Raw genomic sequence first — 144,179 nt, 5'->3', positions numbered from 1 at the left:
GTGCAGAAAATCGTTTTTTGTGCAGAAAATCGTTTTTTCCATCATAAAATCGTTTTTCATGCAGATTTTTAGATCTAAAATTGAGAAAATCAAAGAGTAATTTATTTAGATATAAAAGTTAATATAAATTGTATTAATCACGACGAATTTAAGAAAAACTAAAATCAAATATGAAAACAACGACGGAGCGACGGTTGAGTAATGGCGGAGCGACGACGACCGATGAAGGAATATCGAAGAAGAAGAGAAGAAATAAAGAAGAAGAAAAAAGAAGAAGAAAAAAAAAGGCGAAGAAAACATAGAAGAAGAGAAGAAGGAGAAGAAGAAGAAAGAGAAGAGATGAGAGAGAAAAGAGAGAGAAAAAAATAAAATAATGACAGTTTGAAAGTAAAAAAATTATGACTAGAGTAAAATAATAATAAAAGTTAGGTATAATTATAATATGTTAGAGTAAAAAAATAAAAACAATAAAAGAGTGAGGTATTTTCTTTAACTTTTCCTTACTGAGGTAGGAAATCAAATTATTTTTGAAAATGGAGTATTTATCCTAATTTACCCTTTCATATAAAGTAGGTAAAATGAATTTATCTATCCACAATTTTAACGTATTTGCAAAATATAGTACGATCTTTAATCTTGCTAGTTTGATAAATCATCCATTAAATCTTTGTAAAATATATTCATCACTCGTTTAAAGCTGACATAGCCATAGGTTGTATATATGCCACGTAAGATAAATTTTGTATATGTAGACAAACAACATTGCGCCACGTAAGGTCAAACATGTTATGGGTATATTTGATAAAGATCGAAAAGATGATAGATTAAACTAGAATAATTTAAAGATTAGGGTGTATTTGGTAAAATCATAAAAATTGTGGATAGGTAAGTTCATTTTCCCTATATAGTACTATAGATTACTTTGAACATTATATAATTTATCTAAATTTATATCTCAACAATCATGCAACATTATATAACTACTTTCTTCAAACACGATAAACTAGTAAAACGAAGACCAACATGAAATACAGGCATCATCAACTTAAAATGAAAATTTTATTAATTTTAAAGCAAAGTAGAGCATGCAGATACAAAGTTTATTCAAATAAAGAAACAGGCAAACACCATAAGTATAATAATTGAATAGATCCTCAATATTTTTATGTTAAGTAGCACACATATCCCTGCTAGTAGATATCTGAAATGGTGGCTCATCAAGAGCAAGCCATTGATTGACATCGAAGTGCTTCCTTATAGGCGCTGCTGAATTGCTAGAAGTTGTGATTTCAACGTATTTAACGTACCAGCCAGGCTTATTACCACTATTATCATGACTCAACTTTATATAACACACTGGATTGGTAAAGCATGGTCCTGTATAAGTGAACAAGTCCAATTGATCATTTTCACTGTAGTCATGGCCTCCCTCCATCACACCATATTTCTCTAGGTTTGAAATGTTTATAGCGGAATCCTCCATGTCGGAGAATTTAAGGCTTATCTTTGCGTCGGTTCCTGCATCATTTCTCGATCCGGTCTTTATAGATATTGAATAAGCACACGTCTCCTATAGAAACAATTAAAAAGTTATTAAAGAAGACTAATTAATTACAATGCAGGTTTTGAGTAGGGAGCTTACAGAAAGGACGACGCCGGATAATGAGAGGAAGAGGAGAACCGAGAGAATGTAAGAAGAAGTTGCCATTTTTCCTTTGCTTCAACAAGTTATTGACGAACTTTGTATTTGAACTTTATATTTATGGCGCCCATCATTAAGGTAAAGAAACAATGTAATGCACACAATTGTTATGCCCACAAATTAATGCACAAAAAAGCAATGCGCACGAATGTAATGAAACAAAAGAAACTGTTACTAGCATTTTGCGATTTGTGCGAATAACCGTAACAAGTGTGTGTGAATTTGCAGGCATGTCAGGAAGCGGATTTCAAATTGCGTAACTTGACTTGGTAAAGCAATTGGGTTTTGATTAACCTTATAACAAGTCTCCAAAAGATTGCTAAGAACTTGAATGAAAATATTAAATTTCAACCGTAAATGTGCTTACAGATTGAAGAAAATTGACAATACAAATGTTTGAGTGTTTTAACCTTTGGGCGTGTTTTTTTAGATGATTGATCGGGGGCTAAAATCTTCCTGCTCCTCTCTTATTTATAGTCTTTAGCGCTTCTGGAAACTATCGCTCATTTTCAACTGCACACGTTCTCACATCCTTCCCCACTTCTACAAACTGCTCCTGAACTGTCACTTTACAAAAAAGCACGTGATTTGCTGGGCTTCTAGCCAACTGAACTTCTGACAAAATATCCTTAGGTTTCTGGCCATTTAATTACGGTTTAATGGACATTCTAATTATGGGCTTATTTTTCTGAGGATGCCCTTGGGCCTTCTAAATCATATGAAGAATTACTTCTATTTTGAACTTCTTGACCAACCTCTAAAATTAACCTCTGACCAAACCTCTGGAGTCAACCTCTGGCTAATTAATCATTGTAGCTTTTTTTTAAATCTTGAGAAGAAAATGGACTTTATGGGCCTTTGGGCCTTATTTTTAATTTTAGTGTAAATAATCGCCTCTATATAATTGGCTTTAAAAAATAAAGCCATTTATATAGAGAGTTAATTATACAATACATTGTAAATTAGGAAATTATTCTCAATAATACAATCCATAGTTTCTGTTTAGAAAAATACCATTGAATCTTTTTTATTATCAATTTTATATTTTCCTTTGTCATTAATATGTTATATACAAAAACCCTAACATGTGAAACTCTTCATAACAAACAAAAGAAAACCCTAGAAAGGTAAGACTACCGCCGCCAACCTCTATGGTCTCACGCTTGCTGATGTCTTTCGTGAAGCTGCGCCGGTCGCCGGTGGATTTGAAAATGCCGCCCTTCGTGAAAAGATGGCCGCTATTTTTAGAAAATCGCCGCCTTTTTCAGAAAACTGCATCTCCTGCTTTGGACTCAAAGTCTTTTCAACAATAGATCCGGCGGCGGACGTGGAGGTCACGATGATGGAGGCCGTGGTGGCGGGTTTCTTTCCAGCGCCGCTCTTCAAAAATGGAAGTATATATATTTTGCGCGACCTTCAGAAATGGAAGTATATATGGAGGTCACGATGGTGGTGGATGAAGGTAACGGCACCACTGCACTCCTGGTGTTTGAAAAGAAATGCTTATGTGTTTTTATAATTTTTTGAGTGTTGGTTAACCAATGGTTAACTTTAGGTGAACTGTTGGTTGTTTTGTTAATGTAATGTTTTTTTCACTTATGGTTTGTGTGTTGGTAACCAATTGATAACGTTTTTAGTACACTGTTAGTAGACATTGGGTTACCTGTTGGTAAATGTGTAATAATCTTTATTTAGAATATATGGTTATAAGTTATAGTTTTTTATGTAAAAAAGTCTATTAATCTCTTTATGCTTTTTATAATTTTATTTTTAGAATACTGTTAGTGAATTGTGAGTAAACCGCTGATAAATTTATAGTTAATTAATTTTTAGTATATCGTTAATAAGTTTTTAGTAAATTAAAATTGTGCATATAAAACATAAATTATTTTCTAGTATACCGTTAGGAACATATTAGTATACCGCTGGATAACTAAAATCGTATTTCTGAGATTAAAAAAAAATATTTTTGAGAATAATAAAAATCAATTTTGCAAAAAAAAAAAATACAAATTGTATTTTTCAAAAACAATTTTTGACGTTGTATTTTTTAGAATATTTTAGCTTTCTATAGGTACTTATCTAAAGAGCTCTCTATATAGATTCTTTTAGCCAAAATTGTTTTCTTTTATTTTGTCACCATGGTTAGATCTAAAGTTTTATATTCTGAATTTAGTGAACACTTTTAGATAGTTGAATTTATTTTATTGTCATCATGGTTAGCCCTAAAATTTTATATGTTAAGAATTTATTTATTTATTCTGTTTATTCTTTTCAATTTTCTATTATTTATTTTATAAGATTAATATTTTACAATAATAAAAAATTATATTTATAATTTATTTTATAGACTAATTTTTTTTAATTTATTTTATTATCGGATTAAATTTCAATACATGTATCGCATATAAAATAAATTTAATATCTATATACATAGCAGAAAAAGAATCCAAATTTACTATGAAAAAAATAAATCCTTTGTGTGCATTACATTGATCTGAATATTCACAAATTTGCAATGAAACATTTATGTCAGAATAAAGTATCAAAATTTGCTATCTTGAAAGGTATTACTTATTACATTATTTTTTTTTCTTTTTTGTGCAATACATTAGTATGCATTGCATTTGTGTTCATTAATTTGTGGGCATTTGTAATTGTAATATATCGAAAGTAAATGTTACTATAATGATCAACAATAATTGTAGAAGTGCTTGTTTTTCCATTGCAAAGACATTTATATAGTGTTCATTGTAGGGGTAAAGAATTAAAGAGCAGGAAAAAAATATATGGACATCAAGTGTCCACATAAGCTACTTCAAGAGGACAGACTTCCCCACAATATAAATTTTTAGATTTTTAGATAGATTTTTAGATTTTTAGATAATTTCATTTAGATAATTTTTTAGATAGATTTTTAGATTTCATAACGCTGTCAAAAGGAGCGTTAAGTTACTATTCATTGTACAGTAATATTGCTTCTCTTTTATACTATGTGTGTGGATTAATTTGTGGGCATTACAAATGTGTGCATCACGTTGTTTCTTTTCGTTAATGACGGGCGCTATAAATATTGATGCTGCCTAACAAGTAATAAAGCATAGAAAAAAAAAATGGCAGCTGTTTTTTACATTCTCTCCTTTCTCCTCATCCTCTCATTGTCCGGCGTCGTTGTTTCCGTAAGTTCCCGACTCAAACCCGGCATTGTTAATGTTTTTACTAACTATTTCTTATTGTGTTTATAGGAGTCATGCGATTATTCGATATATATAAAGACCGGATCGAGAGATAATGCAGGAACGGACGCCAAGATAAGTCTTAAATTCTCAAATAGGGAGGATCTTACTATAAATATTCGAAACCTAGAGGAGTATGGTGCAATGGGGGCCGGCTATAACTATTTTGAACAAGGTCAATTGGACATATTCACTTATTCAGGACCATGCTCTGCCATTCAAGTCTGTTATATGGAGTTGAGTCATGATAATAGTGGTAATAAGCCTGGCTGGTATGTTAACTACGTTGAAATCACGTCGTCCGGCGATCCACTAGTATCATCAACGACGCACTTCGACGTCGAACAATGGCTTGCTCTTGATGAGACACCACATCAGCTATCTACTAGCAGGGATTTGTGTGCTAATACTTATGTTTATGGTGTTTAGTTCTTTCTTTATTTTAATAATCTTCGTATCTTGATGCTCTACTTTGCTTCCAATTATATGCTAGAATAAATAAGATTTTCTATTCAAGTTGATGATGCTTGGATTTCATGTATGTTTTCGTTTCACTAGTTTTGCATGTTTGAAGAAAGTAATTATTAAAGGCTAAACTCATCTAGAGGCCTTTGTATTATATCATTTTTATTCAAAAAGCCTCTATACTATTTTTTTGTTTTTCAAGTTCTTCTACTTACATAATTTTTAATTTTCATGTCTTTTTTTAGTTTTCTCCAGTCCCTGTACTTATAATTTTTTTGTTCCTCCAGTCCCTTAAAAGGATATGAAAATCAAAATTTTGCCAAGTACAAGGACCTGAAGAACAAAAAAAATAGTATAAGAGCTTTTTGAATAAAAACGATATAGTATAAAGGCTTTTAGATGGGTTTAGCCATTATTAAATAACATTGAATGATTGTTGAGATATGAATTTACATAAAATTAAATAATGTTAAAAGTAATCTATTATATATGATATACAATTTGAATAAGGAGACTTTAATAAAGAAAGAACAAAAGTAACCAAATTCGTTACTAATTGATTACTTAATTAAAGATTTTAAAGTAATATATTTAATTAATTATTAAAATTAAAATATTTCTTTAATAATTGAAGGATTAATACAATTTTAATAATTGATTACTTAATTTAAGATTATAAGTTATTTATTTAATTAATAAAAATATTAAAACATTTCTTTAATTATTGAAGGTTGAATATTAATCTGAAAATAATAAATCATTCCTATGTAAGAAATTACCTTAAGGGTCCTTACTTGACCCTCAAGCCTATTTCCTTTCCCGTAATGTGGTCTAATTAGGAATCTTATTTTCTATAGGAAGTAAGATATACCAAATTGATTTGGTTATTAAATAGGAGATCTTTTTCAATTATGACTCTACCTTGATGGACGGTTGAGATTGAGTTTTAGGGGAAACCCTAATTGGAATTTGATAGGAGTAAAATTACTCCTATATTTCGAGTCGTTTCTACGCATCTTTAATCGCTTTTATCGTATTATTCATACATTATTTAGTATTTTTATGCTTTTATGGTGTGTGTTAGTGTTTCAAGGATTATTTAGTGATTATGGAGCGTTTTGAGCAATAAAGAGTATAAATCGTGGATTAGATCGAAGTCGTGAAACTTGTAAATGAAGAAAGCACATTTGCACACAAGAAAATCTGACCCCGACGCATTCATTGACAATTTTGGAGCAGTTAAAGACTTCAAATGACTTTATGTTCTTCATAAGAAATAAAGTAGACATCCTAAACTTTCCAGCGGTTCAAGAACCGACTCATTTGGAGTTTTCTACATCGAGTTATGAAGTTTTGAAGTTAACAGTTGTGCAGCTGGAATTGGGTCTCGAACGAGAATTTAAGGTCTCGAACGAGACCTTCGAAATTTACTCACAGAGAGTTGTTTTTCAAACGAAAAAAGCATCGAAACTTCAGTTTGAGGCATGTCTCGAACGAGACATGCATTTTCTCGAACGAGACATGTAAAAAGGGCTGTATCCGAGTTGAATTTGGATATTTTTCCTACTTCGACTCCAACCGAAACTCCTATTACAAATTTGATTTGTAAAACGAATTTGAAGACTCCAGAACTACCTCCACTATATAAAGGCATTGTAATAGCATTAGTAAAAAATCAATCAATAAATTAGACATTAGATTAGAGAAGTTATAATTTAGGTTTCATTAAATAGCTTTTAGTTTAGTTTTTTCCAGCAGTTTATAAGTAGTTTATAATTAATTTCTGCAAGACGATTATTGAAGATTTCAAGCTTAATCAAGACGATTCTTTCCGAAATTGACAACTCCGGTATTTATTGTTTAATTATGCTTTCTTCTTCATCATCCTTCTTGTTTTGTTTCAGTTTTAATACGAGTAACTAAAACCCTTGTTCGAGGGTTGATATGAACTTATAAATTGGTAATTACTTGGATTGGATGGATTAGTATTAATTCGTGTCTTAATTATTAATCTTATTGCTTGGATTAAATTAGCTACTTAGTTCATGATTTTGTGTTTAATTAACTAATTGAGAGATTGTTAATTAAATAGACATAGATAATTAAGAACTTAAAGAAAAACGCCGTGAGAGCGGGTTGGAATTTAGGTAGTCATTGAGTTTGCTTCATAATTATAATTTGATTATTTAATTCAGTTTTAATATCGTGAGAGCGAGTTAATAATTGGTTAGTTAATTAGGTTGTGATTTTATTCGGATCTTTGAGGCTTTAGAGGGCGGGATTCGGTGCTTTAGAATAGCTCGATTCACGATAAAATCACTAAGAAATCCTATTCCATAATTTTACTTATTTATTTGGGATTATCAATCCTTGAGCTTTTTAATCTTATTGTTTTAAATCATATTTTATTATTTGTTTTCAGTTTATATTAGTTTAATTAAATTACAAAATCCTATTGATTTTTCTAGTTAGCCGATTAAAGAATATTTGAAATTAGTGATTAAATCCATTGTCTCTGTGGGATCGATACTTGGTCTTCCAAGTTATATTACTTGCGCGATATCGTACACTTGCGATTATTTGCCAACAGAATTTCGGTCCTCTCTTCTTCTATATATAGTGCTTTTGGACCATCACAAAATCACACCAACAAACACATAACTAAAAGATATATAGGTAAGAGGAGAGAAACCGAAACTCTTCATTATATTGTTTATTCTATTATTCCGCATTCGTAATCACTATGGAAGGAGGTATTCTTCTATCTCTCCTTTATATTAGTCTATTTGTGATTATCATGTTTGTTCAAAGATCTTAGGGTTCATGTAAATTAACTTACATGTGGTATCGGAGCATAGGTTACTGAACACATGATTGTCCATTAATTAAAATAGACTTAAATCATAATTAATTGATTAATTCTTATTAAATTATTGCTATTCTTTTCGGCGTGGCTAATGATGATCGGATTGCCTTTGTGCATATTTTTATAGTTTATTTTGTTAAATTAATTATTTTTAACAAGTACGTGAATCAATTAATATACAAATTAAAGGATTTCTTTTGTTGTGATATTATACCACTGGTTAATGTCTCTGCCAACAATTTTTTGTTTATTTGCTTATGTTTTGACGTTTTTGTTAATTGGTTCACTTGTTAGGTTTTGTTGGATTCATGTTTGAGTTAAATGGTATATATTATTAAAGAAAAATGCTAATGAATAATTAAAAACTATGTCTTATAAATTGAATGAAATTTTGTTACTGAACATAATTTTGTTTTATACCTGTATGTTTTGTATTATAATTGTTGGACTTAGTGACTTTAAATGGTACTATATACATTTGCTCATTAATTTAAAAGGATGAACATTAAATTTGTCAAATCTGTATGTTAATTTTTTTTTTATTTTGACAATAATTATGAACTTTTATTATTTAATATTCATATTTAAAAAAAAAATTAATGTATTAAACTATACTATTAAATTCAATTAAAGATTATGAATTACATAAAATATTATATTACCATTATTATGATCTATTAGTTAATATATAAATTAATTGTCCACAGATAATTAAAAATTATATTTTGATTAATAATAACGAAGTAATATATATAGCCTAAGAAAATCCACAGATTTCTTATGGATCTAATTAAAGAAAAATATATTGCTTAATTATGCATGATGAATATAATGACTTTTAATGGTATTATTTGTAGAATTTATAGTGACGTCCCACAGGAGCACTATATTTTCTTGTCATATATATTCAAATTTTATGTGTTGTTTATGTTTTAAATGCCTTAAAATTTAATGTATCTCTACAAATTGCAGCATCTTTTCCTGCGCATTTGTCATCATCTGTCTCATATGTCCCACTTCTCACGGGAATCAACTTATCAGAATGGAAAGAGAAAGTTGAATTCACCTTGGGAGTACTTGATTTGGATTTGGCTCTTCAAATTGAAGAGCCAACTCCTCTTACAGAAACAAGTAATGATGAACAAAAGACTCTCCATAAAGGTTGGGAGAAGTCTAACAGATTGAGCCTTATGTTTTTACGTATGACAATTGCTAGCAACATCAAAACTTCCCTACCTAAACCGGTAAATGCTAAGGATTATTTACAAGTAATAGAAGGTCGGTTTAAGACTGCAGACAAATCCCTTGCGGGAAAACTTATGGCAGATCTTACAACCATGAAGTTTGATGGCACACTCTCAATGCATGATCATGTCATTGAGATGACGAACCTTGCGGCAAAGCTAAAGAATTTAGGAATGATGGTGGACGATTCTTTTCTTGTTCAGTTTATCCTAAATTCTTTGCCTTCTCAGTATGGACCTTTCCAAATTCATTACAACACCATTAAGGATAAATGGACGGTGAATGAGTTGGCTAATAAATTGGTTCAAGAAGAGGGCAGGCTAAACCAACAAGGTATTAAGGTTGCACATCTTGTCCAAGGAGCTGGATCTAAAGTTGGGAATAGGCATAACTCAAGCCATAAAAGAGCACCACCCAAAATAAATGATTCTAATCAATCAAAAGAGAAGAAGGCAAAGAAAGAGGCCAGGTGCAATTTTTGCAATAAACCTGGACACTTTCAGAAAGATTGCCAAAAACGAAAGGAATGGTTCGAAAAGAAAGGTAATCCCATGGGTTTCGTAAGCTTTTTTGAATCAAACTTTTCTTATGTTACTTCTCATGCTTGGTGGATTGATTCTGGTGCTAATGTTCATGTTTCAAATTCTATACAGGGATTTCTTACGACCCAAACCATAAGCCCAAGTGAAAACTTTTTATTTATGGGAAACCGAGACAAAGCGCCAGTTGAAGCTATTGGCACTTATCGTCTTATTTTGGATAGTGGATTTCAGTTAGATTTATTTCAAACTCTTTATGTTCCATCTATTTCTCGTAATTTAGTTTCAGTAAGTAAACTTGATAGTGCTGGTTTTAAAGTTAATCATGGAGATGGTTGTTTTAATTTATTTCTAAATTCTAGCCGTATTGGTTCTGGAATTTTAATTGATGGACTTTATAGATTTAATCTTACTAGTCAAATTTCTGAAACCCATCTCACCCTGCATACTAATGGTGAAACAAAACATAAGTCGTCTAAAAACGACTCTTATTTCTTGTGGCATAAAAGGCTGGGACACATTTCCAGTGAAAGAATAAAGCAATTGGTAAAAGATGAAATTCTTCCAAGTCTTGATTTTACAAATCATAAAGCATGTGTAGATTGCATTAAAAGATGAAATTCTTCCAAGTCTTGACTTTACGAACAGCTGTTTACATTTTAAACCGGGTTCCTAGCAAAGCAGTTCCAAAGACCCCTTTTGAACTGTGGAAAGGCTGGAAACCTAGTTTAAAACATCTCCAAATTTGGGGATGCCCAGCTGAGGCTCGAATTTATAACCCACATGAAAAGAAATTGGACTTCAGAACGATCAGTGGTTACTTTATTGGTTACCCTGAGAAGTCCAAAGGATATAGGTTTTATTGTCCTAACCATAGTACAAGAATTGTTGAAACCGGAAATGCTAGATTCTATGAAAATGGCAAAATCAGTGGGAGTGATAAAGTACAAGATGTGATCATTCAGGAAATAAGGGTACCTATCCCTTTACCCTCAATTCCGAAAGGTGTTGGAAATCTCCGAGTTGTCGAACAAATTGACAATGAGGAATACCCAAACAATGATCCACAACTCCATAATGAGATTATTACCAATAATGATCATATGGCTGTAGCACCAGAGGAACCAGCATTAAGAAGATCTAATCGTGAGAGAAGATCAGCTATTTCCGATGATTATTTGCTTTACCAAGTAGAATCTGATATTGGGATTATTAAAGATCCGATTTCATACAAACAAGCCCTTAAAGATGTTAATTCTAATAAATGGATTAATGCCATGAAAGATGAATTAAAATCTATGGCTGAAAATGAAGTCTGGGACGTTGTTCAATTGCCTACAGGACATAAGCCAGTCGGGTGTAAATGGGTCTTCAAGACTAAATGCGACTGCAATGGCAATATTGAACGACATAAAGCTAGACTTGTAGCCAAAGGTTTTAATCAGAAAGAAGGCATTGATTATACTGGGACTTTTTCCCCAGTGTCCAGGAAAGACTCTCTTACAATTATCTTAGCATTAGTAGCTCATTATGATCTAGAGTTACATCAAATGGATGTAAAAACCGCCTTTCTTAATGGAGACTTGCAAGAAGAAGTCTACATGCGTCAACCTGAAGGCTTCATTATCGAAGGTCAGGAAGACATGGTCTGCAAACTTAAGAAATCAATATATGGACTGAAATAAGCTTCGAGGCAATGGTATCTAAAGTTTGACGAAACCATTACTATTTTTGGTTTTAAGGAAAACATTGTTGATCCATGTATATACCTCAAGATCAGTGGGAGTAAGTTCATATTTTTGGTACTGTATGTTGATGACATCTTATTGGCCAGTAGTGATCTTGGTCTTTTACATGAGACTAAGCGTTACTTATTTGAGAACTTTGAAATGAAAGATATGGGCGAGGCATCCTATGTGATTGGAATAGAGATATTCCGTGATAGATCACTTGGAATTTTGGGACTGTCTCAGAAAGCCTATATTGATAAAGTTCTTGAAAGATTTGGCATGATGACATGTTCTTCTAGTGTTGTTCCATTGCATAAAGGAGACAAACTTGATCTTGATCAATGTCCGCAGAATGAATTAGAACGTAAAGAAATGGAAAGTTATCCTTATGCTTCACTTGTTGGGAGTTTGATGTATGCACAAGTTTGCACGAGACCTGACATTAGCCATGCAGTTGGCATGTTAGGCAGATTTCAGAGTAACCCAGGACTCGCTCATTGGAAAGCTGCAAAGAAAGTGTTGAGATATTTAAAAGGAACAAGAAATTACATGCTCACATATAGAAAATCAACACATCTACAGATGGTTGGATTTTCTGATTCAGATTTCGGTGGATGTTAAGATTCTAGACACTGCACTCTTGGCTATGTGTACCTCTTATCTGGAGGTGCAATATCATGGAAAAGCCAGAAATTTGAGTTGCTCTATACATCTACTATGGAAGCTGAATATGTGGCATGTTTTGAGGCTGCAAATCAAGGAGCATGGTTGCAAAATTTTGTCTCTCAGTTCGGGGCTTTGAGCTTCATCTCTAAGTCTTTGACTATTTACTGTGACAATAATGCTGCAATTCAATTCTCCAAGCATGATCGGATATCTAAGGGAGCCAAACACATGGACCTTAAATATCTATCACTGAAACAAGATGTTAGAAGAGGAAAGTTTGTCATTGATCACTTAGGCACGAATGATATGGTTGCAGACATATTTACGAAAGGACTACCTCCAAAGCCTTTTCAGAAACACACTGAAAGTATGGGCCTTGAAGATAGCTCCTAGTTATTATTTTTCTGACCATTTATTATGCCTGTATTTGACATTTATTATTGAGCTCTTAATAGAATTCTACATCTTTTCCATTATGTACACATATTATTTTTTGGACTAACGATAACAGAATTCGTCTTTTTTAAGACATTATGGGACCATTATGAAAACTCCTGATAATGGCCTAATTATGATAGTTGTTAATGACGTGGTACATGGAAGGAAGCATGTTGCAAAATGATGTAACCGCCATGACTCACATTAACTACTAGATTAATCAAGGCACTTATGACAACCGACTAAAGACAGGTTTATCTTTTTATGCGCGCCTTATGATTTCTAATGAAAATATTAATGAATATTCCTAAAGACCAAGTGGGAGACTGTAAGAAAATACCTTAAGGGTCCTTACTTGACCCTCAAGCCTATTTCCTTTCCCGTAATGTGGTCTAATTAGGAATCTTATTTTCTATAGGAAGTAAGATATACCAAATTGATTTGGTTATTAAATAGGAGATCTTTTCCAATTATGACTCTACCTTGATGGACGGTTGAGATTGAGTTTTAGGGGAAACCCTAATTGGAATTTCGGTCCTCTCTTCTCCTATATATAGTGCTTTTGGACCATCACAAAATCACACCAACAAACACATAACTAAAAGATATATAGGTAAGAGGAGAGAAACCGAAACTCTTCATTATAGTGTTTATTCTATTATTCCGCATTCGTAATCGCTATGGAAGGAGGTATTCTTCTATCTCTCCTTTATATTAGTCTATTTGTGATTATCATGTTTGTTCAAAGATCTTAGGGTTCATGTAAATTAACTTACATCCTAAACTGAAACTTTCGCGATGTCTCTCCCCCAACACCACCCGAACCCTAAACTAAACACCTCAACCCACCAAACTCCGACCACCACCCAATCTCACCCCCTTGACTAGTTTGATTCTCGTCCTATACCAGTTTTCTATTTGAAAACTACACGGGAACATGGAATTACATTCATCTTCAGCAGCCGTTTCACAAGTTTGAAGTTGCGGGAAGAGTTTCTTTGGCAAGAAAATGGAATGTCAGGAATAAAACATTTATTTTATTTAGACCTAATCCGGAGGAGATTTTGATACAGTTTGTGCACATCTGAATTCTGTTTGTATCGACTACTATCGTATCAAGGCTTTTGAATCACGATACCCAACTAGGGTTTCACCTCCAACAAAACAAGTTTTGCTTTACCGTCCTATTCAAGAGCAAACACCTCTGGTCATGAAACCTTCCCCTCGTGATATGGAAAAAAATTTAATTAAATAAATAACTTATATCCTACATTGGGATAAAATTGCAAAAGGAATAAAAGATGGGGGTGCGTTTTGAGTGATTAGTCCTTATTTTAATAATCTTCGGATGTGGATGCTCTACTTTGCTTCCAATTATATGCTAGAGTAAATAACATTTTCTATGCAAGTTGATGATGCTTGTATTTCATATATGTTTTCGTTTCACTAGTCTTGCATGTTTGAAGAAAGTAATTATTAAATAATACTGAATGATTGTTGAGATATGAATTTAGATAAAATTAAATAATGTTAAAAGTAATCTATTATATATGATATATAATTTGAATAAGGAGACTTTGATAAAGACAGAACAAAATTAACCAAATTTGTTACTAATTGATTGCTTAATTAAAGATTTTAAAGTTATTAATTTAATTAATTATTAAATTAAAATATTTCTTTAATAGTTAAAATTTTAATACAATTTTAATAATTGATTACTTAATTTAAGATTGTAAGTTAATTATTTAATTAATAAAAAAATTAAAACATTTCTTTAATTATTAAAGGTTTGATGCAGTTTTAATAAAGATAATTGAATATGCATCTTATGGTGATAATTGAATAAGGAAGGTCCATTCCATACTTATGCTTACGGTGTATACTTCTTTGTTTTTTCAGTTACATGCAAGAATTATTAAAAAATTTCTTTTCAAGTTGATGATCACTACAACAAAACGTAAATATAAAGACGGTTTGTTTGTTAAGTAGGGATAGGTATAACCGCTCTTACAACTAGTAACCGTATTTTTATTCACCCCAAAACTGACGTTTATCCCGTCGCCGCTACGTTGTGGGAGCGGTTATTGCAACCGACGGAGTATGTGATTTTTTAGCGGTGAAGTTACATGGGTAGTTTACATGTATTTGAAAATATAAGGGCTGATAGAGGTGGAAATGAGTGGTTTTGGTGGGTTTAGGTGGGTTTATTTGAATTTGGTTATTTTGGTCACTATTTGTTTGGACAATTTTGGATTGGACAATTTTAGATTGGATAATTTTTGATTGGGTAGGTTCATCAAAGCCTAAAAAATTCCAAAATAAAAGGTGAGATATTTGAAATATATATCCGGGATGAGAAATTTAAAATTAAAAAAAATTAAATTGAAATATTATTTTTCAAAAAAATTAATTTTCTAAAAAAACTTGTTTAATTTTTTTTTTCAGGAAATAATATTTTTCAAAAAAAAAATATATTTCGAAAAAAATAAAATTCGAAAAAAACAATTAAAAAAATCAATTTTTTTTATTTGATACAAATTATGAATATTGTTTTTAAAATATAAAGTTTATTTGTTATTTTACACAATTTAAATACTATAAAAATTTTAAATATGTTATCTGACCAAATTTTGCCCATTGAGTCATTTTAGAAAAATTTTTTGGCCCAAAATATTTTAGGCTAAAATAGATTCGGTCAAAAATTAGAAAATTTATAAAAATATCTAAAAAACTATAACTATTTGTCAAAAATACCACAAAAACTGAAAGTTTACAAACGTACCTACAAATTTAAATATTTATTTTTTTACGCCGCAGTTTATTTTGTTTACTCTGCAGTTCAAAACAGTTGCAAACAGTTTCAAAAAACACAATTTGAAACTGTTTTACAAAACGTTTCAAATAGAGTTTCTAATAGAGTTTCAAAGACAGTTTCTAATTAGGTTTCAAACGGTTTATAACGGTTCCTTAAAAAATAAGTTGAAACTGTTTTACAAAACGTTTCAAATACAGTTTCTAATAGAGTTTCAAACGATTTTAAAAAATAAAATAAATTTTAAAACTGTTTTATAAACCGCTTTAAATATGGATTCTAATTGGTTTTCAAACAGTTTATAACAGTTTCTTAAAAATTAATTTTAAACCGTTTCAAAAAACTGTTTCAATTGCAGTTTCAAAAAGTTTCTAAAATTAACATCTTTGAAACTGTTAATAATATAGTTTCAAACAGTTTAAAAAAACGGAGTATTTTTATAAAAAAAATTCAGAGTAAAAAAAATTTCGGAGTAAAAAAATAAATTTTTGAAAAAAATTTATTCACAAAACGGAGATTTGAAAATATTTTTAAAAAATAAGTATTTTGTGCAAATTCCTCCAAAATTACTCAAATTTTTTTTTTGGACAAAAATGAGTTATTTTTCTTTGGGCGGGTTGGATGGATTAGGTTGAGCAACAATTTGCCAACTCTAGGGGCGGACAACACAGTGAAATTTCAAAGAGTGTTTATCCCACGCAACCGTTGCGCCACGTCATTTTTACAACAAGTCAATGAGGATTTGTGATAGGGAATCTTTTAATTATCACTTATTTTTTTATCATTAATTTTTTCACATGGCTAGCACATGATTGCTTTGTTGCACAAATGACATGACGCAACGGTTATACCCAATAATTATTCAATTTTAAAATATAGGTCTGTTAAATCACCCCTACAAGACATGAATTTTTAAGCAGAATAAGTTAGACGATCCCGAACCTAAACTGAAGAATCACAGATCTACTAATTGATTAATTTTGCTTCAAACAAGCTGTTTTGAATCAAAATAAAACTCATAGTAGTGACAATAGCACATAATAAGTCAATTGCGTTTGGAGACACTAAGAACATAATAAGTCAACTACTAAAATACCATCAAATTAAAGAGGGAAAAGGTGCAAAAATGACCCTAATGTATAGCCCGTGTCTCATGTTGGCACCTCATGTATTTCGGATCTCAAAAAGGACCCTAACGTCTTGAAAAAGTGTCAAAAATGACCCTTCCGTTAACATTTCCGTTTAAGGCCGTACACATTTATGTTTAACGTCGTCCATATTTTGTGTTTTTTTGATACCTTTTCGCAATGTTAGGGTCATATTTGAGATCCGAAATACATGAAGTGCCAATAAGATACATGAGGTATACATGAGGGTCATTTTTGCACCTTTTCCCAATTAAAGAAAGAAACTGCATTTTCCTCGGTTGGTCGTACATTTCATTAAGTTTTCTCTTTTGTCAAAAATTACAAAAGAGATTACTGCAGATTTAACATTTTTGACATATTCATTAGAAAAAAATATATTCTTACATAGTAAATAAAATTGTCGAGGCTTAGAAATTTTGCAAGTAGAGGGTAAAGAATAAATGCCAAACCGAGTGTAAAATTTTAAAATTTTATGCGAGGTCCTGAACTATATCAAGTGTGTGCGCGTGTGTGATATGATTGTTGAATCCTAAAAATGGATTGGATTGGATTGAATTGAAATGGTTCTGCATTTAATTTTATACATATTTACACAACTAAGGAGTAATTAAATGTAAATGTATAAGAAAAGATGTGTTTCAACTACCTGCATAGTTAATTATCAAAAAAAACTACCTGCATATTTTATCCATACTATAGAAAAATTGTACAAGTTAAAAGTATATATATGTAATCCTAATGGATACAATCAGTAAATTTAAGACCAGCTGATTATTTAAATGAAAGCAAAGTACAAATGATGGATAAAGCAAGTCTACAACATTTATTTGAAAATAAATATACATTATTAGAAAGTGTTTCTAAAAAACACTATTAGAAATTGTTTTATAAACCGTGACAAAAACAGTATCTAATGGATTACAAAAGATTTCTTTAAATATCCAATTTGAAACTGTTTTATAATTCGTTTCAAAGACAAATTTTAATAGAGTTTCAAACAGTTTCAAACGGTTATTAAGAATATTATTTGAAACAGTTTTAAAAAAACCGTTTCTAATATAGCTTCAAAAGATTTCAAATAGTTTATAAATAAGCAAAGATTATTTCACCCCCTCAACTTGACATAAAGTATCAAAAAAGTCCAATTTCGTAAAACCGGAGCACTTCAGTTTCAGCCTTCTGACAAAAAGAGAGAGTGGTATAACCTCTTTAAAAAAATTAATCTTAATTAAAATTCTAATTAATCTTAATTAATTTAAACTCTAATTAATTGAAAGTTGGGGACTTTTTTTACCTTTTTTTTCCTAATTAAGTCTAATTACTCTCACAATTAATCATAATTAAACTTAATTAAAGGCCAAATAACCAAAAAAAGTCAAAACTTTCAATTTTATCTATTTTGTCCTGAAACGCATGATTTTGTTTCAATTTTTTCCAACTAAACAATTTTTTTTATGTGGTGCTGATGTGTGGCATTGCCATATCAGCGCCACGTACACGCCACGTGAGCAAAATTATATAATTGGATAAAATTGAAAGGTTTGTACTTTTGTGAAACTTTCATGAAAGGTTTGGCCTTAATTAAACCCCTAAAATACTCAAACCCTAATAACTTTAATTACATTCTGCCGCCACCACTTCTCCTATTACCACCGCCGCCGCTTTGTTAACCACTTATCACCATCACCACCATTGTTTCAATTCACATTAATTTTTCCAAAACCAACTAAAATTCAAAAAAATTCAACAACGAAATCAAAATTCACACAAATTTAACAACAAAAAATAAAAATTCAAACAAATCCAATATATTAGGTTCGAAAAGTTAAAATTTCTTCATCTATTTTTCCCAATTACCGCTGCACATGATGTTTCCACTGCCGCCGTCTAATGTTGTCGCCACCTGCCGTTGTTGCTACATATGCCTTTATTGTCTGAAACAGGGGCTACTTCTACGACGAAGGTCGGCTGCTGCTACTACTGCGATGAAGATCAGCTGCCACTGACGAAGATCGACCGTTGCTGCTGCTACAACGAAGGTTAGCTGCTTTAATTCTGTTGTGACGAAGATCAACCGTTGCTGCTGCTACAACAAAGTTCGGCTGCTGCTGTTGTGACGAAGGTCTGATGCTTCCACGAAGGACGGCTGCTGAGACGATGTGAAGAGGAAGGAGATGGTTGTGACGACAGAGGGTTATGGTTGCCGGAGGAGGGAGGATGAAGAAGAATAAGAAAGTGGATATTAGAAAATTAGGGTTTGAACATTTAGAGAGGACGAGATAATTGAAATGCCAAAAATTTGAAATGGTCCCTTTATTTGTATTTAAAAATTAATAAAATTAATGAAGTTTTAAAATTGTAGAAATCAAGTTATATTTTAAAAATCATTAAGTCTTATTTGAGGAATGAATTAAATATTATGGATTATTTTATACTTTTTACCATTTAAAACTGGAGAGTGTGTTCACTCTCAGGGATGAGAGTCGGTGAGAGTGGGGGGAGGGAGGATTTGATACGTTTTTTCCAAATACAGGGAAAAAGTGATCCACTTGCACGAATACAGGCAAATCAATAGACATAAATTTTAAAACTTGGCAATGTCAATGACTAACTTTCATTTTTTGGCAAATTAGTACACCGACCAATCACGCAACGACACATTGCGGTATATTACAATGTCCACGTGAGTGTTTTTCGTGTTTGGTCTATTGATTTGCCAAAAGTGTAAAGTTGGTTACTAACATTGCCAAGTTTCAAAGGTTATGTTGTAATTGCAAATTTGGATAAAGTTCGTGTATGAATTTACAATTAATCCAAAAATAAATTAATTTATGAAAAAAAGAGTAAAAAATGAATTTTACAACCCGGAGTTTTTTTTAAGAAAATACTTTTTTAAGAATTTGAAATTGTGACCAAATTTCAAAAGATAACATTTTGGTTAATAAATTATTTTATTATGTTATGATATACGGAATTTTGGTCATTAAAGAAAAAAATTCGAGTTGATTTTTGATTGATTATGTGTATGCATAATATATAATTTATCATAAATAATCAACAATTAATTAGCACGTGTGATAATTTGACCAAAAATTACTTAAAAACCTTTCAGAGTTATAAATTTAAAATTTTACTAATAATTTTGTTATGTTGTGATGTTCGTCACCATTTTATAAATTCTAAAAATTATAGTGATCTGCAAAATCAATTTCCCGAATTCTCTGATTATTTGCAACAAAGTCTTTGTTTAAATTTTAACGTGTTCTAGACATTGCAAATTAACTGATTACCACATTGCAAATTAATTTGCAACAAAGTCTTTGTTTATTTTTAATTTTGTCATAGTCTTTGTGCAATTTAATTTTAATTGTCCAATTTGTAATTGTGTAAACAAAGACTTGTATAAAATAAAATTGCGCAAAGACTTCAACAAAATTAAAATTAAACAAAGACTTCATATTACAATTTTAAACAAAGACTCAAGCAAGATCTTAAATATAATATCATATGACTGTTCAGATATTAAACAATGACTAAAACAAATTTACATTAGTTATTACTTAAACAAATTATTTTAATTTAAGACTTAAACAAATTTTAGAGACTTCAGGACAAATTCAAACAAAGATTTAATTGGACTATATATAAAAGATCTCAAATAGAAAATTTGTAGTACAGTAATAATAGTCACATGCATCTTAGTAAGAGATCTTGTGTTTGAGTCTTACTCGCCCTCCTATTATCAAAAAGAAAAAACAATTTATTTGACAAGTCTCATAACAAATTTGGTATTTTAATTTGGATAATTAAATTAAAGCTTAAATGCACCAAAAATCACCAACTTTCGCGTGTTTATGATATTTAACATAATCTTTTAATTTTGGCGAAAAAGTACACGAACTTTCAAAATTTTGCAATTAAAGATACCGGCACCGTTTTGGATATAAAACGGCACCGTCTTATATTAAAACGACGTCGTTTTGGATGTGAAAAAACACTATTTTTCAAAGGAAAACACATGTGGTATTAATTGCAAAAAATTGGAAAATTCATGTTAAATATGTCAAAATTAAAAGATTATGTTAAATATCAAAAACACGCAAAAATTGGAAATTTTGGTGCATTTAAGCCTTAAATTAAATATCAAGCCAACTCCTTTCGCTCTTCTTCACTTTTTGGTTCTGTATTCAATAACATGAGTTTATAAGTGTAAAGATTCAACTACCTATTAACTAGTTCTAGTTATTAGGTCATGTGTGGTTGTCACATTCTCACCAATTTAAATCTAAACACTCTCATAAGTATGTGTGGTTGTCACATTCTCACCAATTTATAATTAATTACTCACACCAATATTTCTTATATTTTTTAATAATTGTTCGGACTTGACATTTTTTTTTATTTGGATCTCGGCTGTATTATGGATTGTATTTTGTTTTGACATTTTGTTTATCTCTTCTGATAACTGTAATCTTTAATATGCCAGTTCTTGTATATAAGTTCTTGAGTTTTGAGTTTCCACAGTTCTTGTGATATTTTTTTTATGACTTTTAATATATTTAAATTCATCAAAAACAAATTGAGATTATCCGCTCCACCAATTAATTCATTACGAAATTACCAAACTCATTAAAGAAAATATATATGATAAAAGATTAAAAAAATTCACAAAGAAAAACTGAAAGATTGATAATATTTTTTTTATATAACAATACAAACATGATATTAAATTAATAAAGAAAATGATCCACAACCGATTAAATACATTTATATTTGTTCTCCTAAGTAATGTGGAATTATTTTTACACTCCCCCTCAAGTGCAACCGGGACTGGACATCCGGTTGTCACTTGAAATTGACTCCCCCTGAAACTGAAATTTTGATTTAACAAGCAGCGGCAACACCGGACCGGGCCACTGGGAATGAACATCCAGACGAACAACCGGCAAATTAAGAATCCGAGACAGATCCATTGAAATTTTTGATTTAATACACAGCGGCAACACCGGACCGGGCCGCTGGGACTGGACATTCAGACGGACAATCGGCAAATTGAGAACCCGGACCAAACCCGCTCTGATAGCATATTAGAAATATTGGTGAAAGTAATTAATTATAAATTGGTGAGAATGTGACAACCCCATATACTTATGAGAGTGTTTAGATTCAACCATGACCTAATAACTAGAACTAGTTAATAGGTGGTTGAACCTTCACACTTATAAACTCATTTATATGTATTCTCCTAAATAATGTGAGATTATCTTTAACAAAAAAGGCTCCTATGCGAAAATGTTTTTGGAAAGTTTACGCATTTACCTCAAAAACTAAAAATAATTGGTTTTTTTTACCTCAAAATGAAAAATATTAGAAAATACTCCAAGATTTTTTCATATTTATTTTTTTACTGAAAGTATTTAAAATAATTGTAATTTTACTCCATTATCATCGAGTTAGCCTAACACTGACTTAAGTGGCAATTTATCCCCTCAACTTGTAAACAATGGATAATTGACACATAAATTAATTTTGTGGGCAAATTAGTCACGAACTTGGAAATTATGCGGAATGAACCCCATTTTGGAAAATTAGTTTACAAGTTGAGGGAATAAATTGCCAATTTATGGAACAACTAGCTTACAAGTTAAAGGGGCAAATTGCCAAAATAGGATTAATTGCCCATAATCAACAAGTTCATAACTAATTTGCCCACAAAGTTAATTTATGTATTAATTGTCTATTGTTTACAAGTTGAAGGGATAAATTGCCACTTAAGTCTCATAGCATTATCATTCTGTTATCATGAAAATCTTCTATATTTTTTTACGTACGTTATTATAACCTTATCATATTTCATAATCATATAGATATCATAACATTGTTACACTGGAGTATTATAGTAATACTAATATGATAATTAGAAACTGTTTTATCATAACATTATCATAAATATTATTATATATCATTGTCATAACAGTATCATATAGGTAACTTAAAATATTATCATTTCGGTATCATAATATTATGATCACTACTAAAATGTTTGCTTTTAGCGACGGATTTTTCGGTCGCTAAAAGCATGAAATCCGTCGGCAAAATCCTCGTTGTTGGTGAAAATACGCAAGCGTACGTATGCCAACTTGTAATACAGACTGTGAAGTCCGGATATCGTACCCACAGAGAAAGCTTCTAAAAACAACCAGTTAGGAAACTCAATTTGAATAGTCAAAAAGATATTTGAATGTTGTTATTGAACTAAATAAACTAAAATAACAATTATAGATAAAAATTAACTAAAGCTATAATGAAAATAAGATTTTAACAATGATGGGAAGAACAAGGATTATTAACTTTCATTATGTTGTTTAGTCAGATTGGAATATGGATTTGGTTGTTCTACTAAGGTTCAGGCTAATCGTAAGCACCTAAAATTCTCTCTCGAGTAATTACAGGCAAAAACAGATAACAAACTAGTAACAGGCTAATTACTCACTCTCGCACAATGATTAACCTAAATTACTAATCAATTAATGTTTATGAAGTAAACCCTAAGAACACGTACTCGCCAATTCACTCTCGCGCAATTAACTCCTACGTTCTTAATTATGTTGGTCTATTCCAGTTTTACTCTCTCGAGCTAAAACCAAAACACAAGACAATGAATAAATTGGCCAAATAAATTCAAGCTTTAAGAACAATAATTAAAACACAGTAAGAACAAAAACCCACAAATCCAATTCGCTTAAACAGACATAAATCCAATTAATAATCCCCAATGAAAGGTTAGCTACACATATTCATAGAGAATTCAACAATAATGTAATAAGAATTCATGGCTGAATAAGAAACAATAATAATTAATCTCTTAATAGTTATCGTACCTTAATCAACAATAATCCCAAAACAATGATGAAGAAAATCCAGAATACAAGCTAAAACGATGAACGGTAATCAAAAGCTAAACTAAACTAATGTCTAATGTGGCGAACTAAGCGAACTAAGCGAACCCCTTGATTTGTTGTTTAGTGCGGTATTTATACGTCTTTCAGCTCAGAGAAGGGTTTTGGCTCGTACCCATGTGTAATTCCAAAGTTGTCCTCAAGTTTAAATGAATTCTGGGTGATGTGGTAAGGTTTAGACGACGTTTTATGCCTTTTCGGTGGTGCGCGTTCGCACACTTTGACTTGTGCGTTCGCACACTTCTTGTTTCAGCTACTGGAACCCAAAAAATGCTCGCACAGGGCTCGTAAAGGGGTGTGCGTTCGCACACTATAGGTGTGCGTTCGCACACCTTGACTTGTGCGTTCGCACACCATTTTCTGCTGCACAACTGCCAACTTCAAAACTTCATAACTCGACGCACAGACCTCGGAATGAGTTGGTTCTTGATTCTACGAAAATCTTAGGATGTCTACTTTATTTCTTATGAAGAACACAAATTCATCAGAAGTCTTTAAGTATTCCAAAATATTCAATCAATGCAGCGGGGTCAAATTCACAAGCAGGAAATTGTGCTCTCGGAGTCTATTTTCATCGGATCTTCGCACAACTTTCCTCAAAGCTTCAATTATGATCCCAATGGCTTCCAAATGGATTAAATATCATGCAAAACTCCCACATTATGCCTGAAATGCTCATACACAAAAATGAGTACAAAGAAGATCAAAATCGTTGTCAAATGCACATAAATGACATATAAAACACACAGAATATAGGAGTATTTATACTCCTATCAAAATCCTCACACTTACCTTTTTCTTGTCCTCAAGCAAATAAAGAATAATGCCCAAATGCCAATCACACACCCATGTCAGAACATAAGAAATTAAAGCACCTTCTTCACCCCCATAAGTAATGAATCAATCAAATCATGCTTTAGAGAAGAACAACATAGAGAGAAAAACAACTAATAACAATGTCAAATGCTCACACATGAACCAATAACACCGAGACTACTCAAGTGTTCTCACTCCTACATAACTTATAAATCAATTCAATCTCTAGGGCAGTCTAAACAATCTCAAAACAAAGATGAAAATCATATTCTGAGCAGAAAAACAACATTTATAGCAAATAAGAAGTATATATCTCACAAGGTACCCTCGCACACACAAGTGTTTAAGGGTAATCCCTGAAACTCTCATGCCAAAACATGCAATTCTACCATAGGTTTGCCAGTAGTCCACAATTCCACTACTAATTAAATCAAATAAAAAGAATCAAAATGGACTTTTCAATGGGTTGTAATGGGGTTTGGGTTAAGGTATGATACGGGTAAGCAAATATGGGTAATATAACTTGACAAACTTAACAAATATCACAAGGAACAAACATTTAAAGTTTCAAGCTCAAACAAACTTTTAATCTCTTTTTCTTTACTTTTCATGCCTTAAGTTCACAATTGTTTTTCTTTTTCTTTTCTTTCTTTTAAGCTCGATTTTTCTACTTTTTATTCGTTTTTTTTTCTCTTCTTTTTCTTACTTTTTTTTTAAACTTCACAAGGCATACTAATCATATAGCACAAGAGATAATCGTTAAACAACACGAGCTTAGGATGTTTACCATCCTCACACTAGTTCCTTTAATACTTATTCAATTTATCAAGGCAAAGGATAGAAAGAGGTAAATGAGAATAGGTAAATATGTAAAATTAGGTGTATCAAGAATAAGGCTAAGGCTCAACTTGGGTTATCTAGGGAAAATCGGGTAGGCTATTTTAAGTGGTCTAATGAAATGGGTAATCCTAGGTGCCATTTATCATTTTCAATCTATTCAACCAATCATGCAATTTTACTACGGACACATGGCAAATTCTAGAGAATTAACGTGCATTGACTCACACCACAACAAATGAGACATAAAAATAATATGCTCGATATGGCTCAAAACCTCTCACAAATTGGGGTAATACTCTACGATTTGCTACACATCCTGTTTAAAAGCTCAGAGATTCAGTTGTTCAACAATGTTCTTGCCAAGTTCATATGCCCTAAAAAATGACTTTCAACATAAATTATACAATTGTGAAGTACAAATTTTCACCTCAGTCCTATTAGATCATGTCGGCTAAAAGACACAGTTATTTGACTGTCATTCTAAACATGTTGTTCAATCACAAAAACACAACTTAACTAACTCATTAAATAGGGGGGACATAAACACCAAAATTTCAAAATTCTGACATTGGCAAGAAATACGGCATAGGCATGATATAGAGGACAAACCAAACAAGCAAGGCATGAACATGCTAAGCAAAAGACATACAAAAACATTTATAAAGAGGTTCGCCACAAATCATCCTACATACCAAACATGAACAAAAAACAAAAACCAAAAACAAAAATTAAGCTAAAAACATAAAACATAATGTTTTCTTCACCCTCACACTAGTTCATGCATTGTCCCCAATGCAATGAAATAGAAAAAAAAATAAAGCATAACTGAAACATAAAAGTGTAAAGGGTGAAAGGAAAGATACCCTTGGGATTGCCTCCCAAGCGCGCTTTAGTTAGAGTCCAAAGCTAGACTCTTCGCGTAAGGTTGTTAATAATACAACCTAACATGAGGAAGCCGTCTTGGTAGCATCTTCTCCCTCCTTTCCTTTGTTGGCTCCTTCAAATATAGATCAGATAATACAGAGTAATCATTGTCCCTGTAATAAAGAACAGGAGGAGTGTTAAGCATATTCATATGTTTGATATTATTTCCATCATACTTGGAATCAAACCCTTCTAAGAATGGATCCTTGTAATCAAAGGTTTTGTCGATTTCCTCATAGAGTACTGTAATACCAAATTCCTCCCCACTTTTCTCATTGAAGCTCATGGAAAAAGTAAGTGGGTCAGGAACTGAAGCTTCAAGATTACTACCCTCACACTGTTCTTTCTCGCCCTCTGCAGACACCTTTATGGAATGACATTCCACTAATGCCTTGTCGCTTTCCAACTCCAACTCCATGTCCATGCATTGTTCTTTTGGAGTAGCTTCCATTGTTGTTAGTAACCCGTTTTGGTTTTCAACTTGTAAAGCACTAGAAAATTGAATACATTGTACCTCAAGATTGTGAATAGATTCGGACTGAATCTTAGACATCTTTTGGAACTCAGCATCACTCTTTTCCATCATATCAAGTAGCATATCCATCTTGCGGGAAAGTGACTCTTCTAGAGCTCTCTGGTGTTGTTCAGTCTCATATGAATACTCCAGTTCATCGCCAAAGTTGAAATTAGAGTTACATTGGTCTTGATATGTATGGAAGTTCCCCCAATTGTTGTTCCAACAAAACTTTTGATGGTTGTCCCACCCCAAATTGTACGTGTTGGAATAGGGATCATTAGCTTGACATTGACTGCCCACAAAGTTGACATCTTCATTTGAAGCTGGAAAAAGTATTGGACATTCGGCCTCAATGTGATAGAAACTCCCACAAACAATGCAATTCTGATTCCAAGCCATTACACTTCTTTAATAATAGTACACCATAGAAAAGGTACCTGAAGATAAATCAACAAATACCCACGGCGTAAAACAAGAAAATAAAAAAAACTAAATCAAGCCGAGCTATCCCAACTTAGTTGTTAAAGATACGCTTTCCCCGGCAACGGCGCCAAAAACTTGTTGGTGAAAATACGCAAGCGTACGTATGCCAACTTGTAATACAGACTGTGAAGTCCGGATATCGTACCCACAGAGAAAGCTTCTAAAAACAACCAGTTAGGAAACTCAATTTGAATAGTCAAAAAGATATTTGAATGTTGTTATTGAACTAAATAAACTAAAATAACAATTATAGATAAAAATTAACTAAAGCTGTAATGAAAATAAGATTTTAACAATGATGGGAAGAACAAGGATTATTAACTTTCATTATGTTGTTTAGTCAGATTGGAATATGGATTTGGTTGTTCTACTAAGGTTCAGGCTAATCGTAAGCACCTAAAATTCTCTCTCGAGTAATTACAGGCAAAAACAGATAACAAACTAGTAACAGGCTAATTACTCACTCTCGCACAATGATTAACCTAAATTACTAATCAATTAATGTTTATGAAGTAAACCCTAAGAACACGTACTCGCCAATTCACTCTCGCGCAATTAACTCCTACGTTCTTAATTATGTTGGTCTATTCCAGTTTTACTCTCTCGAGCTAAAACCAAAACACAAGACGATGAATAAATTGGCCAAATAAATTCAAGCTTTAAGAACAATAATTAAAACACAGTAAGAACAAAAACCCACAAATCCAATTCGCTTAAACAGACATAAATCCAATTAATAATCCCCAATGAAGGGTTAGCTACACATATTCATAGAGAATTCAACAATAATGTAATAAGAATTCATGGCTGAATAAGAAAAAATAATAATTAATCTCTTAATAGTTATCGTACCTTAATCAACAATAATCCCAAAACAATGATGAAGAAAATCCAGAATACAAGCTAAAACGATGAACGGTAATCAAAAGCTAAACTAAACTAATGTCTAATGTGGCGAACTAAGCAAACTAAGCGAACCCCTTGATTTGTTGTTTAGTGCGGTATTTATACGTCTTTCAGCTCAGAGAAGGGTTTTGGCTCGTACCCATGTGTAATTCCAAAGTTGTCCTCAAGTTTAAATGAATTCTGGGTGATGTGGTAAGGTTTAGACGACGTTTTATGCCTTTTCGGTGGTGCGCGTTCGCACACTTTGACTTGTGCGTTCGCACACTTCTTGTTTCAGCTACTGGAACCCAAAAAATGCTCGCACAGGGCTCGTAAAGGGGTGTGCGTTCGCACACTATAGGTGTGCGTTCGCACACCTTGACTTGTGCGTTCGCACACCATTTTCAGCTGCACAACTGCCAACTTCAAAACTTCATAACTCGACGCACAGACCTCGGAATGAGTTGGTTCTTGATTCTACGAAAAGCTTCGGATGTCTACTTTATTTCATATGAAGAACACAAATTCATCAGAAGTCTTTAAGTATTCCAAAATATTCAATCAATGCAGCGGGGTCAAATTCACAAGCAGGAAATTGTGCTCTCGGAGTCTATTTTCATCGGATCTTCGCACAACTTTCCTCAAAGCTTCAATTATGATCCCAATGGCTTCCAAATGGATTAAATATCATGCAAAACTCCCACATTATGCCTGAAATGCTCATACATAAAAATGAGTACAAAGAAGATCAAAATCGTTGTCAAATGCACATAAATGACATATAAAACACACAGAATATAGGAGTATTTATACTCCTATCACTCGTCGCTAAATTTTTGGCGACGGACCAAAAAATTTGGCGACGGATTTTTCAGAAATTGCCGACGGATTTTAGCGACGGATTTAAATCCGTCGCTAATTACCGACGGATTTTAGCGACGGATTTAAATCCGTCACTAATTACCAAAAAATAATAAAAAAAATAAATCGTAAAATAAATTATTATTATTTAATCGATCACACACCCGTCACACTCCGTCAACCTCCGTCCCCCGTCGCCCTCGGTTACCCATCCGTTGCCTCCATCACCCACTCGCAATTTTTACAAACTTCCCAGTAGGTCACCCATCCTTCGCACTGCTCCCACTCATTGCTCTTTAACTTTGAAGTTCTCCCGCGCGTATCTCCACCTGAACTAGCTCAGCTTCTTGTTATATATATATGTATATTTATATTTAAATGTAACTAAAAATGACAAATACTTCCTCCCACATTTTAATATAATTATTTTTTATAATTAATAGTTATTTTAAATAATTATTAATGAATAAATAAATAACAATATTTTCAATATATATATTTATGTTATATTTAAATAATATTATATATAATTAAAAAAATAATTATTATTTTTTCTTTAATAACTATTTTTCTAAATAATTTTTTGATAAAAAATTTATTTAATTTAATAATTTTTTTACGATTTTTTTATTTTTTGGTAATTAGTGACGGATTTAAATTCGTCGCTAAAATCCGTCGGTAATTAGCGACGGATTTAAATCCGTCGCTAAAAACTGATTTTGCGATGGATTTGAAATCCGTCGCTAAATACATCAACAATAATTGGCGGGAGTGTTCCCGCCAACTTTAGCGACGGATTTTCCGTCGCTAAATCCGTCGGTAAAAAAAAAATTAGCGACGGATTTTGAATCCGTCGCTAAAATCCGTCGGTAAAACACAGTTTTTTAGTAGTGGATGACGATATATGAGAATACAATGATAACAACATGATAATCAGACACTGTTTTTTTTTTGCAGAAAATTGTTTTTTTTTTTGCAGAAAATCATTTTTTTTAACTGAAAATAGTTTTTTTCTACATATTTTAAGATCTAAAACCTGGAAAAAATAAAGACCAATTTGTTTAGGTTTGTATTAAAATAAAACGTAAAAATCACAAAACCGATAAATCAAATAAGAAAAACTGAGGAACGACGGCGAGGCGACGACTGAGCAATGGCAGAGCGACAATGGAGCGATGGCGGAGTGACATAAGAGAAATAATGAAGAAAAAGAAGAAGAAAATAATAAAAATGAAGAAAAAAATAAGAATATAGACAATGGAGAAAATGAGAGAGAGAGAGAAAAAAGAATGTCAAATGTTGAAAGTGTGTTAAAAATGACAGGTGAAAGAAAAAAATATGTTTAAAATAAAAAAAAATACGAGGTAGGTATTATACTAATTAAAATATATATTAGAGTAAAATAATAATCTATCTATCTATAACTATCTTATATGTGGGAAAGAGGGGGGACAAGCAAAATTACGTTAATAGGCTTCATTAAGGGTATAATTTATAATTGAAAAGATAAAACTAATAAAAAGTTACAATTTAAATAATATAATATAATAGAAGCTAAATACAAATTAACGATACTAATGAAACTATATTTGGATTAGGATTGCTTTTTTTTTCTTTTACGTAGAAGCTAATATAAATCAGAAGTATAAGAATTTGACTTAGATAGAAGAAGTGGAGATTAGCTCAAATAGTTATACTATTCCTTTAAATATAAAGCAACAATTTTATTGTCCAGTGCATATATTTATCAATAATGCTTTAGCTGGAGTCAAAAGTTTTCTATTTTGTTTGAGAAGACAAAGTATTGATACATATAAATGCTCCCCCGAAAGCTTGCTAAGGTTAGATTGATTTATTTCAAACAAAATATATTTATATATGAATGGTTCAACTAAGGTAAAATTGCTTTTACAAGTGTCCATGGAAAATTTATGGTGAGATAAAATTTCATTATACATGATTGATAGTAATTAAAAATATGAATTTTTTTCTCGACCATAATTTTTTTTTATCTTAATTTTTCAATTTTCTTTTCAGATATTAGCATCTTTAGGTTGGTAATTATTTAATAATTTTATCTTCATATTAATAACCAAGTAATTACAATTGATCACTTTTATACTTAATTATGACATAAATCTAATCGTATCTTGAAATTTTGATTTAATTCATTAGGTAAATTTCTGAGAGATGTTCGCTAGAGATATTCTATACCATAAGTTGTTCATCATTTTTTAAATAAAATTATAATATTAATCTTGTAATTCAATTTTGATAAAACAAATTATGAATTTAGGTATAAATATAATTCTAGATTTAATAAAACAATATAATTTAAAACTATGATATGTGGGGAGAAACTTATTCAAGTAAGAAAATACAATAATAACAATAACATTAGCCTTATAATTTAAAAAAATTATGAAGTTAAGTACAACTCTAATTCTAATAATACAAATACTTAAATAAAATACACTTAAATATATAAATATAAATAATTTTATAGTTTCAGTTGAAACAAAAAAAACTTTATATAATGTATTAAAAACTAAAATATTTTATTTAATAATTTAGTTGATATGTAATCATTCATAGCAGTGTTAAAATTTGAATTTAAATAAAAAATAATTTATTATAATTTATTTAAAACTTAAGTATTATATTTAATAGTCTAATTAATATTTAATATAAACAACGGGTCATATAAATGTCGCTCACGTGCGTAGCACGTGGCGAAACGCTAGTACTATATATAAAAGTACGGATGGGGGGGGGGGGGCAGACAAATTTACCGAATAATCCTTTATAATTTATTACTAAATAAAGGTTTTATGGTCATTGAATAATTATCTATTTAATTTATTACCAAAGATAAATAATAATTAGAGTCCTAATTAGATTTAGTATAACTAGAGTCCTGATTACAATTGAATTATTGTTATAATTTATCTATTTGATATAGTATTCAATCCTATTTAGAATAGTATTCTCATGTATTTTACATATTTAATCATGTCTTAGTTTTTAGACGTGGGAATGCTATTTAAAAAATGGAATAAAAGATGCCATGCTCTAAGAATATTACTTTAATAATACTACAGATCTAATTATAATTACAGGCTTCAACATCAACCACAATTAGTGTTTTGAATTTATAATTAAAATGTATAATTATTTAATTCTTCAAATTTGTAACTTGACAATAAACAATACCAAACACAAATTAGATTAGACTTCCTTTCAAAAAAAAATTATACTTTATAATATTTAATTAATAACTAAAAACTTAATATATGAGAATGATCTGTTTAAACACAAAAAAATATTTTAAAATACTAATTAAAATAAACTACTTATAATATCATATTAAAATAATTAAATACATAGTTATTACTAATTTAATTATCTTTTCACTTAAAATTTGATATTTTTTACTTAAATTTAATTTTTAATTATAGAAATAATTATTAATAAAATAAAAATATAATTATCTTAATCCATAATAATATAATTATCATTATTTGACGAGTCACACACGCGCCACGTGTGAAACACATAAAGCGACACTAGTAATATTAAAAGAGTGAGATATTTTCTCTATTTTTTTCTTATTGACGTAGAAAATCATATTATTTTAAAAAAGACATAATTTTTTCTTATTATCTCAACATATTTAGACTAAGTATTTGATATTAGTTAATTATTCTTCCTTCGAGTAATATTATGATGACGATATATTAGAATTAAATTTTTTCTATGGCTTTTAGCTCGTGATAGGATTTCATCGAACGCTTTACTGGTGCGTCGGGGAGTTCTTGAGACTGCAAATTCGTTTTGCTCTCTTTGTTTCGAGGAGAGGAAACAAGTATTCACATCGTCCTGCACTATCGTTTTGCGTGGAACGCTTGGAACTGGTTTTTATTTTCTTGCAATATCTCCTGGACAGCACCGACTTCTATCCATCATTTTTTCGACTTATGGAGTTCTCTTTCATGTAAACGATATAGAACTCTTTGGGAAACGATCTGGTTTTTTACTATTTGGGAGCTATGGAAGGCAAGAAATTCGAGAGTTTTTCGACAAAAAATAGTGGATATTAACGGGTTGGTTTATTCTATTATCTGCAAAGCAGTCACTTACTACAAGGTTATCAACACGGGATTTGCGTATTCAGCTAACGATGTCTTTAGAAATTTATGTTTTTTCTGTAATTACTTGTAGCTTCTGACTTTTTAGTCTTTTGCCTTCCACTGTTTTGTGGATGTGATAATATAATTATCATTTATCCAAAAAAAAAAACTTTTTCAAATCTTCAAAATACCAAATCACCATAAACGCTTGTAATTATGACGTGAAGTAATCAAAACTGAGTATTGAATGTAGAAGGATTTAATATTTTTCGGCAATACCCATAACAATCCAACATTTGATAATATCAAGTTCCAAAGGTTAGTAGCAAAATAACTATCTGATATATGTGGTCTTGTGTTTTCGAGCACCACAGATTGAGCAGGAAATACCGTCAACTGATGCAATAATTTTGGCAGCCAAAAAACAACAGAGGCTAACCTGTTCATATGAAAAATCTGATTCGAGGAGGCGAGATAGAATTCCATACTAGAGTGAACATGGAGCCAATGGGAGATTGGCGGCTGTCAGGTTAACTTTGCAAAGCTCCACGTCGTGAATTGCAGTTGCCCAAAATTTCCATATTATACAGTCTTCTCTGGAATTAATAGTGTTCAGCTGATTTAAGTAACATTAAAGGTGTAGCAAGTCAACTTTCTCGTTGAGATTGACACAGCGCACTACTAGAAAACAGCAAATTGCCGACAGAAAATTCTTGATTTAGTGACGGATTTCAACCTTTTAGCGACAGAAAACTGATTTAGCGACGGATTTCAGCCTTTTAGCAATAGAAATATCTGTTGCTAAAAGACTATTTTCTAGTCGTGACGGCTCCACAATAAACTGGTGTTCTTAATCTCAGAGATAGAAGTTGAGACCTATTTTTGATTTCTTTTTAATGTTTGACTTTGATAATCATAAATAATGTACTAATCAATTTTCTAAGTATATAGGACTATTCTGAAACACATACAAGATTAAAAGCATTCCCCAGTCAAAAGTTCAAGTTTCATAATTCAAAAGAAACATGAGAAGTTCCTGAGGAGAAACTATGTGTCTCGTAGTTGCAAACATGGCAATCATCTGACTGCTATAGCCCACGCGCGAGGGCTATGCATTCTATTAAATTATTGGAATAATTCGCGTATCTAAACTTCAGTGTCACGAGAGTCAAAAGCAGGATATTAAACACTCTAGGTTACTGAACTTATCTGTTATTACAGAAATAGTACTAAATTTCATTTTGTTACAAAAAGGTCACTCAATTATACCATTATGAGTAAATTTGGTAAGACTCCATTGTGAGTAGAATCATTCAAAGTATTCACAAGAGAGCTCTAAAATGTATTTCGGTTAGTTGGCATACTCCACTTTTTGATTGGATCAAGGTAAATTTTTCGGTCTTCGACGGGAATGGCGAAGTGGGCTTTTGTTTTTCCGTTGGGCATTGAATTTGCTTTTGCAGTAGAGTTAGCAGTAGCCATTTGTGCAGTTGAAGTATCTTGGAAAAAGGGTTGGGAAAACATTTGGCTAGAGTGTGACTCTATGTATATATGTTGTTCAACTTTTCAACTTGAACTCGAAGTCAAAGCAAGTTCCTTGGAAGATGATACATAAGTGAATTAATTTCTAGAGATTCTCTCTACGCATTTCTTTTCGTGTTTCACATATTTACAGAGAAGGTAATCAGGTGGCCAATAAGCTTGTCAGGCATGGAGCTTCTGCCACTTCTTTTTCGTGGTGGGAATCAGCTTCATATTTTGGCAGTTTTTTAGTGCTTCATGATTTTAGTAGACAGGAACATTTTCGATTATGCTAATTCTTGGTTAATTCTTATACGAATACTTTTTATTTCATTTATATTTTTTGGTTATTAGAAGCGTGGTGCAAACGTTAAAAGAGTGTCAACCTAGTTGAAATGTTCGGGTGCGTTTCCTGATTTCTATATACCAACATTTTGCTTAAACTTTTTAGAGTTGGTAGTGCATATCCATTAGACGTAGTTATTTCTCGATGTGGTTTTTAATTTTTTTTTAATCGAAAATCAATTTTAATTATTCATAATTTAATATTTGTAGGCAAATCAATTTTTCCTAACAAGAATTATTAGCCGGTTGGCATATATATTCTACATTAAAATTCACTACAACAAAACAGAGTAACGGGGGCGGTTTCATAGGGGCGGTTATATGAAAAGCCCCTATGATTTATAATTTAAAAACTGGACCATTCTGTTGGGGCGGAATTCGAATTCACCGCTATTGCTGTGTTCTATAGGGGCGGGTGTATAAATCTAGGGGCGGTTTGTAAAATAAGATCTAACCCAAACGAATCAAATGTTTTCCCCCTCTTCTTCTCGTCGGCCTCTCATCCTCTCAACTCAAACACGGTAGCAATGGTGACCTAGCAGCTGATTCACTTCACTCTAATGGCGAATCTATTCACTCACTTCACTCAAATGGCGAATCTGATTCACTTCACTCCATTAGCAGCTGAATTGCTCACTTCACTTAGGTTTTAGGTTTCTGATTTGTTCACTTCACTCCATTAGCAGCTGAATCGCTCTCTCTTAGGAATCTTCGGCCTCTCATCCTCGCGAACACTAGCAGCAGCGAATCTCATATCAATGAGAGGTCTGTATTAAATTAGTGTTTTAGTGATTTGGTTTTCAACTTTGTTTGCTGTTTATTCTAACTGCCGTTAATGTTAGGGTTTTAGGTCATGATTATGACAAATTGTTTGCTGTTATTAGGGACTTAGGTTATTTTTATTGTTGTTACTAGGAATTTATGAATTTGAAAGTGTTTGTTATGTTTTAGGGATTTAGGGGTTTTGTATGCACAATTTATTTCAATCTACTCAAATGAATTTAGTGATGATTTATGTGCATCTAGGATTTGGTATGTGCTTAATTCATTTTATCATGAATTTGTTGTGGTTTTATAGATGATAGCTCCTTTTATTAATATATTGCTAGGAGCCTGAGTATTTTTAGGAATTTTTCACGTGTGTTAAGCTTAATGTTAGGAATGGAGTATAAGTTTTAAATAATAAGTCTTTTGTAGTACTATAGGAATATATTATAGAAATTATTGTTTATGAATTATTGGTTATGAAGTAGTAGTTAACAGAGATTGCTGCCAAATACTTTTTGTAAATTTATTGCTGATACTTATCCAATGCTTTTTCAATATCTTAGGTAATCTTCATGCTTACTTGAAAGATACTCTTACTTAGCTTACTGGAATTATTTACATATAAGTTTCTTATTCTTTTATGCCAATGGCAATTGTATAAAACTGATTTAAAGATCTTATCACATTTTAACCGTATTTATTCATTAATCTACTTATTACTACTGGTATATCTAGGTTTATTCTAACTGCTGTTACTTTAAGAGTAAGTAGATATATTCTTGTTGGGTGAGAAGCAAAAGCTATCCAACAAGCATACACTTCATTTCTCTGTGTATGTGTGCATCCATATTTTAATTTATTGAAAATTTGGTATATATGGTATATATTTGCATTATCTAATAAGACTTAACTTTACAGGTTTTCAAGAGTGGGCCACTGTTCATACTCTTCAACTAGCTCCTTCCGTAGGTTAAGACATCTTGCAGGGTATTGCTTCTCTGATATGTAATTATGTACTTCATGTTTGAGATAATTTTGTATGATATACGGTGTATCAATTTATTGTCTATACCAATTTTTTTTTTTTTTGTTGAATGGGAAAGTTGGATGCTTTTTGGTTCATTTTCTTTGGCTTATTATGACCAGATGTTTCTAATATTTTCTTAGAATCATTCTCACAATGATGCTCTTTGTAATATATCATAGTTACATAATTAATTTTCTATAATTTTTTGCTGCAGGACCAAATATTTTCAGACTCTCCTCTCTTTTTCTTAGTCGGTTTTCTCAACTAATTCAGAAATTAAATTTCACGGCTGCTAGTGTCACCACAATTGGATGTTCCCTTGGAGTATGTTTATTATTTTTGTTTATTTGGGTTGAATTGACTTGAGTTGGTGTTTTTTGGTTTTACCAGCTGTTTTTAATGTGTGAATTTTAGTACAGATCTGTAAATAAACTGCAAATTTTACTCTGTTTCTGTGTGAATTTAAGCATGTCTACTATTTGTAGAATTTTTTAATTGTGAGACTTTTATTGGATGGTTTTCAGGTCTATTGACTGTGCGCTAGTTGTATTTCACTGGTGTGACTTACTGCCTGTTTATTTTAGTGCAGTCCTGTGCTTTTAGTGAATTTAGAGTTGGCTTTAATTTTGTGATTTGTCCGCGTAAATTGCTTCTGTTGGCTAAGATCTGTAGTTTTCTTTTGCAGGACCAAATATTTTCAGACTCACCTCTCTTTTTCTTGGTCTATTTTGGCTCTAGCGTTTTTCTTATTTCTGTTTTGGCTCTAGCATTTTTCTAATCTTCTCCCTGCTTCTGGGTAAGTTCTCTATTCCTCATCCTTTTTATGTTAATTTTTAGCGTGTTTAATGTATCATTCTTATATATAATCTGAATCAGATTATGCTTAATTTCCAAATCTATAAAATCAGTTCATGACACCAAGAAAATTATCTGAAAACATGTCTTTTATCATGTGCCCTTTTGTAAGGCTACTCATAACCAAATTAATGACATATTTTCTTTGCCAGTAAGTATATCAAAACATGCTCACATAACTCCAAAAATTAAATGTTACTCTTAAGGATTTAGCATTTATTGTTTCCTCTTACATAGTATTAGTTAAGTTAAAAGTATTTGAAAGCAATTTAGTCCTATTGTATATTTGAATTCAGTTATGTTTGCTCACTACAACAGATGCTTCTTTTTGTTGTTAGATTTCTCATTTAGAAAAGGAAATGATAAAAATACTATATCATATATGCAAAAGCTAAATTATATTTTGACAACGATCTAATGTATTTGCGTTAACATTTGGCAATCTCATATAAATTATTAACTTCGACATTGCCATTTAGTAATTACTAGTGAACTGTTAGCATCATCTACTACTATGAGTTGTGAGCAAAATCTATGCTTTTATATTTTTATATGCTTGATCAACTTGTACAATATCGCCAGTAAGTTAAACTTTATCATGATATTGCAGCTTACTACTAGGAGTTTAGTCTTAACATTGCCAATTTTTTATTATAAATGTAGAGAGTTTATTGATATCGAGAAAAGAAAACGGCATAGACAATCTCGCCTAAATCCAAATGACTTGGAAATGTTGATGAATGAAAAGTTTCACGTTTGGTTTCAAAGCAAGGTTAGTACAATAATCTGATTGTGTTTGTAGTTTTAACATTTAGAGTTTACCCTTATTGTATTTTTATATCTTTATAGGTTATAGGTCTGGAACGTGACTCGACTATCTCTGCTGACATTGTGGCCCTAGGTAGGGGTCCTAACAAGGTAGCAAGAAGATTTTCTGGTTTCATTATCAATGGAATTAGATTTCATACCAAGACCCGTGAAGAGCAAAGATTGACCCAAAATAGCGGTGTAGTTAACAAATCTGAAGGAGGGGGTGTGGAATACTTTGGAAAACTAAGAGATATTGTTGAACTAAATTACTATGGGAGTTTCAAGGTTGTATTATTTAAATGTGATTGGATTGATGTGCACCATAGTGCTGGAATGAAAAAAGATGAATTTGGGTATACATTAGTTAACTTCTCTCGGTTAATTCATACGGGTGACAATGTAGCTGATGATCCATATATTTTCTCCTCTCAAGCTGATCAAATGTTCTATGTGGAAGATCCAAGTGATCAAAATTGGCATGTGGCTATTAAAATTAAACCTAGAGATGCATTTGATATGGGTCACACGGAAGGAGATGATGATTCTTTTACTTCCATTAGTAGGCAGATACTATGTGAACAAATGCAACCTGCTTGGGCTAGGGTTAATGTAAACAATGACGATGCTTAGCATTTTCTATGCTTTTATATTTTTATAGCTACCATTCTGTTTTTATGAGGTTAATTTGAAAATGGATGTCTGTTACTGAAAGCATTTTCTATGCTTTCATATTTTTATAGCTACTGCTGCTCTATTTTTATGAGGTTATTTTCATGAGTTGTAATCTGTTTTTATGAGGTTATTTTCATGAGTTGTAATCTGTTTTTATGAGGTTATTTTCATGAGTTGTAATCTGTTTTTTGCACATCGCAACAGGTAATTAGTCATTTTTGCACATTGTTCACTTTATTCTTAGTTAAAAGAAGCTTAATTATTTGTATGATTATAGTATTGCACTCAATTGATTGATGATCAGTATTTCTTGTAAAATGTAGGGTTACAAATGGCGTCAAAGTCTCGTAGCTTGCATAACTTAAGGATTGTAACAGATAGTTCATATTCTGAAGCCTCGATTCAACAAGTGAATAATCAAAATGGAAGCAATGCATCTTCGCAATCACAACCAGTTGAACCAGAGAGTTGTCAACCTATTGTTGATACTTGCACAGAAATGATAGGTAGTATGTAAATTCTTACGTACTTTTCAACTATATTTTATTACGTAGTACAAAGTAAGTTAATTAAATTACTTGCAGAGAATGATGGAAGGAGATTTAAAAAGAGAGGGAGAACAACAATGTCTTCAGTATGGAATATGGAAAAGGATGAAAAGATATATGTAGAAGTAGATGAATTTGGAGTTCCATGTTCGAGAGAAGGTGCAACACTTGGATCCTTCTTAGGGACTATTGCAGTGAATGGGAAATACGCACCATTAGATATGCCTAGATGGGATAGCAAAGATTACAAATCATTTCGTGACGATATTTTAACTTTGGTGCAGGTATAGAAACTTTTACATTTTTAATTTCTATAATTATTTAACTTTAAACTACGTTCTAACTGAATATTATTTGATGTGATAGGAGAAATTTTTGATTCCTCCCGAGACAAAAAGATGGGTTCTTGAATCAGTGGGTAAAAAATGGAGGGATTACAAATCTGACCTAAAATTGCAACATTTCAGTCGCAATAAACCTAAAGATCAAGTCCTAACGAATGTTCCGAAAGGAGTTGAAGCAGCTCAATGGCGTATTTTGGTGAATGGATGGTACACTGAACAAAGTCAGGTTTGTATTTAGTTTATGTGATTGTTTATTCGACATGATAAATTGTATGATTAATTTTTGTTTTGTTTTTAGAAAGTAAGCCAAATAAATACTGCCAATGCCAACAAGAAGAAAAACAAACAAACTACTGGAAGGAAAAGTTATGCGAGGCTGAGGAAAGAAATGGTAATTATGTGATTAAACTGATTTTGTTTTAATTTAAACCTCTAACAAAATTTCATATTTTTAGGAAATACAAAATGGAAAGGTTCCTGATCGACTTACATTTTACGAAAAGACTCATAAGAAGAAGGACGGCACATATGTTGATGATAATAGTAAAGAGCTAATGGTACTTTTATCTCTTCTTTTAAAATTGTAACTGTTTAACAATTAGATGTCACTCTTGTTTTATAGCTTTTCTTACAAAGAGGGCAGGCCGTGAATTAGTTAACTAAATGACCATCTTTTTGCAATTAACTTGTTAAGGTAAGCAATCAAGCTTAATTGCCGCTATTAGCTTCTAATTAATACTTTATCACCAAATAGTTGCGAATAAGTTCTGCTAGATTGTAATATCTTGTACATGTCCAATAGTGTTATTTTTCTAGTATAATTTGTTAATTGATAATACTAGCTAGTAACAGAATCACTAAATCAAACATCTAACCATGACTTGGTCAATTTTCATAATTGGATGCTTTTGCAATAGACATTTAATGAGATTTGAAAGAGAACCGGTAGAATGGTGACATTTGAATATTGTGCAGCCTGGAATATGACAGGTATGGGTAAGTATGAACGTTGTGAGAGACACATGAAGAGTAGCAGTTCAAAACCATTGACTATTAGTTGTTATTTTTGTTTCTAAGCAGCCACTGTATGAATTTGATTGAATTGATACAAATTTGGTAATGCAATGACATTGGAATGGTCCAGATAATGAGTTTGTTAATTAGCAATTCATTGTCCTATATTACATGTTTTAGTTAGATTATGAAATTCTGTTTTGAATATTTTAGGATAAAGCTAAGCAGCTGCAGGCAGAACGCAGTGAAGGTTCTAGTACGAATTTAGCTAAAGTGAATGAAGAGATCTTTCAAGAGCTAATGGGTCCAGAGCATAATGGGAGAGTACGTGGTTTGGGTTCTGGAGTCACTCCTACAAGGTATTTTGGATCGACTAGGTATGATATTGGAGGAAGATGCCATAACACTACAAATGTATGTCAGTCAGAAGAGGTTAAAGATCTTAAGGAACAACTACATAGTATGTCTAAAACCGTGGATGCTTTAAAAGCGTTTATCAACAAGCAATTTCCAAGACAATGGACATCTACAGGAGTTGATAATCATCAGGTATTTTTTATATATTAATTGATTACATGTTAATGTTTGAGAGATTTAATGGATTCTGATTAGTATATTATTTTGTTTAATATCTGTAGGATGGTCATTCTTCAAGTTAATCAGTTTGGAATTCAACTCAGTTTAGCAACATTCAGCAGGCACACCATTGTTTGCAGTGCGATTATCTAGGACAATTTTTGTTGATTATTTTAATACTTTGTTATTAGTTGTGTTATTCAGATATTGATTATAAACACTTTTATTAGAATCAATTTTGGGTCTAAATAGAAATATTTGCAAATGGTTATGATCAGTAAAGAAATTGTTTTGCTACTGCATTTTTATCAGGTTTTATTTCAATTACAATGCATTTAGTTTGTTTAGGGAAGCAAATGAGTAATCAGGTTCTTTATATATAAAAAATGTAACAGATAAGCAGATAAACTGTGGAGGCGGTTATGTAGGGGCGGTTATAACCCCCCCCCTACATAAATACATACACATATATGTAGGGGCGGTTGTAACCCCCCTTACAAAAGCACATATACATAGGGGCGGTTATAACCGCCCCTATACTTCGCCCCAAGTGTTCAACGTTACCCCGGCAGTCGTTAAAACCGGCCCTACACTGTAGTGGCGCCCGGGAAAACGGCGGTTTAAGGGCGGAATGGAAAACGCTGCTATTACCTATAGGGGCGGTTATAACCGCCCCTAGAAGAGCAAACAACTGCCCCTAAAAGTCAGACTTCTTGTAGTGATTGTTATCAGCCTTGTTTGCTATTTAACGAAATATATCGAATATGCCATTTGAATTATAGCTCATTGATAAAAAAAAAACTAAATTTAAGAAACTAAATTATTATTATTCCATATATCACTTTTTTATGATTTGTTTTATCTTGGAGATTACATGTTTAATACATGAAAAAAGAAAAAGTATATGTGACTAGTAAGGTTATTAAACTCTTTAGGTCATTGAATTTTTACTAAATTACAAAAAGAACATTCTACTTTTTTTTATCAAAGTTATTAGTATTTCGTTTCACTAGTGGTCACTTGCAGAAATATATACCAGCTTATAAATTTCGTTTTGTTTTCAAAATTAGAACTATTTTTGAACTAAAATTTATTATGTCCGCTACAGCTTTTGAAATTAAATTTATACTAGTTTACAATAATTATTATAGTAAAACTTATATTTCAATGACCTTCTGAATTTATGTCTGAAATTTAAAATTACTTTCCGGAATGTAACCTCCCGATGAAACCAAATGAAAGCTTCGGTAACCAATAAAAAGTATAACATTCATTTTGTAACTAAGAAAAAGCTGACCTACATTAATTAATAACCAAAATAATAACAATAGATATAACTAACAATTTGGTATTAATAAAAAAAAATGATTGATCAAATTATGATAATTTATTCCTCCAACCTATCTACCTGTATATAAACTAAAGGCACTGATCTGATGCAAGGAAGGAAAATTCAAGAATACAAACTAGAGTAATAGCAGAATGACTTTGTACGACGATGATGAGCAGATTGAGATTTCAGGTATATTTGATTCATTTTCATTAAACTCTCTATAAATAAATTCTTTAATATATAACTTGTTATCTTTGGTCGGATTTAGATACGTCTGCTGGGACTCAATCATCCGACAAAGGAGACGGAAAGACAAAGCTAACTATCAAAAGAAAGGATGAGGCGCCGCTGAAAGAAACCGATTTCGAAGTGTTGCTGGAGCTGACGGGCACAGCGGATTTGAAGGACAGAACGGGACTTGATCTGGTTGCTGTATTAGATATTAGCGACAGCATGAAGTTCGAAGAAGGAAAGAAACTGAAGAGAATGAAAACTGCGATGCAATTCGTGATCAAGAAACTTACGCCGAATGATCGTCTCTCAGTTGTCACATTCGCGAAAACAGCTGCAAGAAAATGCGCGTTGGAAAAGATGGATGTCGCTGCTCAAGCGAAGATCGGAGAACTAGTCGAAAATTTAACAGCAAGTGGGCTTACGAACATAGTTGATGGCCTTTTAGTAGGCAAACAAATCCTCGACGGCCGCAAATTGACTATGGGACGCGCCTCTGCCGTCTTGTTTATGTGCGATGGTGAAGACACCGTGTATAAAGAAAATGTTAGAGATGTTCTCCAGCAGCAGATTCCTGTAATCAATTTCCCTGTATACACATTCGGTTTTGGCAGAAAACAAGATGCAGTGGTAATTTTAAGAGGAAATTACGCCCCATAAGCTCTTTTTATTAATTGTTTGCGAAAGTACGCTCAACTTTTTCCTGTTGCAAAAATACATTTTTTAACTCTATTTTTTGGCAAAAATATGTCATCTAGCAATAATCTACTAATAATCTATCAAAAAAGTGTATTTTACACAAAACAGTTAGAGCGTACTTTTACAAACATATGGTTAGCTAAAGAAAATCAATATTACCCACTTAATAAGCAACTAATTTTGTATATTTGTGTTAATTCGATAGCTACTGAAAGAAATCGCAGATAAGAGCCCGGGAGGAACTTATTCGGATGTTCAAAATGAGGAAAATTTGACGAAAGCGTTTTCCCAGTGTTTGGCTGGGCTTCTTACTATCGTCGCTCCTGACTTGACGTTGACCATCACACCGGAGAAGAACTCAAAGATAATCTCAGTGACAGATGTGGGTTTTAAAAAATCCACAAACGCTGATGGCTCACTCACAATTTTCTTCGGAGATCTCTTCAGTAAAGAAATACGCAAGGTTATAGTTTCGCTTAGTCTATCCGAGATTAAACTTAGACCACGTCGAAAAACAGCCTCCTCCGACATTCTCCAAGTCAACTATACCTACACCTAGTGAGTAATTTCGAACGGTTAGTTTTTGTTTCACTTAATCATTGATGTTTTGTTATATGGTTTTATTGGATCCCTATGCAATTGTGCAGTTCTAAAGGGATCATATTTCGGGCTGATGCTCAACTCGTTAATATAACTAGATCTGCGACACCAAAAGTGACACAAGAGAACGAGGACATTTTGATTGAAAAGGATCGTCTGGCTACATTAAAGGCGATAAAAGCTGCAATAGCTGAGGCTGATCGCGATAATCTGGCAGGAGCAGTTTCCATTCTCGATGCTGCCCAGAACTCGCTTCATGATGCTGTCTATGACCGTAATGAAATGATAGAGATAATGAAATACGAGCTGAAAAAGATCTTAGCATTTATGATAACTGCTGATTCCTACAAAAAGAGAGGGCGTCCATTCGCACTTTCATGTGTGATTGCTCATGATCGCCAGCGTTATGCTACGAAAGGTGACATTGATTTGGAAATTATGCGTTTATTTGCCACGCCACGAATGAACCAAGGCCTTGTGCAAGCGACAAACTTCGACAAGGATTCCAGCATATCACCACCTACAGCGGATGAGGATACGAAGGAAGAACTTAAAAATAATCCGTATGGTCCGGTGGCTGAACGTCTTGGGAACCATAATCAGAATGCAAAGAATTCTCTATTACAGAATGATAACAAATTTGAGAATGTCGAGACACTTGAAGACATTGAAAATATAGCACGAAATGTTCGGAATGCCATCCAATCGCTAGAGAAGATGCTCGACTCTATTAAGGATCTCCTTGCAGCCTTGAAAAGCAGCCAGAAAACCTGAATACCTTTAATCACTTGGGTTTCCATGGGAAAGCCAAACCTTTCAGTTTATGAAATTGCATTATTGTAATAAAAAAATCTTTTGTTCTATTTGAGGCGAATCTATTGCATATTAAATGGCATTATTGTAATAGCATGCAATAAAAGACACCGAAATTAATGGTAATTGAAATGTCCAAAGCATATATGGTACAATTTCGTTGTAATTTCTACATAAAATGAAATTGAATTATGAGATTACGTATTTTAGTATTGAAAATTTCTAAATGGCATGATAACAAATTTAAAATACTAATCTATAAATAAATTAATTAAGTGACAAACAATGCTACTCTAATTTAGCGTGACCTAGTCAAGAAGGGGAGATCATATCTTTACTTGGAGTATTTATCTCACCCAACGGATGTGCCACGTTATTTTTACAACAAGCCAGTAATCATTTGCGATAGAAAATTTTATTATTTATTGCTTATTTTTTAAATTATTAAACATTTGCACATGGCTAACGTCTCATTGGTTTGTTATACGAATGTTGTGGCGCAACCATTGCGTTGTATAATTATTTCTTTTCTTGTTGAAATAAAAATAAAATTTAATTATATATGTTGGTGTTGAAAATAGAAACAGTCGAAACAATAGATTGCTGGAGTCTCGATCAAACCAGAGGCTCTAAAATTGCATTTAATATGCATAATTAACCACTTTGTCAGAACGTCAGATGCTAGAAGGGGAGAATCACACCATTCAATTGGAAGTCTATCAATTATACGTACTGAACTAGATTCACACAATTATAATAAAGCCAAGTGTTTGTGTTAAGGGTAATTGATCATGCGAAAATCAAAACTATTATTTTATTATATTTTATTAATTAAATTTTTTTAATGGAAACTTTACGTATTTATTTAAAGAAATTGAAAAGTTAAAAAAAATACTACACGTTTTTCCCAACTTTATGTTCTACTCTCGAAATTTAAAAATTTATGATTTTACTCTATTATCATATATCGGTAACATAAACATTATCATATCGGTATCATAATCTTTCTATAAAATTACTTTACGTAGTTTATCATATTATTATCATAACTTTATTGATAAACCAGAAAAGCGCCAGGTGGGTTATCCGAGCTATCAAGGACCTAAGAACAGAAAAACCAAAGGTCAGAAGGAACTCTAGTGAAATTCATCGGCTGTTCACTTCGAAACTCAAGTCAGTTTGGTGGGGAAAGAAAAAAGAAGAAAAGTAATTAATGGTCAAAAGAAGATCTACCTTTAGGTTATACTTAAGGTGGTTTACATAGACCCACCCGTGTAATCATTTTACATTTTCTTTCCTTAATCCCCACTTTCTGTTAGCTGAGCTAGCAAATTCTGTTGTACATAGAGCTGTGTATCAAGTGTGTTCGATACGGGAGATATTCTCGTGTGTCAGAGATTCTTCTGTGGTCCCGATGATTATAAGGCACAAGTGCTGTCTGAGACACGATGATCCGGTTTTCAGTTGGTGGAAAATCCGAGTTATCTGTTTGGTATCTCGGATAAGTTAACATGTGTATTCCGAAATACTAGATACATGCTTTATCTTGGTGAATCTATTTAGAGTTTTCCGGTTATTGTTTGGCTTAGTGGCATTACATGTCGGCGAGGTTACTTCGCCCTTATAATGTGTTATCACTAGTTCCTTCTTATATGTTAAATATTCATGTTCGAGTTGTCTGTTGTGGATAAGCTTAGATTTGTTCAAGTTCTGTACTACCATGCGACTTTGTTGTTAGTTGTCAGTTCCTCGAGTACAGTGTGTGACATTAACGAGTCACCTAACACAGTCATGTCCTTGAGTGCTATACCCGAGCTGTCATGCAGTGAAGTGTATTTTTGTTTCTAGCGGTAATTTTTCTACTCGCTTTCATTATCAATTTTGTCACGTCTCAATTTATTCCATTTATTTGGGTAACCTAGCCTTCAAAGAAAATTAATTTTGGGACCCTTTAATTTTCCCTCTCTTTACAGTTTCCTCATCTTCTTCTTCCATAATTCATTATTATTATTTTTCTTATCTTTCGAATTCACATTTTCTCTTAAATTTTCTTCGTTTCTACCAATTTCTCATTTTCTCTTGTTTTTGTGGATTTTTATTTTCTTCGTTTCTACCAATTTCTCATTTTCTCTTGTTTTTGTGGATTTTATTTTCTTCGTTTCTACCAATTTCTCATTTTCTCTTGTTTTTGAGGATCTCTGCTTCTCATTTTCCACGCTTTTCAGTTTTTTAACCAATCTTCAAACAAGCAAGTTCTTCGCCTTCTTTTACTGTTTTTAATATTTATATTTTTTATTTCTTTTCTATTTTCATTCTTTTACATATGAAATTTGTATGATTTGCTTTCCCTGATTTTTTTGGAATTTTCTTTAGAATTGTTTGTTCTTGATTTAGAACGATCGGTAGTCATGTATTGGCTGGAATTTTAGCCTATTATTACTTCCTTTCTTTTCTTGTTTAGAATTAGTTTTGTTTTTGAGCCAATGTTTCCAATTTTCTAGAAATGTATTATTCACGTTTATCGTGTTCTTCATGTTCGTTCTTGATTTTCAAACGTTTTCCTTGCTTTATTCTAGTTTTAGGATTCCCCCTAATTTTTACGTTTTGGGGGCCTTTTGATTCTAAATCTGGCCTTGTATGGGCTTTTGATTGGTATGTCGAACGAACATTCTTTAACCTAATTGGGTCTTGGGTACGAGGGTAGAATATGAGAGGGTGGTCAATTGTCTACCACCGAGATTGACAGAGATTTTAATGTTATAGCTAGGGAAACAGACGACTTTCCTAGCCTCGTGGCAGTCGACACATCCGGAAATGGGGCCGTGATGTCTAGAGTAGCCAAAAATCTGGTCGACACATAACAAATTAACTTCCAAATTAATTTTTTAACAAAAAAATTAAAACTTTTAAAAAATTTAACAAAAAAATTAAATATTTATTTTTTTTAAAATCTAAACAGACCCATCGTGGGTCTCTTCATCGTGCTCCTCGTCTAAGGAGCAAATCGCTCCTCAGGCGAGGAGCAGAGCTGCTGCTCCTATTCTGAGAAGAGGAGCAGAGCTGCTGCTCCTACTCTAAGAAGAGGAGCAGCAGCTCCCTTCTCTGAGGAGGAGGGGAACTGTAAAGTTTTTGAAAAAAAGTCTAAAAAAACTCCTAGGTTAATTAGGGTTATTAGTTAGTATTTAAGTATGATTAATTAGAGTAAATAATGATTAATTAGAAACTCACTCTTCATTTAACGTGACACGTCAGCATAAAGGTGTTTTTGTTCCTGTTTTGCCAACTTCAGGGTAAAAGTGATATGATTTTTCTATTTTAGATGTTTTTGATACTTTATGCTAAGTTGGGGGATAAATGATCCTTTGTTCATTTTTCTTTTGTTGTCTTTCTTTAAGTTTGCGGAATGAAGTCTTCGTTTATCTTCGGCGAAAGAAAAGTCTTTGTTTATCTTTGCGATGTGTTCAGGCTTTGTTTACTTTTTAATTGTCTAAACAAAGACTTTCTTTTATATATGATTGTCTAAACAAAGACTTAGATACAATTGCACAAATATTTAAACAAAAGTAAACTTAATTGAATAAAGACTTCAAATCATAATTTTAAACAAAGACTTCAACAGATTTATTTTAAATATGGCTTGATCAATTAACCACCTTCTCAACTTTTTTATATTAGTTTTTTAATATATTATAGTAATTAGTTTAAATTTATACATTATTATACACATTTTAGTCATATATTTGTAGAATGTTAATGTTGATGTTTTTTTTTTAACAAAAATGAATTTTGGATACTTAAGTTAATCTTTGTAGGTAAACTGATATACTATATATAAAAGCACGGATGGAGGGGGGGACAGACAAATTTACTAAATAATCCTTTTCAGTTTACTACTAAATAAAGGTATTATAGTCATTAACTAATTAGTTATTTAATTAATTACTATTGTAATTAAAGTTATAATTAGAATATGTAGCTAAATTATCTCCAATTTTGTTTTTAGTATTTAAAAAATAAATAAAATTGTCTCCAAATTAGTAGGAATACCTATCTTTTAGTTTGATTGAACTACAAAATTAAAATACTATATTTGGTCAATATATTATTATTTAAATTTCTATCTTATTATTTTTAAAGATATTATTAATAAAATTAAGTTAATTATTTAATTATGGTTATTATAAACCAAAAGAAGGATAAATTCAGTATGGAAAAAAATTTAATAACCAAATATATTATATTTACTTTTACAAAAATTCTTAACTAATTTAATATTAATTATAAATAAAAATTGATATAATTATAATAAATTTACTAATATGTTCATTGACGAGCCACGTGCATAGCACGTAATGCGGAACTAGTAACTATCTTATATGTGGGAAGGGGAGGGACAGGCAAAATTATGATAATAGAGTTCATTAAGAGTATAATTATTAAGATAATAGTAATTAAGTACAAAATAAATTCTAGCAAAATAAATAAATTCTAATGTTAAAAAAAATAACCATAATGATAGAGTTATATTTGGATTAGGTTTGCTCTTGTTTTTTCCCGTAGAAAAATAATAATTAAAAAATATAAAAATCTGGCTTGAATATAATAGTACCAAATATATTGAGTTTAGTTTTAATATAAACTAAATAAGAGTTTAGCTTTAACGAGAAACAATGTCTAAGCTAATTATAGTTTTAATAAAATATTATAATAATGGTGAATAGGGTACGAATCATTAACACAAAATTGTCCCTCTTAATTATTCTTAAATTACATAAACACTTGCAGCAAATAGCTTATGTGGAATTACATTTAGTTTAATTCACTAATATGGATCATAATTATAATATAGAATAATGTTCTTAGTTTTACATTAAAAAAATTATATATGTACAACGGATCATATAGTATCATTCACAAGGTACAATTAAAAACTAAAATAATATTTAATATATATTTAATATTATATTATAATATATAATCTTAATAATATATATAAACTAATTTATAATATTATTATTATGATAATTTATTGTAAACTAAATATTTTATTTAATATTTATATAATGGTTTCAACTAAAATAAAAATACTAATTTATAAAAGTTTATTAAAAACTAAAAGGCTAAATTTTATAATTCAATTAATATTTAATAACTGCAACGGGTCATGTAAATGCCGCTCACGTGCGTAGCACGTGGCGAAACGCTAGTACTATATATAAAAGCACAGGGGGGGATAAGCAAATTTACTGAATAATCTTTTTCAGTTTACTACTAAATAAAGGTTTTATAGTCATTAACTAATTAGTTATTTAATTAACCACTATTGTAATTAAAACCTAATTAGATTAGGTAGCTAAATTATCTCCAATTTAGTTTTAATATGTAAAAGATAACTAAATTGTCTCCAAATTAGTAGGAATACCTATATTTTAGTTTGACTAAACTACAAAATTAAAATATTATATTTGGTCAATATATTCTTATTTAAATTTTTATCTTATTATTTTTAAAGATATTATTAATAAAATTAAGTAAATTATTTAATTATAGTTATTATAAAACCAAAAGCAGAATAAATTCAGTATGAAAAAAAAATTAATAACCGAATATATTATATTTACTTTTACAAAAATTCTTAACTAATTTAACAATTATAAATAAAAAATTGATATAATTATAATAAATTTACTAATATTTTCATTGACGAGTTACGTTACGAGTCACGTGCATAGCACGTAATGCGAAACTAGTATAACTAGTATATATATATATATATATATATATATATATATATATATATATATGCGTGTGTGTGCGCGTGCGTGTGTCTGTGCGTGCGCACGCTCATGTGTGTGTGTATATCTATATCTATCTATACTATATATAAAAGCACGGATGGGGGGAGGGCCGGGGGGACAGACAAATTTACTGAATAGTCCTTTTTAGTTTATTACTAAATAAAGGTTTTATAGTCATTAACTAATTAGTTATTTAATTAATCACTAAACATATATTATAATTAAAGTTCTAATTAGAATAGATAGCTAAATTATCTCCAATTTGGGTTTTAGTATGCAAACAATAACTAAATTTTCTTCAAATTAGTAGGAATATCTTTTTTTTAGTTTGGTTGAACTATAAAATAAAAATACAGCATTTGGTTGATATATTATTATTTAAATTTCTATCTGATTATTTTTAAAGATATTAAATTAATTATTTAATTATGATTATTATAAAACCAAAAGAATAACAAATTCAGTATGGAAAAAATTTTAATGATTGAATATATTATGAATAATCCTTTTCAGTTTATTACTAAATAAAAGTTTTATAGTCATTAACTAATTAGTTATTTAATTAATCACTAAACATATATTATAATCAAAGTTCTAATTAGAATAGATAGCTAAATTATCTCCAATTTGGTTTTTAATATGTAAACAAATAACTAAATTTTCTCCAAATTAGTAGGAATGTCTATTTTTTAGTTTGATTGAATTATAAAATTAAATTATTACATTTGGTCGATATATTATTATTTAAATTTTTATCTGATTATTTTTAAAGATATTAAGTTAATTATTTAATTATGGTTATTATAAAAACAAAAGAAGAATAAATTTAGTATGGGAAAAAATTTTAATAACTGAATATATTATATTTACTTTTACAAATTTTTTTAGCTAATTTAATATTAATTATACATAAAAATTGATATAATTATAATAAATTTACTAATATGTACATTGACGAGTCATGTTACGAGCCACGTGCGTAGCACGTAATTCGAAACTAGTATATATATATATATATATTGTAATATAATTATTATCCGAATTGTCCGATATTTAAACGAATTATACAAATTTAAATTGCAGAAAGACTTGAACAAAATTAAAATTAATTAAACAAATTTAAGACTCCATCTTACAATTTTTTTTTAATTTAAATTGTAAACATCTTTAAAAAAATTGTAAACAAAGACTTAAATAAATTTACATTAATAATGGCTTAAACAAATTTTAACGACTCGTGGCTAAATTTAAACAAAGACTTTATTTAAAAAAAATGAAACAAAAACCTCATCTAAAAATAATATAAAATTATACTTCATAAATATGATTATTTCTGCCTCCATAAAAACAAATAATTTTGTTTTTCAAATTGTCTAAAATATAGTTAAATTTGTTATTTTAATGAGTTATTGTCGTAAGATATTTCTTCTTCCATTTTCAATCTAAGCACAATCTACCAAACGTCTTATCCCACATTCTAGCCTTTTTAATTTTTTTTATTCTTTAGGCCAGTGCCGTTTAGTGCGTTATTTTCCGTATAAATAGTCCGTTTTGATCGTTTTGAATGATCAAAACGACAACGTATAAGGCATATCAGCTATAAATGCCACAAAATGAAGGGTTGGGCCATCAATCCAAAAAAAAAGATTGTGATACGTGGTTTCATGTTTAGTAGATTGTGTTTAAATAAAAAAACGGAACATCGGGATATTTCATGACAATAACTCCATTTTAATTAAAATAAATATCAAGCCGCCTCATGTCTCTTTTTTTGAATTTATTTATCAATAAATGTAAAAAGATTTTACAAATAAGCACAACCTTTTTTAAGACTTGAACAAAATTAAAATTAATGTTCAATTTTTAAGACGTTATTGCCATATTTAAACTTTTCCGGACATTGAGGGCTCACTTGATTCTTGAGTCAAACTTTAGTAGCATGAATGATCCTTTTTTTTAAAATAATTATAAATATAGTAAGAAAATATAATTTTAATAATAATTAAGAAATTATTTTTATAAAAATTGTACATTTGATGGCACTATTGTCGGACCACTAGTGACCATTGCGCATTGACGAAGGTTGTCTGACTCCAACAAAATTTTAGTAATATTTTGACGATCACTCGAAGGTGTTCAATGTCGATGGAATTTTTTGACTTATTTTTTTTGTATTTATTTGATACCACAATTCAAAGATTAAGGTGAATCTTAAGCTCGCCGAATCTGATGGTAGATTTAACATTTAAGGTGATACCGCAACTACGCATGATTTGCGCATTTCTCTCTCTAACGAACAAATTTCAACTGAGAACGAATGGATGCATCGATCCATTGTTGCTAGGGTTTCTGACATAACAACGATTCTGAAGTCGAAGAGTTTCCTTACTATTTAGAATATCGATGTTGAGAGGATTGTTTTGTTAGAAAGTAATGCGATCCTTATTACTTTTGCTTCAGTTAAATTGGCTAAGAATTTTATGTTATACACCGGGCCCCGTTTGATGGATTTCTTTCAGTCATTCTCATGGGTAGAAGATTTTAATCAAGCGTTTTCACGTTTTGTTTGGTTAACAATATCAGGGCTTCCTATATCGTTATGGTCTACTAATGTTTTCTAGGAAATTGGGCCTCGTTCTTATTTCTAGTGCATGCGGTTTTATCAACTACCTGATTGAGGTGAATTATGGAGACAAATCTTTTTCTGTTTTTATCGTGGAGTCTGCTTTGACAGTAGAATTTGACTAGGTTGGAAGTGTCAACAACTTTGCTCAGGAAAACATTCAGAAATCATTAGTTTTGGAGAATGTTGTATCTATATTGAACTTGAACAAGGACTTTTTGCGTCAATACGTTGGTGTTGGGCGTACTACGGAAGCGTCTGTCCTCTCAACTAAGATCAATAATGGTGTTGTGGTACTGATCTCAGGTGAAGCCAATGCTGCAATTCAAAGGGTACAAAGTGAAGGAACGGTAGACTTACAATTTAGTTGCTCTAAACAATTACCCAATCTTGTATCAACTTCTGAGTTGTTCTAGAAATTGCTGGACTTTAACGATGGCGTGCAGGCAACAGTGACTCCAAATGATCAGTATCAGACGGTTGAAGATGTAGCGGTAGCTGCGTCGGGTTTGGGCTTTAGGGCCCTATTGGCTGGGCAGAATACAATTATGGGCTTCGAGGTCCAAATAAAGAGGGACAGGCCCATAACAGCACAAATTAAGTTCTTTCAACTAATTACATGTCTGTGGGCTCAAATATCGCCCAATTATGAGTTCAAACAAACTCGGAAACTCAAAAACAAGTTTGGATTGAATTTTGGAAGATCTCGGAACGATTCTGGAAATGAAGAACAGAGGGAACCATGATGCCAAAGGAAGTGGCTGCGGCGCTAGTGTACGGGACGGCGGCAGTTCGTCGTTCGGCTCGGTTTTTCATACAATACACTAAACAACGCTCAAAATGCACAAAACGGGTACTGCAATTGAAATATAAACATCCTAAACCGTAAAAAAATCATAAAAATATGTTTCCGGTCGAATCTGGTGGAAAATATGTTAAGAACATTAATCATGGTAAAAAAGGCAGTGTATGGCTAAATATGCAATTCTACCTATAGATCAGATCAGATCTGGCATGTGAGGATATCTGAAACATGTAAAACAACCTAAAACGCATCTTTCTAATGTAGATCTGGTCTAAACATGACATAATCATCAACATTAACAATTATAACAATTACATGCAATTATGAGAAACATCAATTAATACGATTTATTAGTTAAAGGAACAGATCTTGGCAGGTCTGGCATGCATATAGATGGAAAAATGACATAGATATAATTAGGGTTCCCAGAAGTACCGTTCTGAGTCCTTAACTCGTTTTCCAGTGATCTGGATGTGGAATGCAGCTTTGGATCAGTTCGCAGCGGGGGGTTCTTGATTGATTGAAGCGTAGAAGCTTGTTTGATTTACTAAATTGACCGGTGTTTGTGTGTGTGGGCAGTGAGTGGTTCGGCCATGCCAGTAGAATTGGGGTTTCATTATTTGATTTTGGCCAAATTACCAAAAAAGGCCAAATATTTCATAAAAGTTTCACAAAAGTCTAAACCTTTCAATTTTATCTAATTTGTCCTGAAACACATTATTTCGTTTCAACAATGTCCAACTATGTAATTTTGCTCATGTGGCGCCTACGTAGTGCTGATATGGCAATGTCACACATCAGCGCCACATAAGCAAAATTGTGTAGTTTGACATATTTGAAACGAAATTATGCGTTTTAGGACAAATTGGATAAAATTGAAAGATTTTGACTTTTGTGAAACTTTCACAAAAGTTTTGGCATTTTTTAATTATTTGGCCTTTGATTTTTGATACGTATTAGTACCACCTCTGGCTAGTCTGATTAGCGATCATATTTCTAATGGTGAGATTAAGGTTTACAGTGTTAGGATTCAGCTTAAAGTCTATCAATTAAGTGTTTAAGTTAGGTTGAAAAGCAATTTTGATCATTATTGAATTAAAATTCGTATTTATTAAGGTGTGCTACGTAAAATAAGGTTAAAAGTTATTTTTGGTGCCTAAAAGTGTTAAAAAGGACTTCTAGGACCCTATGTGTTTAATTATGGTCAATTTAACCTGTCAAACTTGCAAATTGGCCCATAAAAATTTCTAATATATCGCAATTAGTCCAATTTCATAGACTTAGATCATATTCTCTTTGGATTTTTACGTTTTATTAATCCTTCAATTTCACAACTGTTCATTGATGACGCTTGCTTGAATTCAAACAAACGGATCGATATTTCGTCATCCGAATGAATTTTTTTGGTAATCATCATTGGACGCTTCAGTTCCTTATCACTTTTTATCTGTCCGAAAAATATGTATCTACACCAATTTTAACACCTAGCAATCAAATTTAATAGTTTTATCTTGACAACTTATTATGTATGCATAATTTAATTTCGGAAAGGGAGTTTTTAGGTCCAATTTTGCATACATGATAAGTTTTCAAACCAAAACTGTAAAATTTAACAATCTAGTTAAACAAATTAAAATGTTAACACCGAATTACAAAACCATGATAGTTTTGAGTATTATTAAGACCAATTAGCTTACGAACAGAGGGTCAACGCGGTCATAAAACTAGTTTTTCGGGATCAAATAAGTCTATTTTAATGTTATCACCAAATAAACTTAAAACTTGTGTTTTTCGGGGTCAAATAAGTCCGTTTTATCTTTTTGACTCAATTAGATTCAAAACTCTCATAATTTAGGTCAAGTAACCCAAAAATGTACACCTCAAATGTGGACTTATTTGATCCTTAAACGCAAATATAAGTATCTAATTAACTTAAGTGACTAATCTTATCCCGAAAATATAAGTTTTAGGTCTAATTGATTAAATTGAACTTATTTGATCCTCATACAAAAGTTTGCGAGCTGCGTTGACTCTTTGTTCATCAACTTTTAAACATAATTTTGTAATAAGTATTGAGAATGAAATATTCCAATCTCCTTTCCCATTAAAATAATTATAATTAAAAAAACCTTCAACACTCCACCTCCTACATATATATATATATATATATATATATATATATATATATATATATATATATATATATATATATATATATATATATATATATATATATATATATATATATAGGATTGAAGGTACCGGTCAGATGCAAGGAAAGGAAAAATTTTGAGATTACAATTAGTTGTTTTTTAAGCACAATGAGTAAGTACAACGATGATGAACAGATTGAGATTGCTGCACCCACCTCAGGTACAATTTTCATGAGGATAGCTTTACCATTTAAATTCAGATTTCATTACAATCTATCAATGAATATAATGGTTTGCCATTTGGTGGTAATTCTGCAGGACTTGTATCATACTTTCAGCGAGAGGGGAAAGCAAAGCTGAGTCAGCTTACGGGCAGAGCCGACGTGAAAGCTGAAAGAGGCGGACTGGATGTTGTCGCAGTGTTAGATGTCGGCAGCAGCATGAAGAATGAAGATGGAAAGAACCTGAAAACAATGCAAAGTGCCCTGCGGTTCTTGATCAAGAAACTTACACCGGATGATCGTCTCTCCGTTGTGACATTCCCGAGGAAGGCCGAGCGGATGTTCCCTTTGAGGTGGATGACCGCAAGTGCTCAAGCGGAGATTGGAGAACTCGTTGACAGCTTAAAGGCGGAACAAGTGCTCGAAGGACTTTTGTTGGGAAAACAAGTTCTCGATGGCCGCAGATTAGTCCAGGGGCGTGCCCCTGTTATTATGCTTATGTCGGATGTGGAAGACGATATGAATGGAGATGATAAAAGTGTCGTAGATTTGCAGATTCCGACAACCGATGTACCTGTATTCACATATGGTTTTGGCGTAAACGTAAACGTGAAGGTACTATTAATTGCATAATTTTCAGTTCAACCTCATAAGCACATGAGCTTACAGCTTTCAAACTAACATACTTTTTTGTGCTTCTTCAAAAGCTGCTCTTAGATATCGCAAAGATGAGCAACGGGGGAACTTTTTCATATATTTCTCATGAGGAAGATTTGAACAACGCATTTTCCTTTGTTCCGGAGTTGACCAAATCACAATCAGAGAAGAAATTGGAGATCAAGTCAAGTGCTGATCAGAAGGGTGGTGTGAAGGAGTCTACTGAAATTGTTGAGACGGTGAAATCTGGGGCGAAAAAGGTGTTTAAAATTATGACAGATGCAGCTGATTCTCAGAAGAAATCACCAGCCGCAGTAGATCCAGACAAGGATGTGAATGTTAAATCTCTCGGCACATATGCAACAGGCTTATTTTCCAAGCCTGCGATGAACATAACTCTCTCAGGAACACGAATAGAGACGCCCCTTGCAGGTGCTTCTGAGAAGAAACCGGAGTGTAAGACAGTGCCATATCATGGTCTTGCAGGTGCTGCTCAGAAGGATGGTGCCCAGGAGTCAGCTGAAATTGTTGAGACGATGAAAGATGGGGCGAAAAAGGTGTTTAAGTTTATCAGAGATGCAGCTGATGCTCCGAAGCAATCACCAACCTCAACGGAACCGGACAAGGATGCAAACACTAAATCTACAGGCTATTTTTCTAAACCATGGATGAGCATGACTCTCTCAGGGACAAAAACAGAGACAAAACCGGAGATCAAAGAAGTTTCACATCAGAGTGGGGAGCCTTCTGCACTGTCATCTTTGGCTTCCCTTGATCGCCAGCGTTACGCTGCAACAAGCGACACATCACCCGACGAGGAAGCTAACGATGGTAAGAATGCTCTAATGGATGCTACCACTGAGCTGAATAAGTTATTAGAATTGATGAAAGATGCAGGTGATGCTCAAAAGATATCATCAGACTCATCGAATCCGGACAAGGATGTTAAAGTTGAATCTCTCGGCTCAGGGACACCAACAAAGACTCAGCAGAGTGAAGAGATTATTATAGAGCAGGTTCGCCTGGTTTACCCTGCAACACGTGACAATAATATGGGAACTGCAACCAATAGTTTATTTGCCACCCCGGGTATGAACATTTACTTGGACAAAATCAACACACCACAAGCCTTAGAAGATGAGAAGGATGTCCTGGAGCCTAATGAACTTCCATCGGACAAGGGAGTCGAAGATGATCCGTTTGAGCCATTCGTTAAATCGCTTGGCGAGAATCATCAGAAGGCTATTCAGATTCTAAAACTGAACGATAACGTATTTGACAGTGATAACACGGTTCAAGTTAAAGACCTGGAAAACATAGTAGCTAATGTTCAAATCGCCATTCAGTCTCTCCGACAAATGCAAGACACTGACATTAAAAGTCTCCGTCAGCTCCTCGAAACCTGAATGCCATGACCATTCAACACATCTTTCATAGATTTGCAGTTTTTCTTGTGGAAAATAACGGAAAATTGTTACTCTTTTTCGGTTCTTGATATGCAAAAATGGTCGATAATCATTTGTGTTTAATGTGTAATTGCTCCTGACTAAATAATATTGTTATACTCTTATGCATTCAGAACTAATGTATTTCTATAAAATTCATTTTGTTTGTTCATAAATCTTTTTTGGTTAATTGGAACAAGATGATTCGTAAAAATCAATTAAGAAATTTATTTAATTATCTAAATCTAAGATACAGTGATCAACTGCATATTAAATATACTATTGAATAACATATATAGATAATAATAAATTATGATAATTTCTTCAAAAAAATAAGACACTCTTTTTTTTTATTCATATTTTTGACCAAAATTTAGTTATATTTACTTTTAGTTAATTATTAGTTCATAAAAATCAATTTTAATTATTTCATAATCTTTATTATTAGTTTACTTTTATGTTATAATATATTCTTTAAATATTTTATATAAGTTTTATTAATTTTATTTTATTTTATTTATATGAATTTTGTTTAGAATACTCCTACTCATAATTGTTTTTAATTATTGAATAAAAACATTATTTAAATAAATTCCTTTATTATTTAGTTATAAATTCAATCTAGCCTAACCTTTATGATCACATATTTCTGTCGAATTCTAAATAATTAAGTCAATTTTTTTTTATAATAGAAATATTAATATAATAGTATATCATGAAGAAATAGCAGATTGGCAAATTATGGAAGTAGATGCGAAAGAACTAGTCAGAAAATACGACAAATGCTAAAAGCACGGAGCAGATCACATATGCCCAAGAGACAAAGCCAGCACACAGCCCTTTGCCTTTTGTAAAATGGAGAATAGACATCCTAGGACTATTCTCAATGGCGAAAAGCCAAAAGAAATTCATCTTTGTGGCAGTTGATCATTCTACCAAGTGGGTAGAGATGGAGGAAGTTTCTACGATAACCGTAGCCAAAACTGAGGAGTTCTTTTGGAGGAAATAGTGTGCCGGTTCGGCATATCCAAGACGCTAGTAACAGATTACAGGAAACAATTCGACAACGCTACATTCAGAGGTTTTTGCGAGAACCTGGGAATAAATCTGCAGTTCACATTAGTGGCACACCCCTAAACCAACGGAATGACGGACGTTACAAACAGAACAATCTGCAAAGGATTCAAGAAAAGGTTGGATGAGGCAAAAGAAAACTGGGCGGAGGAGCTACATAGCGTAGTCTAGGCATAAAAAACGACACTAAAAAAAGGAACAGGAGAAACGCCCTTCCGGCTCACATACAGAGTGAAAGCGGTCATCCTAGTAGAAATAGGAATGCCCACGATAAGAACAAAACACTACAACGACGAAACGAGTGAAGAGGAACTGTGATTATCGAAGGATCACTTGAAAGAAAGAAGACATGCGGCAAATGTTCGAGCGGAAGCTTACCGAAATCAAGCGGCCAGGTAGCATAACAAGAGGGTAAGAGAGCGATAATTTAAGGTAGGGGACCTAGTCTTAAGAGATGCTGAAATACGCAAATACAATACTGGGATAGGCAAGTTAGAAAGCAACTGAAGGGACCATATCAATTAACCAAGAAAACCGGAAGAGCAGCCTACCGTCTAGAAACAATAGAGGGATAAGAAGTACCTAGATTCTGGAATGTAAAACATCTCAACTTGTATCATGAATAAAAAAAACACAAAGAAATGTTTACTAGAAGCTACAAAACGCGCATAAACAAACAAAACATATGAGAAACAATTCCCAAAAGGCAACGGCCTTTGAGGGGCATCTCTCAAAAGGCAACAGCCAAAATATCTAAGGAACATCCCTCAAGAAAAGAAAAACAAAACAACAAATAAGGAAAGGGCCAAAGCATCTAGGGAACAGTCCCCACAACAAAAAGAAGTAGCAACCAACACAGTAACTTGATTGAAAACATTCAACCAAGAGAACACAAATAAAAGGCATAAACAAATAACATAAGCAAACAGAGAAATGAAAATAAAATAAAGGTAATCAAAATATGCAAGTTCATTAAATGGAAATAGCCAACAAGAGTCTACAAAACAAATCCATTACAAAATTACCCTGCATTAGGAGTACTCAAAAATCTTAAATCCTCCGATAGAAACGGCATACTGGGGTCCGGGAGGGCAAAAGAATGAGATGCAAATACAGAGAAAAAACCCAAAGACAGCGGAGGAAGGCTTGAATGGCTAACAAAAACCGAAGGAGAAGGAGGAGTCGACAAAGGTAAACAGATAGGAGGTGGCACGGCATGACCCTGCTTATGCTCTGCAAACAAACCCTGAGCCTCTTCTTTCAACGTGCGAGCGTCAACAACCAAGAAAGAGGTATTCCCACTAGGGTGAAGAGCCAAATAGTTGTTAGGAGTATATTTACTCCATTTATACGAGTCTATTTGCATCGCTTTATAACTTTTATCATGCATATTTGATACTTTGGATACTTTATTCTATGTGCAATCCTTTCAGGTACAAAAGCTCCTACCCATCCCGGGGTACCATAGCATGTCGGGAATAAGGGGGGACATCATCAAATCAATCAGATATATGAATTTTTTGAATTAATTGCTCAAGGAACAAGCGGAGCGGATGCGGAGCTAAATTGAACCAAAACTGCAAAGGATTGAAAAATTCAGGAAGTGGCTAAAGACATAGAAGAAACACTAAAGCAGAGCATGAGAATTACTCATGTCTCGATCGAGACAGGAAGTGTCTCGATCGAGACATGAAGAGAAAAAATGGCTGGGATTTTTAGAAGAGGAATTGATTTTTCGAGAAGCTCCCTTCTTGACGAACATATCGTCTTCTCAAACGAGTTGGGAAGACCAACTGGTCTTCTCAGCTTGTCTGAGAAGACGAGAAAAAGACCCAGCTGGGACGTCTTCTCAGACCCAGCTGATCATCTTCTCAGGTGAGAAGACAATCCAGCTGGGTCCTTCTTTGGTGAGAAGAAGAAGTTGGGTGGTCTTCTCACCTGAGAAGACAACTAGAGGGGGGCGGGTTGGGTCGGGTGGTGGATTAGGTTTGAATAGATGGTTTTATGTAGGGTTAAAGATTTTTTATCAAATATTAATTTGGGGCTATTTTGGGTATTTTAATTTTTAGGATATTTTGGTGACGTGTCAATTGATGTGGCGCCGCCAGTTGATAAAAAAAACGGACCCAGTGATATTTTCGTCCTTAGGGGGTTTATCGAACGCCGCCACAAAAATCAGAGGGTTTACTGATCGTTTTTAAACATTTGAGGGTTTGTTGTAAGGTACCCTAATAGTCAGGAGCCATGGAAGATTATTTGTCTATTGTATGTGAAGTTATCACAAATTATTGTAAATATTTATTTTTTTATACTTATAATTGGTTAAAATTAATAAAGATTATTTCGTGTAAAAAAAAAGACTTATGATTTTTTTATTGAATAAAAAAAGTAAATATTTATGTAATGTAAAGATAGATGATCGATTTATTTAAGTTTAATCACCAAAAAAAGCCAAACTTTTACGTCTTGTGTTAGTTGTAGTCAAATTTTTAAAAATCACCAGATTTAACCAATTTTGTTATATTCTGTTTTTTTTTCATTTTTGAATCGAACCAGATTTGATGCCTACATGTCATGTCACTTTCAACTCAACAAATTAGCTGACATGGCGACATCCCAAAAAATGTCAAACCTTTATGTTTTGTGTCAGTTATAGTTAAACCTTTTAAAATCACCAGATTTAGCCAAGTTTACTATATTATGTTTCTTTTTTTAGCTATTTTAGAATCAAATCGAATTTATTTGCCTTCATGTCACTTTCAACTTAGCAAATTAGCTGTCATGGCAACATTCCAAATCACTAATCCAACTTAACCAAAATAAATATTAAGCAAAAAAAAAATATCAAATCCAACTAAATCAAATAATAATTGATTAATTACTAAATCTCATATATATATATATATATATATATATATATATATATATATATATATATTAAAAAATTAATATTAATTTATTTCATTTAATAACTAATCGATATATAATTAATTTTTTACTAAATAAATTAAATAAATAAAAAATCGTAAAATTTAAACAGACATCCAAATTCGCCGTGACCGAGACCTGCCGTCTCCGAGAAGGAGCAGATCTACTCCTTCTCAGGCAAGAAGGAACATGTTTGCTCTTCTTCTCAGGCGACAAGGAGCAGAGCAGATCTGCTTCTCCTTCGACGGTCGGTCTCGGTGGCGACGGGTCTCGAAGGCGGCAGGTTTCGAGATAATTAAGGTTTATTTTAATAAAATAAATTCTTAATAAATGGTTCATTTAAAGTTAGTTTTAATTATATTTTATATAAGTGTTTAGATAATTAAAAAATATTAATTATTTTTAAATATAAAAAAATATTAAATTTTACGATATCCATTCGAATTTATGATTTTTTAATTATTTAATTTATTTGGTATAACATTAATTATATATATTAAATAAAATAAATTAATATTAGTTTTTTAATATATATGAGTTTTAGTGATTAATTAATTATTATTTAATTTAGTTAGATATTGTTTGGTTTGATTAAGTTGGGTTAGTGGTTTGCGATGTTACCATGTCAGCTAAGTTGCTGAGTTGTAAGTGACATGAATGAGAGGCAACAAATATAGTTCGATTCAAAAATGGCTGGAAAATAAACATAATACAGCAAAATTGGCTAAATTTGGTGATTTTAAAAGATTTAGTTATAAGTGACACAAGACTTAAAGGTTTGGCATTTTTTGGAATATTGCCATGTTAGCTAGTTTGCTGAGTTGGAAGTGACATGGATGACATGTAGGTAATAAATCGGGTTCGAATAAAAATGACTGAAAAAAAAATAGAATACCATGTCAGCTAATTTGTTGAGTTGTAAGTGACATGAATGAGAGGCAACAAATATAGTTCGATTCAAAAATGGCTGGAAAAGAAACATAATACAGCAAAATTGGCTAAATTTGGTGATTTTAAAAGATTTGGTTATAAGTGACACAAGACTTAAAGGTTTGGCATTTTTTGGAATATTGCCATGTTAGCTAGTTTGCTGAGTTGGAAGTGACATGGATGACATGTAGGTAATAAATCGGGTTCGAATAAAAATGACTGAAAAAAAATAGAATATCGCAAAATTAGCTAAATCTGGTAATTTTGAAAAGTTTGGCTATAAGTGACACAAGATGTAAATTTTTGGCATTTTTTTGGTGATTAAGCCATTTATTAAATATGAAAGAAAGAATTTGAAAATAAAATTTTAGCTTATTTAAAATAAATATTTTTAAAACATGTCAATTGTGATTTAAACAATGAAAAAAAATAAAAAATGATGCTAATATTTTTTTATGGAGAGCAAATATGCTTTTTAAATACTTGTTTTGTGTTAAATATAACTCTAACGGTTTCAATGATACTTTAACTCCTCTTATTAATGTTAAATTAAAGAACTTAATCTTCATTGTTTCTTGTTATATGGAGAGAGATGTCATAGCTAACATGTAAAATAGTCCTCTTAAATTATTTCTCCCTTATAAAATTAATTTATTTAATTATTAAGCATAAGACTTACAAAAATGAAATAAATGAATAAAAAGCACAGAAAAAGAAAACAACCGGTATCTTGAATTTCATATGAAAGTTTATGTACGATATTGCTAAAATTTAAAATTCATGCTAAATATGCAAAAAAAATTAAAGTTGGCGATTTTTTGCGTAATTAAACCAATACAATGTGTGTATTAGGTGGCGATGACCGTTTCCACGTAGTATGCTCTAATATCCACATTAAGCACCTTGCAGTCGGAAATTCAATGGGTGTCTTAATTAATTGCAAAAATATGAGAGTTCATGTCTGAAATTGCCAAAATTACAATCATGTTAAGCCAAACATGCTAAGTTGGTGATTTTTCATGTAATTAAACTTTTTTAATATGTCTGGACAATAAAAGGGAATGGATGAGAGATTGAATGCTTGAAGTCAAAGAAATAATTGAATAATCGGGACAAAACTGATGAATTATTGAATTATCAGAATTTTTTATAGAAATCAGTAGAAACCGGATTGGAGATTAGCTATTTGATTCTATACTTTTTTGTATCTTCAAATTTGATTTTTGAGGAACCTAATTTCTACTGATTTGAAGAAGAAGTCGTCGTTGTTCATCGGAGAAGATGGAGATATTTAACAGTATTAGTCTGTTATGGTTAAAGGTATGTTTGCTATCTGTTAACCAAAAAAGGCGTATATGTGCTAAAGTTTTAGTAGAAGAGTGTTTTTAAAAGAGGAATTTGCACAAAATACTCTGTTTTTAGATTTATTTGTTTTAAATACCTTAATTTTGAAAATTTATATTTTTACTCTTTTTTGTAATGTTTCTATCTCTACCCCAATTAGAATTTGAGTGTTTATCCCATGCAACCGTTGCGCCACGTCATTTTTACATCAAGCCAATGAGCATTTGCGATAGGGAATCTTTTAATTATTACTTATTTTTTTTATCATTCAATTTTACACATGGCTAACGCATAATTGGTTTGTTGCACGAATGACATGGCGCAACGGTTGTGTGCAATAATTTTTCTTAGAATTTTAACATATTATCATTTTTACTCCACTCATGTAAGACACATGTATACTCTTATTTTTTTTATCTTTTTCTCTTTCTTCCTTTTCTCTCTCTTCTTTTCTCTTTCTTCTCTTCTCTCTCTTTCTTCTTCTTCTTCTTTTTTCATTTCTCTACAACTTTCTCTTTACGTTTTTTCTCTCTCCTCTTTTTATCTCTCTTCTTTTTCTCTTTCCTCCTTATTATTCTTCTTTTTTTTTTTCTTCTTTTTCTCAGCAACATTTTTTTTTCTTCTCCTTTTTCTCTTTTCTACATTATATAATGAACTCTAAGACAAAGAAATTTGAATACAAACTCAATAAATTTCACTTAGATGAGAAAGTTTGTAACCGTGAAAGAGTTTAAGAGATAATATGATGGGTGATAGATGAGAAACTTCTTCTTCTTCTTCTTCTTCTTCTTCTTCTTCTTCTTCTTCTTCTTCTTCTTCTTCTTCTTCTTCTTCTTCTTTCTTTTTATGTTGTTTTAAATTATTATAGAATCGTTTTCTGGAGTTTTTTTTTTCAACTTTTTCCTAAAAAATCGTCAGTTTCTTCATTAATGATATTTTGACCTGGTTTTCAAATGTTTTTAATTAATTTTAGAAATCGTTTGAAACTGTGTTTTTTTTTAAGCTGTTATATACTGTTCGAAACCCTTGTAAACGGTTTGAAACTATTATTTTTAGACTGTTTGAAAGTGTTTTCTAGAAACTGTTATATACTGTTCGAAACGTTTGTAAACGGTTTGAGACTGCTATTTTGAAACTATTTGAAAGTGTTTTTAGAAACTGTTTAAAACTGTTTGCAACCTTTGTAAACTGTTTGAAACTGTTTCTAGATAAAGGTTGCAACTTGTGTTTTATGAAATTGTGTGAAACCTTTATAAATTGTTTGAAAACTTTGTAAACTGTTTGAAATCTTTGTAAACTGTTTGAAACTGTTTTTTTTTTTTGAAACTGTTTGAAACGCCTGTAAAATGTTTGAAACTATTGTATAATTTCTTTTAAATGATAATAAACATGTCTTTTAAAAATTGTTTGAATCCGTTTGAAACTGCATTTGAAACTGTTTTTGAAACTGTTTGAAACCGTTTTTATAGATTTTTATTGAGAACAAATAAATTAAAAATTTACATTTTTTTTTGTTTTTTGAAAAAGTTATGATCGTTAAATTTGAATTCCAAGTAAAATTTGATGCGATTTGATTACGAATTAAAATTCGAGCGGATTCGAAACTAGATTTGAAACTAGCAATAAAATTTTAAGAAATAATAATAAATTCGCAGGAATTAACTTCTTGAAATGTTATGAGTTGAAAATTAGAATTAGTTTGTTGATTTGTTAATTTGTTTTGAGAATAAACTAAGATGAAGAAAAAAAGAAGAAGAAGAAGATGATGATAAAGGAAAAGAAGAAAATGTGAATGTAGAGTAAATATGGAGTATAAAAAGAAAAGAAAAAAGTAAACATAAAACACTATGAGGTAGACAATAAAGATGAAGAATATGAATTAAAAAATGCTAATATTTTTATTTTTTAGATATTTTGCTAAATTTTTTTTTTTAAAAAGACCAAGCCCATTCAAGCATTTATGAACAAAGCCCATATTATTTTCATTATTTTAAGTAAAAGTTACAAGCGAGTCTTCTTTTTTTCAAATGTTTTAATAGGCTAGCTTTTCATTATGTTCTAAGTAAATGTCACAGGTGATTTAAAAATAAATGTTACAGGTCTTCTATATATTTTTTAAAATATTTATTGTTATTTTAATGGCTTAGTCTTTCTTTATATAATTACTAGTACGAAATCCTCGCTACGCTTCGGAATTTATATTTTTTAATAAAAAAAAATATTTTAGCCTTTGACAAAAATAATAATAATAATAAAACAAATAACAATTTGAATAAAACAATTGAATAATATGCTTTGGTAATTGATAACCCAATTAATTTATTGCACTATTTGAGTATTAGTAAATATTAGAAAATTTTGATAATACGATATAAGAACTACACACAACAAATTAGTTAAAACATCACAGCCGGTGGACTATCCTTTTGCAGAGACCCTCGAGAAGGATTACTTTTGATAAACAATACTTTATCTAGTGATGTTCCAATAAGCAATAGAAAAATATTAATTTAATAATAAAAATTATTGAAAAATATAGTGAATTGAAATTATACATATAGAAACTATAAATTTACAATTGGATAAAAATCATTCCATTCACGTAATGCATACCATCATTTATGTCATTTAACTTTTTGCATAACAAAAATTAAGTTTATGTATGTTTTTTATAGTTTTCTTTTTTGATCGGATGCACATAGTACCTTCTATCTCTTTAATTTTTTTCATCCAAACTAACTGGTTTTCTATAAATTTTGATTGAAATAGAAAATTGATTTAGCGCTTAAATAAGAGCAAAGCTAGAAATTTTAATAGAAAATAAATTATATTTTAAATTTTTATATTAACAGATTTAAAAAAAAGTATAATAAAAAATAGGTTTATTTTGTTTTGAGACTGGAACAAATGGATTTTAAAAAGGAAAGAAGATGAGATTTATGGATGGTGGATTGAAAGTAGACGAAGATGAATGGTTGATGATATATTGATGATAATCGTAGAAATAATTTGAAGACGGGGCTAGTTTTGTCTGTTTAAACGAATATTTAACAAAACAATAATTTTTACAAAAGGGGCATGGCCTAGAAATGAGGAGGAAATGGTAAAGGCATAAATGAATTTTTCTTTTATTTTTGTGAGTTAGGACATAATCTAGAAATAAAGGGGAAAAGAGAGGGGCATTATAGAAATAAGGAGGAAATGGTAAGGGCATAAATATATTTTTTTATTTTTGTGAGCTAGGGCATAATCTAAAAATAAGGGGGAAAAGAAAGGGGCATTAATGGAATATGAGGCCAAAATTACTGTACAATGTACAGTGATTTTGGACCCAGTTTTATTATATAGATATTAGATATGTTCAAGTTTATGTTACAGACAAGGCTTCTTGAAATAATATTGTTTAATGTTGTTCAGTCTTTGTCTATGCTAAAAGTCGACTGCAGACAAGTTCTTTTTCTTTTTATGTTTTATGTTCATATATATAAGTCAAGTCTTTCTTTATGTTTTAAATAAATATCATCGACAAGTTTAATTTCTTTTTATGTCTTATGTTATTTTAATAGGCAAGTCTTTTTTTATTTTTTTATTTTTTTGAATAAATAATCATTATATTAGCACATCCATAAAGTGTGGATGGTAAAAAGGAAAAGAAAAACAGAATCACTAGCTTATAGAAGTTACAAAAAAATTCAAAACATTTAAAAACGTCATTGCCGGTGTAAGGAAATCCTCGATTCTGCGACTTGTGAAACTCAACCGCTTTGCTAACACTCAAATAAAGCAAAGAAATTACGTCTTGAGAGCCTTCTTTAAAGACTCGATTGTTTCTAGCCTTCCATAAATGTCAAACTCCATAAAACCATAGGAGCTTCCAAAACTTGTGATGCTTACGATCCGATAAGGAGACCCACTGACTGTAGAAATCATCTAGAGAACCCGGAAAAACCCAACTAACGATGCACTTCGATAATAAAATAGACCAGAAATTCCAAGCGAAATTGCAGTGCAACACAATATGAATTCCTGTTTCCTCCTCCGAACAAACTGAACAAGACGATAAATCAGAATGAAGAATCCCTCTCCAAGCCAAGGTAGCTTTAGAAGATATACGATCTCTAACTAGCAACCAAACAAAAACTGAATCCGAGGCGGAATAGTTTCCTTCCAAATCTGATGCAGCAGAAAGGAATGAACCGGCCTGCACATTTTCTGTTGAAGCAGCGCAAACATGGAAGCTGAAGGGTACTGCTGATTCCTTACCCAAACAGGCATGTCCGGTGAAATGAGAAGAGCTGAAGCTTGCGGGAGCTGCTGGACCAGATCAGAGAGCCGATGTTGTTCGCCAACGCGCAGGCGACGAAACCAGGAGAAACCCGTGAACTGCTGCAGATCATTATGGAAAATTGCAGAAACCATAACATCCTTGCTTCGAGAAAGAAGGAACAGATCTGGGAATGAACGATTAAGAGGACCGGCAGCCAACCAATTATCTTGCCAAAAATGAATAGAGTTACCATCCCCCAAAATCAATGAGATAGAATTTTTAAAACATATTCAAATTTTCTTATTCTTATCGCAGGAATTATAAATACGTTTCCAAATGTGAGAGAGGCGTAGGACATTTACTGAATCAAGATCAATCCAAGAGATGATAGACGAACTACTCAAAACCACAGAAAACCAATTCGGGTTTTTGTCCGGAGACATTAATTTCCAAATCCACTTCAAAAATAAACAATAATTCTTAGTACGCAAAGGAGTTATACTAAGACCACCTGAAGAATAAGGAACGCAAACATCCGGCCAAGCCACTTTGCTGAAACCTTTAATATTAGAATTACCAGCCCATAAAAACCTTCTTATGATACGTTCAAGAGAAACAACCACAGACTGGGGAATACGAAAGGTGCAAAGAAAATAGACTGGCAAACTGCACAAGACGGATTTAATGAGAGTTAATCTTCCAGCAGGAGACAAAAGATTACCTCTCCATATAGACAGCTGAACTGAAAAATTAGAAATAACAGGATCCCAAAGCTTTGAACCCACCGCTCTATCAAAAAGCGGTAGCCCTAGATAGGTGATAGGCAGCTTCTCTATTTTACAGTTCAGAATTGCAGATGCTCTAGAATGAGAATTTGCGTCAACGTTTATACAAATAATGGATGACTTTTGATAATTGATTTTCAGGCCAGAAATGATCAACTCAAACCAGCGCAGGATACGTAACAAACTCTCCACCATCATCAAATCGCAAGTGATAAATAAAAGAGTATCAGCTGCGAACTGCAAAATGAAAAGGTCGTCTATCAAACCATCAACGTGAATACCGGATAACAAACCCAAAGCGCAGGCTTTAGCAAAAATTGCTCGCAAACACTCCACAGCCAAGACAAAAAGCATAGGAGAAATAGGATCTCCTTGACGAACTCCTTTTTCCATAAAGAAATTATCAGTAGGACAGCCATTAAGAAGAACAGAGAGCTGGGCGGAATCAAAGCAAGCGGAAATCCAACTAATCCATTTACTATTAAAGTTCATCCTCTGAAGTGTTTGCAAAATAAATTGCCAAGAAATAGTGTCAAAAGCTTTTCTAAAATCTAGCTTTAAGAGAAACTTTTTCCTTTCGCTGCTTGATAAGATGAATAATCTCTCAGGCAGTCATATGACAGTCATGAATATTTCTCCCTTTAATAAACCCAAATTGATTCTCTCAAATAACCAAAGGAAGAGCTGGAGATAATCTACTAGCCAAAGCCTTTGAAATAGGTTTGAAAACTCAATTGATTAAGCTGATCGGTCTAAAATCCTTAATATTAGTGGCACCCTGAAATTTAGGAATCAACACAAGAAAGGCAGTTAATACCTATAGGAAATGCAGCCAAAGTATAAAACTCATCAAAGAGGGAGATACAATCTGTCTTAAGAGATTTCCACACCTTCTTATAAAAGAAGTAGTTAAAGCCTTCTGGCCCCGGAGCTTTATTATCAGCAGAACTCATAAGAGTTGAAATTATTTCATCCTCAGAGAATGGAGCCGAAAGAAGTTCAGCCTGCGAATCTGAGAGATAATTAATTAGAAGATCATCCAGAGAGAATCAAACACGTGAATTCCTTTTAAACAAATTCTTATAAAAAGAATGCACCCTTTGTTTAATATCAGCAGGAGAGGTACAGCAAACCCCATCAATAAGGAACTCGGAAATCAAATTGTTTTTTGAATGGATAGAAGCAACCATATGAAAATACTTGGTGTTTCTGTCTCCATTCAAATTCCAATTAAGTCTAGATTTCTGATGCCAGAGCGACTCAATATGATTTGACAGCTGATCAAACTCTGAGCGAAGGCTTGCAAGCCTAATACTATCGGCATCACTAAGGGATTGAAGGTCCGAGCAAGCTTCCAAGGCTGTGATATCAACCTGAACAGCGATCAGCTTATTATCCAAATTGCCAAAAATCTCGCGATTCCAAACTTTTAACACTTTATGGAGCTCCCTCAATTTAATCACCAAATTTGCGTTCGGAAACCTATTAGAAATAGATGACCAAGAATCTACAATAAAAAAATGAAAATCCTTATGACTCCACCAAGCATTAATGGACTTAAAAGGCTTAAGGCCCCAATCTGTAACCAACTTGGAGCTGAAAAGGATTGGAACATGATCCGAGTATTTGTTTCTACTGAGTTTTATTTATTGTTCTTAACGCTTAGCCTAAACTGATCAATTAGCCTATTCCATCAGTATTAGTTTTAGCTCGAGAGAGTAAAATTGAAATAGACCAATATAATTAAGTATGCAGGCGTTAATTGTGTGATAGTGAATAAACAAGCACATGTTCATAGGATTTACTTCATAAACAATTGATTGATTAGGAAATAGGCTAATCACTATGCGAGAGTGAGTAGTTAACCTGTTATTAGTTTATTCTCTGTTTTTGCCTGCAATTGCTCGAGAGAGAATTCTAGGTGTTTCCGACTAGTATGAACCTTAGTAGAACAATCCAATCCGTAACCCAAATCGACTAAACAACATAATGAAAGTTACTAATCCATGCTTTTTTCATTATTGTTAAAACACCAATTTAATTACAGCTTTAGTTTACTTTAATTTACAATATAGTTTAATTTTGTCTTTTAATTTACTTATTCAATCCAAAAATATATTTTCAACTATCCAAAGCGAGTCTCCCAACTAGTTTCATTTAGAAGCTTTCTCTGTGGGTACTATATCCGGACTTTGTAATCTGTATTACAAGTTGGCATACGTACGCTTGCGTATATTTACCAACAATTACTACTCTAAGACGATCTTCTGCCTTCATTGTTGATCCGGTTACTGCTACTGTGAGTTCTGTTCATCCGTTAGCTGCTGCTGCTGTGAGTTCTGTTCAGCCGTTTGCTGCTGCTGCCGTGAGTTTTGTTCACCGGTTTTCAGCTGCTGTTGTGTGTTCTGGCCACCGGTTTTTTGATGCAACTGTGAGTACATTTTCTGCTACTGTTGAAGGACATATTTCTGCTGGTGGAAGGGAAGAAAATATTCAGTTTCAAGATGGGATTTGGGATATGAATCAGCAAATTGACATGGCAATTTTTAATCCATTTAAAAGTATTTGGAATTCTTTAGCTCCTCCTCGAGTTAAGTTTTTTATTTGGCTTGCTTTACATGATAGAGTTCCCTCTCTTCATTTTTTGGTTATCTGTTCTATCATTATAATGGATATTTTTATGCTCACTTTTTGGTGTTGTGGAAACACAAGCACATATATTTATTCATTGCAGTTATGCGATAAGTATATGGTGTGGTATTTTACAAATTTTGGATATAGCCTGGATTTTTCTATTGTCTTTTGTAGATTTCATGTGTTAGTGGTATGATATTATTCCTGGAGTGCCGTACAGGAATCTATGGCAGGTTTCTTGGATGCTAGTGATTTGGGAGATATGGAAAAGCAGAACAGGAGAGTCTTTCAGAATGTAGATTCGAATAAGGATTGGATTAGTTTAAACAACCAAACTACCTTAGAGAAGTAGTTAAATCTTAGCAATAGTCTCTAAGGTAGTTTGGCTGTTTAATCTTAGTAATAGGAATTTTTCTTACTCAAGATTGGATTTTTACAGAAATCCTCGCTATATTTTGTTCTCGAACTTGTAGCTTCTTCTTAACTTTAAGTCGTAGCCTTTAATGTGTTTCTTGTGATCCACTTTTTGTGTGAAAACTTTTAGCTTTGGATTATGCCATTTTTTGTGGCCTTTAATATACTTATTATTTATAAAAAAAAAGTTTTATGATGAATCAAAGTTGATGGCATCTATCTTATCTCTTTATTAAAAAATTCTTAGATAGACTCAGTTCCCCATGTCATTCATAGACTAACCCTATTACATTATGACATGTCATTAAAATTATGGCAATTTTTCAATATTACTATTTAAATATGTAAAGAAATAACACACGAATTTACAAGACTGTCATTACTTTAATGACGTGTCATAATGTGATAGTAATCAATGGATGATGTGATAGACTGAGTTTATTTAAGAATTTTTTTTATTTTCAAAAATAGTTTTATGAAGTACTTTTGTTAACAGAAGTGTAAAACGGTGATACACTCTCCTGTAGCACAGAGACCAAAAACCTATTTTGAAAAGAATAGTGACCAGGTAAAAAATCATAAGAAGTTCATAAACTATTTTGAAAAAATAAAGGGACTATGTAAAAATATAAAATTGGTTTGGTATGAAATAAAAAACATAAAAAGTGTATGGGATATTATCATATGTTTTATATTAAAGGGCTTAATCACTCAAAAAAACTCCATCTTTAATCCCTTTTGCAATTGCACCCTGACGTAGGAATTGTTTCAATTTTATACTATTTTAGCTTTATTATATTTCAATAGCACCCCAAAGCATTAAATTGACCTACTTTCACTTAAATAAATTTAAAATAATCCTTTTGTTTTTATATTATTAATAACATTAGGGTGTAATTGAAATATACACTAAAAATGAAGGATTATTTTTAATTTTTTCTAAGTGAAAAGAGATCAATTTAATGCTTTGGGGTACAATTGAGACACAAAAATGCAAACTGGGCTAAAATTGAAAATAGTTGATTATAGAGGTCACTATACTTTTCAAGAATTGCAAAATGGCGACTGAACTTTAAAACGTAACAAAATGATTACTAAACTTTTAAATATGTGACTTTTGGAGGTTTTTAAGTGTTTTACGGTCAATTTATACATATGTAGTAATCAAAATTTGATTATTTATGAGAAATAATACCTTATATTCTATATATACACACAATTAATAAAAAAATCGACTCGAAATATTTTTCTTCAGTGACCAAAAATCCTTCTATTTTAACATAATCAAATAGTATAGTAACTAAAATGTTACGTTTTGAAGTTCGGTCACTATTTTGCAATTTTTACAAAGTACAGTAACCTCTAAAATCAATTATCCTAGAGTGCAATTGCAAAAGAGACTAAAAATGGAGGAGTTTTGAGTAATTATTCTTATATGAAAGTATACTAAAACCCCCAGGGAGTGGTAAAATAACTTCACTACTCAAGAATTTATGCACAACTAAAACTAAAACTTTGGTGAAGGAGAAATATAAATCAAAATCAATAAAAAGAATGCAATCTTAGTAAGGAAAAAAATCTAAACTCAAAGTACTAAAAATTAATTTCATGACATTTAAAATTGAAACTTTTTTTTTATAAAATAAAGGTTTAATCACTCAAAAGCCCTCCATCTTTAAACTTTTTTTCAATTACACCCTGACGTAGGAAAATCCTTGCAGAACCCCTCAACCTTTAGATTCTTTTTCAATTGTACTCCAAAGTATTAAATTGACCTCTTTTCACATGAAAAAAATTTAAAATAATCTTTCATTTTTAATCTATATTCTAATTAAGCACTAATATTTTTTTTTTTGTAAAATGTACCAAGTGATATATTAAAGCTCAAAACTATTCACACCAAAGCCAAGCTAACACAAAAGCTGGCCACTCAAAACAAACAACAGAAGCTAAACAAGTCTAATCCAGTTCTGATACAATTTCAAAAACATCTCAGAATTGTTCCTCCTAGAAAACATCTTCAGCAGAATATCATTCCTGATCCATGACTTGATGACAGTTCCTGTAATCTTCTCCTTCTCAAAAATTATACAATTTCTTCCTCTCCAAACATTGTAGATTGAACTCATGAATGCTAATCTTATGATTTTAGCTAACATAGTCTTCCCATTTGTTTTCTTTCCATACCAAGACCACTCTCTTCTCCAACTTATCCAGTCTCTGTTGATCAAGCAGGCTTCCATAACAGCTTTAATAACAGCATTTAACTCAGGGCACTCAAAAAACAAATGTTCCACAGATTCAGGAGCATTGTTACAGAACACACAGTTCTCATTATCTATGCAGCCCCATCTCTTCAACTTATCCCTAGTCTTAAGACTTTTCTTAATTGCAAGCCAGGCTATGAAGCTATGTTTAGGGATACAGCCTGAACCCCCAAATAATTTTCCACCAAGGCACCTTAGGATATTTAGTTCTGAAGTAATCCCAAGCAGAATTGATTGAGAACTTCCCAGATTTACTGAACTTTCAAGAAACTTCATCATCTTTCTCATCATCTATAGCAAAATTATTCTGAATTCTATTCCAAAGAAAATCAATCTGTTCATCAATTGGTTCAGGTAAGTTCCAGCTTCCTCTCCTCCAAAAATCCTTAACACAAGCAATCTTGGGGATATCAACATCTTCCAAGGAGATAACAGGGTACTCATCACAAATTGCCTTACCACAAAGCCAAGGATCAAACCAGAAGGAACAGTTGCCCTTCCCCAACTTGTAGCTGAAACAATCTTTGATAGACTGTCTTAACTTGATGAGATTTCTCCAGTTCCAGCTTGTATCCAAGGGCTTGGTGATACCCCAGAAGCTCAGCTTCTTTAACTTGTTCTTTGTTATCCAAGTAGCCCAAAGGGACTCTTTCATCACCAAGAGATCCCAAACATGTCTAATGACTGCACATTTATTCCATTGTCTCATATTTTTAACACCCAGACCTCCTTCACATTTTAACTTACACTAATATTATTAATAATGCAAAATTTCATTTTTTCTAAAATTATATCTAATAACTTTTTAAAATGAAAACTATAAGATTTTTTAATTTAGGATACAATTGAAAAAAATTTAAAAGTGGGGGGATTTTAAAAAGATTTTCCTACGTCAGGGTACAATTGGAATGAAATTTAAAGGTGGAAGGATTTTGAGAGAGTTTTTTAACGTCAGGGTATAATTGAAAAAAAAAAGTGAAGGGCTTTTGAGTAATTAGGTCTAAAATAAATGAAGACAAAATTCTGGATGTTGTTATTTTTTTATAAAAAATATGTCTGTCCAGACACTGTCATAATTCTCAAATCACATTATTCATAGAGAAATAAATAAGTACCTGAATGAACCACTTAGGATTAAAACAATATTGCATAAAGAAATTGATATCAGTCCTATATAATATGTACCTGAACCACTTAGGATTAAAACAATCTGATTTATTGAATTGAAACCTGATATAGATATAACTTTCTAATAATCACCCATGGCACCTCAACTTTAGGGGTGCGGGCGCTAAACCCCCTGATGTTTAAAAACGGACGCTAAACCCCCTGATCTTTGTGGCGGCGCTCACTAAACCCCTTTTGGACAAAATATGACCAAAATACCCCTGACGCCGTTTCTTGGTCAACTGACTTTTTTTTTAAAAAATAAAATAAATAAATAGTGGTGCCACGTCAGCTGCCACGTCACCAAACTACCCTAAAAAATTAAAACACCTAAAATACCCCTAAAACACCCAACCCAATCAAATCAACCCAATGACATCCAACCAAACAACTTTCACCCGAACCACCACCCCACCACTCTCCGGCCACCACGTCCGACCACCGCCATGGACGGAATTTTTTCCGGCTGACCGGAAAATTTTGTAATTATGTAAGCTATTTGGTCCCGAAGTTAGACATCAAGAATCAATCTTGATCTTGAACAACTAAAACACAACCAAAAATCTTCGAAAAAGGATTGGACAAATGATCACTGCTAAACCATCATCACCAAAAATCTACCAAATATAAAGAACTGGATTTCAAGAACTGAAATAAATAAAAACAGACTGAATGTAATATGAGCAAAGAACAGGATTTCAAGAACTGAAAAACAAGAAAAACAAAGAAAATCTTTACCATTTCCTTTGGCCCGAGACGATCCAGAACAACCCATTTCAAGATTTTTCAAGAAAATCAAAGTTTCCAAGATTGGTTTCAAGATTAGAAGATGGGCAATCAAATAATGGAGAAAAAAAGGTACTAAATGGCTGCTGCTGGGTAGTTTGTTAAGTGGGTGCTGTTCTTGGATCTGTTCTTGGAACAGATCCGGCAAGGATCTGTTCCAAGAACAGATCCGCGACGGGATCTGTTCCAAGAACAGATCCCCGACTGGGATCTGTTCTTGGAACAGATCCGACGGGATCTGCCGGATCTGTTCTTAGAACAGATCCGGCAAGGAACAGCTCCTTGCCTGGATCTGTTCCCGGATGACCGGAAAATTTTTTCCGGTCCTGTTCCCGGATGACCGGAAAATTTTTTCCGGTCATCTTTCACTTGAAGAAGATGACCGGAAAATTTTCCGGCAGTGATGTGGCGGAGGTGGTTGGGTTGGGGTGGTTTGGGTTAGAATAGGTGGTTGGATTTTGGGTTGAGTTTTTTTTTTTTATCAGATATTATATTTAGGGGTGTTTTGGGTATTTTTAGTTTTTTTTGTCTTTTGATGACGTGTCAACTGACACATGGTGTCAGTCAATTTTTTTTTTTTTTTTTAAAGACAGCCGCCAAATAAAAGACGGCACAAAGGGTATTTTCGTCCAAAAGGGTCATGGTGAGCGCCGACACAAAACTTAGGGGGTTTAGCGCCCGTTTTTAAACATCAGGGGGTTTAGCGCCCGTACCCCTAAAATTGAGGGTCCATAGGTGATTATTAGCCTTTATTAATAAATTGGTTATATAAACTCTAACAACCTCATCTCTCCTTAATTTCTCACCAATCAATATAGAAGCCATTTTTTTTTTTTTTTAAATAAACAATCCTAAAAAGACTTTTAAAATTAAATTTATTAATAGCAATACAGTTTAGAAAAACCCAATTTTAGCTATTAAAGTTAAAAGCTTGGTCCATTTTTGTTTGGTTCAGATGTTTCTTAATTCTTATAAGTTATAGCTATTAGCTGTTACTGATAGTTTTTAGTTATTGGCTACTAGCTGATAGCTTTATTAATAGCAATACAGTTTAAAAAAACCCAATTTTAGCTATTATTGTTGTTGTTTATATATAAAATAACCGTAAAAAGCATAAATTTTATTTTATTTATTAAATTATATAATATTTAATAAAAATATTAATAATTATTTTTCTATAAGAAGCAATATTTAGTTTGAACTCATTTAGATATTGTTTTTTGATAAATTTATGATTTATATCAAAAAATTATTAAATTATAGTTATTTTAATATAAATAAAATAATTTTATATAATTTATAAATGATTAGAGTATTTACAAATAATTTAAAAAATTTATATATTAAAGAAATGATATATTTTAGTATGGGTAATTTTGTCTAAATAATTAAAAATATTAAAACAATTATCTTGACAAAAAAACTTCAAAATATAGTTTTTCCAACCGCAGGTGTTGGAGGTTTAGAAAGCAGCAAAAAAACTCGTAAAAAACTCTCACCAAACAGTTTAGTGATGCTTTTTAACAAGTAAAAGTTAAAAGCTCCACTGAAATGTTGAATCAAACACCCCATCAACTAGGCATGTTAATGGGTCGGGCTTGGCCTCGGGCCCGGCGGGCTTTTCAATTTTTTTTACAAGCTGAAGTCCGGCCCTAGCACGGCTCGGGCTTTATATTTTCTATCCAAATCCGGCCCTAACACTATATTTTTGCGGGTTTGGACGGGACATGGACGGACATACATGTAGTTTTTACAAAAATAAAAGGCAGAGCCCCCCATAAAATAACCGACTCGGGCTCGGACCAGGCTTGGTACGAAAAAATTATTGACCCAGCCCGGCCCTAAGTATCAGGCTTGGGCGCGCTTGGACGGTTACCCAACCCATGAACAGGCCTACCTTAAACTATATTATATATTCACACAACATGGATTCGTTGTTTTACCATAAATTATTAGAACAATTAAACAATTATGAATTTAACGTTTCAATTCAATTGGTGCAAACTACTTTACTAATAGAACAAATGACCCTTTTTATACAATAGCAGAAATAGAATTTCTAATAGATAGATATATATATATATACATACACACACTAATAAACAATAGAAACAAATAAGAACAATTTAGGGGTATTTCTAATTGAAGAGGTCTTCTGCTTTTTTTCTTTTTTTTATCCCAGATTCTCTAAACCACCAATCTTATCAACTCACCAAATATCATATTCTTAGCTATATTTTGCCTCCAAATGTTCGGTCTAACATAAAAACCAATACTCACAATTAAAATTCATGATTAACCAAAAACAAAAAATAAACTAAAATATGATAATAAGTATGCATAAAATATACACAATCAATAATAAAGAATTAAACTCTTAATTTACTGCTACTATCTTTAAAATGAAAAAGTTTGACTGCTTCATTGGATCTATTGGAAATGTTCTAACAAGTGTTTCGTTTTTTAAAATATCTATAAGATATAAAAGTGAAGAGTGTGAGAAGTTTACTTATCTATATCTATCTATAACTATATTATATGTGGGAAGGGGGGGGGGGACAGGCAAAATTACGCTATTAGGTTTCAATAATTAAAAAAATTACGAATTTAAGTATAAATCTAATTCTAATAAGATAAATAATTATATTTTTTAAAGTAAATATAAAATTAATAGAAGTTTAATTTCAAGTAAAGTAGAAGTCTAATTAGCATAGCAGATGATTTTAATAAGAATTATCTGCCTCGAGGGATGAGTACCAAAAAGTTCGGTCTTCTGTTACCATAATTAGGAGTATTGAAAATTGCCTTGTTTTGTTCAATTTACTTGACCTCAGTGGTAAGGCTATAGATTTTATATCTGAAGGTTAAATTTATATGTATGCATATGCACATTTTATTGGGTTTTTAAGAGCATAAGTAAACATCTATTTCGGGTAAAAAAAAAAAACCTCAGGTACAGTTTAATAAACCTCAGGTATTTGATTTTTTTTTTCAATTACTTTTTTAATGCAATAATTTTGTGATGATGTGATGATGTAGTGTTGTGTATTTTCAGTAATAGTTTATGTTGCGCAATTAATTTAGAGTTAATTCCTAAAAAAATCACGAACTTTACGTGAAGTTTCATTTTAATCATAAACTTTAAAAGTTGTCATTTAAAGGCACGAACTTTCATTTTGTTTCAAATCTATCACCAAAATAAAATCCGGTGTATTTAATCTAACCAAAAATTCCTAATCCTATATACTCTAACTAAAAGATAATAAGATTTGATGTCGATTTATAATTTGGGTCTTTCCTTAATGGTTTATTGAAGAATTTAGTCAACAAAAATACACTAAAATGATAGATTTGAAACAAAATGAAAGTTCGTGCCTTTAAATGGCAACTTTTAAAGGTCATGATTAAAATGAAATTTCGTGTAAAGTTCGTGATTTTTTTAGGAATTAACCCTTTTTTTTTTATAGGTTACATTTTATTATAAGCATTAGATTATAAATTGACAGTTTATTCAACTTATAAAAATTGTTTATTAGGTATTCAATTTTTTAAAGAAGCATATCAAATTTCTAAAGAGTCCAACACAAATTATATTTTTCAGGTTAATACATGCTAGCTCATTAACTTAAAGGGTATTAATTATTAAGGAAATAATGGAATAAATAGTACTACCTCCGTTCTTTTTTAGTTGTCCATTTAGCCAATATTGCACATACCAAGATAGTGCTTTTTTTGTCTTAATTTATAAAGAAAAATACTAATATAGCCCTATTAGTTAATAAATGTCTTTTAAATTAAAACATAGAGTCATTTATTAGGGATGGGTAAACTTAGAAGATAAGTAGCTAATATCACATGGAATTACTAAATGGACAACTATTTGTAGACAAATAAAATTTACTAAATGAACAACTAAAAAAGAACGGAGGGAGTAATTCACTACAAGTATAATTCTAACGAAAAAACTATTAACCATACTAATAGAATTACATTTGGTTTGGGAATTGCTTTTTCTTTTTCTGTAGAAACAAATATTAATAGTATAAGAGTGTAATTTCATTATAATTTAGTTAGGTGTGTATATCATAAAAATTATATACTTATGTAATATAATATTAGTTGTGGTTAAGTCTATTTCTATGGGGGAAAATAACTAAATTAATATTCAAACCAGTTATTTATAATTAAAATATTATATTTAATAATTTAATTGATAGTTAAATCAAACAACGGATCATATAATTATCACTTACATGCCTAAAACATACAAATAAAAAATTATTCATAATAATTTATTAACAACTAAATTATTTTTTTTATATTTTATTTATTATTAAATATATAACGGATCATATAAATATCGCTCACGTGGCGAAAATTTAAAATATTTACGAAATTTAACACAAGTCTAATTCTAATAAGAAACAAACTTTAAAAACAATTAAAAAATATAGAAGTTCAATTCTAATAAACAACTACAAAATTAAAATCGTAGGAAAATATTTGAAAGAGAAAAAACTAAGATGATGTTAAATAGGACTCTTTATAACTCAAACAATCTTCAAGCATGCATTACTTAATTGCATGAAAATATAAATTAAAAATCTAACATCCACGTCTAAAAGAAATTAAGACTATTGCAATTATTTAGAGTCTAATTTCAAAATAATATACATAAAAAATTAATTTCAATAAAAAGGATGAAATACTATAATAAATAAAGCAACATGCAAAAAAATAAGATCATAAGTGGGTACAATCCGAATTAAAGTGTCTAATGTATTGTTCTTTTGCCAATTATACAGCTAATAACACAGTATAGTAATAATTAATCTTTAATATATAAAATTAACTTTATATTTTAATAATGAATACTTAACTGTAAGTCAATTTCTAACAAAATAAAAAGTGAATAGGAGTCTAATAAATAAAAATTATTTAACAAATTAAGAAGTAAATAGGAGTATATATAATTAAATAAAGATCACGTTTATAGGGAGTAATGAATAGTTGAATACAAGTAAAATTCCAACATATTTAGAAGTTGGATAAACGTTAATAACTATAATTGCTAAGCACATACATAAACAAATATATTATCTAATTATGTCTATTAAAACACGAACACCTAAATTTTTTCTATTCAAAAATCATGTTACATTCCAAAATTTAATATTAACTTTTTTTAATTAAAAAATCATGCTACAATTTCAAAATTTAATATTTAAAATATAATATTAAATAAACTTAGCAACTATACTAATTGCCGAAGAAGTCTACCAATTGATGGAGTCCATATAAATACATTCCACATCTAACTAATAAGTTTACTCACAATGAAATTTGTAGATTCTCTATAAATTGATAAAACTGAAGGTGAAGTATAATTGAAAGCTAAATTAATAATAAGAAAAATCAAAATATGGATTCGCTAACTTACTTGATTATTATTAGCAATATTATCTACAAGCATTGGCGGAGGCAGAGGTACATGGAGACAAGGAGTCACGGTCCCCCAAATTTCCAAGAGTTTCCAAATATGTCCTTATGAATTATATATTTGTCTTTTGGATCCTCTTTAAATTTTAACTATGGCCCTCCAAATTTTATCGATTCTACAATTATGTTCATAGTTTACAAGCAATCCTTCAAGTTATACATAGATTTTAACCATAACACCTTCTAATTTATATATTTATAGACTCTAAATTTATTATTTTGATTCTTTTTATATTTTTTTACATTACATTGTTTTTTTGACATATATATAATGCAAGCATCATTTTTTAAAGAAAAATAAAGATAATAAACAAATTCTATATTTCAGTGTAAAAAATGGTCGACTATAGGATAATTATTAAAATATTATATTTAATAATTAAACAACGGGTCATATAATTATCACGCATGTGCGTAGCATACATATGAATAAAAAATATTCCATAATAATTCACTATCGACACTATTTTATTTAATATTTTAATTATTCTTAAATATATATAACGGGTCATATGAATATCGCTCACGTGCGTAGCACGTGGCGAAAAACTAGTACTATATATAAAAGCACGGATGGGGGGGGGACAGGCAAATTTACTGAATAATCCTTTTCAGTTTACTACTAAATAAAGGTTTTATAGTCATTAACTAATTAGTTATTTAATTAATCATTATTCTAATTGAAGTCCTAATTAGAATAGGTAGCTAAATTATCTCCAATTTAGTTTTTAGTATGTAAAAAATAACTAAATTATCTCCAAATTAGTAGGAATACCTATCTTTTAGTTTAATTGAACTACAAAATTAAAATACTGTATTTGGTCAATATAATATTATTTAAATTTCTATCTTATTATTTTAACAGATATTATTAATAAAATTAAGTTAATTATTTAATTATGGTTATTATAAAACCAAAAGAAGAATAAATTCAGTATGGAAAAAAATTTAATAACCGAATATATTATATTTACTTTTATAAAAATTCTTAATTAATTTAATATTAATTATAAATAAAAAATTGATATAATTATAATAAATTTATTAATATGTTCATTGACGAGTTACGTTACGAGCCACGTGCATATCACGTAATGCGAAACTAGTAATAATAAAAGGTAATATTAAATATGAGCTTAAATACCTAATCAAGAATTTGATTTTAGTAAAAAAAATGGAATACTTATTTTTAACATAAATAAATATGAATTATAAAGAGACAAGAATAAATGGTATAGACTTTTATTGATGCAGGGAGCTATATAATAAGTTTTCTTTAATCATCATAACATAGTTTCAGATTTCCGACTCAAAAAGCTCTAAACTCTAAACTTCTTCTCTACAGCTCAAAATAATGGCTAACGACCGAGGTAGTATCGCTTTCTTTGCTACCTATAGACCCGCAGAGCCCCTCGACATTTTCTCGAATTACAAGGGCGACGAGCTTCAGCTCACGGACGGATTGTCGTCGAATTACAACGGCTATATGATTCCCCGTGCTGCTCTCAAGAAAATTATGAGGCGCCCAATATTGGCCCGTGAAGTTAACGAGAATGACGTCGAATCGGGCATGATTTTTGTATCGGAACGAGAAAATAACCTCGAAACGCTTCACATATCTCTCCGCTTCAAGAACTCACCCGAAATCAAAGTGTACAGTTTTTCTGATGTTTACGGAATGTTGAACATAGTTCGCATGGAAGACAGTGGCCGTATAGCCGGTGACTATCTCGTTTATATCTCCACCATGGACGACTCGAAAGATCGTCGACAGCCCTGGACCGTACTCTATAAAACCAATCTGGAAACGGCACAAACCGAACGCCTGACTCCATCATGTACTTTTCTCCTTCTCTTACTTGTTTTAGTTATTATTTTATTGCTACAACTTGGGATCTTGAAAATAAAATTATTTTAATGATTGTAAAAAATTTGATTTAATTTCAATTGAGCTATATTTGATTGGTACTTATAAAATACTGATTTTGTTGGGTTATTAGCCAAAACGAACCAAATTAGTATCATTTCTTTAATTTTTCTTTATGGGACTATAGAAATTATGGTAAAAACATACAATTTAAAGAAGAGGAACCAATTTGAAATAAAGTAAAAATGTTTGGTACCGTTTAGGCTAATAATCCGATTTTGCTCCTCATGCTCATCGTGTAAATGATTTTAACTGATAGGGCATGCTGATTTAAGCCCGGCTGTATCACCATCTGGAGATATGGTAGCAGTCGCGACATTCCAGCGAAGAGGCGGTTGGCACGGAGAGATTGAAGATCTTCGTACCGATATTTATGTGATGAACTTAGTGAAGCCCTTCAAACGCAGGCTAGTTGTAGCCAACGGTGGGTGGCCAACATGGGGAAGTAAAGAAATCATATTTTTTCATCGCAAAGTTGGGAAAAATTGGAAGGTTTTTCAAGCCAATATCAGCAATGGTTTGGAACCCGTATCCGTGACTCCGAAAGGAATTGTTGATGCCATGACACCGGCGGCCATAAGCGAAACAAAGGTTGTAGTGGCAGCCATTTCTCCGACATCAAAGTATCGACATATTAAGATTATCGATACCGGAAAAGATGGACAACTCACAGAAATCACTCTAAAAAAAACACCAACGGAAGACCACTTCAATCCATTCGTAATTGATGGTGCGGAACGCATAGGCTACCATCGTTGCAACCTCGACAAGCTTAAGGTCTTTTATTCGCACTTTGATCGAATTTTTTTATAGGCCAAATTTTATATAATTGAGTGTTATAATCTGTTCCGTGCCAAATCGGGGTATATGGTAATTGTTTTTTGTACCACTTAAAATTTTGATGGAATTATTTGTTAATTTGTACAGGGCACTAAAAATGAAGGTGATAATCCAAAGCAGTTTTACAAGCTAAAATGTCCAGATGAGGATATAGGATTGTACAGGGTGTCCGGCGTGTTTCCGACATTTTCATCTGACTGCACGAAGCTTGCATTTGTGGATAATGAATTCACTACCGTTTGGGTAGTAGAACGGGGAGGGAAAGCTCGTATTGTTTACCAGGTACGTATATGCCAACATTAAAAAAAATGCAAAAGTGTTTTAAAAATTTAAGGGACAAAAAAAAGTTAAAAATGACTTATTTGATTCGAAAACTGCAACCCTAATTACATTGGATATCTGTTACGCAGGAACGCGATGGTGTACACGTGTTCTCGCCAGTTTGGAACCAAAAGGAGGACACACTATATATATGCAAGGGACCTTCTTTTGAAGCTGATCAAGAAGTTGCAATCTACGCCATTTTTAATGCATCAAAGATCAAAGGTGAAAATGTCAAACCTACCCTTCTCACAAAAGCTGGCTCCAACAATGCTTTCCCTTCCAGTAGTCCAGATGGTAATTTCATTTCATTTCTCATTCCTTGAAATATAGTTACTTCTTAATTATTAAGGAGAGGACTTGTCAATTTGGGATCCATTTCCGAAATATATTTTTTCGGAGGAATATAATCACATAATAAGGATTAAAGAATGAGACTGAATTTTAAGCGGCTTGGTATCGCTTAAGCAAGGTCTCGGGTTCGAGTCCTTGTGAATGCAGAAAATTCCCACTGGCAGACTCACCCACCATGCCAGGTGCGCGACGCGGGTCGGATCCGGATTAGTCAGGGCGAAGCCTTGGAAACCGGATGGGCTTACCAAAAAAAAAAAAGAATGAGACTGAATTTTATTTGTCCTATTTTAATTTTCACACATATTAAAAATAATTAAATTAATACATTTTTCTTTTTATACCTTTCATTATATTTCTTGATTATTTAATTATGATTTGGAATTATATATTGAGAAGGAAAAGTGTACTCAACGCACTAAATATAGCATTAAATATCTTAAAAAAATATTTTTATATATTAAAATAGTCTAAATTCTTGCATTGAAAATATAAAGGCTTAATTACCAAATAACCCTCCACCTTTCAGCTTTTTTTCAGTTGCATCCCAACGTTGTTTTTAATTTGCAATTCTACCCTCAAAATTAAATTGAACCCTTTTCTACTCGGAAAAAATTCATAAAAACCCTTATGAAGTACTTATTTGAACTCTTTTCCGCATAAAAAGTTAAAAAATGAATGATTTATTTTAACTTTTTTTAAATGGAAAAGAGATCAATTTAGTATTTGAGGTGGAATTGAAACTCAAAGGTGCGAATTTGGGTGCATTTGACAAAATTGCAACATCGAGGGCAATTGCAAAGGGACTAAAAAGTGGGGGATTATTTGGTGATTAAACCAAATATAAATAGTCAAATACATTATTATTATACACATTAACCAATAAATTATATTTATTAATATAAACGTAAAAGAGAAAAATATGAATCCATAATAAAATCGTAAAGAAAATGGGACGGAGGAAGTATAAAATATATAGTAACCATTTAATGCGTCTAGGACAACGCATAATCGATATATAATTATACTATATTTTTATATTTATAGTTTCTTTTATTATATATAGAGTATTTTTAAATCACAATTTTATAATGAAATATATAGTACCCATATAATGCATATATGACAACGCATAATCGATATATAATTATACTATATTTTTATATTTATTGTTTCTTTTAATATACATAGAGTATTTTTAAATCACAATTTTATATTTGGATAGATCTAGTCAATATGACTAGTTTTATATATTTGCAAAGGTTTAGCACTGAAGCTAAATGAAGTAAACGGTGGTCAATTTAAAATGTTTTACATTTTTATTAAGTTGTCCACATTATACATTTTATGGATATCAAATTTTTTGGACCACTAGAGTTATTTTGAATTACAAAATAATCACTAAATTTAATTTTATTAAAAAATGGTCATTCAACTATTTTTTTTATTATAAAAGAGTGTCACTCATATAAAATACAATGATTTTGCTTACATGACAAGTCAAAATTACAAAAAATGCATAATTCAATAACCTTTTTATAACAAAAAGTACAACTCAATGATTTTTTTGTAATTTATGAATAACCTATTGTTCTTTTTATAACAACTTTAGTGTGAAAACGGTGCGTTTTATATGGGACTAATTGACTATTTGACTATTTGACCACAACATACACATGATGGATGATTAATTCAAATATTAACTTCTTATGAACAACTAATACTTTGAATTTATCAGTATTTTAATTTGATCGAATATGGTACCAATTTTGAAAGTGGAACGAAAATAAATTTAAGCTTCATATATCTATATGCAGGAAAAAGATTAGTTTTTCGAACTAGAAGAGAAGAAAGTGGGAAGAAAATATACAAGAAGCTATACATAATGGAAGATGCAAAAAGAGGGGAGTATAACGGAGGCAAAGCAAAAAGGCTCACATCTGGGCCTGGGACCGACACTCATTGTCAATGGTCTCCAAGAGGAGAATGGATAGCTTTCTCATCAACCCGCGACAAGCCGAAAGGTGCACCGAAATCCGACAATGATCTTGACCCAGGTTATTTTGGTGTATATCTCGTGCACGCGGATAAGCCAGAAGTTGTCGTAAGAGTGATAGGAAGCGGACCTGATATTTCAGGACATGTGAACCATCCAGTTTTTAGTCCAGACGGAATGTGCATTGCTGTGACTTCCGATCTTGCTGGAGTGTCGGTTGATCCGATATCTTTACCGTTCTTCGTGCACTCTGTGAGGCCTTACGGGGACATTTTTGTTGTTCATGTCGATTGGGAAGCAATACAGAACAACAAGGATGTAAAATTCATCCGCGTCACCCATAGTAGATATGAGAATTCTACCCCTTCTTGGACCATAATATCATCTGATCAATTTGAAGAAAATTGGAAAGAGAACTTGCTTGTAAAACCACGATTATGCCCAATGTGTTAATTAATAGTTCAACACCTCAAAGTTTATTTCCTTTGTGTTCCTGTTATATTTCTTGGATATTGTTAAACAATGTGAGTTATTGAACTTTTGTTTATTTATAAAAGGCTTAATCACCAAAAAAATCCCCTACCTTTTAACCCCTTTTCAAATGCACCCTGACGTTGCAATTTTGTCAGTTGCACCCTGATTCGCACCTTTGGTTTTCAATTCCACCCTCAAGTACTAAATTGATCTCTTCTTCATTTGAAAAAAGTTAAAATAAATCAGGGTGCAACTGAAAATGGGCTAAAAGGTGAGGGTTTTTTAATGATTAAGCCTTTATAAAATGAGTATTGTAGTGTTTTTTTTTACTATCGAAAGTGTCATTTCATTTTATCGGAAGGCTATATATGTCAGAAATTGATTTTCTTTATTTTATGTATAAATTAAAAAAAGGTCATCTTACTATAAATTTAACTAGGTTGATTCCACGCAGATGAAGTTATATAATTTTATATTTGTGTAAATATTTTTTTAAAATTTGACAATTTAAATTTTAATATTGATATTTTAGATTTATTTTTTCAAAACCTTATTCAATATAATAATAGATGGATTCGGCCTTCTCAACAGTTTACCTGTAAAATATGTAAGACTGCTGATCAAACGTTGGTCGTCCGATGAGCACTCTGATAGTAAAGTCATTCCAAACTTTACAAATAGCCTAAGAGCTTGTGGAGTAATTGTAATAGTGTTATGTGTTTTAGGCATTATCTCGATCTCTTTATACAGTGATGATGAGGGAATATTTAGTAGAATCAAAATAGGAAAAAAAATTCTTATTTAGGGATATGAGTCGGAATAAGAATAAGTCTCCAACTAGAAATACAATTCCTAAATAAGATTGTATTCCTAAATAAGGATATCATTCCGAATAAAAATGTATTTTGTGGTCATCTTCTAGAAGATGCAAGTCTTTTAAAACATCAACAAGTGGTCATCTTACTGATTCTTGAGGGATTCGGTCGTCTCTACTTGGACAAATCCGTAGAGGCTCGATTCTACATGGGCGAGCTTCTATAGGACTTGGTTCCTCTATTACGAGCTTTTAGGGAATCCATCCGCAAGCGGATCCCTGGTTTTTAACTTATTATCGTTTTGCGAGTTTTAGGAATCTGCTTATGTAGGTAGATCCTATGGAACTCGGCTTATTTTATTATTATATGGAATCCAGTCTATATCATTAGTTCGTTTGATTTTTTTAACTTTTCCTTGTTGATTTGAGTTTTACCTTGGTGAATCCTCTTTTTTAGTGAGACTCTTTAGCAAGGTTTTTTCTTGCTGGCAAGACTCTTGTTGTCTTAGCCTTTTCTTGTAGTTTCTACTTTTGTAAGCCAATGGTGTGTCTATCAACATGAACAAAGCTTTAATTGACATTGTAACTCCTCGTAATTTTCCTCCTAGGCTTTCATCTTCCTCACCCAGCTCTAAGGTTATAACTCTATTATTACTTTTTGTTTTACCGGCATACCTTCCATGCCGACCAAATGTGTGATGACTGACCTAAGATCTACCTCCGAGCATCCTAGTGTTTTATAGGCCTTTAAGGTTACATAGAAGGTCGTACGACCTGTAGAGTTCGTCTTGCTAATAGATTTGCTAATGTTAACTGTACTTTTTTATTATTGTTTTCGAAGAATGTGTCAGATGCATGTGACGTGGGGAACACTTGTTCTCCCGGATGATCTTTTTGGTCCACGGCCTTATGGTTTAAGCCCAATCTAAGCTAATTCTAGCTCGGGTTACCAATATTTTATTGCTTTTTGAGGAGTTTTGCGGTTGTTCCTGTGATGTACTGAAGTAAATTTTTACATTCCAGTTAGATTTTTAGATAGAATACACATTATAAGCTGCTTAATTAGTACTTTCGTCATGCTTAAAATTCGAATTTTATGAATATTTTTGCTCAAATAACACAAAAAACAGTTTATATAATCTTTTAAATGAGAAAAAAAAACACCATAAGATATTTTCAACCTTCTATAGGTAACTCTGTATTCTGGAAAAAAAATTAATTGTATCAAACAATTTCTCTCAAAAGAATTAATTCCACACAGTAATACAACTATACATTAAAAACAAAAAAATAAAAATGAAAAAGAAAATGGACTAAATTGTTTTCTTTTGTAATTTACATAGCATTCTAGTTAAGTTAAAAGCCAATTTCTTTCTCTAAATTACACCAGAGTTTTTGGTTGGATAATTTGAGAATTCTTTTTCTTGTGTCTCAAACAATGGCAGCAATTCATACCGATCATACGAGTATTTTTCATCAGTTTTTGATTCTGCGGCTCGTTCTTGCTGCTGCATTTATAGCATTTCGTCGCTTAAATTGGCTTTTAAAATCTCTTATGTCATCTTTTGCAGCTGTGCCTTGGCTTCTAACAAACCCTTGCTCACTTCTTCATCTTCTGGTGCTTCTTTTTGTAATATTTCGAAGTCTTGTATTGAAGCTTCCCATTTTTCCAACTATTTCACCAAATCAAACGTTAAATTCTATTATAATTATCGAACATTTTTCCGACAAGACTAAAGTCTAATAGCTAAAGATATGAGCATCATAAAGACCAAATGCATCTTCCGGGTTAAATATTTTTGCATATCAAAATATAACTCTTTTATAAAATAGTTATAGAACTATATAAAAGATTATAAAATGGTTACAGATGCTTAGCTTATTCACAAAACCATTAATCAATTATAAAAAGTTACAAAATAGTTACCGAACTATAGTCTTTTTAATAAACAGTTACCAAATTACAGATATGGACAAGGCAAAAATGTACAACCATGTAAAAAGTTGGTAACCGTTTTATAAATAACTGTAGTTTGAAAACCGTTTTATAGATAAGCAACTGTTTTGTAACTTTTCATAATTCGATAACCATTTTATAAAAAATGATAGTTCGATAATCTTAAAAGTATTTAATTCCCCTCATTTCCAAATATAGCATGAATTTAATAATTTTTTAGTTTGGTCCATCATTTTTTCAGTGCCACCAAATATGTCCAATTTTAGTTTGTAACTAACATAGCGTGATATTATTTATGCCAAGTAGGATTTGTATGCAGTGGACGGAAATGTTATGCCATGTCAGCTCTAAACGAGTAGTCAGTATATTTAGAAAATATTAAAAAGGTTATGGACCAACAACTGACAAAGTTACAAAATTAGGGTATGTTTGACAAACGAGGTATAATTTTGGATAAATAAATAAATTTTACCTATCATAAGATTTATTTTTATTTTAGCCCTGTTTCTACTAAATGATGCTTAGTTAGTGAATTAAAATAGTCACCTTGGAGTAGCAATCAGCTCTTCTTAGTCTAGCCTTGCAGTAACCAGGGCGGACATGGAGGGCCGCATTACAATCCTCCACAGCTTTTTCATACTGCCCGAGTTTAGACCGGCAAGCAGCTCGGTTGCACAGCAGCACGGAGTTGTAAGGATCGTGCTCGAGTCCTTCACTATAAGCATTAGAGGCGTCATAGAATTTGGCAGCCTTGAAAAGTTGGTTACCGTTTGATCTAGCTGCTGTAATAGCTCTTGCCTTCCTCAATACCGTATTTGCTTCCCTGTTGTTACCATCGAGTCTAGTTGCCCGTTGAGCTACACTCAACGCATCATCGAACCTGCCAATTCATTTCTTCAACCATTATTAACTGGCAACTAAATTTGGCTCGAGTTTGAGGGTTAAAGTTTTGTGCGGTTACTAAACTAAAGATCTTTCGCAAAACATTTACCGCTGTTTCATTTGTTATATTTTAGTAATTGAATTTTCATTTTACATTAACGGGTGGTTACATTAGGAATTCTGACCAAAAATAGCTTATGTGACAACACACATGTTGGATAATTACATAAACAATTTATTGTCACGTCACTGAAGTATTATTTGTTTTCTTGGAGGGATCAAATAATTAATTTATATAATTTTGAATATTTACATAGTATTTGTTTTTCAACAAACATTCTTTTCCTAAATCCGTTTATGTGTTGTTATATGTTTTATCATAAAGAAACGCTTACAATTTCTATGATAGAGCCAATCGGTGTGCAATAGAGTTGAATTGAAACATTGTCAAGTCCGAATTCAATTTCAAAATTTTAAACTCAATTCAAATGCAATCAAATTTCAATTTAGAGGTTCGAGTTGAAATTTGATAGAATAATTGAGAATCGAAATCATACTATCACACCAGTTTTTAATGCCTTTTTGAATTGTTTTCGAAGCAAGAACAGACTACATTTCCCTCTCTGGTAGAACAATAGATAATATATTGCTTGCAGAAAGACTAACCTGCCAACAGCCATGTAAACCTGAGCTCGTACTATCAACAGATTTGCATTACCAATGGGGCTAAAATATTGAGTGCAGTCATCGACATCGAAATTCGGACCTTTCGCTAATGCTTCATCTGCTTCCTGATGCCTATGCAGCTTTATAAAGGCCTCAGCTTGCAATGCATACATCTTCATTTCATTAACATGCCAAGCCAATTTGAAAAGAACCCGTTTAAATTTAGTTAATACAATTAAACTATACTAATACGGGATAATTGATCTTGGGTATCCAAACCTTTATTCGTTTCAACTTTCAAATCTTTATTTTTCAATTTGATTACTAAATTTTAATCTTGTTTTAACATGAGGTTTTTAGGTTTTTCCGTTTGCCTAAAAACTTGACATGTATGCATAATTTGACCGAAAACCTCTACGCTTAGTTCAAATTATGCATAAATAATAAGTTTTTATCCATAAAAAGATCAGATTTTTAGGAACATACAAGCAAAAATGATTGTCATGTGGCAAAATCCGGCAACCACGTGAACATTTTGGCTGGAAAACCTTTGTTAAAATGAAATTAGAGTTTAGTAACTAAAATGATACGAATCAAAGTCGGTCACCAAAATACAATAAAGCAATACTTTGGATACCCTCGTGGTCAATTAACCGACTAATATGCGACAAGTTCTTAGGAGCTTACTTGTGGAGCTGAATCTGCCCCTGAGGAAATTGCAGCCTTAGTCTCCTTAATCAAGCTGTTCCAGTCTCGGTGTCGTCGTGCCTCGGTGCACTTGTTGAGATGAACTTGAAGCCCTTTAGCTTTAGCTAGGTCGACATGGTCGGCTTCTGGTCCTGAATGTTTGTAGTGATATGTAGCTTTTTCCACATCCCCTAATCTAACCAAATGCACCAATTTTCAACAAAATAAATATGAATTTGTTCTTAGTGTTAAAAGTTTGAGTGTTACCATTTTTTTTAATCCTATGTTTCAATTTAGAATCAAAGTTTTAAAATGTATAATAGTGGTACCGGGAACTTTAAATTTTATTTCAAGTTAAAAAGACTTCAAATTTTTCATCACAAAATAAACTGATGCGACAATGAGCCACGACATACTCTAAAAGTTTGCTCGTATATAAGACATTGACAAGAAGTCAGATGACGCCTGATTTCGCCATATCACATCGAAAATTTGCAAGGTATCCTTGGAATAAAAATTAAATATTTGGTACCATTTTGATAGGAAATAAAGTTTTGGAATCAAACTGAAACATTAGACCAAATTTTGGTACCACTAAGACTATAGATCAAAATGTTGATAAATAAAAAGTGATTACCTGAGATACAAAGTTGCTAAACGATGGTGAGCTCTATGGTAACGAGGATCAATTCGAATGGCTTCTCTGCACTCGAAAACCGCCTCAAGAATTCTACCTAAAGCGGTTAATGCAGCACTTTTGTTGCTCCGATATGAAGCCTTATCAGGATCAATGGAGATTGCTGCATCATACAAAGCCAATGCCTCGACGAAATTCCCATTCTTATAATCTTCATTGCCCATTATTTTCAATTGCTCCGGGTCCATTCGTGTCGAAAGCGCCCTGCATAAAGATCCGTCTTCGTGCGGAGGTGGCGGCGCCTCTAAACTTGGTTTCTGATCCTCATAATGTTTCTTAACCACATTTCCCATCACACTATTTGGGTATTTCCCATTTGGTGCAGTATTATTATTATTATTATTATAAGTTTCTTCTCTCGCAGTCTTAGGAAGATGATCAAGAACATTATACGAATTCAAATTTCCGCCACCTCCACCTCCCCTCAGATTACCTAAATTGCTAAAAAGCATAACATTGCTCGACGAAGCGCGAACAAGCGTGCTGCTTCCTTTATTCTTCTGGTGATCAGCAATCATGGTTTCGAGCTCACCCGATATCCCAACCGCCTCTTTTGGTATTTTCCTTCCTTGATTTACGTAAGCATAATTTTGGCGCCCACGGCCTTGATGATCCGGCAATACTTTGATCCCATTTTCCGAAGGTTTTCTTCCACAGTTTTGTTGTTGTTGTTGATGTTGTTGTACGGGCGGAATCTTGGGATGATCGGGAGCTTTTGTAACGGGTTTCGGGGGTGCTTCTGATGGAATAGTAGGTAAGACTCCTAAAAATGCAGCCTCGTCCGAACCGCTTCTCCGCCTTTTCGGCGTGCTTGGTGTTTTAATGAAATTGTTACCGTTCGACGTGGGAAGTGAGCTAGCAGATGTACTTCTTCTCGGCCAAAAACTCCGTTTCCCGAAAACCGCTGTTAATAGGCCACAACCTGATTTCTTATCAGGCGAAGCAGCGTCTCCCATTTAAAATGTCTTCAGTTTCTATAAACAATTCTGATGAACATCATGGAAATCTCAAGAAATGCAAATCCTCCAACATTATTGTTACGGACAAGATTTAATATTGTCAATCAAGATTTTAAATTTCTCAAGAACAAGGTTTTAAAATTAGAGAGAGCCAAGCCCCAGGAGATGAATTACAAGTTGGCCTCCTGGAGTGGCTGCCAAGAAACAACAATAATATCTTTTTTCAACAAAAAAAATTTAAAAAAAAAAAACTTATCAAAGAATTGTAATATTAAACTTTATTTTTCTTTTTCTTTTTTCTTCAAGAAAAGTGAAGGGTATGATTAATTTTTGATTTTTTGGGTGTTTGTTGTTTGATTCTTTTAGGGTTTGTTGTATGTGTGGTGGAAAAAGGGAAGCAGAAGACTTGGTCTTATGTCAAATATGGATCGCTACATTTTTAGCAAACATTTTTGGGTTGCATTAAGACAAAGAGAGGAGAGCACGTTGGTGTTTTCTGATGAAGATGTGCCATTTTTATTATTACTTTTGTCTATTTTAAGAATAATTTTTCAACATTTTAGATTCCATTGACTTTGGTTAGTTGGTGTGCTTGTAACAACTTGTGACCAACTAATCTATTTGACATGGACTTGAAAATTAGTTTCATGAGTTATTAAACTTCGACTCGAGATCGATTCAAAATATATCGTCAAATAATGTTCAAATTTCGACTCGATTCGATTGAAAATATATTGTCAAATATTGTTCAAACATGCTTATATATTGGTGATCATAAAAAATTTACAGTTGTTGATTTTTTGATAATTGAGGGAAGGGTGAGCGCTTGTGGGAGGAATTGAACCCACGACCTTGACAGTTTGCTGTCTTGCGCTTATACCATTTGAGTTGTTGATCATTGCTAAAATCTACAGTTGATGATGATGACATAATAGAAAAAAAAAGTGCAATGATGATGAAGTAATCAAAAAAGAGGACAGTAAGATAAAAAGAATTGAGAGTTACAAATAACATAATTGTTATTTTCAGTCTCAGCTCTAAATCAATTAAAATTGAATTTTACATACGCATTAAATAATAAATTAGTAGATAATTATTCATCAAAAAAATTAGTTGATAATTCATAATTTATTGATCCATATTTTTAAATTTAATTATCTATTACTTTTAATTACAATCATTACTTATTATTTAAACGTTTATATTATTAAATTTTTTTAAAAAAAAGAAGAAACAAATAGTAAAAGTAGCGGCGGTGGATAGTGGTAAAGTGTCGAGTAAGAAGAAGACCAACGACGATGGTGATGGTGTCAGGAACGACATCAACAAGGTAAGATCTACTCTCACTTAGTTTTAGGGTTTGTGTTTGAAGAAGTGCGAAAGAAGAAGGCCGGTGATATGCCATGAAAATTACTTATCTCCTCTGTCGGTAATCCATCAGTATCTTTTAAACTAATCGATGCATTTAACATAATGTATTTGCCGAGGAATTGCCAAGGAAACAATCCATTAGTAATACAAGAAAACAAATTAACATTAGCAACGGAAATATTTTGTTGTTGTCGTCCGTCATATCATATCCTTTGGAAGTCTATCGTAAAATTATGGCGCTTTCGTGGCGCCAATTCCCAACAGATTTCGACAACGACCAATTAATGATGACCTTAACCCTCTAGAATTATGTCGCTAAAATATTTGCGCCCCACTTATGCCAAAAAATCCAACATATTTGATGACATCCTTTTCTCCATCTGCAGCCCACCGATAGCTTCATCGGGATTATATATAAAATTTTATGACTTATTACAATTTGTGGATATACCGATGAATAAGCATTCGTTGCTAAAATTTGTCGATAAAATTTCTTTTGTATTAGTGATTTGCTAGGGGCCCATATTACCAAGGGATTTTAGGTTATGACCAATTAAAAAAGGGTCATTTATACTCCTAAGGTTTGACTCGAGGATCAAGTAAGCCCTCAACGTCCGGAAAAGTTCACATATTATTGGTGCAGTTTGCGTGAAAAGAGAAAAAGAAAAAAAAACGCACTTCTTCAAAGCGACAACAGGCTTTAGTGCCCCTAATATCTTAGGAAGTGAACAATTGGACCCCCCTCCCCCCCCCCCCCCCCCCCCCCCCAATTTTAATAATCAGACCCCTAAGATCTCATATATGAATCAAAATCAGGGCCTGATTGTTCACTTGTTAAAACTTTGGAAAGATATTTGAACCTTTCCGGACATTGAAGGCTTACTTGATCCTCGAGTCAAATCTTAGGGGCATAAATAACTTTTTTCCTAAAAACTTGTTTTCTATCAGCCCTAGGGGACAGGATATGAGATTCTCCCTAATCGTTGATCTTTTTTTTTAACAGAGGTAGAATTTAATTACATTAGTAGTTAGTAGTTAAACTTTCATTTTTAAATAGGCATTCACTAGAGCTATTTGTTTCTTTTAACTTTTTTTATTTTGACATATCCTTTAACTAGTATAATTTAAGGAGAGATTTTTAGATAGATTCAGTCTACCACGTCATCCGTGCACTAGCCTGTTATATTATAACACGTCATTAAAATAGCGGCACCGTCGTAATTTTATTTATTACTTATTTTCACTTTTGAATAATAATATTACGATAGTGCCATTATTTTAACAATGCGTCATAATGTGATAGGTTTAGTCCATAAATAACGTGGTGGACTGAGTCTACCTAAGAATTTCTCTTAATTTAAAATGTAAAAAATAGAAACACAGCATACCAAATTAGGAGGAAAAGAATATTAAAATATATCCTCCGTCACAAAACAAACATTCACTTGTCACTTTTTTTGTCCCAAATACTTGCCTAAACTTCTAATAAATGACAATTTTTAAGATTGACGTTTCCATATTACCCTTATTCAAAGTCCACTATTTATTGTCGTTAGCTCAAAAAAGTAAAGTAGTCATACTAATTAATAAGGGTATAATAAAAAATAAAGATAGATTTGTAAAACAGAGAATATTAATTATGTTTTCTTAAACTGTGTGAAAATGATAAAATTAACAATTGTTTCGAGACGGAGGAAGTATATCATATTATAGTTTTACTCACCTGGTAAAAACCTTAAGAATAATTTCAGAGTCTAACAAACATTCACTTGTCACTTTTTTTGTCCCAAATACTTGCCTAAACTTCTAATAAATGACAATTTTTAAGATTGACGTTTCCATATTACCCTTATTCAAAGTCCACTATTTATTGTCGTTAGCTCAAAAAAGTAAAGTAGTCATACTAATTAATAAGGGTATAATAAAAAATAAAGATAGATTTGTAAAACAGAGAATATTAATTATGTTTTCTTAAACTGTGTGAAAATGATAAAATTAACAATTGTTTCGAGACGGAGGAAGTATATCATATTATAGTTTTACTCACCTGGTAAAAACCTTAAGAATAATTTCAGAGTCTGCCTACAAAGAGGAAAAAAAAGAAGGCAAAACCTAGTCTGAGGCCCTGATATTTTACCAGTTTTATTCAAGAAGCTCCTACCACAAACTTGTTCTCAATCATATCCCTCTACTTGCCCAATTTCGATTTGCATGCCCTTATATATTAGGACCGGAAGGAAAAAAAGATTTATAAGTAGAGGGGGACCGGAAGAAATAAAAGACATGAAAATAAAAATCAAGTAACTAGGGGGTTGGAAGAAAAGATTTTTGCTATAGGGGATTCCCGAACAAAAATGATAAAAGTACAGGGCCGAGGATGGGTTTAGCTAAAAAAAGAACAAAAAAATGAAAGAGCAGACAAATGCTTTCTCATCTTCTCTGCGGAGTAAAATTTCAGGAATATGCTCAAATATATATTTGTCTCAAAAAAAGCATGTTAATTTCCCAAAGGGATTAATCAGAATTTACATTAACTATCAATTACTAGCTCAATAATCATAATCTCAACTAGTTCTATCAAAAGAAAGGAGCCGCACCTTAGCCATGTATGACAATAGAACTTTATCTTAAAATGTTTCAAACAATATTTCAATTAGGAGATATTCTCACCTCGCATCCCGAAAGGAAAGAGAAATGCTGGAACTTTGTCCAAAGCTCAGCTTTGCATGTAATCTTCAGACCAAAACCAGAGAATAGCAAAGTTGTTGACCGATCATGACGAGACTTTGTCTATTTCCTTTAAGATTTCTTCTGACAGTTGCTCAGCTGGATATTCGATGCCAAAGCGTCCTGCAACCTCCAGGTTTGGGTTAATCAAGTACCTACCGGTATACAAAAAACTAACTCAGTTTGCTACAAAATATACATACTTTTTAAGAAAAACCAAGAAGAAAGGAGGAAAGTGATGCATGGAACATTACATATAATTGGAACTCTCAATAAGGTAATCATCTCCTTCATCTTCGACCTTCCTGAAAAAGACCCGGTACTCCTGTGCCATCTGCCTTACAGCACCAACAGGTCCTGTTAGTCCGATAATCCTTGAATCAAATTCTGCAGTCCCACAATGAAAGATTAGAGAGAGAAAATGTTAGCAAATTCAATTTTTGAAAATAAATTTAGCACATTCAGGCATTATTAATCTGAAAAGGCCGCTGACCTTTAAGATATTCACGAAGATGTGAAGGAGTATCACGCTGGGGATCAATGGTAACAAATACCGGAAAGACCTGGCGATTCTTTTCTTTCTCTTTATCGAAAGAATAATCATGTCAGGTATACTTCCAAAAAGGAGTAGAGTTGGAAAGGGTTCAAGTGAAAGCAGCAAACCTAAAATATCTATGGCCTTGGCCATGACTTGAACTTGGTCAGGGCAAATATCTGGGGAGAAAGTGTAGCCAAAGTACAACAGATGCCATTTCCCTAGAAAATCTTTCTCAGTGACTACCCGATTCTTTGTATCAATCAATGTGAACGGCCCACCAGTACCCTTGTCATCAACACCACGTTTGTTTCCTTCAGCTAAATCGATATATAAGACCAGTTACAAATTAGGACAAGAACAAAAGGTCAAGAATTATGACAATTAAATACAGATCCTAAGCATGCATATGGTGAAGTCCGGTTCATCTCAAAACACTTGATGTACATAAGAAAGACACAACACTAATCTTCCAGTTATTTAGTTAGCATCATGGACGGTAAATACATCTAAAAAATGAAGATATATGAAATTTAATTGAAAAATTAAGGGGATGGTGTTCATCCACAATTTCAATCACTACATATGTTTCTAACATCATTTCTTTTTATGTCCATACTTCTTTCACGGTTTCATCTTATAGTACTCAACTCAATTTAGCCTTATTCCGAAGTTAATTGGGGTCGGCTACATGGATTATCTTTCTCCTTTCCGTATGATTTCGGGCAACTACTTTAGAAAGACCAAGAGCTGCTGGATCATTTTGAACTACTTTTGTCCAGAATTGCTTAGGTTCTCCTCTCTCTTGCTTCCCTCAATCAGACTTATTTCTTCAACCTTTTTAACTATAGAATCAACTGATCTCCGGCTCACATAGAAAACTATCTTAATATATATTCTTGTAACTTCCCCTCAATAGAATTCATTCCTACTTTTTCCTGAATACATTCATTACTTATTTTATTCATTCTTGTATGACCGCATAACCATCATTCCAGCTACACTCATCTTAGATGCGTGTTTATACATCATAGCAGGTCGTATTGAGGCGGTAAAAGTTGCCTATCAAACTTCATAGAAATCTTACGGTCACATAGAACTCTTGCGGCACTCCTCCATTTAAACCATCTCGCTTTAATTCAATGACTAATATTCCTTTCATAATCACCATCTTCTTAAAGGATTGAGCCAAGAGATTTAAAGTGTGTGCATTGAGACAGTACATCTTTGCTCAACGTAACTCAACCTCCTCCTCTACTCCTATGTTCACTAAACCTGGAATGCATGTATTTTATTTTACTTCTACTTAACTTTTTTTTAACAATTAGTTCTACTTAGCTTAAACCCTTTTGATTCAAAAGTGCTCCTTCAAAGATCTAACTAGTTATTCACTCACTTTTGAGTCTAATCTATGAATACAGTATTGTCTGCAAGCATCATGCACAAAGGGGCCTCATCTTGTATATTTTGTCAATTCATTCATTATTAGGGTAAAGAGGTAGGAACTCAAAGCCGATCCTTGTGTAACCCAAGAGAAATGAGAAGTCCTTAAAATCACCTCCAGATGTACTAATTACCATTGCATCCATGTCCTTCAACACTTTTATATATGTGACTGACACTCTTTTACGCTCTAAGACACTACGTAAGACATCTCTAAGGACTCCATGATAAGCCTCATAAAAACAATATACAAATATTCTTCATCTATCTTTATCTGTGCAACAATCCTGTGGAGAGAAAGATGAGTTCTATGGTTGATCTACCATCAACATTTTTCTTTAACACTATTCCAGAAATTCATTATGCAAGCAAGTATACCTTCTACAAGGCCTATAAATAATTAACGGTAAGAAGATTTAAGACAAGTTCTATTACTCCCAAAGACCCCAACAAAGCGCCAAGAAGCTATTAAAGAGGGCAGAAGAACTCAATTTTGCTCTGTTTTAGATGAGCAGGTGGTTAACAATAATGCAGGTGGTTAACAATAATGCAGGTGGTCAATTTGCTACTGTAGAAATACATAAATATTGCAGGTGGTTGATAAACATTATACAGTACCGCTATAACCAACAAGAAGTTGACTAATAAAGCTACAGGCCTACAAACATAGACGTTGGTTGCTTGGAAAACAAAAATCTAAAGCCGCCCAAACTGTTTCCATCACATATATGCTCTAAGAGAACAAATAATACAATTCAAAAGGATGCTGCAAAAGATGTTCTATGCAAATCCAGATCCCAAACACACTGCTCTACATGTGACCAACCTTAAATCACAAAAGATATGCCTAATTCAAAGCATTGCGGATTACTCTGGGAATAACCATTTGTGAACTGAAACAATTGCTGAAAATGAACATTATGCAACCTTGGTAGAAAGTTGACTAAGCAACAAAGAAAAGATTCAATAACCAACAATGAATTTATAGAATGAGCTAGAAAATGACTTTCTAATCAACCTGTAATTCTTAAAATGCAAGATCAAATAGACAAGCGTACCATTTTGCAATCCTCGCCTCTGATCATTGTAATACACAAGCGACATAAATCCAGCAAACACAGCAATTGGCTGCAAAGTTAAAAAAAAAACAAATTATATCTTACCAATATGAACTACCTAAAGAAAAATCTAATGTATTAAACACGAAAAGGAAACATACAACGGTCCAAAAACGCAATTGAACACGAGGGGGCTGCGATTCGATATGTACAAGAGGATCATTTCTTGAACCTGTTGATTTCTTATAGCCATGAGATTGAATCCTGCTTGATGAAGCAGACCTATACCAGATTGCCCAACATAAATATTTCAAATTTCAGACATCAGAATAGCACATAGAAGACATGGATTAGTTCATAGCATTATGTAAATCAAAACAAAACAGACAAAGAAATTAAAAAGAAAATCATTAGGGTGAACCTGTGAAGTAGAGTTGAGCGGTGTATGGAGGAAAAGAAAAGAAACCGAATTGGATTCATTAGGTTATTTTATGGGTTTATCAAAACCCATTCTCTATCAGATCCATCAATTTCTTACTCTCCCCAAACTCTACATGTTTTGACTTCATGTTCAAGGGCGGTTCCCCCTTTCGGTGTTTTATTAAGGCCAAACCTATTTATATTGAAATTATATTAAAAAATATATATAAAGAGTTTAACTTGGTTTATGAAAAAAATATAAAACTCATCAATGATCAATTTGATACAGTAGTTTAGTGAGAGTTTAGAAAATTTAAGTGAAAAAAAGTCTTTTTATTTAGAAAATGGCCATCATTTTCTCAAAATGTGTTCTAAACTTCTAATACAATAAAAAAAAAAATCAAGTTTAAGTGTGTAAATGGTTATGATCTCATATATCGAACTGAAATAAAATGAAGTTGGTGTATAAATTTGATATTTTTAAAAGTTTATGATTAAATTAAAAAAGCATGTATGTTTTATGAATTCATATGATATTACCTCTTTAATTAATGTTAGGAAGGGTGACTCCGTTTTTGCACCTTTTAATATATTGTATCGAATAATTTGTGTTTATTGAAAAATAAATTTCAATTTAGTGTCACTCAATCCACGGAACCATTCTACAGATTGATGGTCATAGGATTCCTCACATGTGCAGGGAATCTATTAAAAAGAAAGTAATCCGCAGAATGGTTCGGCGGATTGCTTCCCTTATAGAGATGGAGAATCATCTCACACCTTCCTCCATATATCAAAAAAAATCTTGAAGTGTTATTAATTTCAGAGATTTTAGTCGGGCGTATTTTGTCAGAGTATTGTTAATTTTTTTCAAGGACAATCAGAGGTTAGTTCAATTAATTTGTTTAGTTATTATAGAAATTTATTAGATTAATTTATGAGAAAATGTTAAATTTATTAGAAATAAATGTTAGGCAACTGTAATTGTTATAAAAATATATTTGATTAATTTGGAATATAATTAACATTTTGTATATATAGGATTTAAGGTTTTTTTTTTTATTAGTAAAAGGCTAGCTTTTAAAACAGGGGGGGTAAGTTCTTTTCCTCTAAAGGTCTGAGACAAGGGGATCCTATGTCCCCCCTCATATTTGTCCTTTGTATGGACTATCTCTCTAAGAATTTATCCAGAGTCAGCAGTAGTTTCAATTATCATCATGGTTGCAGTACTCTTAAACTTAATCATCTCATCTTTGCTGATGATCTCCTTCTCTTCAGTTATGGTAATATAGATTCTGTCTCCTATCTCATTAATGAGTTAAACTCCTTTAAAGCTACTTCTGGCCTTCAAGTTAACACTAATAAAAGTCAGCTTTTCTGTTGCAATGTTGAGAGTAATATTAAGAATGATATGCTTAATCTGTTGAACTTTAAAGAAGGTAGTCTTTCTCTGAGATACCTAGGAATTCCTCTCATCTCTTCTAGACTTTCTAAAGTAGATTGTAAAGGCATTGTGGAGAAAATTACAAACAGAATCCATTGTTGGACTAGTAAAACTTTGTCTTATGCTGGTAGAATCCAACTTATTAATTCTGTCCTTATGAGCATGCATGTGTTCTGGGCTTCTATTCTGGTTCTCCCTAAAGGTGTTATTAAAGATATTCAGAAAGTCTGTTCTAGATTTCTTTGGTCTGGTAAGGAGGAGGGTAATTATAATGCTATGGTTGCTTGGAAGGAGATTTCTAAATTGAAAAGTGAGGGAGGCCTAGGGGTCAAGGACATTCACTTATGGAACAAAGCAGCAATCATTAAGCATATTTGGCATATCTATAACAACCCAGAGTCTATATGGGTTAAATGGATTAAAGCCAACAAATTGAAGAGGAAAAGCTTCTGGGGAGTAAATAATAATGATAAGTCAAGCTGGATTTGGAGAGGTATTTTAAACATAAAGCCTGATGCTAAAAAAGTCATTGATTATAATCTAGGGAATGGGAAGAACACTGAGTTTTGGAATGATCCTTGGATTCAGGGGTGTACTATAATGGAGAAATTTCCTAGAGTGAAAATGAGAGATACTGACATTCCTAGGTATGCCAATGTTGCTGACTTATGGAGGAACAACACCTGGGTTTTGCCTGACCCTACAGATGAAGACACTTTGGAAGCCTGGGAATTTATAAGGCAGAATTACAGCCTTAACAATGATGATGAGGACTGTATTAGCTGGAAAGTTATTCAGCATAACAAGTTTTCTATAAATAAGACTTGGGAGACCTTCAGAATCAAGCATGACTGCAATCCTTGTTTTAGAATTGTCTGGGGAAGAAACTCCATTCCTAGACATAATTTCATTCTGTGGCTAGCTATTAAGGGAAGACTGAAGACAAGAAACAAGCTGAAGAGTTGGGGAGTAACTGATGATAACTCCTGTGTGTTATGCACTAACAATGTGGAAACTACTGAGCATTGTTTGTATGAATGTGATTTTGCTTCAGAAATCTGGAGGAGAATGAAACCTGTGTGCAGAATTAATCAGAGAATTGATTCCTGGAGAAGGTTAATTAGTTGGTTCAGTAGAAAAGCCAAAGGGAAGAGTATCTTGGCCAACATCAGAAGAGTCATTCTTGCAGCAGTAACTTACTGTATCTGGAGGACAAGAAACATGAAGGTATTTCAGAATGAGAACTGTAATCCTTAGAATGTGGTGAAGAATATCAGGAGTATTCTGCTTGACAAGTTCAGCAGTTATAGCAACAGTAACACCTTTAACAGTATAATCAACAGCATTCAGCAATTGTAGTGCCTGAGTCTGTCTCTTGGTTTGGTTTGTAGTCTCCCCTGAGGCTTTTGTAACAGGGGTTTCTGCTTCCTGCTTTTTGTTTTGATTTTGTGCTGCAGGTCTTCCCCTGAGGCTTTTGTAACAGGGGGGATTTGCCTTTGTTCTGCTAGTGTCCCTGAGGCTTGTGTTTCAGAGATGTTTCTGCTTTTTGATGTCTTTAGTAGCTTAGTTGATCCCTGAGGCTTTTGTAACAGGGTCTTCTTTCTACTGTTTGGTTTTCCTGAGCCTGTTCTGGATTGCCTAGTTGTATTCTCGGTTGATTTTTATCAATAGAGCTTTTTGGTTGTTTCTTACCAAAAAAAAAAAAAGGCTAGCTTTTAAGAGAAATTTAAGAATTTTAATTAATTTATAAATATCAAATAAAATATTTAATACTATATTTATGAGAAAATGTTAAAATTATTAGAAACGAGTGTTAGGCAACTGTAATTGTTATAGAAATTTATTAGATTATTTACAATATGAATAAGTTTTTTATATTTAGAATTTGAGGGCTTTATTGTTAGTAAAATGCTAGTTTTTAAAAGAAATGTTAGAATTTCCACTAATTTAAAAATTGTAAATAAAATTATTTAAAACTATATTTATGAGAAAATGAAAAAAAATTTAGAAATGAAGGTCGGACAACTCTAATTGTTATAATTATTTGGTAACAATTTAAAATTATATAATATTTATAGAATAAAATGACATATAATTTGAAATGGTAGACTGTAATTTGCTAAAATCGTAAGAAGAATTTTTAAAAAAATTTCCAATTCTGTGAAAAATTCTATAAAATTGAGAATCGAATTGTATGAACAACATTGTTCTAGACGTCAACCAGTCGGACCAAGGCGAGGACGATGACAGTGATGAGGCCGAGAGCCGCGCTGGTAGCAAATAGTATTAATTGGAAAAGCATGCGCTCGCGACGGACGAACCATGGACGTTACAATATGAGGCTACAAATGGAGAGGACTCAACGATTTCAGGACTAGCTGTATCTCTTAATATTTTATTGTGCAACATTTTCATTAATTAAAAGATTTACATTACTTATCACGGTTATTTTTTATTTATAAGAACATTGTGAATATTGCGTGTAAATTTAAATATATTAATTGCTTTCATAGTATTTGTAAAATCATTCTGCGAAAATAACTATTTTAAAACAGAAAAAATACTTTTATAACATGCAAATTTGTATTAATTAAAAAATCAACATTATATATCATTGTTGTTTTTTGTTTATTAAAACACAAAAGATATTGCTTGAAAATTTAAATACATTTTTTTATTTATCATCCATGTCCTTCAACACTTTTGATATTGTTTCGACTAATAGTAGGAGCGTTTTAATATTTATGCATTACGAGACCAGATGTTGTGTTCATTGTAAAAAAATAGCACAATTTATGCATGCACCTATGACCGATCATTGGTGAGCTATCAAACTGATCTTGCGTTATCTAAAAGGGACAAGTACACGTGGGTTATTTTATCCAGTCTTCTTGTTCAAAAAACTCCGCTTACTGTGAATGTGGTGGAGACATTGATGATAGATGATCAACGACGCGTTGCAATTTACATGGGCAATAATTTAATACTTTGGGGATCTAAAAAGCAAAGAACAGTGTCACAATCTTCTACCGAAGCCGAATACCGTGCCATCACTCATACTGTCCAAGAATTGCAATGGCTATACTCTTTTACTTAAGGAGCTGCATGCATGTTTCTGTACCAACACCAGTTCTTTGGTGTGACAACTGACAACTACAATGCCTATCTTTCATTCCCGCTCGAAACACCTCTAAGTACTCGACATTAATTTTGTTAGAGAAAAGATGGCAAATCAAGAACTTGATGTTCGGCATATATTTCTAGCAAAGACCAGATAGCAGATTGTCTCACAATGCAAAGTCTATTTCCAAAGAGCATTTTCTTTGTCAAAAAAACAAGTTGCGCGTTCTTGACAGACCGATACAACTTGCGGGAGGATGATAAGGTTGTTAAGTTGATATAAATTGTTAAGTTGATACACTGCTTAACTTGTATAGCTATCGATGACGTTGTATGGTTGTCCATCACGCAACAAATTCTCATGTAACCAGCTCTCTATATAAGTCTTACGTACAGCAATACAAAAGTTCGAGTTTGGCATCCATTCACTTAACATTCCCAAGCAGTGCATGGATGTGTGTATTGCTACTCTTTTCGTGGCATGGCTTGTCCGATCAAAAAAACGTTTTCGTACGTACAGTTTGTTGAGTTTTTCTTTTCGTGCTGGACGGGATTTCAAAATCTTAATTATTACCATAAGATTACATAAACCTATGTTGCCTTTGGTACAATTATTGTTTTTGTAAAAAAAAAAAAATTGGAATAAATTGAAACATTAATAACATTTAGGGAAAAGGTGCAAAAATAACCCTCATGTATACCTCATGTATTTTATTGGCATTTCATGTATTTCGGATCTCAAATATGACCCTAACGTTGCGAAAAAGTATCAAAAAAACACAAAACATGGACGACATTAAACATAAATGTGTACGGCCTTAAATGGAAATGTTAACGGAAGGGTCATTTTTGACACTTTTTCAAGACGTTAGGGTCCTTTTTGAGATCCGAAATATATGAGGTGTCAACATGAGACACGGGCTATACATTAGGGTCATTTTTACACCTTTTCCCTAACATTTATATACTAGAGTGTCTTGATTTGTTTATATATTAATATAGGACAGCCGAAGAGATCTAGATCCACCAAGAACTGGGCATAGCTAGAAGATTATGAAAATAATTACTTATGTGACCTGGGCATATTTTTTGTCAACTTCAAGCTCCTCTACTGGCTGAGAAAGTAAATGCATGGTCTTCATTTTTTGAATTGCATCCGCTGGATTAAGACTTTTAGGGCATGTTGCTGTGCAGTTCTTGATTATTCTGCACCTATACAATTTTTTTTCATCCTCCGTCAATGCTTGGATCCTTTCGTCCTTAAATTCGTCACGGCTGCAATCAACAAAATAAATCTTTCTACCGAATTTACAAAAAATAAATAAAAAAATTTGTATTGTCAAATGGAGTTATTTTAATTTTACCTATCGGAAATCCATCGATAAGCATGGAGCAAAGCCGCAGGTCCAAGGAATTCCTCAGGATTCCACCAATAAGAAGGGCATGAAGTAGTACAACATGCACACAAAATACACTCATATAGCCCATCTAGCTTTTTTCTGTCTGCTGCTGATTGTCTATATTCCTTGCCATCTTCAGGTTTTGCCTTTGTTTTTAACCATGGCTCTATCGATCTTTTTATCAAATTCTCATCAGTAATTACAATAGAATAAATAAAATAAATTAAAACATACACAATTTGGAAAATGTAGTCTAATTAAAAAAAACTAAACAGCTTGATATAATAATTTTAGATTTTATGCCAATTATATCTAAATAACCAATAAATATAGCAATTCTAATCAATAGAAAAATGAAGACATTATTTTCTAAATTGTTTTTATGATAAAATAACCCATATGAATATTTCTAATAATAATTTTTTTAAGAATAACATTAATTTGTTTATAAAACTGATTAATGGTTAATTTTTTAAAAATATTTTTGTAAATTTTCCAACTTTAAAATAATCTCATAACAAAAAATTAAAAAACTAAAATATAACTTCAAACTCTTCATCTTCTTTTTGTTGTTTAGATATAATTAAGGCTTAATCATCAAAAATTACCTAAACTTTTTAATTTTTTTTTCGTTTATGGCCACAACTTTGAAAATCTTCAATTTTAGCCAATTTTCATGTTGAGTTTCAATTATAACCATTTGTCCAAATTAAAGTGGAGAAAAGTTTAAACATGCTCTTCATATTATTCTAATTTATTGTTTTACTGTCAAAAATTGCAAATATGAAGTGTACATTGCATTTTTTTCAACTCAAATTTGAACAAATGACTATAATTGAAACTGAAAATTAAAACATTGGCTAAAATAAAGATTTTGAAAGTTGTAGCAATAGACAAAAAAAATTAAAAAGTTGGGGTAATTTTTATGGTTAAGCCTATAATTAATACAAATTACAAGATTGTTTAATTTTTATTCAAAATAAATTAATTTAGTTCATTTGTATTTATCAATTTTATTTTAGTTCCAATATATTAAATTTATGACAAAAAAGGATAAAGAATATAACCTGTATTGATTGTAGAAATTGGTGAGATCAACAACAAGATCTTTAATGACAAACATGTGAGGCAGAGGAGTGATGATAGTCGGCTTGGAAGTGTCGGCATCAATGGGTTTAAGGCAGGCGACGGTATTAGTCCCATCGATGTTCATCGAGCATGATCCGCATATTCCTTCTCTGCATGATCTTCTATAGCTCAAGCTCGAATCATCCTCTGCTTTTATTTTCTGTAATGCATCCAAAACCTACACCCAATAACAACATTTTCAATTATTATCGACGTCAATTACAGGATGAGGCGATGAGCTATATATGGTTTTTCTTAAGAGCTGATTAAGAACATTAATTGAGGATTAGGTTAATTAGTATCAAATTATATCATCGTCAGACTGCAAAGTTTCAAGTTTCGATACCTGATAACAGAGATTATATAGTATATAATAGACCTAATGGTAAAAAAAACCCAAACCTTTACGACTTGTTGCAATTATATCCAAACCTTTTAATTTTTGCAATAATATCCAAATTGTATTTTTTTGTTGCAATAATATCCAAATTGCATTTTTTGTAGCAATAATAGTCCAATTGATGGCTAAACTTGTTGTTTTTAATTAAGATATTAGGCTATTATTATGTTTTGATGAATAATAATATAGTAAAAGTCCAAAAAAAATGGCAAAAAACTCAAAAAAATTCACATAAAAAGTGCAATTTGGATATTATTGCAACAAAATAATGCAATTTGGATATTATTGCAAAAATTAAAAGGTTTGGATATAATTGCAACAAGTCGTAAAGATTTGGATTTTTTTTGCCATTAAGCCTATATAATACTGATCATGAGATGATATAGAAGCTATGTAACAGCATGAACTCAATTTGTCCAAATTAACTTTTCAAGCCCAATCCATCGGAAAAAACTTGTTACATTACGACAAATCACATATATGAACATTTTTCAAATAAATAAATAAATTATATGAACTGTTTCAAATAAAATAAATAAATTTGAAATATGAGTACGGTTGAAACTAAAAAATTGACTAAATGAAATAAAATTGACAATTTTAAGAGTTTGAATACAAACAAAAATAATCAAAAACCGTGAGATAATTTTGAATGGTTACACCTGTTTTAAACTATATTTACTAGTAAAACAATACATCTATTTCCAAAAAAAATTATATTCATAACAGGAATTATGATTCTGATATTAAATTCAAACATAGAGAAAACAAAAGTAAGCACAATCCAGACATTTAACCCTCAAATCTCACATGAAAATGAAAAACTATACAAAAAAAATATTAGAGTAAGTTTGATTACGTACCATAGGACCGCATTTGGAGAGGTCGATGAAATAAGACTGGAGAAAAGGTTTGTCGTTGGGCTTATCAGGGCTCCATCTATAAACCCTAAACTCCTTAATCAGCTTCTTGATATTTTGTTTGACAGTGGCATATGCTTCAACAGATTCTTGAGCATGTTGTTGTCCGACCGGATGGTCTTCTAGTATCGGAAAATTCCGACTCTTCGGATCTTGTTTCGCTCGTAATCGGCCGACTACTTTGTCGTAGCCACGGTGTAACCAGCTGCTACTGCTGCTGCTTCTCTTCCACATTTTTCTGATTCTGATTCTCGCGAAGACGCAAACTATCTAGGTAAAACAGACCGAACATGGTGATCTAGGTAAGTAAGACTTGTTGATGATGATGATGATGATTCGAAGGTTTAGTTGCGTGGGTAGAGACACGTGGTCGCGTTCTTGAAACGTGTTGGTGATTTGAAGTGCATGAATTAGACCTTTATATTTTTTTCTAAGTGTAAGATAAAAAAGGTTGGATTCGAAAGATGATGATATTTTTTGTTTTAATCGGGGGGCATTAACCATAACAGAACATTATGTAAAAAGAAAAAATATTAAATCTTAGTTTTTAAATAACAATTTTTTTAAATAAATAAAATTAAATATATATATATAGTAAATATAAATTAAAAAATCATAAAAATGATTTATTAGTAAAAAGAATTATTATTTTTTTATAATAATTTATATATAAATTTATAACTCATGAAGATGTTAAATGAATAATCTATGATAATTAAAATAAATAAAATTCTCTAAGAATAATAATGTTAAAGAAGTTAAAAGTTATTATCGCTTCAGAACTATTGCATCTGCTGCATAGTCGTAGAAAACAGGCTTTCATGATCAAACTTGATTTCACAATAGCTTTTGATTCGATTTCTTGGGAGTTTATTCTTAAGATGATGGCTCATATGAATTTTGATAACTCTTGGTCGAATTGGATATTTTTTTGCTTTAACTCTTCTCAGCTTTCTGTTCTTGTTAATGGGTGTCCTTCAGAAAACAATTTCATGGGTAAGGGTGTTAGGTAAGGCGATCCATTATCTCCTATGCTTTTTGTTATAGCGGTAGAAGGTCTGCGAGCTATTTTTTCAAGTGCTATTTCTAAAGGGTTAATTAATGGCATTTCGGTAGATGGTTATGACGCTCCGGTTTCTATCCTGCAATTCGCAAATGATACTCTCCTCTTTGTTCCTAACGACCTTGAGCAGATTAAGAATCTTTTGCGCATTCTTCGTTGCTTCGAGTTGGTTTCGGGTCTTCAAATCAACTTTCAAAAGTCCTCTTTAATCGGTATTAATGTGGATTCTTATTCGATGAAGTCGACATCTGCAATTTTAAGTTGCAAAATTGAATCTCTTCCTATTACTTATTTGGGTCTTCCTCTATCTCTGAAAAAAGTTCAGGCGAAGTCTTGGGATCCGGTTAATCATAACTTTTCAAATCGGCTTTCAACTTGGCGAGGTAATCTCCTTTCTCCTGCGGGTAGACTTGTCTTGATTAAGTCAATTCTTAGTAGTTTGCCTATTTACTACATGTGTTCGCTTAAGATACCTCAATTTTTTGTTCAAAATTTAGAAAGAATTATGTGTCGTTTTCTTTAGAGAGGTAATGCAGATGAGAATTATTTCAGTAAGGTGTCATGGTCAGGGGCGGATCTACTCACAGGCTTGGGTAGGCTTCAGCCAGGGCTGACTCTGAAAATTCTAGTTTAGAGGTAGTCCGGTGGAACAACGGTTGAGTGTTGCTGTACTGCTTTGTACAGTAGTTCTGCATTTCAGCCCTAGCTGAAATGAAGAAGATGATTCTTTTTTTTTTTATGTTTAAAGGGACCGAACTGCTTGTCGTTCGGTCTTTTTTATTTTAAATTTTGAAGGGCTTGGCCCTTCATTAACCAACATTACAAATGGTTTTTGGCCCCACATGTAACAATTGGACTGTTTCTCAAACACATCATTCATGTTTGCTTCTATTTATTTAGCATAATTTTCCAACAACTTTTTTAATTTGTTAGTCATTATTATTTTATTTTTTTTATTTTTTTTTCAAATAAAATTGGATAAATAAATTACCAAAAATTAATCAAAATAATTAATATATAATTATAGTATTTTTTCTATATATAATATTTAAAAATTTAATATTCATATGCGTTTAGCCCGGGCTGGAAAAAAATTCTGGATCCGCCACTAGTCATGGTCGGTGGTCTGTTTGCCTTATTCTGATGGTGGTTTGAATATTACTCCATTTAAGTTGAAAAACACTTTTCTTCTTAAATGGTTATGGAAACTCATGAATGAGAATTCCTGCTCCCTTTGGTTTTCGGTAGTTTCAAACAGCCTGGGTATATCATTTTGGTTCGATCTTTTATCCGGCAATCGTATTCGATTATCTCATATTTGACGGGGTATTATGTCAGAGTGTACTGTTAACCCAGCTGTTTGGGATGTTTTTATGTCTCATATTTCATTTAATATTCGGAACGGTACCACTACTAGATTTTGGTTAGACAATTGGTTGGATTTGTCTTCTTTTCAGAGTCAATATGGTCCACTATTCAATCTTTGTAGAAACATCAACTTGCTTGTCTCTGATGCTTTTGACTTTCAACGCCAAATGTTTAGCACCTTAATATGGAATCGTCATTTACGTGTTGGTGAGTCAGCAGACCTTCAGCGCCTTCAACAAATCATAGCAAATGTACGGTTGACTGCTGCTCTGGACTGTGCAGTTTGGATGGGTTGCAAAGTTTACACCTCCATTTCAATGCCTCGTCTGCTAAGGGGTAATTCGGCTAGCTCAGATGGGTTGGGTGTAGGGAGTGAATTTATTCGTATTATTTGGGCTACAAAGCTTCCTTCCCGGATTCAGTTTTTTCATTAGCTTCTAGCAAGAGATAGAATATCTTCAAATGCTAACTTGGCTAGAAGGGGTATTATTTTACAAAAAACAATGGTTGTTTATTATGTTTAGAGGAGGAAACATCAATCCATATTTTGATTCATTGTCACTTTGCTTGAAGTACTTGGATGCATGTTATTGGATTGAGTAATAACATCGTGATTTTTCCGTATTCGTTTGTAAGATTTCTTCAGGCAATGGTCGGGTCTTTGCAAGAAAAAATACAAGTCTCTTTGGAATTTGATTTGGTTCTTCATTAATTGGTCTGTTTGGAAAGCGAGAAATAAACGGGTCTTCAAGTTCAAGACAACAAATATTGATAGAATTATTTTTGATAGCATAAGTTTGGCGGTCTTATTTTACAAATCCTTTCATCCTAACTTCCCTTTTTCTAATATAGACGTCTTTAGAAATTTGGATTTCTTTTGCATCCAATTCTAATTTTATTAGTTTTTTTGCCATTCACATATTGTGAATGAGCTAATACAAGTATCTTTTATCAAAAAAAAGTTTAAATGAGAGATATTATATGTAGTTCATTTAAATTTAAAAGTTATAAAATATCTATTAATAATAATTTTAGCATAAAAATAAATAAATAGATAGTTTATTTAACTTGAAAACTCATGAGAATACATGAAACATATTATAGGTAGTTTATTTAGAGTGTAATATTAAGAAAATTATCTATGAATATAATAATTTTTATTATAAAAAATAAATACATAGATGGTTTGTTCATCTTGAAAACTTGTAAGAATACATGAAAAATATAATAGATAGTTTATTTAAATTGAAAACTTAAAAGAATTATTTATTAATAATAATTATAAAAAGTAAATAAATAGATGGTCTATTTAATTTGAAAGTTCATAAAAATTCTCTTTCGATCCTCTCAATTATGTAAATATATAGATGCTAAAAAAAGTCAAAAAGAAAATGGTACAAATAATGCAGTAAGAAGCACTAAGAAAGAGATAGATTTTATTGAACTCTTGCAGACTTGTATACAGCCTAGAGTATAAAGTTGCTAAAATTTAAAATTGAAGGCTGTTAAGACACAACATAAATAGCAATCAAAGATGTATACAAATTACATTTGAAAAAATTGAGAATGAAATTTTATTGTTGTCATTTATACTGCTTTATATCCCCTCAAGATGAATGAGAAGAATAAAGTCCAATCTTGTTCTTGAATAAATGATGTTGAGATATGGAAAGATATTTAGTTATCAGCCACCAGCTGATAAGCTACAGAAACATGAGCAACCCAAAGAAGACCATTTTGGAATTGATCTCGAATAAAATGAAAGTCGATGGCAAAAAAAGCTTTATAAAGTTGCTCCAACATTGCCACAATAACAAGGCAAGCTGGTAACGTGACATGTAATTCAAATAAAAGAGAACTGTAATATCCCGTATATTTCTAACGCTTTTCGTCTTATTTTGATTTTCTCTGAATTGTTTTTAGATAGGATTACCATTTGGGAGAAATCTGAGGTTTTATATTTGAATATCCTAAGAGTTTCAGTTGAGTTCCATAATAGTATATGGTGGTTTATAACAGGTTTTTTTTATGAATTTCATAACTGTCATGCATGGGGCCTACAAAAATTATTTATTTGTAAAAAATTCTCAAATTAATCCATTGTGATCCAAATGTATTTTAATAAGCTCCCCCCGATATTTAATTTTTCGATTTGTATTTAAATAGTATTTTTCATAGCCCCGATTACCCAAATCATGATGAACCAAGTTCGATTTAAGTTGTATTGTTTCTTACAATTCTGATATGTTTTTCAACTACATTTTATGAAATAAAAATCATAAAACTGAAGAGGGCGTTGTTAACTTCGATTTGACATAAAGATTGTCGAATTATGATGTCAGAATAAAAAGATATAAGCTCTGAAGTTTGTTGTATTAAAATTGTTATTTTATTATAATTATCCAAAAAATATTTTTAAAAAATTTCTTATGATTCCATATTTTTATGGGCTTCTCAATTATTTAAATTCTCCATTTGAATTTAAATATCACTCCTTATAATCTCGGTCATCTGAATCGTTACGCGTAACTTAATTTAAAAGTTACAAATTTCAAGATATTACATACTCTTTCTTTAATTTGTGTCGTTTTGATACCATAACTTTTATATTTTGTATAAGATCAGTTTTTTAATAAATTCCGGCAATTTTTAATGACGTGGCAACCGGGGCAAGAATGTTACTTTTAATTTCTTCAACATCATATCGATACATCAGATAATGTTGTTTCAAAAAATTCAGTTGCTCCGGTTGGCACGTCATAAAAAATGTGAAAGAAATTAAAACAACATTCTTATTATGGTTTCCACGTTAAAAATGGCCATGAATTTGTAAAAAGATCACTAGTCGGAAACAAAATATATAAGTTGTGGTACCAAAACGATATAAATTAAAGAAACGATACCATTTTGATATAAGGTACAAAATTTTGGTACCATTTTGGCTAATAGCCCGTCCAAGACATCTTTCAAAAAATTATGCAAACCCCACTTTAAGATTTCTATAATGTACAATTTTAATTTATTTAGTTTTTAAATAATTAAAATTCATCAAATTTCTTTACTTCTACTATTTTCAATTAATAATTTTTATTTGAAAAGAAATAGAACAAAATAAAGAAATTACAACCATCGAACCACCAAATGTTTGTCAATGTCCGCAATTTATAAATCAGCAATAAAAATAATTATACATAATTAAAGATCAAATTAAAGCAAAATTCAATTGAAAGATTACATTTTAATTTGGTCTTTTTTCTTTTCTTTTTCTGTGTAAATTATTTTTTCTGCGGTTGATGTGTATGAACATTAACTAACTTTTAATTTTATTTTTTTATGTATGCTTCGACCTAATGATACAAATTATTCTAGACAGAAACAAGTGATGAGCCACAAAAGTAAGGAAGATCCCTATAAATCCGACGGTCCAAATTAATGAAGTATGCATATAAACAAACATATTTTATGTTAATTGAAAAGGATATTAGAGGACCCATCAATCAACATTTTTGTAGTTGGCTGAGATAACGCCCCTACGTATATACAGTTAACAATGTTCTCTAATTTTACAGGTGGAAGTAACTTAAATCAGACATAATTAGGTAATTGATTTGAGATTTATTAATAATTATTTTCACGTGGATGTATTTATTTGGCTGAATATATCCTTTATTTATTTAATTATAACAGAGCAAAAAAATTAAACTTATAACACTTTAGATTTAAATAAAAAATTAATAGCAAATTAAATCATAAATTTTACCCTGATTTGCAATTATAAAACGAATTTTAAAACTTGATAATATCAATAATCAACTTTTATTTTTTGGCAAATTGGTACACCGATCTAAAAAATACCAATAGTGTAATGTACCACCACGTATCGTTGTATAATTGATCGGTGTATCAATTTGCCAAAAAATGAAAGTTGGTTACTGACATTATCAAATTTTAAAGTTCGTGTTATAATTGCAAATTAGAATAAAGTTCGTAATTTAATTTGTAATTAACCCTTAAATAAATGGTTAAAGTATTCCTTTAATTATAGATATATAATAGAAATAATCTAGAAAAAAAAAAAAACGATCCATTCTATTTAATTATGCTTAGGCTTGGACTACGTGATAATTCGGGTCTTGAGGGTTAGGGTTTGATTTATGTTGGGGAAAAACAGACCATAAGTACAAAATGAGAAGCTGAAAAATACAAGACTACATATAAAACATGTATAAAATGATGAAGACATGGTAGTAATTAAATAGGCCAAGTTGTATGAATAATTTTTATTTAAACAACATTTATAGCATGATGATTAAGTATTCCTTTTGAATAATCATTATTTAAATAAAGTTTGCTTTAGACAAAAAAAATGTTTGCTAATTTAAGTTTTAGATTTATGGTTGCAGCCAATTTAGCTAGGATGTTGTTGAACCGATCAATCTATTCTCAAATAGTTATTTTTTTAGTCTTTATTTAAAAAACATTTTTTTAAGATATATAATTAAATTAAAAAACACATGAACTTTTATGTTTATTCATTATTTAAAGCTTATTTCACTAAAACATCACAAAATTTAGTGTCCTTTTTTAGTTTTAGCAATTTTGGACATGATCTTTCATATTTTTTATAATTAAAATACTGATTAAATTTTTTACTGCAAGTTCCTTATGTGGACATCAAAGCATGCCACATAAAAACGGTCATCGCCAGCTAAGTTTTCTACATGTGTCATAATACTTTCATTTTTTTTATTAGTCTCTTCGTCCATTTGTGTTATCAACTGAGTCAAATGATTAAATTAAATTTGAAGTCTCAATTTAAACATGTTTTTCAAAAATTGGTCCTTAACGACCACCGTTGATAACTATTGTTTAGACAATTCCTTCCTTACCCTATAAGAGAAATCAATGGACGGCATGCCACCGTTTTTAATCACAGAAACATCTTCATCATCCACCTTGAAATCATGATTTTCTGCCAGAGAGTCCTTCTCACGATTAGATTATTCCACTTTATCTCTGAAAGACATGGTTATCATAGTGGTATTATCTCCTTCCCCATCTTTAAACTTAATCTTCTTCGTTGATCTATCGTCATCAATTGGCTCGCGATTCTTTAATTAAAGAGTCTCCCATTCAGAGGAGGAGAGAGAAAAAAATCAAACGATCCTATATTTCAATTTTTAGTTATATGAATTAAGTTATAAACATTTTAGTTTGAATTAAAGTTCTTCCAGATTTTAAACTCTATACCAAGTAAGTTCTTTCACTTTTCTGAATCCATGCTATATATAATACATCTTTATTTCTGATTCCTTTATTCCGACAATAACCGTACTCAAAATAACATTTAATCCAATTGAAATTCACAATTAAAATGTGAAAACATCACGAATTTGATAACAACGATGAATTTTTCCGTCGTCGATTCCGTCGTGGGCCGTTGCTATAGGTGTCGCCCAAAAACGCCTTAGGCGACGGACAATGGCGAACCCAGAAATATTTTATAAGATGGTCAAGATTATACCAAAAGTTTATAAGATGAACAAAATTGAAAAAATATAAAATTTAAGGTTATACTTCAAATTTTAAGGTAAAAAAACTATAGTATCAACTTATATATTAATATTTTTTTAAGATTTTAAATAATAAGGTTGTAAATTTCCCATCATGAACTTTTACTAGGTCCGCCCCTGGCGACGAACCTAACGAGAAAATCGCTGACGGATTGAATCAGTCGGCACTCCGTCGGAAACGATTTTCCTGACGGATTTTAGGGATTTAGCGACGGAAAAATTCGTCGTTAAACCCCTATTTTCTAGTAGTGAAATATTTGATACATATAATATTCTAATACTCATTAGTTATCAATTTGTTAATTTGTAATTTGAATTTTGAGATTGAATTTTAGTTTTAAGTTTGCGTGATAGGAATTTTTAGTGGGTGGTGGCGGTGTTGGTGGAGGAGGAGGAGGAGGAGGTGATGGTTGTTGTCCTTCTCCTTTATACCATTCAACAACCATACTTCCCTAATTTGGTAGCTTGCACATCTCATTATTCCCATCCCACAGCATATAACAATTAAAATATTTAAACTAATTTAAATATTGAATAAACATTGACAAGTGTATATTTTGTTCAACTTTAGTATTTTTATAAGGTCTCAACAGCTCCATTTTAAACCTTATGTATCCTTTATTTTCTTGAGTTCACACTCTAAATCAAAAATCTACAACTCTCACTTACTTTGACCACTATACCATCACCACCACCACAAACTAATCTCTCTGAGCTGCCCCACATCTGCATCTTTAGAGAGAGAAAGTACTGCAAGTAGAGAGAGAAACAGTGAAGAAAAAGTCTGTCTCTTTCCTTTTGTTTTGAAAACAAAACCCTAATTCAACTTCAACCCCATATTAGGCAAAAAAGGAACAACTTAACCTACTACAAACCATCAATTTCATGATCCGTGGGCTGTTTATTCTCTTTTATACGCATACCCTTTTGTCCAAAGACAAAGATAAAGCGTGGTGTTTGCAGATCAGAGCTTTAAAGACTACAAATTTCGGTACTTTTTTCTCTTTCTCTCTCTAGAAATATATTTTTTTTCTGCTTTGAATTGTTATATTATTATGACTATTATTACCTCATGCTTTGTTTTGTAGCCTTTTTATTTTGTTTGGCTTCTTAAATATGTCTGTTCTGTGTTGTGTTTGTAGTAAGTTGTAAGTAGTAAAGTAAGCAAAATCTCACTTTTTTCTGTCTCTCTCCATATCTCTGTCTATACTTTCTCACGTTTTGCTTTTTTTGTTCTTGTTTTTCTGGTTATGTTTTGCGTGTTTTTTCAAGAAAAATGGATTCTTGTAATAGTGGAAGCATGTCCTCAAGTGGCGGAGATGATGAGTATGATTCACGCGCCGAGTCTTCATTCTCAGCTTTCTTGAACCACACTCACAATAACACATTGGCCCATGTTGGCCCCATGCCTAACCCACCTCCGCAGCCGCCGCCACCAAACCACCACCAGCACTCCATGTTTGACCCTCTATCAAATTACTTCGACCCTTCTTCATCATCTTCATCTAGACCATCACCTCTCTCAAACGCTAATCCGCTTCTTAATCTTGACATGGTTTGGTCTAAAAACTTAAGATCTGACCCTAATTGCACTAATCTTGCCGGTTTTGTAGCCGCTTCTTCCTCACCAACCCAACCATTTTTCACCAACCAAACTCAAAATAGACCATCTTTTAACCCTCCCACTCAGATCCCTCATGGTCAAGAATCAGCTAATGCTACGAGACTAGAGCCAGGGTTAGGTGCAGCCGGAGGTTCAAATGATCATCAGCCTCGAAATAATAATCCAAAAAAAAGGTCTAGAGCTTCAAGGCGTGCACCAACTACAGTTCTGACGACAGACACCACTAATTTCCGAGCCATGGTTCAAGAATTTACTGGTATCCCTGCACCACCCTTCACGTCCTCACCTTTTCCAAGAACCAGGCTTGATATATTTGGCAATTCTTCTTCTGCTTTTAGATCATCAACTCCTACAGATTCCCCACAGTTACCTTCTTATCTTTTAAGACCATTTGCTCAGAAAATCCAACCGCCATTTCTCCCCACTGCCACCACCGCCGCCACCACCACCACCACTGCCATTACTGGCTCTACTTCTGAGTTAGGTTTTCTAAAATACCCACAAAATTTACTCAACATGCAGAATAATCCAATCCTCAATCTCCATTCTCTTCTTCAACCAACCACTAAATATCCACTTCAAGACTCATCACAACACCAACAATTAGATATTCCATCGAATGATTCTCAACTCAAAATGGGTCTTATGGAAGAGTTCGGTTTAAGCCACGGACATGTTCCCGGTCTACATAATATAGTGTCATCATCCGATACAGCATTGCGAAGAAATGATCAGAGTAACTGGGTATCAGACGGAGGAGTAGGGTCAAATGAAGGTGAGCTTTTAAGGTCCATCAATGGCGGAAATTACGTACACAATAGCAATAGTAACACACACGGCGTTGGTAATAATGGGAAACTGAACTACACGGCGGCTTCTTCTTCATCGGAGTTTCGTCATGGCGATAAAGGTGCGGCGGAAACGAATTTGGTGGGGAATAATTCAAGAAGTGAAGGTATGGTGGAATCGTGGATTTGTTCTTCAGATTAATTAGGAATATATTATATTATATATATACAAATTTATGATCAGAGAAGAGAATGAAGCATATTTTTCTGTCGTCTCTCAAATCTTAACCTTATGACATTTCAGTATAATTAGAATATTGTTCTTTATTTCTTTTTTTAATTATATATGTAAATAATAGTAGCTTATTTTATATACTTCACATTTCTCTACGATATTTTATCTTTATTTTGGTTCGCATAAGTATATGTCTGATCAATTTTATACACGGTCATAAACAGGATTCATGGTGAGTGTTTTTTAAAAAATTTCTTAATTAATATTTATTAAAAAATGATTATCTATATTGGATGTATATATATGGAGAAATTCGTTGGTGATTTACACGTATTTTGTGTTTTTTATGCTTAGATAAAAAAAGATATATATTTACATTATATATCTAAGTATTTTCTTTGATTTTTTAATAGAATTATATGATTAATTTTTTGAGTTTTTTTTAATTATTTTAATCAATGTATACAACATAAAAGTTTGAGTTCCTTCCTCGTACTATTACATTGTATAATCTTTTAAAAAAAAATATTTTTCATACATTCAAAGATTAGATGGAGTGAAAATCGTCGTGAAATCAATTTGGTGTATTTGGTGTATTTTGTCTTGTTTGCTTGCTTTATCATGTATACTCTAAATAAAAAAGGGGGAAATTCTTGCCCCTACTGTTTATATTGGAATATGAAGAAGTCCCCTCATGATACATTTATTTAAAATATTCCCTGAAAGTTTTGAAAACGATTCAAAATATCATCCTATTTCAAATGGTGTCGACGTTCATTACACATAGGGGGACAATTGTTCTATTTATAAACTTTGAGGGTATGTTAAAAATAAATATATCATGAGGGGCTTATTGATTCAAGAAAAACCATTGAGAGTGTTTTTATATTAAACCCTAAATCATAAATTTGAAACCACAAATTCTAGATTCTAAATTTTAAATCATAATTCCTAATTTATAAATTCTAAATCCTAAATTTAACTTCTAAATATTAAACCATAAATCATAGATTCTAAATCCTAAATTTTTAAACTTAAAAACTAAAAAATAAATTCTAAACTCTAAATTTTTAACTCTAAAGCCTAAATTTGAAACCCTAAAATCTAAAATCATAAATAATAAATCACAATTAAAAAAATACATTTCACTGAATATTAAACTATAAGAATATAAATAAATATTATATTATACAAATTCTTGAAAAGTTTTTTTTACCTAATCAAGTGATTATATAGTAGCAATTATTATCTAATTTAAAAAATGATTTTAAGCCATCAAGTGTTTTTTTTTTGTTAATCTTGATGGTATATTTATATTATATAGTGTAAGAATATTAAATAATTAATAATATATTATGTGATAATAAAAATACTATAATGATTCTTTCATAATCGTTAACTATTAAAGAATTTTATAAAAGTATAAATTAGTTCTTTAGGTAAAAATATTACTTATCATGTGTAAATTATTAAATATTTAAATTCTATTTTTTTTATATTTATTTTAAATTTTAAATTAAATATTTTACTTCTACTATTAATTAATTTAAGTATTCTATTTCTACTTAAATTTTTAAATGTTTTTGAAAAATATGTGCAAATGCGCTTCTTATTTTTATTTTATGAATAAATACATTCCCCGTGACATATTTATTTGAAATATATTTTCAAAGTTTTGAAAGGCTCAATTTTGCTTTTCTTGTGAAATAAAGAATTAACAAAGAGTGGTAGTTGTTATTTTGTTTAATTTCGAGGGCATGTTTTAGAAAAATTTGTCTTGAGGAGCTTATGTACATTTAATATAAACATTAGGAGCGCAATTGAACATTGTCTATAAAATAATAGTTTCGTTTAATACAGTATGTTTATGTTTGTTAATTAATCATGACTTATTAAATATTCTTTTCATGAAAGTATAGGAGTGATTGGCGGCGAGATTTGTGGAATCCATCGTTGGCCGCCGCAATCTAGTTCTTTAGGAATTCAATTATCTTGTTTATAATTGGCTTAATAGCAAAAAAACCAAATATTTACGACTTGTTGCAATTATATCCAAATTTTTTAATTTTTGCAATAATATCCAAATTGCATTATTTTGCTGCAATAATATTCAAATTGCACTTTTTATGTGAATGTTTAAATTTTTTTCCATTTTTTGGAACTTTTACTATATTATTATATACCAAAATATAATAATAGCCTAATATCTTAATTGAAAACAATAAGTTTAGCCATCAATTTAACTATTATTGCTACAAAAACTGCAAATGTTTTTGATTGGGGATCAAAACCATTCAGATCTATCGACTCTTGGTGGGACTATGATGACTTTGGGAATTTCATAGCAAAGAGCTGGAATTCGGTCTATGCTAACTCTCCTAATATGATCCAGAGATTCTGAGAGTTGCGGTAGCAATTTAAGGTTCGGGCAAATTATTAGGATTGCTCACCATATGTTGCTTTCAGAAATTATGATAACTAAACAAGTTGAACTTCATTTGAACATTCTTGATTATTTTTACATGGAAATAGATTATTTCAAATATTTAATAATTATTTTTTAATTAAATAAATTATCAAATAAAGTAAATTACTTCCAATAAATTACTTTTTTAATTATTAATTAAAAATTATTAAGATGATTATTAAAGTTAGAGTACTAAGTAAAATAAACGGCTAATTTAAATATTTAATAATTATTGTTCTAATTATTTTTTTAGCATATAGAATTCTAAATAAAATAAATTACTTTCAATAAATTACTATTTTAATTATTATTTAATATTTTCTATTTAAATTTTCTATAATTATTAGATTTGTATGTTAATCTATTAAAATAATCATCTAAAATATTAAATAAGATAAACTATTTCTAATTAACTATTATTTCAAATATTGTTTCATGATTTAACGAGTTACACTACGAGCCACGTGTGAAACACGTAAAGCGACACTAGTTTGAAAGAAGTTCAAATAAGTCATTCATTTTTTTTAAAAATAAAAAATAATTCAAATAAGTACTTTAAAGAGTTTCTATGAATTTTTCTCGAGTTGAAAGAGTCTAATTTGATTTTGAAAATGAAATTGAAGTCTAAAGGTGTGAGTTTGGATACAATTAACGCAACATCATAGTGAAATTAACAAAAAATTAGAAGGTGGATGGCTATTTTGATTATTAGACCTAGATTTTCCAATGCTTTTAATTTATTTCGACGTTGAAATACTAATTAGAATTGAAATCGGTTGTTGTATTAAGCTAGTTAGTTTTCAGATAAATTTGCTAATAATAGTGTGTGTATTATTAAGAGTTGTGCATTTGAACTTCATTTTTATATTTAAAAAATGGGTTAAATGCAAATTCATACACCAATTTGACCTAATTTGCAATTATAATATAAACTTTTAAACTTGGTAATATCGGTAGTGAACTTTGTACTTTCTGCAAATCGATACTACATCGATTATTTTTCGGAAAAATTTTGCTGAATTGGAAACCGGAAATAACACGTTTACTGACACAATGAATTTCAGTATTTGCCACGTAATTTGACACGTTTGCAAATGAGATCACGATTTTTAGCCTAATTTGCAATTACAACACTAACTTAAAAAATTTGGCAAAAACAGGCATCAAATTTTACTTTTTAGCGAATCAAAACACCGTTTATTTTCCAACTTCTCAGCCTAATCCTGACTTCCAACTCAGCAAAATTGTCCCGGAATATAATCGGTGTATCAATTTGCTAAAAGTGCAAAGTTCATTACCGATATTACCAAGTTTAAAAATGTAAGTTGTAATTGCAAATTAGTTCAAAGTTGGTGTATGAATTTATATTTAACCCTTAAAAAATTATGGTAGAATTCAAAAAATTGATAAATGTAATATTATTTTGGAAAAAGTGATAACAAAAATATTACAATTGTATGAAAATTTGTTCATCATCATGTGCTTTATTATTAGGTTAATTCCATAAAAAATTACGACCTTTACACGAAATCTCATTTTAATCACGACTTTAAAAAGTTGTCATATAAAATCACGACCTTTCATTTTTTTTCAAATCTATCACCAAATTATTTTTCGGTGTATTTTTGCTGATTTGGCCACCGGAATCCGACGGATTTGAAAAAAAATAAAAGGTAAAAATACACCGGAAAATATGGACGTGATAGATTTGAAAAAAATAAAAGGTCATGATTTTATATGACAATTTTTAAAAATCGTGATTAAAATAAAAATTCATATAAAGATCGTGATTATTTATGAAATTAATCCCTTTTTATTTTCCATTAATAGTTGCTCTATCTTGGACTAGAGCTATAAATATGAGGCAGGCCTCCAAACTAAAAAATAAATACTTTTTTCAAATATTATAAAAAAAACAAAAAATTATTTTGTTTTTCAAAGGCTGAAAACAAAAAGAAAAAATCAATAGACCCAAAAATGTTAGATTTGTTATGCATTAACCAGTGATATAATTGCGACCAATTTGTGGAGTTTCTCTCTCTACCCTAGGATTTCTTAGGGTTAGGGTTTACCTATCTTCTTCTTTGAAGTTTTTCATCGGATTTATTCCGTTTTTTTTGCTGATTTCACGTCTGTTCTGGTGTGGTTGTACACGTTACTTCTGTTTCCTGGTCTTTGTTCCTGTGACCATGGAGAATAACATAACCGATATGTATGCTCGTCTTCGTCTTACTGAGGAGGAGAGCACTGTTATAACCCTTGAGGACGTTGTGGATGATGGTTTGGAGGAGAAAGCGTCGCTCAGTCTGATTGGAAAACTATGGACGAAAAAACCCTATAACCTACAACACCTAAATAATGCCATGAAAAGCGCTTGGCGCTTGGCTAAGGGCTTCACTATGCGTGATATTGGAGATAACCTGTTCGTTGCTGAATTTCATTCGAAGTCTGATAGGTCCAGAATTATGAGAGAATCCCCTTGGCACTTTGATAAACAAATTATTATTTTTCAGGAGATGAGTGGGAACCTTCAGCCAAATAATGCTAATCTGCATGAGAGCCCGTTCTGGGTCCGTCTTTATGATCTCCCTATTAAATGTAGGGGAAAAGCTGCAATAGCTAAAATAGGTGCCAAACTTGGTAGGGTTTTGGAATGTGGAGAGGATGTAAGTAGGGGATGGAGCAGGTTTGAGAGAATCCTAGTGATGGTTGATGTGTCTAGACCAATCTCGAGAGGTACGAAAGTCATTAACCCGCTGGGAGAGCAGTGCTGGATACCATTCAAGTATGAAAGAATTCAAAACTATTGTTATTGGTGTGGAGAGCTAGATCATGCCATTATCGATTGTGAGACAAAACCAGATCAGACAGATGTCTCAGATTGGCCATATGGCCCTATGCTTAGGGCAACGCCAAGAAAGCGTAGTCTGATGGGTGGTAGACAAGGTGGGAGTGGGACAAATCTCAGAGGTGAAGATAGAGGTGATGAGAACTTAAGTGATCAATCTGCAAATTCAGGACCTGCAAGAAGGACCCTTAATTTAAACGAAGAAAACCTTGTTGTTAGGGTTGTTTCCCAGGTGGAGAAAGGGAATACCAATTCAAAGGAGGTTGGAGAACTGAATTCAGGGGACAGCAGTACTGCGAACAGGAATAATGCTATGCTAGGAGGATAGTTTGTGGAGGTGAATGTGGCACAGGTTCAAAACTTTAATCAGATAGGTGAAGGAGCAACGAAGGATACTTTCGAGGGTGGTGAAGTGGGAAAGAAGGCCAAGCCTACTAAGAAGGGTTCATGGACCCGTAACAAAGGCAAACGAGATAAAGGAGAGGTGAATGCCTCGAGCAGTGGGGGTAGTTTGGCTGCCAAAAGACCCCTCGGTGTTGATGAAAATATGGTGGAAGCTAATAATCTTTTCTCGAAGAAAGCAAGGGATGGGTTGACGCTTCAGTTCAAAATTTTTGAGATATCGGCGGAGACTGTTGAACAGTCTCGCCGGATGCAATGAAAACACTCAGTTGGAACCTCGAAGGAGCGGGAAATCCTTGGACGGTTCGTGCTTTAAAGTTTGTTATTCAAACTCATTCCCCGGATATATTTTTTCTTATGGAGACCAAATTGTCTAGTTTAGAATTTAGTAGTATTCAGCGTAGTTTTCTGGCTTTTAATTCTTTTATAGTCGACCCGGAGGGAAGAAGGGGTGGACTGGCTTTGTTTTGGAAGAAGGAAGTGGAGGCCAAAATTTGTAGTTCTTCAAACAACCATATTGCTTTTGAGGTGGTTGATAATGTGAAAGTGCTTTCTTGGAGAGGTTTCGGTGTTTACGGCTGGCCAGAAACGGGAAACAAATCTCTTACCTGTGATTTAATTCGTGATTTGGGGTTAAACCGTGATAGACCTTTTCTTATGTTTGGTGATTTTAATCAGTACATGCATCACTCTGAGAAGAGCGGTGGCAGAATAAGGGATCAGAGAGAGTTGGACAACTTCAAAGAAGCAATTGACGATTGTGGCTTGACAGATTTGGGTTACAGTGGTGATGTCTTCACTTGGACGAATAGACGGTCAGGGGATCACAATGTGAAAATCAGGCTGGACCGTTTTCTAGCTTCATCTGATTGGAAGGATAATTATTTGGGAGGTCAGGTTCTCCACTTGGCAAGGTATCGATCTGATCACTGTCCAATATTACTGAGTACGTCCCAAAACCAATCTCCCCAGGGTCGAAACAAACCATACCGTTTCGAGAAAATGTGGATGTCGCATGATAGGTTTCACGAAGCTGTTATCTCCGGTTGGGACAGGACGGGGGCGGTAGGATCTGATTTGATGGAAAGGCTGGAATCTTGTGGTGCTAGTTTAAAGGGATGGGCTTTTGACAATATTGGGAGTATTTGCAAACAGTTGAAACAGAAGGTTGCTGCTCTCAGTAAAATTCAAGAACGAGAAGGGATAGAAGAAGCTGATGTTTTAATCCAGGAGATGCAGGCAGAGATTGACGAGCTGTTATCGAAGGATGAAATAATGTGGAAGCAGCGGTCCCGCGCAGACTGGTTGAGAGAGGGAGACCGTAATACAAAATTTTTCCACCAAAAAGCTTCTAATCGAAAGAAGAACAACACCATTCTCCGATTGAGAGACTCGAATGGGGAGTGGAAAGAAGGTGAGGCCATCTCAAAGGTGGTGGAGGATTATTATTCTGAACTGTTTTCAACTACTAATCCTACTAGCCAGGCGGAGATTCTGGACTGCATTGACTCATCCCTGACGCAAGAACAAGTTCACAGGCTGAGTAGACCGTTTTGTGAAGCAGAAATTCGGTCAGCTCTTAATCAAATGGGTCCGTTGAAGGCCCCTGGACCAGACGGGATGCCGGTTCTCTTTTATAAATCATACTGGAATATAGTTGGTGAAGATGTGGTGAGTTGTATTCTGAATTTCCTTCAAACAGGAGTCATGCCGGATAGAATGAATCACACCTTTGTGACTTTAATCCCAAAAGTTGCAGACCCGGAGTCGATGAAAGATCTTCGTCCTATAAGCCTTTGCAATGTGATATACAAGATCATTTCCAAAGTGCTAGCTAATCGACTGAAGTCAGTCTTGCCCTCTCTTATTAGCGATTCTCAAAGCGCCTTTGTCCCGGGTAGATCGATCACTGACAATGCCTTGGTGGCGTTCGAGATGTTTCATTCAATGGAAAAGAGATCACAAGGCAAGAAGGGCACGGTTGCAATAAAACTTGACATGAGTAAAGCTTACGACAGAGTGGAATGGAATTTCATTGAAAGTGTGTTGCGGAAAATGGGTTTTCCAACTCAGTTTATCATTTTGATTATGGAGTGCGTTCGCTCAGTTACTTTCTCGTTTCTAATAAATGGTAAACCCTATGGCTTTCTCAAACCCCAAAGGGGTCTCAGACAGGGAGATCCAATATCGCCATATTTGTTTCTTATGTGTATGGAGGGTCTGTCGGCTTTACTTCGTCGGAGCGAGTTTAATGGCAGCTTATCGGGTGGTCGGGTGTGTAGAGGAGGGCCGAAAATCACCCATCTTCTTTTTGCCGATGATAGCATCCTTTTTGCTAAGGCTTCAGAGAAGGAGTGTTTGGAGCTACAACGAGTTATTGGGCTGTTTGAGAGAGCGACAGGACAAGCTGTCAACTTAGACAAGTCGGAGATGGTGTTTAGCAGGGGGGTCCCGTCGGATAGCAGAAATGGGTTAGCGGTTTTGCTTGGTTTCAGAATGGTGGAACGGTTCAAAAAATACTTGGGTATGCCTACGTTGATCGGCCGCTCTAAAAAGCCTATTTTCGCTTTCCTCCATGACCGCTTGAACAAGAGAATCGGGGGTTGGAAAGAAAAGTTGTTATCGAAAGCCGGAAAGGAAGTGTTAATCAAGTCGATTGCCCAGTCGATCCCTACGTACATCATGAGCTGTTTCGAACTTCCTATTACTTTTTGTGAGGACCTTCAGCGTACCATTTCCAAATATTGGTGGGGGAGCGGAGATGAAAAGAGGAAAATTGCTTGGGTAAACTGGAAAACAATTTGTAAATCAAAGAAGACGGGTGGATTAGGTTTTCGTAACCTGTATTCATTTAATTTGGCGATGCTCGCAAAACAGGCGTGGAGGATACTTCAATACCCGGATTCGTTGGTTGCTCAAGTCTTTCGAGCTAAATACCATAGATCTTCTGTTTTCATCAATGCAAAGAGGACTCGTCAATCTAGCTATGCTTGGCAAAGCATTTTGAAAGGAAAAGAGATCTTGGACTCGGGAATATTGTGGAGAGTTGGAGATGGTAAGTCCATTGATGCCAAGAATGATCCGTGGATTCCATTTAGCCATAATCGCAAACCTGTCGGTCCTCAAAACCTGCCTGTAAGCTGTCATGTGGACTTCTTTATTAATCATGAGGCTTGTTGTTGGGACAGAGACAAGCTGAACCAGCATTTCCAAGAGGATGAGGTGAGTAAAATTCTCCAGATTCCGCTTAGTAATAGGCTGCCCCCTGATAAGGTTTATTGGCCCCTCGCAAAGAATGGTTTCTATACCGTTAAGTCTGGTTATTACAAGGCTTGTGAGCATCTCAATAGTGCTAGCCCTAGCACCTCAACTCAAGCGTCGGATTCAAATATTTGGTGTAAGGTCTGGTCCTGCAAAATTCCACCTAAAGTTAAACATTTCCTATGGCGCATTCTCCATGACACCCTTCCTTGCAATGTGAATCTTGTTCATAAGAGAGTCCCTATTTCACCGTTGTGCCCTAGATGCTCTATGACCGAAGAGACAGCAATCCACACGCTTAAGGAGTGTGAAGAGGTTCGTGGACTATGGCTGTTATCACCGTTGGGGTTGCGTACTGACTCGTCGACGTGCATGACTGTGAAGGATTGGATTTCTGATATGTTTAAACAGCTAAAGAGTGCAGACGTTCAGATATTTGTGTTAAGTTTATGGACTATCTGGAACGATAGAAATAACTTGGAAATTGGCAATCCGAGAATGCCTCAAACCAGGTTATTCTATGGGATGACAAGCTTACTGAGGTGTGCGTCGGAAGATGTTCCCCTTGCTCAGGTGAGGTCTATCACTGCTGGTAGGACCTGGTTGCCTCCACCTCCACAGGTTCTCAAAATTAATACGGACGCAGCAGTATCTTTAGCGCGTAATCTGTCTGTTGCAAGTGCAATAGGTAGAGACTCCTCAGGCAAAGTGGTAAGATGTTGTGTGTCTGTGCTTCCTGGAATTATTGATGCCGAGTGTGCTGAAGCTTCAACCATCCGTCTTGGGATTAGTATGGCCAGAGATCTGGGTGCGCAAAGTGTGTGTTTTGAAGCTGATTCTCTAGCTGTCATTGGCAGATTAAACAACCCAGACAAATCTTTGGATCAAGTCCAACTGGTTGTTGAAGATTGCATTGCTGCCGTGGATTTTGAGGTTACTTTTTGTTATATTCCTAGGTCGATTAATCAGGTAGCCCACTCGTTAGCGAAATGGGGTATTTTTTTTCGGCAAAGATTGTTGTTTTGATAGATATGCTCCTTATCCAGTTAATGAGCTTGTAACTTTTTCGCTAAGTTAAGTTAATAAAGCTCAGTTTTTCTCTCAAAAAACAAAAATTGCGACCAATTTTTTTATTTTATTTTAAAGACCCCTCTTCAATTAGAACATACACACAAAGTCAGAGTAAAGACAAACCAAACTTAAAAACTAATACCAAACATAAACAACAAACAACATGTATGTAAAGAACCCTCTTCAATAAAAATAGTGTCCCATATAGTGTTAATTAGACTTTTTTAAGGTGTCCCAGATTTTATAAATTATTCTAGATATTTCAGTGTCAATTTTAGGTGTATCCTATTGGTATGGAAATATAATTTCTTAAGAAAGAAAAAATCTTTAAAATTTGGGGTTGGTAACAAATTAAACTCTATTGAATTTTTTTATTAATTAAATCCGCAAGTATCTTAACTCAATCAGTATAGTGGATGTTTTTTTCTTAATCAACTTCTATGGGTGAATTTTCACTATAATGTCCGCATCAGCATTCTGTCAAAACTCAAAAGATCAAAATGTAACAAAAATTTACATAAAGTTACATTTTTAATCATTCAATAGTTTAGGATTTGATTTGCAACAAAAGTTTAATAAGGTCTAATTTGTTACTAGCCATAAAGTTAGATTCACTTTTGAATTTTTTTCTTTCTTAAAAAGGGCAAAATCATTTTTTTATTCATAATAATTTTGATGATTCTGTCAAGTATACTTTTTATAAAATTTGGATAGTATGATTTATCAATTTAAAAATTGAAACAATTATATTACGAGTGAGTCTTGTCCGATATGAATCTCTTATATAAATTTACTCAATTGACCCATTTAAAAAAGAATAATTTTATAATTTTGATTCAATCGGAATTCGGATATAATTATTTCAATTTATAATATTGACGAAACAGACAGTTCAAGTTCCATTTTTATAGGTATATTTAATAAAATGGTCTAAATTATGAATTAGAGACTTCTTTTGCCTTTGATTGGGTCTAATTTTTTTTTGTTTTCAATTGGATAACAAAAAACAAAAAGAAAAGTATATTCCCGCCAAAATGGTATTGACAAATGACAATGAGAATAAATGATGTTACAATTTTTGAAAGATCTCTCAAAATAAGAGAAAAAGTTACAAAACGAAGCACTCCTCTGAAATTGTTATCATTATATACATATCATCAAAAGTGTGGCAATATCTTTTGCATGAAATGGAGATAAAATATTTAGAAAGTTGATTATCTTTTTCATCTCATTGATTGATAGATCATGATGTTTTTTACTTCCAATTATACATTTATTTTACAACTTTTGCCTTTGATGTTTTAAATTTTGAATCATGAGAAACAAAAAGAGTTATCAAATCTCCATCAATATAAACTAGTTTCAAAAATTTGAATCTTCTTTTCTTCTGTTGAGTAAAAGTGGAATAAAAATGTACATAAGGATTGTGAATTACCCATTAGCTTTTCACTATTACTTCTGTTTTTAATAAAATCCACTTCTTGACCGTTGGTTAGGCTAAAAACCGAACAATTAAATTAATTGAATTACTTTATTTTTTAACTGAATCAGTCAAATTAATTAAATTTATCGAAACCATAATAATCAAATTAATTTAAATCTTTAAAATATATTACAATCGATCAAATGAGTCGATTTAACAGACAAATAAAAATAATAACTATAAAACATCAATAAATTTTTTTTAACAAAACATAATCACATAAAAACAAATTTTATAGACAATGCATACTTTATACTTGCTGAAAGTATAAATTTTAAAACAAACTAAGTTTAAGAGATAAATATGTATTACATGCACAATTTATTATGCTTAATAAATTAAAAGTTGGAGTTTGAATGATAAAATTAGCAATAAGTAATACTATATTAAGCATAATAATTAAAAATAAATGTTTATAATTATTATTTTTCTTTTTAGATAATAAAAGTTAAAAGTTGGAGTTTAGATGATAAAATTAGCAATAAGTAATACTTTATTAAGCATAATAATTAAAAATAAATATTTTTAATTATTTTTTTTCTTTTTAGATAATAAAAGTTAAAATAATTTCTTTTTGTTTTATTTATATTAGAATAATAGATTATACTGTTAAAATAATTTAACTTTAATCAAGTTATCCCTTTATTATAAATTGAGGGAGCCGATGTAATTTTTTCATAACACTTTTTCCGACCAAGTATCATTTTTGAAGTGTTTTCAAACGTAAGGGTTCATTTCGTTATAAAATATTGATTAGGGTTTGATTCGTTATACCTCCTAAACGTCGGGGTTATTTTCATAATTTTCCTTACCTATTTTTTTTAATTCACACCTATTGATTTGGGAGATTGATTAAAAGGGTTAAACCTTTTGTTGATATGAGAATGGGGTGGGGTTTTATGAGCTGTGACACTTAAATTATAGTGTTAAATTAAATGATGTTAGGGCATGATGGTGGCCCATGCCAATGAATAGGGTTACTTATATAGCAATGATGGCCTCTCTTCTTCAGCTCCACTACCCTCAGACCACAGGGTTTTATGTCAAAAGGCTGTAACAATGTCACAAACTGTCAATAGCATCATCATCATCATCCATTTTTTAGCCAAACCCAACGGATATCCAACTTTTTATTTCCTCAAATTCCTTACTCACATGAAACCATTCTCTCATTTTAGTAAAAGAATATTATTCAAATACCTAATACAGTAAATGAGCAAGAAGACAAACTCTTATATTTGTAAATTTATATTATATATTGAATACATTCGACTGATCAGTTTATCGGTTTTGAGTATTTTTTTTGACAGAGATAGAACACACTATTACAAACAAACTATAGATATACTACTATTTACAAATTTAAACGCCATTCACGCCATACATATCGTTTACGTTGAATACATAGCTATTCCGAACTCGCCAAACATGGCAGACAATGCCGCAGCCGCTTGCTTCTGACACTTCTGACGCATCGAGCCTCTCCCTCCAAATATTCTTCAATATCTTCATCTTCTTTTATCTATGAGGCACGCACGCCCCCTTGGACTTGATGTCTCACTCCTTACAGTGAATTTTTATTATTAAAGAAGGATTCAATTTCGGTTTGGAAGTTATGCACGGAGTATTAAATAATGGCTAATGTACAATTTTAACCCTTATATTAAGTTCAGTTTTTAATTTTGACGTTAATGATTTTTTTTAAAGTGGAACTCAAAGTTTTTAAAAATGACAAATTGAATCCTTCTTTAATAATAAAAATTCACTGTTATCTCCACTGATATGGGCGACATGCTATATACGTAACATTTTATTTAATTAGATCATGAATGATTTATTTTTGTTTATAACTTAATGTTTTTTTTTTTGAATAAATGATGGGTATATTAGAAAGTCTTATAGAAAGACAATCAAGTCAATGAATTTTATAGAAAAAAGAAAACTAAATTTTGATACACACCAATTCCCGAATAAGTAAAATAACTCAATCAACCTCAAAGAATACTTCTTTGAATACCTTTTTTGTTCTGGGCTTTCTAAAACTCCAAAACACAAAAGAGCCATATTGTCTGCCATAAAATCCGGTATCTCTTGAGAGCTACAGAGCTCCAAAAATGAAAGAACTCAACCAAAGGAAAACGTAAAACCGAATGAATATCACACATACAGAGAAATTTATTCCAACTTAGCCAAGCGAAGCGAAAAAGAATAACAATGTGGATACCCGTTTCATCAAGAGGACACAAAGAGCATCCTGAATTTTATGATGGAAGAATTCCTCTATTCACGACAACAACATTTGATGAAATTTAGTTTCTAGCTAACAGCCAGAAGAAGAATTGAATTTTGGGAGGTATTTTAAAATTCCACGATAAGGCACAATCTGGATTTGCTTGGTGACGGGGAATATGCATCAAAGAAAGACGATCAGCTGAAATCGGATCAGCAATTGACAGAAGGCCTCCTACACGCTGGGTTCTTGAACTTCTGTCGAGCAAAGAGTGAATAGAATGTAGATGGCGTCTGAATGCTGCAGTAGTGTAGCTATTATTTTTATTCCAATAAAAATAACCATCTTGGTCACAATTTGGGGCAAAAAGGCGCATATGGCCTTGAAGGATTTCAAGCAACTATTGATCTCCAAGGCGAAGCCTACGGGTCCATTTAAGGCTAAAAGAATTCTGATCTGTTGTGAAAGCCTTCAAAACTGATATTGATTTATCTGAAGCTAAACTGTATATTCTTGAAAAACTTGAAGAGAACGGCAAACTTTAAGTCAAAATGTCTCTCTATTTCCCAAATGATATGTTGTTTCCTCTTTAGAAATATTCCAAATGCGGTTATTTTTAACGCAAACCGAATGAATTCCATGCCAAAGATGAAAAAGTTTACTCGCATTAATCAGTTTCAAATTCTCAAATTCGAAATATTAGAGCTGTTGGAGACTACCAAAAACCAAAGGGTTAGCTTACTAACTGTTTTTGGCTTCCAAATCCACGTTAGAAGTAAGAATTGATTTTTTTTTACACAACAAAGTGATGTTTAAACCTCCCTTATCAATCGGCAAACAAACCTCAGTCCAAGAGTCTTTAATGAAACCTATACGATCTCCTGACCCACTCCATAAAAATCTCCACATAAATCGCTCAAGTGTAGGGAATCGAGAAGGAGCAAAGAAAATAAACTGGCAAGCTACTAAGGAAAGATTTTTTCAAAATAATTATTCTGTAGGAAAAAGTAAATTTCCTTTCTAAGTTGCCAACTGAGATGAGAAATTATTAACAATCGGATCCTAGAGACCAGCTCTTACTGATTTAGAACTAAGAGGTAAGCCTAAATATGTAAAAGGAAATGAATCAATCTTGCAATGGAGAATATTAGCAGCTCCATTCAAAGAAGAACCATCAACATTCAATCCTATAATAGCCGATTTTTGGAAGTTAATTTGCAAGACAGGGATCAATTCAAAGCATATGAGAACTCGTAGAAGATTCTTTATCATTTCTAGATCATTTGGAAGAAACAATAAGGTATCATTATCAAACTGCAGGATAGAAATTGGTTCCGCATAATTACCAACGTGAATACCGTCAATCAAATCCAAGAAGCTTGTAGCATTAGAAAAAATAGCCTTTAACCCTTCAACCGCCAAAATAAAAAGCATCAGAGAGATAGAATAACCTTGTCTGACCCCTCTCCCCATATTAAAATTCTTCAAAGGACTACCGGTGATTGATTTTCTTGATTTATTCGATAACTTTTACAGAACCGAGTATTTTCCTCGGGGTCTAAACACGGCTTTCTTGGTTCTAATTCCTAAGATGAAGGGTGCTTCAGATATTAAGGACTTTCGGCCTATTAGTTTGATCAACGAGGTCTTTAAGCTTAACTCCAAAGTGCTGACCAACATATTATCTCCCATTCTGCCTTTAATTATTTCAGAAAACCAATTTGATTTTATTAAAGGCAAAAATATTCATGATTGTCATATGATTGCTTCAGAATTGATTCACCTAGCTAATAAATGGAAAGATCAAATTTTTCTAATTAACTTGATTTCAAAAGGCTTTCGATTCTATTTCTTGGTATTTTACTCTGCAAATGTTATCGAAGATGAATTTTGATAAAGTTTACCTTTACGTTTTTTATCAATATGATCAAACTTTTTAATGTTTACAGTTATCCAATTTAAAAGCTTTTTTCAATTATGGTCAAAACTTTAAATTTTATTTTTTTTAAATCTAAACCTTTCAACATTTATCAATTGCGACCAAAAATTAATATTAACTCCTTTTAGAAGTTAGATAATTTCTTAGAATTTGGTCGCAATTGATAGAAAATGTAAATGTTTGGATTTAAAATAATTAAACTCAAAATTTTGGTTACAATTGTAAAAAAAAAACATAATTGTAAAAATTAAAATATTTGGCCGTAGTTGATAAGATTTAGATTTAAAAAATAATTAGTCTTAAATTTTATCATATAATTTGTTAAACATAGAGATAAGGACATTATCCTAATGGTACAATTCATAATTGAGTAATTACTATTATGTTAGTTTATATCAGTGTTTAAAAAACCGGACCTGGCCGGTCGGACCGGTTGAACCGCAAATCGGTTAGTGGTCCGGTCTGAAAAGGCAAAAAACCGGATCTTTTGGTTGGACTGGATTAGACCGGGTTGAACCGGATTGGACCGGATTGAACCGGATTGGACCGGTATGAACCGGTAAAAAACCGGCTGTTGAATCGGATTGGACCGGATTGAACTGGTAAAAAAACCGGTGAACCAGAATTTTTTTTACTTTTTTTTAAATTTATTAAACCGGTTGAACCAGTCATTGAACCGGTTAAACCGGTTGAACCGGAAACCGGTGGCCTCACCGGTTTATATAATATTAAACGACATATTTAATTATGAGTTATTAATATAAAATTATAAAATAATAATTTTATGTATATGTTATAAAAAAACTGATTATTTATTAAATGTCGCTTTTATTTAGTGGTTCACTTGTTAAAGTAAACTAAGATGGCTCAACTGCAACTAAATCATGATAGAGATCGTGTTAATTAACCTGATTTTATGGATCATTATGTTTAGTTTGAATGAGATAAATATATATTACAGAAACAACTAGTTATGTTACTTCAAAACTAATCTTTGTATATTGACAGAAGCAGAAAACAATATTAACGTCAATTGATTTTGGCTTATGATAGGGACAATAACAAATTAAATCACATTAGTTAAACGATGGCCATGGATTGGGGTCCAAAATTTGAAGCATAATACATGATAAATATTACTCATTCCGTTCAAAATTTCAATGGAGCCGCGACTTTCTCTTTATCACACATTTCAAAAGATAATTATTAATTTTATAATATATTATGAGTTTTCCTCTATTTCCCTACTATTCTCTTATGAATATAGTCGTAATAATAATATTAATTTATCAGCGGATTTTAAATAAAAATAGTTTTTTTTTTTAAATTATTATTCTTGATTGTTTTTTAATGAATACTAATTTTGATTGTTATATATATATTAGGCGGCAGAATTGGAATTATTTTTAAATATCTTATTTTTAAATTTATTTAAATTTTTTTAACTCATCTTTCCATAATTATTCTCATTTTAAAAATACCCTACTATATATAGAAGGCTTCACTCATTTTAGGTTAGAATATTCACACGGCCGCACTTTTCTATCTGAAAGACCCTATGGGGTATGGCAAACCGGATTATGAGTTATGTATCGGAAGATTAAAATTCTTTAAAGCGGAAATAAGAATTTAAAAAGAGGTTAAGGGTTTAGAGGAAGACACAAGAGATTTAGAGTGGTTCGGATCACAACTCGATCCTACTCCACTACTCAATCAAATGTTGAGATTTTAGAATCCACTAAATGGGATAGTGCTTTGAGATAAGCACAAACTTTACAAGGAGATTTTTATGAGATAATCTCAAACTCACAATGTACTTTTTCAAGGATAAACACTAACCTACAAGGGGTGAGTTTTCTCAAAGATAAACTCTAACTTACAATGATTAGGAGTTTACAAGATTACTCCAAAACTACAACAATACAAGTGATTTGAAAATATGTGTTTGTTGTTTCAAGGTGTGTAAATCATTAACCTTGAAACATTGCAAATGGGTTCATATTTATACCCAAAGCAATCCCCAAACAAAGCACTAACAAATAAAATAATTTTTGCTGACAGGAAGAAAAATTCCCCCGATATTTGTCCGTTGCCCCCGAGATATTTGAATAAGCCAAAATCCCTCAACGGCTAGTGCCACGTGTCAATAGTTCATTGGGTCTTCAGAAAAGTATCCGTTGGATCTTCAACGGTCTTATTAATCGCGCCCGAGATCCATTTGTCGCGCCCGAGATTCTTTCCAACGGTCGACTAGGTTTTTGTCAGCGCAAAAATCTCCCCCGAGATTTATGCGTCGCGCCCGAGATTTTTATCTCCCCCGAGATGGAAATCTCATCTTGGGCGAGATTTGCTACTGGACAGCTTTCAACCCAAAAACTCGATTTTCGCTAGAGAGCTCCGAATTGACTTCCGATTGTTCCTATGAGTTCCTATACACTAATAAACAAGATTAGAACACTCATAGTTGATTGTCAAAGTCAAAACAAAGGAGTTTGAAAGGACAATAGTCCAACAATCTCCCCCTTTTTGAGTTTGACAATCAACATGCTAAAATGGCTAAGTTAAGTAAGAGTCAAATTGATTTTGGCTCACCCTTACTTTATGCACATAAGATAAAAACAATATGTAAGGCATAAGCAAGAAAAATTTGAAAATACTTAGCAATTTGAGCATAGAGATTTCTCCCCCTTTGTCAAGCACAAAAAGAATTAAAGCATGTATAAAACATAGACAAATGAGCTAATTGAAAGAGATTTTGAAATCAAATTGAAATAAATCTAAGTTTCTCCTTCAATTGAGGCGCAAGGCATTAATTTGATTTGCATCAAGCCTAAAAACTCAATTGATTGAACTAATTTGATTTAAATGATAAAAAATAGGCAATAATTCATTAATTGAATTATACCAAGGCAAAGTCCAATCATTAAAACGGTTTTAAACCATATCAAAACTTTTTAGGAGAATATGATTTGAAAGATTGATTCTCCCCCTCAAAACAACAATTTTGGAAAACATGGCATAGAAATTGATACACAATTTACCTATATTGCCATTTTCCAAATGCTTCCATTGATCATCCACCTTATGATTTGAGATTGGATTAGTGGACATCAGTTGTACCTACAAAGCAAATCACTTAGGTACCCAAATAACTTTGGGTCCTTGAAAGTTAATGCTAGAATAGTTCAAAGGAATTAACCTTAATTGAACTTTTCTCCCATAGCAATTAGCATTAGTGTGACCATATTTCATGCAATAAAAACAATGGTTCACATTTGATTGCATTTGAGGTGGCTTGACTTTAAAGGTCTCATGTGAACAAGCACAAGCATGGGAACAAGATTGAACATAAGAAGATGCATGAGATCTTTCTAGTCTTCTTGTTCCATTTTTGGCTATATTGAGAAGCATAGCCATGTCTCAAGGGTTTTGTACCCTTGTTGCTCTTAGCCTTTTGAGCCAAGAATGGCTTAGACCTAGGAGCTTGAGCATGCACCGTCTTTGCCTCAATTGGTTTGACCAATTTAGGAGGTACTTCTATAGAAGAAGTTTGAGGCAAAGTGGACTTCACGAATTTAGTCCCATTGGACCTAGAAGCATTTTGATTATAGCCAAGTCCAAATTTTATGGTTGGGTATCTTTGAGATACAAGAATTGTATCCAAAGTTGCCTTCCCTTTTTGAAATCTTGAAAGAGCATCTTTTAATTCAAGAATTTCATTCTTTAGTTGATCATTTTCCTTAAGCAAGTTATCAACATTTAAACCTTGCTTAGGGATAGATTCTAAAGATGGCTTGAGAGCTTCATTAGACAATTTAAGCTCATGAAATTCTATAGTTAAACCAAGCATTTTATTTTTAGCTTTTGAAGCTTCATTTTTACAAAATAGCATCTTAGCTTTATAATCACCACATTTAATTACTAGTTCATCAAGCATGCTATACATATCATCATCATCATCATGAGCATCATCAACAACAATATAATCAATAACATCATCAACAATATCATTTTTAACATTTAAGCAAGCATCATGTGATTCAACACCAATACCATCCCAAAATAGAAAAGATTGGGGGTTTACCTCTAGTGTTGGTTCCTCCTCAAAAGACATAAGGCACAAGTTGGCATCATGGTGGCTATCACCATCCGATTGACAATCACCATCCCAAAAAGTCTTGGAACCCCCCTTTGAATTCTTCCTTGAAGAGGAGGATCTACCATGATTGCCATTTCCCTTCATCTTGAGCTCATTCACTCTCTTTGTGAGCCTCAAGAGTTCTTCCTCATTGCTTTCCTTCTTGTTCTCTTCTAAAAGAGCACTTGTTGAAGCCTTGAAAGCAACAATACCACTCTTCTCCTTTTCCATTTCGGCTTGAATGAGCTTGATGTAAGACATCTCATGGAGAAGAAGCTTCCCAATCAACTCATCCGTCCTCAAGGTGGACAAGTCATGAGTTTCAATGATGGCGGTGGTCTTAGGTTGCCATAGAAGAATAGGAAGGGATCTAAGGATTTTACCATTGATTTCATTGAGCTTGAAGAATTTCCCAAGTTGCTCAAGACTATGAACAATCTTTAGAAGCCTTGAAGTCATAGAAGAAACATCTTCATTAGGCAAGCCTTTGAAGCCTTCATACTCTCCAAGAGGCAACTCAAGCTTCTTACCCTTAACTTGATGAGTACCTTCATAGTAGCTCTCTAGAGTCTCCCACATTTGCTTGGCACAATTCAAGTGTTGAATTGTACCTTGTTCTTCTCTAGAAATTGAGGAGAGGAGAGTAGTGATGGGTTTTCTATTCAGGCCATTTTCCTTCTCTTGCTCTTTAGACCATTCTACTTTCTTCAAATGAACTCCATTCTTGTCACATGGAGGTGTCCATCCCCTTAGGAATACACTCCATAGATCAACCCCTTGCATATCAAGATAATTTTCCATCATATATTTCCAAACTTTATAATTTGAACCATCAAGAAAAGGTTTGAGAGTGATGAAAAAAATTTCGGTTGCCATTTTTGATCGAAAACTCTAGCAATTAAGCCAAAAAGAAGAGCACCTAGCTCTGATACCAATTGAAAGACCCTATGGGGTATGGCAAACCGGATTTTGAGTTATGTATCGGAAGATTAAAATTCTTTAAAGCGGAAATAAGAATTTAAAAAGAGGTTAAGGGTTTAGAGGAAGACACAAGAGATTTAGAGTGGTTCGGATCACAACTCGATCCTACTCCACTACTCAATCAAATGTTGAAATTTTAGAATCCACTAAATGGGATTGTGCTTTGAAGATAAGCACAAACTTTACAAGGAGATTTCTATGAGATAATCTCAAACTCACAATGTGCTTTTTCAAGGATAAACACTAACCTACAAGGGGTGAGTTTTCTCAAAGATAAACTCTAACTTACAATGATTAGGAGTTTACAAGATTACTCCAAAACTACAACAATACAAGTGATTTGAAAATATGTGTTTGTTGTTTCAAGGTGTGTAAATCATTAACCTTGAAACATTACAAATGGGTTCATATTTATACCCAAAGCAATCCCCAAACAAAACACTAACAAACAGAATAATTTTTGCTGACAGGAAGAAAATCTCCCCCGAGATTTATCCGTCGCCCCCGAGATATTTGAATAAGCCAAAATCCCTCAACGGCTAGTGCCACGTGTCAATAGTTCATTGGGTCTTCAGAAAAGTATCCGTTGGATCTTCAACGGTCTTATTAATCGCGCCCGAGATCCATTTGTAGCGCCCGAGATTCTTTCCAACGGTCGACTAGGTTTTTGTCAGCGCAAAAATCTCCCCCGAGATTTATGCGTCGCGCCCGAGATTTTTATCTCCCCCGAGATGGAAATCTCATTTTGGGCGAGATTTGCTACTGGACAGCTTTCAACCCAAAAACTTGATTTTCGCTAGAGAGATCCGAATTGACTTCCGATTGTTCCTATGAGTTCCTATACACTAATAAAAAAGATTAGAACACTCATAGTTGATTGTCAAAGTCAAAACAAAGGAGTTTGAAAGGATAATAGTCCAACACTATCTCTCTCTAGTTAATTTGCTTTCAAA

At 32.2% G+C, this 144,179-nt stretch overlaps 13 protein-coding genes across 16 annotated transcripts; 6 read left to right on the top strand and 7 right to left on the bottom strand.

The window, feature by feature from the left end:
• Window positions 1-1,040: 1,040 nt before the first annotated feature.
• LOC126655105 (PLAT domain-containing protein 2-like) lies at window positions 1,041-1,753 on the bottom strand. Its single transcript, XM_050349103.2, has 2 exons — window positions 1,643-1,753; window positions 1,041-1,570 (listed from the first exon to the last, which is right to left on the bottom strand). The coding sequence occupies exons 1-2, from the start codon at window positions 1,706-1,708 to the stop codon at window positions 1,169-1,171; spliced, it is 468 nt and encodes a 155-aa protein (XP_050205060.1). The 5' UTR covers window positions 1,709-1,753; the 3' UTR covers window positions 1,041-1,168.
• Window positions 1,754-4,681: 2,928 nt separating this feature from the next.
• LOC126656281 (PLAT domain-containing protein 2-like) lies at window positions 4,682-5,459 on the top strand. The gene is made up of 2 exons (XM_050350804.2): window positions 4,682-4,881; window positions 4,948-5,459. The coding sequence occupies exons 1-2, from the start codon at window positions 4,816-4,818 to the stop codon at window positions 5,365-5,367; spliced, it is 486 nt and encodes a 161-aa protein (XP_050206761.1). The 5' UTR covers window positions 4,682-4,815; the 3' UTR covers window positions 5,368-5,459.
• A 29,959-nt stretch (window positions 5,460-35,418) lies between these two features.
• On the top strand, window positions 35,419-42,042 carry LOC126654572 (uncharacterized). Of its 4 annotated transcripts, XM_050348480.2 has the most exons (13): window positions 35,422-35,896; window positions 36,818-36,886; window positions 37,141-37,250; window positions 37,612-37,722; window positions 38,445-38,553; window positions 38,631-38,682; window positions 39,587-39,769; window positions 39,848-40,095; window positions 40,178-40,381; window positions 40,454-40,546; window positions 40,611-40,712; window positions 41,383-41,718; window positions 41,808-42,042. In XM_050348480.2, the coding sequence occupies exons 5-13, from the start codon at window positions 38,512-38,514 to the stop codon at window positions 41,826-41,828; spliced, it is 1,281 nt and encodes a 426-aa protein (XP_050204437.1). In that variant the 5' UTR covers window positions 35,422-35,896; window positions 36,818-36,886; window positions 37,141-37,250; window positions 37,612-37,722; window positions 38,445-38,511; the 3' UTR covers window positions 41,829-42,042. The 4 variants fall into 4 exon arrangements, with proteins under 4 accessions (XP_050204439.1, XP_050204437.1, XP_050204441.1 ...); XM_050348482.2 differs by lacking the exon at window positions 37,141-37,250 and having other exon boundaries at window positions 35,419-35,896; XM_050348484.2 differs by lacking the exons at window positions 35,422-35,896; window positions 36,818-36,886; window positions 37,141-37,250; window positions 37,612-37,722 and having other exon boundaries at window positions 38,458-38,553; window positions 38,631-38,699.
• Window positions 42,043-43,056: 1,014 nt separating this feature from the next.
• On the top strand, window positions 43,057-45,633 carry LOC126655066 (E3 ubiquitin-protein ligase WAV3-like). The gene is made up of 4 exons (XM_050349071.2): window positions 43,057-43,267; window positions 43,347-43,939; window positions 44,214-44,566; window positions 44,656-45,633. Exons 1-4 carry the CDS (start codon window positions 43,228-43,230, stop codon window positions 45,380-45,382), a joined length of 1,713 nt encoding a protein of 570 aa, XP_050205028.1. The 5' UTR covers window positions 43,057-43,227; the 3' UTR covers window positions 45,383-45,633.
• Window positions 45,634-56,916: 11,283 nt separating this feature from the next.
• LOC126655074 (uncharacterized) lies at window positions 56,917-59,299 on the top strand. The gene is made up of 3 exons (XM_050349075.2): window positions 56,917-57,020; window positions 57,119-57,636; window positions 57,729-59,299. The coding sequence occupies exons 1-3, from the start codon at window positions 56,969-56,971 to the stop codon at window positions 59,082-59,084; spliced, it is 1,926 nt and encodes a 641-aa protein (XP_050205032.1). The 5' UTR covers window positions 56,917-56,968; the 3' UTR covers window positions 59,085-59,299.
• A 4,417-nt stretch (window positions 59,300-63,716) lies between these two features.
• Window positions 63,717-72,066, bottom strand: LOC126656731 (uncharacterized). The gene is made up of 10 exons (XM_050351335.1): window positions 72,042-72,066; window positions 71,578-71,958; window positions 71,269-71,463; window positions 71,151-71,160; window positions 69,995-71,031; window positions 69,663-69,892; window positions 69,310-69,600; window positions 69,109-69,234; window positions 64,021-64,092; window positions 63,717-63,818 (listed from the first exon to the last, which is right to left on the bottom strand). Exons 1-10 carry the CDS (start codon window positions 72,064-72,066, stop codon window positions 63,717-63,719), a joined length of 2,469 nt encoding a protein of 822 aa, XP_050207292.1.
• Window positions 72,067-75,448: 3,382 nt separating this feature from the next.
• LOC126656730 (uncharacterized) lies at window positions 75,449-76,475 on the bottom strand. Its single transcript, XM_050351334.1, has 2 exons — window positions 76,158-76,475; window positions 75,449-76,057 (listed from the first exon to the last, which is right to left on the bottom strand). Exons 1-2 carry the CDS (start codon window positions 76,473-76,475, stop codon window positions 75,449-75,451), a joined length of 927 nt encoding a protein of 308 aa, XP_050207291.1.
• Window positions 76,476-84,463: 7,988 nt separating this feature from the next.
• Window positions 84,464-89,127, top strand: LOC126655091 (uncharacterized). The gene is made up of 5 exons (XM_050349091.1): window positions 84,464-85,056; window positions 85,405-85,922; window positions 86,073-86,267; window positions 86,396-86,603; window positions 88,475-89,127. The coding sequence occupies exons 1-5, from the start codon at window positions 84,573-84,575 to the stop codon at window positions 89,104-89,106; spliced, it is 2,037 nt and encodes a 678-aa protein (XP_050205048.1). The 5' UTR covers window positions 84,464-84,572; the 3' UTR covers window positions 89,107-89,127.
• A 2,123-nt stretch (window positions 89,128-91,250) lies between these two features.
• On the bottom strand, window positions 91,251-96,071 carry LOC126654871 (inactive TPR repeat-containing thioredoxin TTL3). Its single transcript, XM_050348873.2, has 5 exons — window positions 94,771-96,071; window positions 94,134-94,329; window positions 93,447-93,619; window positions 92,445-92,778; window positions 91,251-91,614 (listed from the first exon to the last, which is right to left on the bottom strand). Exons 1-5 carry the CDS (start codon window positions 95,784-95,786, stop codon window positions 91,495-91,497), a joined length of 1,839 nt encoding a protein of 612 aa, XP_050204830.1. The 5' UTR covers window positions 95,787-96,071; the 3' UTR covers window positions 91,251-91,494.
• Window positions 96,072-99,612: 3,541 nt separating this feature from the next.
• On the bottom strand, window positions 99,613-103,456 carry LOC126654666 (protein SCO1 homolog 2, mitochondrial). Its single transcript, XM_050348600.2, has 7 exons — window positions 103,345-103,456; window positions 103,085-103,205; window positions 102,924-102,993; window positions 100,551-100,742; window positions 100,381-100,470; window positions 100,142-100,274; window positions 99,613-100,042 (listed from the first exon to the last, which is right to left on the bottom strand). Exons 1-7 carry the CDS (start codon window positions 103,401-103,403, stop codon window positions 99,934-99,936), a joined length of 774 nt encoding a protein of 257 aa, XP_050204557.1. The 5' UTR covers window positions 103,404-103,456; the 3' UTR covers window positions 99,613-99,933.
• A 5,811-nt stretch (window positions 103,457-109,267) lies between these two features.
• Window positions 109,268-112,003, bottom strand: LOC126656729 (succinate dehydrogenase [ubiquinone] iron-sulfur subunit 3, mitochondrial). Its single transcript, XM_050351332.2, has 3 exons — window positions 111,699-112,003; window positions 110,375-110,613; window positions 109,268-109,481 (listed from the first exon to the last, which is right to left on the bottom strand). The coding sequence occupies exons 1-3, from the start codon at window positions 111,987-111,989 to the stop codon at window positions 109,268-109,270; spliced, it is 744 nt and encodes a 247-aa protein (XP_050207289.2). The 5' UTR covers window positions 111,990-112,003.
• Window positions 112,004-120,357: 8,354 nt separating this feature from the next.
• On the top strand, window positions 120,358-122,561 carry LOC126657576 (uncharacterized). The gene is made up of 2 exons (XM_050352285.2): window positions 120,358-120,750; window positions 121,032-122,561. Exon 2 carries the CDS (start codon window positions 121,036-121,038, stop codon window positions 122,371-122,373), a length of 1,338 nt encoding a protein of 445 aa, XP_050208242.1. The 5' UTR covers window positions 120,358-120,750; window positions 121,032-121,035; the 3' UTR covers window positions 122,374-122,561.
• Window positions 122,562-141,417: 18,856 nt separating this feature from the next.
• LOC126656728 (uncharacterized) lies at window positions 141,418-143,121 on the bottom strand. The gene is made up of 2 exons (XM_050351331.1): window positions 141,873-143,121; window positions 141,418-141,806 (listed from the first exon to the last, which is right to left on the bottom strand). The coding sequence occupies exons 1-2, from the start codon at window positions 143,119-143,121 to the stop codon at window positions 141,418-141,420; spliced, it is 1,638 nt and encodes a 545-aa protein (XP_050207288.1).
• Between the last annotated feature and the right edge of the window lie 1,058 nt (window positions 143,122-144,179).

The sequence above is a fragment of the Mercurialis annua genome, linkage group LG7 (genome assembly GCF_937616625.2).
Source record: "Mercurialis annua linkage group LG7, ddMerAnnu1.2, whole genome shotgun sequence".
In the NCBI taxonomy this organism is placed as follows: Eukaryota; Viridiplantae; Streptophyta; class Magnoliopsida; order Malpighiales; family Euphorbiaceae; genus Mercurialis; species Mercurialis annua.
The sequence above is the reverse complement of the archived record's forward strand: the minus strand, read 5'-3'. Positions and strand labels throughout refer to the sequence as shown.

Bases quoted from the DNA above. Each gene is read 5' to 3' on its own strand.
- LOC126655105 (XM_050349103.2), bottom strand. From the start codon at position 1,708: ATGGCAACTTCTTCTTACATTCTCTCGGTTCTCCTCTTCCTCTCATTA. The intron at 1,571-1,642 runs GTAAGCTCCCTA...TTGTTTCTATAG, and splicing joins TATCCGGCGTCGTCCTTTCT to GAGACGTGTGCTTATTCAAT.
- LOC126656281 (XM_050350804.2), top strand. From the start codon at position 4,816: ATGGCAGCTGTTTTTTACATTCTCTCCTTTCTCCTCATCCTCTCATTG. The intron at 4,882-4,947 runs GTAAGTTCCCGA...TTGTGTTTATAG, and splicing joins TGTCCGGCGTCGTTGTTTCC to GAGTCATGCGATTATTCGAT.
- LOC126654572 (XM_050348482.2), top strand. From the start codon at position 38,512: ATGTTGATGAATGAAAAGTTTCACGTTTGGTTTCAAAGCAAG. The intron at 38,554-38,630 runs GTTAGTACAATA...ATATCTTTATAG, and splicing joins ACGTTTGGTTTCAAAGCAAG to GTTATAGGTCTGGAACGTGA. The intron at 40,713-41,382 runs GTACTTTTATCT...TGAATATTTTAG, and splicing joins ATAATAGTAAAGAGCTAATG to GATAAAGCTAAGCAGCTGCA.
- LOC126655066 (XM_050349071.2), top strand. From the start codon at position 43,228: ATGACTTTGTACGACGATGATGAGCAGATTGAGATTTCAG. The intron at 43,268-43,346 runs GTATATTTGATT...GGTCGGATTTAG, and splicing joins TGAGCAGATTGAGATTTCAG to ATACGTCTGCTGGGACTCAA. The intron at 43,940-44,213 runs GTAATTTTAAGA...TTAATTCGATAG, and splicing joins GCAGAAAACAAGATGCAGTG to CTACTGAAAGAAATCGCAGA.
- LOC126655074 (XM_050349075.2), top strand. From the start codon at position 56,969: ATGAGTAAGTACAACGATGATGAACAGATTGAGATTGCTGCACCCACC. The intron at 57,021-57,118 runs GTACAATTTTCA...GTAATTCTGCAG, and splicing joins GATTGCTGCACCCACCTCAG to GACTTGTATCATACTTTCAG. The intron at 57,637-57,728 runs GTACTATTAATT...CTTCTTCAAAAG, and splicing joins GCGTAAACGTAAACGTGAAG to CTGCTCTTAGATATCGCAAA.
- LOC126656731 (XM_050351335.1), bottom strand. From the start codon at position 72,066: ATGTTCCAATCCTTTTCAGCTCCAA. The intron at 71,959-72,041 runs GTTGGTTACAGA...TTTTTATTGTAG, and splicing joins CCAATCCTTTTCAGCTCCAA to ATTCTTGGTCATCTATTTCT. The intron at 63,819-64,020 runs GTATTCTATTTT...TTTATTTTCCAG, and splicing joins TCAACAAATTAGCTGACATG to CCATTTTTGAATCGAACTAT.
- LOC126656730 (XM_050351334.1), bottom strand. From the start codon at position 76,475: ATGAGACAATGGAATAAATGTGCAGTCATTAGACATGTTTGGGATCTC. The intron at 76,058-76,157 runs GTTAAGGATTTT...ATTTTGCTATAG, and splicing joins ATATCCCCAAGATTGCTTGT to ATGATGAGAAAGATGATGAA.
- LOC126655091 (XM_050349091.1), top strand. From the start codon at position 84,573: ATGGCTAACGACCGAGGTAGTATCGCTTTCTTTGCTACCTATAGACCC. The intron at 85,057-85,404 runs GTACTTTTCTCC...TTTAACTGATAG, and splicing joins CGAACGCCTGACTCCATCAT to GGCATGCTGATTTAAGCCCG. The intron at 85,923-86,072 runs GTCTTTTATTCG...TAATTTGTACAG, and splicing joins GCAACCTCGACAAGCTTAAG to GGCACTAAAAATGAAGGTGA.
- LOC126654871 (XM_050348873.2), bottom strand. From the start codon at position 95,786: ATGGGAGACGCTGCTTCGCCTGATAAGAAATCAGGTTGTGGCCTATTA. The intron at 93,620-94,133 runs GTAAGCTCCTAA...AATGAAATGAAG, and splicing joins GGGCAGATTCAGCTCCACAA to ATGTATGCATTGCAAGCTGA. The intron at 91,615-92,444 runs GTGACTATTTTA...TTGGTGAAATAG, and splicing joins GAGCTGATTGCTACTCCAAG to TTGGAAAAATGGGAAGCTTC.
- LOC126654666 (XM_050348600.2), bottom strand. From the start codon at position 103,403: ATGAATCCAATTCGGTTTCTTTTCTTTTCCTCCATACACCGCTCAACT. The intron at 103,206-103,344 runs GTTCACCCTAAT...AATCTGGTATAG, and splicing joins CGCTCAACTCTACTTCACAG to GTCTGCTTCATCAAGCAGGA. The intron at 100,471-100,550 runs GTTTGCTGCTTT...CTTTCGATAAAG, and splicing joins CAAGGCCATAGATATTTTAG to AGAAAGAAAAGAATCGCCAG.
- LOC126656729 (XM_050351332.2), bottom strand. From the start codon at position 111,989: ATGTGGAAGAGAAGCAGCAGCAGTAGCAGCTGGTTACACCGTGGCTAC. The intron at 110,614-111,698 runs GTACGTAATCAA...TATTGGGTGTAG, and splicing joins TCTCCAAATGCGGTCCTATG to GTTTTGGATGCATTACAGAA. The intron at 109,482-110,374 runs GTTATATTCTTT...TTTGATAAAAAG, and splicing joins AATTTCTACAATCAATACAG to ATCGATAGAGCCATGGTTAA.
- LOC126657576 (XM_050352285.2), top strand. From the start codon at position 121,036: ATGGATTCTTGTAATAGTGGAAGCATGTCCTCAAGTGGCGGAGATGAT.
- LOC126656728 (XM_050351331.1), bottom strand. From the start codon at position 143,121: ATGGCAACCGAAATTTTTTTCATCACTCTCAAACCTTTTCTTGATGGT. The intron at 141,807-141,872 runs GTTTAAATGTTG...TTGAATTAAAAG, and splicing joins AGAATCTATCCCTAAGCAAG to ATGCTCTTTCAAGATTTCAA.